This window comes from Ranitomeya variabilis, chromosome 3, assembly GCF_051348905.1.
Source record: "Ranitomeya variabilis isolate aRanVar5 chromosome 3, aRanVar5.hap1, whole genome shotgun sequence".
NCBI classification, from domain to species: Eukaryota; Metazoa; Chordata; class Amphibia; order Anura; family Dendrobatidae; genus Ranitomeya; species Ranitomeya variabilis.
The window spans coordinates 633720094-633864272 of record NC_135234.1 but is presented as its reverse complement, the minus strand read 5'-3'; the positions used below and the strand labels follow the sequence as shown (position 1 = coordinate 633864272).

The 144179-nt window shown below is 46.5% G+C and overlaps 1 protein-coding gene across 2 annotated transcripts; it reads left to right on the top strand.

The window, feature by feature from the left end:
- The first annotated feature begins 31091 nt into the window (after window positions 1-31091).
- Window positions 31092-141339, top strand: LOC143816756 (uncharacterized). Of its 2 annotated transcripts, none has more exons than XM_077297522.1 (5): window positions 31092-31182; window positions 92587-92705; window positions 95521-95707; window positions 135649-135708; window positions 139150-141339. In XM_077297522.1, exons 2-5 carry the CDS (start codon window positions 92595-92597, stop codon window positions 139194-139196), a joined length of 405 nt encoding a protein of 134 aa, XP_077153637.1. In that variant the 5' UTR covers window positions 31092-31182; window positions 92587-92594; the 3' UTR covers window positions 139197-141339. The 2 variants fall into 2 exon arrangements, with proteins under 2 accessions (XP_077153637.1, XP_077153638.1); XM_077297523.1 differs by lacking the exon at window positions 31092-31182 and adding an exon at window positions 64575-64674.
- The last annotated feature ends 2840 nt before the right edge of the window (window positions 141340-144179 follow it).

Sequence of the window (144179 nt, the reverse complement as noted above, 5' to 3'; positions counted from 1 at the left end):
AGAGGCCCGCACAGACCCCCGACAGGCCCGCACAGACCCCCGGCAGCCCGCACAGACCCCCGGCAGCCCGCACAGACCCCCCGGTAGCCAGCACAGACCCCCCGGCAGCCAGCACAGACCCCCGGCAGCCCGCACAGACCCCCCGGCAGCCCGCACAGACCCTCGACAGCCCGCACAGACCCCCGGCAGGCCCGCACAGACTCCCCGGCAGCCCATACAGACCCCCGGCAGCCCATACAGACCCCCGGCAGGCCCGCACAGACCCCCGGCAGCCCGCACATACCCCCGACGGTCCCGCACAGACCCCCGGCAGGCCCGCACAGACCCCCGGCAGCCCGCACAGACCCCCGACGGTCCTGCACAGACCCCACCCGCACACACAGACATGCACAGTCTCCGCCCACGCACCACCCACACTCCTCCCCTCTCCCGATCTGCAGCGTTTCACCACAGTTAAACCGCAGATCTTTTTTATATCTGCTGTTTTGGCTGCGGAAGTGCCCGACTCAATGCAAGTCAATGGGTGCAGAAACGCTGCAGATCCGCACAAAGAATTGACATGCTGCGGAAAAAAACAATGCTGCGTTTCTGCACGTTTTTTTCCGCAGCATGTGCACAGCGGATTTGGTTATCGATAGGTTTACATGGTGCTGTAGACCGCATGAAAAACTGCTGCAGATCCGCAGCGTGAAAACCGCCGCGGATCCGCGGTAAAAACCGCAACGTGTGCACATGGCCTAAGATGGACTCTGGGAAGAGGCAGGCCATAATTGATTGGGTTCAACTTTCGTGATCTTAAGGCGCTGCAGAGTTTTCTGAGATTTGCCATCTCTTATGGGAACTTTATCAAGGGTTTTTCTCAGATTGCTAAACCTCTTACTGACCTTACACATAAGGAGGCGAATCTCAAGGTTTGGTCACCGGGTGCTATCAGAGCTTTCGAAAAATTAGAAGAGTCTTTCATGTCTGCTCCCATTCTGATCCAGCCTAATCTCCAAGAACCATTCATTGTAGGGGATGCTTTGGAGGTTGGAGTGGGGGCAGGTTTATCGCAGGGGCCCAAAACTCTGACTAACCTTTGTCCATTTGTTTTTTTTTCTCAAAAAAAAATTTGCCGGTGGAAAGAAATTATAATGTTTGGAATCGTGAGTTACCGTATAAGCCGACCAGAGTATAAGCCAAAACCCCTAATTTTGCCACAAAAAGCTGGGAAACTTAATGACTCAAGTATAAGCCTAGGGTGGAAAATGCAGCAGCTACTGGTAAATTTCAAAAATAAAAATAGATACCAATAAAAGTAAAATGAATTGAGACATCAGTAGTTTAAGTGTTTTTGAATATCCATATTGAATCGGGAGTCCCATATAATGCTCCATACAGTTTATGATGGGCCACATAAGATGCTCCATATTAAAATATGCCCCATATAATACTGCACAAATGTTGATTATGGCCCCCTAAGATGCTCCATACAGATATTTGCCCCATATAATGGTGCACATGGCCACATAAGATGCCCCATACAGATATTTGCCCCCATATAATGGTGCACATAGCCACATAAGATGCCCCATACAGATATTTGCCCCCATATAATGGTGCACATGGCCACATAAGATGCCCCATACAGATATTTGCCCCCATATAATGGTGCACATGGCCCCATAAGATGCTCCATACAGATATTTGCCCCATATAATGGTGCATATGGCCACATAGTTACATAGTTATTAAGGTTGAAGGAAGACTGTAAGTCCATCTAGTTCAACCCATAGGCTAACCTAACATGCCCTAACATGTTGATCCAGGGGAAGGCAAAAAAAACCCATGTGGCAAAGAGTAACTCCACCATGGGGAAAAAAAATTCCTTCCCGACTCCACATACGGCAATCAGACTAGTTCCCTGGATCAACGCCTTATCAAGGAATCTAGTGTATATACCCTGTAACATTATACTTTTCCAGAAAGGTATCCAGTCCCCTCTTAAATTTAATTAATGAATCACTCATTACAACATCATACGGCAGAGAGTTCCATAGTCTCACTGCTCTTACAGTAAAGAATCCGCGTCTGTTATTATGCTTAAACCTTCTTTCCTCCAGACGTAGAGGATGCCCCCTTGTCCCTGTCTCAGGTCTATGATTAAAAAGATCATCAGAAAGGTCTTTGTACTGTCCCCTCATATATTTATACATTAAAATAAGATCACCCCTTAGTCTTCGTTTTTCCAAACTAAATAGCCCCAAGTGTAATAACCTATCTTGGTATTGCAGACCCCCCAGTCCTCTAATAACCTTGGTCGCTCTTCTCTGCACCCGCTCCAGTTCAGCTATGTCTTTCTTATACACCGGAGACCAGAACTGTGCACAGTATTCTAAGTGTGGTCGAACTAGTGACTTGTATAGAGGTAAAATTATGTTCTCCTCATCAGCATCTATGCCTCTTTTAATACATCCCATTATTTTATTTGCCTTTGTAGCAGCTGCCTGACACTGGCCACTGAATATGAGTTTGTCATCCACCCATACACCCAGGTCTTTTTCATTGACGGTTTTGCCCAGAGTTTTAGAATTAAGCACATAGTTATACATCTTATTACTTCTACCCAAGTGCATGACCTTACATTTATCCCCATTAAAGCTCATTTGCCATTTATCAGCCCAAGCTTCTAGTTTACATAAATCATCCTGTAATATAAAATTGTCCTCCCCTGTATTGATTACCCTGCAGAGTTTAGTGTCATCTGCAAATATTGAAATTCTACTCTGAATGCCCCCTACAAGGTCATTAATAAATATGTTAAAAAGAAGAGGGCCCAATACTGACCCCTGTGGTACCCCACTGCTAACCGTGACCCAGTCCGAGTGTGCTCCATTAATAACCACCCTTTGTTTCCTATCCCTGAGCCAGCTCTCAACCCACTTACACATATTTTCCCCTATCCCCATTACTCTCATTTTATGTAACAACTTTTTGTGTGGCACCGTATCAAAAGCTTTGGAAAAGTCCATATATACTACGTCCACTGGGTTCCCTTGGTCCAGTCCGGAACTTACCTCTTCATAGAAGCTGATCAAATTAGTCTGACATGAACGGTCCCTAGTAAACCCGTGCTGATACTGGGTCATGAGGTTATTCCTCTTCAGATACTCCAGCATAGCATCCCTTAGAATGCCCTCCAGGATTTTACCCACAGTAGAGGTTAAGCTTACTGGCCTATAATTACCGAGTTCAGTTTTTGCCCCTTTTTTGAATATTGGCACCACATTTGCTATACGCCAGTCCTGTGGTACAGACCCTGTTATTATGGAGTCTTTAAAGATTAAAAATAATGGTCTATCAATGACTGTACTTAATTCCTGCAGTACTCGGGGGTGTATCCCATCCGGGCCCGGAGATTTGTCAATTTTAGTTATTTTTAGACGCCGCTGTACTTCCTGCTGGGTTAAGCAGGTAACATTTAATTGGGAATTTTTATCACTAGTCTTTTTGTCTGCCATGGGATTTTCTTTTGTAAATACTGATGAAAAAAAGTCATTTAGCATATTGGCTTTTTCCTCATCCTCATCCACCATTTCACCCAGACTATTTTTAAGGGGGCCAACACTGTCATTTTTTAGTTTCTTACTATTTATATAGTTAAAGAATATTTTGGGATTATTTTTACTTTCTCTGGCAATGAGTCTCTCTGTCTCAATCTTTGCTGCCTTGATTTGCTTTTTACAGAATTTATTTAATTTTCTGTATTTATTTAATGCCTCCTCACTACCTACTTCCTTTAATTCTCTAAATGCTTTCTTTTTGTCCCTTATTGCGCCCCTTACAGCTCTATTTAGCCATATTGGTTTCCTCCTATTTCTAGTATGTTTATTCCCATACGGTATATACTGTGCACAGGTCCTATCCAGGATGCTAATAAACGTCTCCCATTTTCTTTGTGTATTTTTGTGTCTCAGGATATCGTCCCAGTTAATTGCACCAAGATCCTCTCTCATCCGTTGGAAATTTGCCCTCCTGAAGTTTAGTGTCCTTGTCACCCCCCTACTACCCATCTTATTAAAGGTTACATGAAAACTTATTATTTTGTGATCACTATTCCCCAAGTGACCCCCAACCCTTATATTTGATATGCGGTCTGGCCTGTTGGTTAATATTAGGTCTAGCAGTGCCCCCCTCCTTGTTGGGTCCTGAACCAGTTGTGAAAGGTAATTGTCTCTCATAGTTGTCAAAAACCGATTACCTTTGCTGGAACTGCAGGTTTCTGTTCCCCAATCTATTTCAGGGTAGTTGAAGTCCCCCATAATAATGACTTCTCCTTGAGTCGCAGCTTCATCTATTTGCTTTACGAGGATATTCTCCATTGCTTCCATTAGTTTTGGAGATTTATAACAAACCCCTATCAGTAATTTATTACTTTTTCCCCCTCCCCTTATCTCCACCCACAGGGACTCTACATTTTCATTAAATTCACCTATATTATCACGCAGGATGGGTTTTAAGGAAGATTTTACATATAGACACACCCCTCCCCCTCGCTTATCTGTACGGTCATTTCTGAACAGGCTATAGCCCTGCAAGTTAACAGCCCAGTCATGGCTCTCATCCAGCCATGTTTCAGATATCCCCACCATGTCATAATTATGCTCCAACAACATTAGTTCTAATTCATCCATTTTGTTGGCGAGGCTTCTGGCATTAGTATACATGCACTTGATGTTACTCTCTGTACCTCTATTCTTTCTTAAATTACTAACTGTTCTAACCCCACCCCCCATGCCACCGCCACCCCCAACTTCCTCATTTGTGCCCAGGTCTCTATCTGCACTATCTTCCCCTCCTATAAAATGAATACCCTCCCCCCCCAATCCCTAGTTTAAACACTCCTCCAACCTTCTAACCATTTTCTCCCCCAGCACAGCTGCCCCTTCCCCATTGAGGTGCAGCCCGTCCCTAGCGTAGAGCCTGTAGCCAACTGAGAAGTCGGCCCAGTTCTGCAGGAACCCAAACCCCTCCTTCCTACACCAATTCTTGAGCCACTTATTAACCTCCCTAATCTCCCGTTGCCTCTCTGGCGTGGCACGTGGTACAGGCAGTATTTCGGAAAATACCACGTTGGAGGTCCTTGCTTTCAGCTTGCAGCCTAATTCCCTGAAATCATCTTTAAGGACCTTCCACCTACCTCTAACTTTGTCATTTGTGCCAATGTGCACCATGACCGCTGGGTCCTCACCAGCCCCTCCCAGTAATCTGTCCACCCGATCAGCGATGTGTCGGACTCGAGCGCCAGGTAGGCAGCACACCGTCCGACGATCCCTGTCTTTGTGACAGATTGCCCTATCTGTTCCCCTAATAATTGAGTCCCCCACTACTAGCACCTGTCTGGCCTGCCCTGCTCTCCTTTTTCCCTCCTTACTGGAGCAGTCACTCCTCCGGCTTTCAGAGGACATGCCTGGCTGCAGCAGTGCTACCCCTGTACTGGCACCCCCCTCATCTGCCAACTTAGCAAACTTATTGGGGTGTGCCAGATCAGGACTAGCCTCCCTGGCACTCTTCCCTCTACCCCGCCTTCTGTCTGTCACCCAGCTAACTGCCACACTGTCCTGCAGCTCCATCCTACCATCCCCCTCCTCATCTATCCCATTGAGCGTCTGCTCTGTGAGCAGAAGACTCCTCTCCATATTGTCTATGGATCTCAGTGTTGCCAGCTGCACATTTAGATCCAGTATCTGGGTTTCCAAATGCACAATGTGCTCACATCTCGCACAGCTGTATGCACCCTCGACCGGCTGGTCAAGGACTGCATACATGTGGCAAGATGTACACTGGATGGCATTAACAATTGTGGAGCACATTTCCTAATGGGGAATGCAGCACACAGAAACGTTAATTAAAAATAAATACAAAGTATTAATTAAACAAAAAAAAAACAGAAGCAATTCCTCCCTTGGAAACTCCCTGATTCCAAAGTCACTGAATCACAAGTCACACACTTACCGCCGTTCACACTTACGCTCAGGTCACACTCAGCTCGCTCACACTCGCTGTGCTGAAGATTTATAGATTTTTTTTTTTTCTCTATCTCCCCTCAACAGCAATCCACCTTGCTGTTCAGATGCACTTCCAAAAAGGACTTGAGCCCCAAACAGCTGCCCCTTATATCCCCTTAATTATGAGCCCCCACCCTAAGTTAACTCCTTATGAATATAGGTACTCCCAATTCAGCAACTCACAAATTCACACAGGTATTTGTTAAAGGCCTTCCAAATACCTCCTCACTGAATCACAAGTCACACACTTACCGCCGTTCACACTTACGCTCAGGTCACACTCAGCTCGCTCACACTCGCTGTGCTGAAGATTTATAGATTTTTTTTTCTCTATCTCCCCTCAACAGCAATCCACCTTGCTGTTCAGATGCACTTCCAAAAAGGACTTGAGCCCCAAACAGCTGCCCCTTATATCCCCTTAATTATGAGCCCCCACCCTAAGTTAACTCCTTATGAATATAGGTACTCCCAATTCAGCAACTCACAAATTCACACAGGTATTTGTTAAAGGCCTTCCAAATACCTCTTCACTGAATCACAAGTCACACACTTACCGCCGTTCACACTTACGCTCAGGTCACACTCAGCTCGCTCACACTCGCTGTGCTGAAGATTTATAGATTTTTTTTTTTTTCTCTATCTCCCCTCAACAGCAATCCACCTTGCTGTTCAGATGCACTTCCAAAAAGGACTTGAGCCCCAAACAGCTGCCCCTTATATCCCCTTAATTATGAGCCCCCACCCTAAGTTAACTCCTTATGAATATAGGTACTCCCAATTCAGCAACTCACAAATTCACACAGGTATTTGTTAAAGGCCTTCCAAATACCTCCTCACTGAATCACAAGTCACACACTTACCGCCGTTCACACTTACGCTCAGGTCACACTCAGCTCGCTCACACTCGCTGTGCTGAAGATTTATAGATTTTTTTTTTTTCTCTATCTCCCCTCAACAGCAATCCACCTTGCTGTTCAGATGCACTTCCAAAAAGGACTTGAGCCCCAAACAGCTGCCCCTTATATCCCCTTAATTATGAGCCCCCACCCTAAGTTAACTCCTTATGAATATAGGTACTCCCAATTCAGCAACTCACAAATTCACACAGGTATTTGTTAAAGGCCTTCCAAATACCTCTTCACTGAATCACAAGTCACACACTTACCGCCGTTCACACTTACGCTCAGGTCACACTCAGCTCGCTCACACTCGCTGTGCTGAAGATTTATAGATTTTTTTTTTTTTCTCTATCTCCCCTCAACAGCAATCCACCTTGCTGTTCAGATGCACTTCCAAAAAGGACTTGAGCCCCAAACAGCTGCCCCTTATATCCCCTTAATTATGAGCCCCCACCCTAAGTTAACTCCTTATGAATATAGGTACTCCCAATTCAGCAACTCACAAATTCACACAGGTATTTGTTAAAGGCCTTCCAAATACCTCCTCACTGAATCACAAGTCACACACTTACCGCCGTTCACACTTACGCTCAGGTCACACTCAGCTCGCTCACACTCGCTGTGCTGAAGATTTATAGATTTTTTTTTTTTTCTCTATCTCCCCTCAACAGCAATCCACCTTGCTGTTCAGATGCACTTCCAAAAAGGACTTGAGCCCCAAACAGCTGCCCCTTATATCCCCTTAATTATGAGCCCCCACCCTAAGTTAACTCCTTATGAATATAGGTACTCCCAATTCAGCAACTCACAAATTCACACAGGTATTTGTTAAAGGCCTTCCAAATACCTCCTCACTGAATCACAAGTCACACACTTACCGCCGTTCACACTTACGCTCAGGTCACACTCAGCTCGCTCACACTCGCTGTGCTGAAGATTTAAAGATAAATAATAGATAATAAGATAAGATGCCCCATACAAATATTTGCCCCCACATAATGGTGCACATGGCCACATAAGATGCCCGATACAGATACTTGCCCCCCTATAATGCTGCACATGGCCACATAAGATGCCCCATACAGATATTTGCCCCCATATGCCGTTGCTGCGATTAAAAAATTTTAAAAATCACATACTCACCTCTCAGGCTCCCGGCACTTGCTATATTCTCCTGCTCCGCGTTCCACCACTGCTGGGTGCCGCTGTGTCTTCCATCCTCTGCACCGACGATCAGGCAGGGGGCGGCGTGCACAAATCGCGTCACCGCGCCCTCTGACCTGAGCGTCACTGCGGAAGACGCAGCGGCGCCGACGGTGGAACGAGGAGCAGGTGAATATCGCTCACTGCCCTGTCATACTCACCTGCTCCTGGCGCCGTCACTGCACGTCTGTTTCCCGGCACCGCAGCTTCCTCCTGTAGTGAGCGGTCACATGGTACCGCTCATTACAGTAATGAATATGCGGCTCCACCCCTATGGGAGGTGGTGTTGCATATTCATTACTGTAATGAGCGGTACCATGTGACCGCTCACTACAGGAAGAAGCTGCCGGCGCCGGGGAAAAGATGTGCAGGGACCGCTCCAGGAGCAGGTGAGTATTACACAGCTCCGCTCCCCTTCCCCTGCCGACCCCTGGGTATGACTCGAGTATAAGCCGAGAGGGTTACTTTCAGCCCAAAAAAGTGGGCTGAAAATCTCAGCTTATACTCGAGTATATACGGTAAGTGTTTTTGAATATCCATATTGAATCAGGAGCCCCATATAATGCTCCATACAGGTCATGATGGGCCCCATAAGATGCTCCATACAAAATACGCCCCATATCATGCTCCATACAGTTCATGATGGGCCCCATAAGATGCTCCATTCAAAATACACCCCATATCATGCTTCATACAATTTATGATGGGCCCCATAAGATGCTCCATAGAGATATTTGCCCCATATAATGCTGCACAAATGCTGATTATGGCCCCATAAGATGCTCCATGGAGACATTTGCCCCATACAATGCTACACAAATGCTGATTATGGTCCCATAAGATGCTCCATAGACACATTTGCCCCATACAATCCTCCACAAATGCTGATTATGGCCCCATAAGATGCTCCATAGACACATTTTGTCACGGCGCCTCTTCGTGCCACCGTGTCTGCCGCCGCTCCTGCTGCTGCGCCTGCCACTCACTTTTCTGTTTGCCGACATACTTACCCGACCCGGCGCGCTCCTGCGGTGTGCGTGCGCCTTCCGGTCTCTACTGCTCCAGTCTCGCCGCCGGTCCCTGGCTCCCATCGGGTGTGCATGCGCACTCCTCTCTCCAACTCCTTCTGCACATGCGCACTTCCTTCCTCTGCTCTGCAGATGCTCCGTTCCTGCTCTCTATTACTTTGGAGGATCTCGACCCGGAAGTTCTGCAGCACTCGGTCTATTTAAGGTATCTCCTTCCTCTGCTCCTTGCCTGATTGTCATTTGTCTCACTTGACCCAGGTCCCTCTGTGCTTTGCTCTCTCCAGGGCGATACTCTGTCCGTCCTGTGTCTACGCCTTACCCTGTCAGTCCTGGTCATTCTCCATATCCTGCTTGTCCAGTGTCTCCGCCATATCCTGCTGGTCCTGTGTTTCTGCCATATCCAGTCTGTCCACCATATCCTGCCCGTTCTGTGTCTCCGCGATACCCTGTCTGTCCTGGGCGTCCGCCATATCCAGTCCACTCTGGGTTTCAGTCACTGTCACTCTGTCCTGTGACTCCGCCTTAGCCACTTCTGCGTCTTTCCTCTCCTACTTCCTGTTCCCCGGTATCAGCTTCTGCGGCAATAGTCTCCCTTGGGACTGCCCCTAACGCTCCCTTTATTGGTGGTGGTCCACCAGGCCAGCTCACCCTTGGGAGGTTCGTTGTCGTGGTTCTGTGGGTTCACTTTTAGGAGATCCATAAGATCTGACACATTTGCCCCATATAATGCTGCACAAATGCTGATTATGGCCCCATAAGATGCTCCACAGAGATATTTGCCCCATATAATGCTGCACATGGCCCCATAAGATGCCCCATAGAGATATTTGCCCCATATATTGCTGCACATTGCCCCATAAGATGCTCTATAGAAATATTTGCCCCATATAACGCTGCACATGGCCCCATAAGATGCTCCATAGAGATATTAGCCCCATATCATGCTCCACAAATGCTGATTATGGCCCCATAAGATGCTCCATACAGACATTTGCCCCATATGCTGTTGCTGCGATTAAAAAAACAAAAAAAAAAATGACATACTGACCTCTCGTCGCTCAGGCCCCTGGCACTTGCTATAGTCACCTGTCCGCGTTCCACCGCCGAGCGCCGCTGTGTCTTCCGCATCCTCTGCACTGACTGTTTAGGCAGAGGGCGGCACGCACACTAATCGCTGGGATGGTATTCATCCCCATTTTGGTGAATTTTCTAAAATTAGTTCTGAATGTCCTAGGGTGGATGTCGCTGTACAGACACTTGGGAATGTCTGGAGGGAGGTTCAAAAGAATATTGGGACTGCTCAGATTCCCCAAAAATGGAAGGCCAAAAGAAGACGGGGGTCTTCTCGGTGGGTCCTGTTTTTAAGATTGAGGATAAGATTTGGCTGCTGACGGCATACTTGAGTCCAAAGTTTATTGGTCCATATGAGATCCTAGAGGTGGTCAGTCCAGATTAAAGCTTCTTCCATCCCTTCACATCCCTATTACAGGAGATGGTCCCCTTGGTATTGTCTCCCTCATCCCCGCTTCCTCCTGTTTTGGTCAACGGTGGCTTGGTTCAGAGAGTTGTGGTTTCTCATAAGATCTGAAATTCCCTCCAATACCTCATCTACTGGAGGGGTTATGGACCACAGGAGAGATTCTGGTTCCCAGCTCGAGATGTGAAAGACGATCGGTTTGTCAGGGCCTTCCATCTAAAATTTCCCGGGAATCTAAATTATTTTTTTTAATCGTTCACAACTACAGGATTTGTTACTGAATTGAATCAGGTTTAGTGTCAGTGGCGGGCACTCACTAATTTGTTTTTTTACTGACGTCCATTTAGTAAGTTTTTTATTTTTCCAAAGTCTTATATTTTTCTTTCCATATTCTTTCATTTTTTTACTCTTCTAAATAAAAAAATACACCTGAATAAAATTTGGTGCACACACACAAACACCACATTCGTGAAAAAAATGTTGTACCATTCGTCTCAAACCGGTATTTAGCAGAGGAGACATATACTTTCCTTGCCTCCATTTCTGAATGTGAGGGAGAAGATCCCACCTTCCTTTATTTTTCCTCCTCTTCTAGTGATACCAAACCGCCACGCATACGCCCCAGAACAGAAAATTATGAGCCACAGATTCCTGAATTTGATACCACTGACCTCACAGAAATTTACCTTTTCAGTATTTTTCACTGAAGATTTTGTAAATCTCATGGTGTTGCAGACCAATTTCTATGCCCAGCAATCTTTACCTCAAAATCCGACTTCATCATTTGCCAACTAGACCCCTGTAGACACCATAGAAATGATAACATTTTGGGGCCTGGTTCACAGGGGGATAATGAAGAAGCCAAAAATTTGCCGATATAGGAGTGTTGACACTTTGTATAAACTCCAGTGTGCCACATGGCTATGCCCCTGACAGGCTTTGAGGTCATCCACAGATTCTTGCATTATAGTGATAATGCACCATGTCCTTCCCGAGATTACCCCAACTTTGACTGACTTTTCAAAGTTTGTCTGGTCATTGAGCACTTCAACAAGTTTGCTGAGGTGTACAACCCCTAAAGGGACATCTGCGTGGATGAGTCCCTAATCCATTTCAAGGGGAGGCTCAAATACCTGCAATACCTGCCCAGTAAGAGGGCCAGGTACGGAATTAAGCTGTGCAAACTGTGAGAGAGTACAGTGCACCCACAAGTAGGGTTTATGAATGGAAGAACACCTGGATTCAACCCCCTGAATGCCCCCCCTGTCCTGGGAGAGAGTGGGAAAATTGTGTGGTATTTAGTGCACCCACTGCTGGATCAAGGTTATCACCTCTATGTAGATAACTTTTATACCAGTATCCCATTGTTAAAGTCCCTCTCCTTGCGTGAGCTACCGCAGCCTGCAGCACTGTCCTCAAAAATCAGAGAGGCCTTCCTAAGACGCTAAGTACAAGGACAAGAGGGATGTCATTTTTTGATTTTTTATTTCCACAGCTCTACATTTTAAACTTCTGTGAAACACCGGGGGGTTCAAGGTGCTCTCCACACATCTAGATAAGTTCCTTGGGGGTCTAGTTTCCAGAAATGTGTTAACTTGTGGGGGGTTTCCACTGTTTAAGCACATCAGGGGCAAATCCAAAATGGTATCCTGTTGTGAATTAGACTTTTTGGCTCCCTCTTGTGGTTACTAGTGATATTTTGATTATTTGCTTTGCTCTTATTTTTGTCCAGCTTGTACTAAATGTGATTCCTGACTTTGCTGGAAGCTCTAGGGGGCTGGTGTTCTCCCCCAGGGCCGTTAGACGGTTCGGGGGTTCTTGAATATCCAGCGTGGATATTTTGATAGGGTTTTTGCTGACCATATAAGTCATCTTACTATATTCTGCTATTAGCTAGTGGGCCTCTCTTTGCTAAATACCTAGCTCATTCTTACGTTTGTCTTTTCCTCTTACCTCACCGTTATTATTTGTTGGGGGCTTGTATCCAACTTTTGGGGTCTTTTCTCTGGAGGCAAGAAAGGTCTTTCTTTTCCCTTCCAGGGTTAGTTAGTTCTCTGGCTGGCGCGAGACGTCTAGAACCAACGTAGGCACGTTCCCCGGCTGCTGCTTTTTGTGGTGCTAGGATTAGATATATGGTCAGCTCAGTTACCACTGCCCTATGAGCTGGTTTTTTGTGTTTGCAGACTTAGTAATTATTTCTGAGACCCTCTGCCATTGGGGTCATAACAGTATGCCAGGCCAACATTGAATGTTTAATGCATTGCAGAAGTGGGATAATAAGAAAGGAAATTCTGAGTTTTTTTTTTTTTTTCCTCTCTTCCTCCCCTTTACCTCTGAGTGGCTTGTGCTTGCTGCAGACATGAATGTCCTGACCTTGATTACAAGTGTAGACCAGCTTGCTGCTCGTGTGCAGGGCATACAAGATTTTGTTACCAGTAGTCCAATGTCTGAACCTAAAATACCTATTCCTGAACTGTTTTCTGGAGACCGATTTAAGTTTAGGAATTTCAGGAATAATTGTAAATTGTTTCTATCTCTGAGACCCCGTTCATCTGGAGATTCAGCTCAGTAAGTTAAAATTGTTATCTCTTTTTTACGGGGCGACCCTCAGGATTGGGCCTTCTCGCTAGCGCCAGGAGATCCGGCATTGGCAAATATTGATGCGTTTTTTCCGGCGCTCGGATTGCTTTACGAGGAACCCAATCTTGAAGTTCAGGCAGAAAAAGCCTTGCTGGCTATTTCTCAGGGCCAGGATGAAGCTGAAGTGTATTGCCAAAAATTTCGGAAATGGTCCGTGCTTACTCAGTGGAATGAGTGTGCTCTGGCCGCAAATTTCAGAAATGGCCTTTCTGAAGCCATTAAGAATGTGATGGTGGGTTTCCCCATTCCTACAAGTCTGAATGATTCCATGGCGCTGGCTATTCAAATTGACCGGCATTTGCGGGAGCGCAAAACCGCTAATCCTCTGGTGGTGTTGTCTGAACAAACACCTGATTTAATGCAATGTGATAGAATTCAGACTAGAAATGAGCGGAAAAATCATAGACGTCAGAATGGGTTGTGTTTTTACTGTGGTGATTCTACACATGTTATATCAGCATGCTCTAAATGCCTAACAAGGGTTGTTAGTCCTGTCGCCATTGGTAATTTGCAACCTAAATTTATTTTGTCTGTGACTTTAATTTGCTCATTGTCTTCTTACCCTGTTATGGCGTTTGTGGATTCAGGTGCTGCCCTGAGTCTTATGGATCTGTCATTTGCCAAGCGCTGTGGTTTTGTTCTTGAACCGTTGGTAAATCCTATTCCTCTTAGAGGTATTGATGCTACGCCATTGGCGGAAAATAAACCGCAGTTTTGGACGCAGGTAACCATGCGCATGACTCCTGAACATCGGGAGGTGATTCGTTTTCTTGTTCTGCATAAAATGCATGATTTGGTCGTTTTGGGTCTGCCATGGTTACAGACCCACAATCCAGTCTTGGATTGGAAGGCAATGTCTGTGTCAAGTTGGGGCTGTCAGGGAATTCATGCTGATTCCCCGCCGGTGTCTATTGCTTCCTCTACTCCTTCGGAAGTTCCTGAGTATTTGTCTGATTATCAGGATTCAGCGAGTCCAGGTCCAGTGCTCTGCCTCCTCATAGGGACTGTGACTGCGCCATAGATTTGATTCCAGGTAGTAAATTTCCTAAGGGAAGACTATTTAATCTGTCTGTACCTGAGCATGCCGCAATGCGTTCGTATATCAAGGAGTCTCTGGAGAAGGGGCATATCCGTCCATCCTCTTCCCCTCTTGGTGCGGGATTCTTTTTTGTGGCCAAGAAGGACGGATCTTTGAGACCTTGTATTGACTATCGGCTTCTGAATAAAATCACTGTTAAATTTCAGTATCCTTTGCCTCTGTTGTCGGACTTGTTTGCCCGGATTAAAGGTGCCAAGTGGTTCACCAAGATAGATCTTCGTGGTGCGTACAACCTTGTGCGCATTAAGCAAGGAGATGAATGGAAGACAGCATTTAATACGCCCGAAGGTCATTTTGAGTACTTGGTGATGCCTTTTGGGCTCTCTAATGCTCCCTCAGTGTTTCAGTCCTTTATGCATGATATTTTCCGGAAGTATCTGGATAAATTTGATTGTTTATCTGGATGATATTCTGGTTTTCTCTGAAGATTGGGACTCACATGTGGAGCAGGTCAGGATGGTGTTTCAGGTTTTGCGTGAGAATGCTTTGTTTGTTAAGGGCTCAAAGTGTCTCTTTGGAGTACAGAAGGTTCCCTTTTTGGGGTTTATTTTTTCCCCTTCTGCTGTGGAGATGGACCCAGTCAAGGTCCGAGCTATTCATGATTGGACTCAGCCCACGTCAGTTAAGAGTCTTCAGAAGTTCTTGGGTTTTGCTAACTTCTACCGTCGTTTTATCGCTAATTTTTCTAGCGTTGTTAAACCTTTGATGGATATGACCAAGAAAGGTTCTGATGTTGCTAACTGGGCTCCTGCAGACGTGGAGGCGTTCCAAGAGTTGAAGCGCCGGTTTACTTCGGCGCCTGTTTTGTGCCAGCCTGATGTCTCACTTCCCTTTCAGGTCGAAGTGGATGCTTCTGAGATTGGGGCAGGGGCCGTTTTGTCGCAGAGAGGCCCTGGTTGCTCGGTAATGAGACCATGTGCTTTCTTCTCTAGGAAGTTTTTGCCTGCTGAGCGGAATTATGATGTTGGCAATCGGGAGTTGCTGGCCATGAAGTGGGCATTTGAGGAGTGGCGTCATTGGCTCGAGGGTGCTAAGCTTCGTGTGGTGGTCTTGACTGATCACAAAAATTTGATGTATCTCGAGTCTGCTAAACGCCTGAATCCTAGACAGGATCGCTGGTCATTGTTTTTCTCCCGTTTTGACTTTGTGGTCTCGTATTTACCAGGTTCAAAGAATGTGAAGGCTGATGCTCTTTCAAGGAGCTTTGTGCCTGACTCTCCTGGAGTCGCAGAACCAGTTGGTATTCTTAAAGAGGGAGTTATCTTGTCGGCCATTTCTCCTGATTTGCGACGTGTGTTGCAGAGATTTCAGGCTGGTAGACCTGACTCTTGTCCACCTGACAGACTGTTTGTTCCTGATAAGTGGACCAGCAGAGTCATTTCCGAGGTTCATTCCTCGGTGTTGGCAGGGCATCCGGGAATTTTTGGCACCAGAGATCTGGTGGCTAGGTCCTTTTGGTGGCCTTCCTTGTCACGGGATGTGTGGTCATTTGTGCAGTCCTGTGGGACTTGTGCTCGAGCTAAGCCTTGCTGTTCTCGTGCCAGCGGGTTGCTCTTGCCCTTGCCTGTCCCGAAGAGGCCTTGGACACACATTTCCATGGATTTCATTTCAGATCTCCCGGTGTCTCAGGGCATGTCTGTCATCTGGGTGGTATGTGATCGCTTTTCTAAAATGGTCCATTTGGTGCCTTTGCCTAAGCTGCCTTCCTCTTCCGATCTGGTTCCTGTGTTCTTTCAGAATGTGGTTCGTTTACACGGCATTCCTGAGAATATTGTGTCTGACAGAGGATCCCAGTTTGTTTCCAGGTTCTGGCGATCCTTTTGTGCTAGGATGGGCATTGATTTGTCGTTTTCGTCTGCCTTTCATCCTCAGACTAATGGACAAACGGAGCGAACTAATCAGACTCTGGAGGCTTATTTGAGGTGTTTTGTTTCGGCAGATCAGGATGATTGGGTGACCTTCTTGCCGTTGGCTGAGTTTGCCCTTAATAATCGGGCTAGTTCCGCTACTTTGGTTTCGCCATTTTTCTGCAACTCTGGTTTCCATCCTCGTTTTTCCTTGGGACATGTGGAGCCTTCTGACTGTCCTGGGGTAGATTCTGTGGTGGATAGGTTGCAGCAGATCTGGAATCATGTGGTGGACAACTTAAAGTTGTCACAGGAGAAGGCTCAGCGTTTTGCCAACCGCCGCCGCGGTGTGGGTCCCCGACTTCGTGTTGGGGATTTGGTATGGCTGTCTTCTCGATTTGTTCCTATGAAGGTCTCCTCTCCTAAATTTAAGCCTCGCTTCATCAGTCCTTACAAGATATTGGAAATCCTTAATCCTGTGTCCTTTCGCTTGGATCTTCCGGTGTCGTTTGCCATTCACAACGTGTTCCATAGGTCTTTGTTGCGGCGGTGCGTTGTACCTGTGGTTCATTCTGTTGAGCCTCCTGCTCCGGTGTTGGTTGAGGGCGAGTTGGAGTACGTGGTGGAGAAGATCTTGGATTCTCGTCTCTCCAGGCGGAGGCTTCAGTATCTGGTCAAGTGGAAGGGCTATGGTCAGGAGGATAATTCCTGGGTGGTTGCTTCTGATGTGCATGCGGCCGATTTAGTTCGTGCCTTTCACGCTGCTCATCCTGATCGCCCTGGTGGTCTTGGTGAGGGTTCGGTGACCCCTCCTTAAGGGGGGGGTACTGTTGTGAATTAGACTTTTTGGCTCCCTCTTGTGGTTACTAGTGATATGACTCTGGGATTGTCTTTCCTCAGTTTGGCACCCACCTGGGTCGTTAGTCCAGGGGTGTTGCTATATAAACTTCCTGGATCCTTAGTCCAGTGCCTGGCATCGTTGTAATCAGATCCTTTCTGTTTGCTCCTGTCTGCTGGTCCTGGTTCGTGCAAAATTAAGCTAAGTCCTACTTCTTTGTTTTTTGATTATTTGCTTTGCTCTTATTTTTGTCCAGCTTGTACTAAATGTGATTCCTGACTTTGCTGGAAGCTCTAGGGGGCTGGTGTTCTCCCCCCGGGCCGTTCGACGGTTCGGGGGTTCTTGAATATCCAGCGTGGATATTTTGATAGGGTTTTTGCTGACCATATAAGTCATCTTACTATATTCTGCTATTAGCTAGTGGGCCTCTCTTTGCTAAATACCTAGCTCATTCTTACGTTTGTCTTTTCCTCTTACCTCACCGTTATTATTTGTTGGGGGCTTGTATCCAACTTTTGGGGTCTTTTCTCTGGAGGCAAGAAAGGTCTTTCTTTTCCCTTCCAGGGTTAGTTAGTTCTCCGGCTGGCGCGAGACGTCTAGAACCAACGTAGGCACGTTCCCCGGCTGCTGCTATTTGTGGTGCTAGGATTAGATATATGGTCAGCTCAGTTACCACTGCCCTATTAGCTGGTTTTTTGTGTTTGCAGACTTAGTAATTATTTCTGAGACCCTCTGCCATTGGGGTCATAACAGTATCCGCTTTCAATTCCAGCCAATTTTGCATTGAAAAAGTCAAACGGCGCTCCTTCCCTTCCGAGCCTTGCTGTGCACCCAACCAGTGGTTTTCCCCAACATATGGGGTATTGGCATATTAAGGAGTAATTGCACAACAACTTTTGGGGTCCAATTTCTCCTGTTACCCTTGTGAAAAGAAAAAATTGGGGCTAAAAGATAATTTTTCTGGAAAAAAAATAGATTTTTTATTTTCACGGCTCTACGTTAGAAACTTCTGTGAAAAAAATTGGCTGGAATTGAGAGTGGACGCCATGTCGCATGTGGAGAGCCCCTGATGTGCATACACAGTGGAAATCCCCCACAAGTAACCCCATTTTGGAAACTGGATCTCCCAAGGAACTTATCTAGATGTTGTCATGTCGGACGCTGTTCAGACCAGGTCGTTCGACAGACAGCGGTAATTCCGCTTTTGACCACTATGTGCTCATTGGCTGTTGTGAACTATACTTTTTGGCTCCCTCTTGTGGTCACTAGTGATTTAGCACTTGGATTGTCTTTTACCAGGATGGTGCTCACCTGCTTCGTTAGGCCTGGGGTGTTGCTATTTAAACTTCCTGGATTCTCAGTCCAGTGCCTGGCATCGTTGTAATCAGTTCACTTCTGTTTGCTCCTGTCTTCAGGTCCTGGTTCTTTGCAAGATAAGCTAAGTCCTGCTTTCGTACTCTTGATCATTTGCATTGTTCTTATTTTTTGCCCAGCTTGTACAATATGTGATTCCTGTTATTGCTGGAAGCTCTAGGGGGGCTGATATTCTCCCCCCACACCGTCAGTCGGTTTGGGGGTTCTTGGATATTCAGCGTGGATATTTTGCAGGGTTTTTTGCTGACCATATAAGTCTTCTTACTATATTCTGCTATTAGTCAGTGGGCCTCTCTTTGCTAAATCTAGTTCATTCTTACGTTTGTCTTTTCTTCTTACCTCACCGTTATTATTTGTTGGGGGCTTGTATTACTTTGGGGTCTTTTCTCTGGAGGCAAGAGAGGTCTTATTTTCCCTGATAGGGGTAGTTAGTTCTCCGGCTGGCGCGAGACGTCTAGAATCAACGTAGGCACGTTCCCCGGCTGCTGTTAGTGTTTGCGCTAGGATCAGGTATATGGTCAGCCTAGTTACCACTTCCCTATGAGCTGGTATTTATGTTTTGCAGACTTTGCTGTAATCTTTGAGGTCCCCTGCCATTGGGATCATAACAGTATGCCAGGCCAATAAATAGTTAATGCATTGCTGAAGTGGGATTAAAAGAAAAGAAGTTCTGAGGTTTTTTTTTGTTTTTTTTTCTTCCTCCCCTTTATCTCTGAGCGGCTTGAAGCTTTGCTGCAGACATGAATGTTCAGACCTTGATTACTAGTGTGGATCAGCTTGCTGCACGTGTGCAGGGCATTCAGGATTTTGTTGTTAGCAGTCCTATGTCAGAGCCTAAGATACCTATTCCTGAGCTGTTCTCTGGAGATCGATTTAAATTTAGGAATTTTAGGAATAATTGTAAATTGTTTCTATCTTTGAAACCTCGTTCGTCTGGAGATTCAGCTCAGCAAGTTAAAATTTTTATCTCCTTCTTGCGTGGCGACCCTCAGGATTGGGCTTTCTCGTTAGCGCCAGGAGATCCTGCATTGGCGGATGTTGATGCGTTTTTTCTGGCGCTCGGATTGCTTTATGAGGAGCCTAATCTTGAAATTCAGGCAGAAAAAGCTCTACTGGCCATCTCTCAGGGCCAGGATGAAGCTGAGGTGTACTGCCAAAAATTTCGGAAATGGTCCGTGCTTACTCGATGGAATGAATGTGCTCTGGCCGCAAATTTCAGAAATGGCCTTTCTGAAGCCATTAAGAATGTGATGGTGGGTTTTACAATTCCTACAAGTCTGAATGATTCTATGGCGCTGGCTATTCAGATTGATCGGCGTTTGCGGGAGCGCAAATCCGCTAAACCTCTGGCGGTGTTGTCTGAACAGACACCTGTCTCAATGCAATGCGATAGAATCCTGACTAGAACCGAACGACAAAATCATAGACGTCAGAATGGGCTGTGTTTTTACTGTGGTGATTCTACACATGTTATATCAGCATGCTCTAAACGCCTAACCAAGGTTGTCAGTCCTGTCACCATTGGTAATTTGCAGCCTAAATTTATTTTGTCTGTGACTTTAATTTGTTCATTGTCTTCCTACCCTGTTACGGCATTTGTGGATTCAGGTGCTGCCCTGAGTCTTATGGACTTGTCGTTTGCCAAGCGCTGCGGTTTTGTCCTGGAGCCTTTAAAGGTTCCGATTCCTCTCAGAGGAATTGATGCTACGCCACTGGCGGAAAATAAACCGCAGTATTGGACACAAGTGACCATGTGCATGACTCCTGAACATCGGGAGGTGATTCGTTTTCTTGTTCTGCATAAAATGAATGATTTGGTCGTTTTAGGTCTGCCATGGTTACAGACCCATAATCCTGTTTTGGATTGGAAGGCTATGTCTGTCTCAAGTTGGGGTTGTCAGGGAATTCATTGCGATTCTTCGCCGGTGTCTATTGCTACTTCTACTCCTTCAGAAGTTCCTGAGTATTTGTGTGACTATCAGGATGTATTCAGTGAGTCCAGGTCCAGTGCTCTTCCTCCTCATAGGGACTGTGACTGCGCTATAGATTTGATTCCTGGCAGTAAATTTCCTAAGGGACGATTATTTAATTTGTCTGTACCCGAGCATGCCGCGATGCGTTCTTATGTCAAGGAGTCTTTGGAGAAGGGGCATATTCGTCCATCCTCTTCCCCTCTCGGTGCGGGATTCTTTTTTGTGGCCAAGAAAGACGGGTCTTTGAGACCTTGTATAGACTATCGGCTTCTGAATAAAATCACTGTTACGTTTCAGTATCCGTTGCCGCTATTGTCAGACTTGTTTGCTAGGATTAAGGGCGCCAAGTGGTTCACCAAGATAGATCTTCGTGGTGCGTACAACCTTGTGCGCATTAGGCAGGGAGATGAATGGAAAACTGCATTCAATACGCCCGAAGGTCATTTTGAATACTTGGTGATGCCCTTTGGGCTCTCTAATGCCCCTTCAGTGTTTCAGTCCTTTATGCATGATATCTTCCGGAAGTATCTGGATAAATTTTTGATTGTGTATCTTGATGATATTCTAGTTTTCTCGGATGATTGGGATTCTCATGTAAAGCAGGTCAGGATGGTGTTTCAGGTTTTGCGTGATAACGCTTTGTTTGTGAAGGGCTCAAAGTGTCTCTTTGGAGTGCAGAAGGTTTCCTTTTTGGGTTTTATTTTCTCCCCTTCTGCCGTGGAGATGGACCCAGTCAAGGTCCGAGCTATTCATGATTGGACTCAGCCCACGTCTGTTAAGAGTCTTCAGAAGTTCTTGGGGTTCGCTAATTTCTACCGTCGCTTTATCGCTAATTTTTCTAGCGTTGTTAAACCTTTGACGGATATGACCAAGAAAGGTTCTGATGTGGCTAATTGGGCTCCTGCAGCCGTGGAGGCCTTCCAGGAGCTGAAGCGCCGGTTTACTTCGGCGCCTGTTTTGTGCCAGCCTGATGTCTCACTTCCCTTTCAGGTTGAAGTGGATGCTTCTGAGATCGGTGCTGGGGCTGTTTTGTCGCAGAGAGGCTCTGGTTGTTCTGTGATGAGACCATGTGCCTTTTTCTCTAGGAAGTTTTCGCCTGCTGTGCGGAACTATGATGTTGGTAATCGGGAGTTGTTGGCCATGAAGTGGGCATTTGAGGAGTGGCGTCATTGGCTCGAGGGTGCTAAGCATCGTGTGGTGGTCTTGACTGATCACAAAAATCTGATGTATCTCGAGTCTGCTAAGCGCCTGAATCCTAGACAGGCTCGTTGGTCATTGTTTTTCTCTCGTTTTGACTTTGTGGTCTCATACCTGCCTGGTTCGAAGAATGTTAAGGCTGATGCTCTCTCTAGGAGCTTTGTGCCTGACTCTCCTGGAGTCTCGGAGCCAGCTGGTATTCTTAAAGAGGGAGTGATCGTGTCGGCCATATCTCCGGATTTGCGACGTGTGTTGCAGAGATTTCAGGCTGGTAGACCTGACTCGTGTCCACCCGACAGACTGTTTGTTCCTGATAAATGGACCAGCAGAGTCATTTCCGAGGTTCATTCCTCGGTGTTGGCAGGGCATCCGGGAATTTTTGGTACCCGAGATTTGGTGGCTAGGTCCTTTTGGTGGCCTTCCTTGTCACAGGATGTGCGGTCATTTGTGCAGTCCTGTGGGACTTGTGCTCGGGCTAAGCCTTGTTGTTCTCATGCTAGCGGGTTGCTTTTGCCCTTGCCCGTCCCGAAGAGGCCTTGGACGCACATTTCCATGGATTTCATTTCTGATCTTCCGGTGTCTCGGGGAATGTCTGTCATCTGGGTGGTGTGTGATCGTTTTTCCAAGATGGTCCATTTGGTACCCTTGCCTAAGTTGCCTTCCTCTTCCGATCTGGTTCCTTTGTTTTTTCAGAATGTGGTTCGTTTACACGGCATTCCGGAGAATATCGTGTCCGACAGAGGATCCCAGTTTGTGTCCAGATTCTGGCGATCTTTTTGTGCTAAGATGGGCATTGATTTGTCGTTTTCATCTGCCTTCCATCCTCAGACTAATGGTCAAACGGAGCGAACTAGTCAGACAGTGGAGGCTTATTTGAGATGTTTTGTTTCTGCGGACCAGGATGATTGGGTGACCTTCTTGCCATTGGCGGAGTTTGCCCTTAATAATCGGGCTAGTTCCACTACTTTGGTTTCGCCATTCTTCTGCAACTCTGGTTTTCATCCTCGTTTCTCCTCGGGTCATGTTGAGTCTTCTGACTGTCCTGGGGTGGATTCCGTGGTGGATAGGTTGCAGCGGATTTGGAATCATGTGGTGGACAACTTGAAGTTGTCACAGGAGAAGGCTCAGCGTTTTGCCAACCGCCGCCGCGGTGTGGGCCCCCGACTTCGTGTTGGGGATTTGGTTTGGTTGTCTTCTCGGTATGTCCCTCTGAAGGTTTCCTCTCCTAAGTTTAAGCCTCGCTTTATTGGTCCTTACAAAATTTTGGAAGTTCTTAACCCGGTTTCTTTTCTTTTGGATCTTCCAGTGTCGTTTGCCATTCACAACGTGTTCCATAGGTCTTTGTTACGGCGGTACGTTGTGCCTGTGGTTCCTGCTGTTGAGCCTCCTGCTCCGGTGTTGGTTGAGGGCGAGTTGGAGTACGTGGTGGAGAAGATCTTGGATTCTCGTCTCTCTAGACGGAGGCTCCAGTATTTGGTCAAATGGAAGGGCTATGGTCAGGAGGATAATTCCTGGGTGGCCGCCTCTGATGTTCATGCGGCCGATTTGGTTCGTGCCTTCCACGCTGCTCATCCTGGTCGCCCTGGTGGTCTTGGTGAGGGTTCGGTGACCCCTCCTTAAAGGGGGGGTACTGTTGTGAACTATACTTTTTGGCTCCCTCTTGTGGTCACTAGTGATTTAGCACTTGGATTGTCTTTTACCAGGATGGTGGTCACCTGCTTCGTTAGGCCTGGGGTGTTGCTATTTAAACTTCCTGGATTCTCAGTCCAGTGCCTGGCATCGTTGTAATCAGTTCACTTCTGTTTGCTCCTGTCTTCAGGTCCTGGTTCTTTGCAAGATAAGCTAAGTCCTGCTTTCGTACTCTTGATCATTTGCATTGTTCTTATTTTTTGTCCAGCTTGTACAATATGTGATTCCTGTTATTGCTGGAAGCTCTAGGGGGGCTGATATTCTCCCCCCACACCGTCAGTCGGTTTGGGGGTTCTTGGATATTCAGCGTGGATATTTTGCAGGGTTTTTTGCTGACCATATAAGTCTTCTTACTATATTCTGCTATTAGTCAGTGGGCCTCTCTTTGCTAAATCTAGTTCATTCTTACGTTTGTCTTTTCTTCTTACCTCACCGTTATTATTTGTTGGGGGCTTGTATTACTTTGGGGTCTTTTCTCTGGAGGCAAGAGAGGTCTTATTTTCCCTGATAGGGGTAGTTAGTTCTCCGGCTGGCGCGAGACGTCTAGAATCAACGTAGGCACGTTCCCCGGCTGCTGTTAGTGTTTGTGCTAGGATCAGGTATATGGTCAGCCTAGTTAGCACTTCCCTATGAGCTGGTATTTATGTTTTGCAGACTTTGCTGTAATCTTTGAGGTCCCCTGCCATTGGGATCATAACAATTGGCGTCGGCTAGATTTTATCTAGCTGGTCCGGGGTTAATTTACCTGATGCTCGGATTGGAAGCTGGGCCATCCCCATTGCCTTTAAATAGTTCTCCTGAACATTCGGCGTCGCCGATTATAGCTTCTGTCTTGTGCGTTGTTATCTCGGTCTGGAGTGGTGAGCTAGAAGTTGGAGTATCGTTGCTGGTGGTGTATTTCCCTTTGTCTTATTTACTCCTTCCTATATTTGTATTTATTTTGCCCTGCGCATTTATAGTGTATTCCTGAGTGACTGCGGCGTGGTGTATATTTTCCGTTATCCTTGTCTGTTCTAACTGTGGGTATTGGTGTATGATCTTTTCACTGGGTGGTGGGCGGTGGTTTCAGCCTAGGGTTGAAACAGGAGACAGGGCGAGGGTCGAGGCCTAGACATGCACACCATCAGTGTAAACTCTAGGTAGAGGGTCAGTCAGGATTTCCCTAGTCTGAGGGAAATTGCAGGGGCCCGGGTTATTAGCTCTTGCCCACCTAGTCTCCCCGTGACATTATAATCGGACTTTAAAACAACAAAAAAAAGGGGGTTTCCTTTTTTTTGTTTTAGCATGGATCCCATGACTTCCATAACCCGCCAGTTGGAGGCGCTGTCCCCACAGGTCACTGAGTTGAGAGGGGCAGTGCAGCAACAGGGACTAGCAGTATCTAATGTGCAAGCTGGAGCGACAGGTAGAGTTGCTGAGCCTAAGTTTACTTTGCCTGAAAAATTTGCTGGGGAACGCAGTAAATTTGTTTCTTTTCGTGAAGCTTGCAAACTATATTTCCATATGCGCCCGATCTCCTCAGGTAATGAGGCTCAGCGTGTGGGCCTGGTGTTGTCATTGTTAAGCGGGGATCCCCAAGCATGGGCGTTTTCTTTGCCATCTGATTCTGCTGCATTTGACTCTGTGGAGAGTTTTTTTTCCTTTCTTGGAAATATTTATGATGAGCCAGACAGAATGGCTCTAGCAGAATCTAAGAAACGCACTATTCGCCAGGGGGAGCGAGTGGCAGAGGATTACTGTTCTGAATTTCGTCGCTGGGCGATCGATACACAGTGGAATGATCCAGCGCTATGGAGTCAGCTTATTCATGGGGTTTCTGGAAGGGTTAAAAAGGCCCTTCTGATGTACGAGACTCCTACTTCTCTAGATTCCGCTATGAGTCTGGTTGTCCGCATTGATCGCCGTTTGCGTCAGGGGGCGCATGAGACACTGCCTATGGGAGAGGGTTTAGGTTCACGTGTGGTTGCTGCAGGTGAGCCCACGGAGCCTATGCAAATCGCAGGGGTGTCACATGTGAAGCGTCGAGCCCCTGAGCTCAGGAAGCAGGGAGCCTGTTTTTACAGCGGTAAGACTGGTCATTTTATTAACATCTGTCCTCTACTGTCTAAGAAAGACGCAGCGGCGGAAAACTTCTAAGCTCAGAGGGTGTGGAGGAGACCAATCTGAGCTTATGTATATCCTCCATGGTGGTTTCTCAATGCATGCTCCCTGCTAAGGTTATAATCGCTGGCAGTGAGCTGCCAATTACTGTGTTTGTGGATAGTGGTTCAGCCACAAATCTCATTGATGAGGAGTTTGCGCGCACAGCAGGTTTTAGGATTGAAAAACTGCCTCATCCTATCAGTGTGGTCACCATCAATGCTGCTCCTCTCTCACAGGGGGAGATTACTGAATTTGTGGCTGAGGTGAAACTCCACATTGGGGTTCTACATTCCGAGCAGGTTACATGTAAGGTACTCAGGAATCTTCCTGCTCAGGTGGTTTTGGGTTTTCCATGGTTGTCTATGCACAACCCGGTAATTGACTGGAAAACTCAAGACATAATTCAGTGGAGCGAATTCTGCCAGGAGAATTGCCTGGCCACATGTGTGTCTGCTGTGACTTCAAGCGTTCCGGAGTCACTTCTGGATTTTGTAGATGTGTTCTCTGAGAAGGGTTGTTCAGAGTTGCCGCCGCATCGCCCCTATGACTGTACTATTAGATTTAAACCAGGGGCCAAATTGCCTAAAGCAAGGATGTTTAACATCTCCGGTCCGGAGAGACAAGCATTAAAGGATTACATTGCTGAAAGTTTGAGCAAAGGGCACATCAGGCCTTCATCCTCGCCTGTGGCAGCAGGGTTCTTCTTCGTGAAGAAGAAAGATGGCGGATTACGCCCGTGTTTGGATTTCAGGGAATTGAACTAGATTACGGTTCGTGATCCATACCCTATGCCACTAATACCAGATTTGTTCAACCAGGTGGCAGGTGCTTAGTGGTTTACCAAGCTTGACCTCAGGGGGGCGTACAACCTCATAAGAGTCCGTCAAGGTGATGAGTGGAAGACGGCTTTTAATACCCCTGAGGGTCATTTTGAAAATTTGGTGATGCCATTTGGGTTGACTAACGCATCTGCAGTGTTCCAACATTTCATTAATGATGTGTTTTCGCATGTTTTGGGGAAATTCGTTATCGTGTACCTAGATGACATTCTCACATATTTTTGCGACCGTGATACTCATTTAGATCATGTCAGGCAGGTGTTACAGCTTCTCAGAGAGAATAAGCTGTATGCTAAACTTGAGAAATGTGTATTTTCTGTTCAAGAGTTGCCTTTCTTGGGTTATATTGTGTCTGCTTCTGGTTTTAAAATGGACGCCGCTAAGGTGCAAGCGGTGCTACATTGGGAACGGCCTGATAACCTGAAAGCACTTCAGCGGTTCCTTGGGTTTTCTAACTACTATAGGAAATTTATCAAGGATTTTTCCATCATTGCTAAACCGCTAACTGACATGACTAAAAAGGGTACCAATTTCTCCGTTCGGCCTGAGGCTGCTGTGCGCGCATTTGAATTTCTTAAGAACAGTTTTGTTTCGGCCCCCATTCTTGTGCAGCCAGACGTGTCGAAGCCTTTTGTTGTGGAGGTCGATGCGTCTGAGGTTGGTGTGGGGGCGGTGCTGTCACAAGGCTCATCTTTGAGTGATTTGCGTCCATGCGCCTATTTCTCCAAGAAACTGTCGTCTGCCGAACGTAACTACGATATCGGCAACAGGAAGTTGTTGGCAATCAAGTTGGCCTTTGAGGAATGGTGACACTTCTTGGAGGGGTCGGTACATCAGGTTACTGTTATTACCGATCATAAGAATCTGCTGTCTTTGGAGTCAGCCAAGCGTCTGTCCCCCAGGCAGGCTCGCTGGGCATTGTTTTTCACGCGGTTCAATTTTGTTGTCACTTACAGACCGGGGTCTAAAAACACTAAGGCGCATGCTCTATCCAGGTGTTTTCCGGGGGGAGATCCTCAGGAGGATCCAGTACCCATCCTCCAAAAGGGTGTTGTGGTTTCAGCTCTCACTACCGAGGTTGAGGCTGAGATTGCCGAGGCTCAGGAGGAGGTACCATCTGAGCTTCCCATCAACAAATCTTTTGTACCGCTTCATCTCCGCCTAAAGGTTTTGGCGGAGCATCATGATGCTGTCTTGGCTGGCCACCCAGGGGTTAGAGGTACCTTGGAGTTGGTGTCACGTCGGTTTTGGTGGCCCAAGATCCGACAGGACGTGGTCTCATACGTGTCAGCTTGTAGCACGTGCGCTAGGGCTAAGACGCCCCGCTCCCGTCCTGTTGGCACACTACTTCCTCTTGAGGTACCTAGTAAGCCATGGACGGAAATCTCCATGGATTTCATCACTGATTTGCCCTCCTCAGCTGGGAACACGGTCATCTTGGTGATTGTTGATCGGTTTTCAAAAATGTCGCACTTTGTGTCTTTGCCTTCGTTGCCTAACGCTAAGACTCTGGCTCAGGTATTCGTGCAGGAGGTGGTCAGACTTCATGGGGTTCCGTCTGACATTGTGTCTGATAGGGGTACTCAGTTTGTGGCAAAATTTTGGAAAGCATTTTGCTCACGGCTGGGGATCAAGTTGTCTCATTCTTCGGCGTTTCATCCTCAGTCAAATGGTCAGACTGAGCGTATGAACCAAAATTTGGAACAGTACTTACGCTGCTTTGTCTCTGATAACCAGGAGGAGTGGTCTACGTTCCTTCCTTTGGCTGAGTTTGCCATCAATAATCACCGCCAGGAGTCGTCTGGGGATTCTCCGTTTTTTTGTGTTTACGGGCTACATCCTCAATTTTGTACTTTGAGTCAGGGGGGCTCTTCCGGCGTTCCAGAGGAGGACCAGTTAGGAGCACAATTATCATCAGTCTGGAGGAGAGTTAAACAGCGCCTGTTGAGTGTGGGTGCTAGGTACAAATGTGTGGCTGACAGTAGGCGTGTGCCAGGTCCGGACCTGAGTGTGGATGACTGGGTGTGGTTATCCACAAAAAACATAAGACTCAAAATGCCATCCCTTAAATTGGGTCCACGGTTTATTGGTCCATTTAGGGTCACCGCCGTCATTAACCCAGTAGCGTACCGATTGGAGCTTCCTACGGTGTATAAGATACACAACGTGTTCCACAGGTCTCTTTTAAAGAAGGTGGTGGGTTCTGTGGACGCGGCGCCTATGCCACCTCCAGTCTTGGTGGATGGTAATTTGGAGTTTGAAGTCTCCAAGGTGGCTGACTCTCGTGTAGTGCGCCGCACTTTACAGTACTTGGTACACTGGCGTGGTTATGGGCCTGAGGAGAGGTCCTGGGTACCAGCCTCGGACATTCATGCGGATCGGCTGGTCAGGTTTTTTCACCATCGCCATCCGGACAAGCAGGGTCCTATAAGCCGTGAGTGCCCTGGGGTCCCTCGTAGAAGGCGGGGTACTGTCATGTCGGACGCTGTTCAGACCAGGTCGTTCGACAGACAGCGGTAATTCCGCTTTTGACCACTATGTGCTCATTGGCGTCGGCTAGATTTTATCTAGCTGGTCCGGGGTTAATTTACCTGATGCTCAGATTGGAAGCTGGGCCATGCCCATTGCCTTTAAATAGTTCTCCTGAACATTGGGCGTCACCGATTATAGCTTCTGTCTTGTGCGTTGTTATCTCGGTCTGGAGTGGTGAGCTAGAAGTTGGAGTATCGTTGCTGGTGGTGTATTTCCCTTTGTCTTATTTACTCCTTCCTATATTTGTATTGTTATTTTGCCCTGCGCATTTATAGTGTATTCCTGAGTGACTGCGGCGTGGTGTATATTTTCCGTTATCCTTGTCTGTTCTAACTGTGGGTATTGGTGTATGATCTTTTCACTGGGTGGTGGGCGGTGGTTTCAGCCTAGGGTTGAAACAGGAGACAGGGCGAGGGTCGAGGCCTAGACATGCACACCATCAGTGTAAACTCTAGGTAGAGGGTCAGTCAGGATTTCCCTAGTCTGAGGGAAATTGCAGGGGCCCGGGTTATTAGCTCTTGCCCACCTAGTCTCCCCGTGACAGATGTGTGATGAGCACCTTGAACCCCCAGTTCAAGGTGTTCACCACACATCAAGATAGTCTAAATAGACTATTTGACCCTCCTGAGGAAGTGACCACACCAAACGTACGTTGGGGTGGCTGGAGTACCTCTATCATACCTTGTCCTCCTATGTAAGTCCTACTGTCATTATTGTATTGCATTATACATGCATGCTACTATGCCGCACCTAATACTATAATGCACCTTTTTTTGTACTCTGATTAATGTTTAATCTACATATATCCCAGTCTAATGGACACATAATAGGATTAAATTAGAGTAAAATATGTAACAAGGTCTCCTTCGACTAATACATGGTATTGCAGCCTCTGATATTATATTTGTACATATATTATCTCCTTTTTTAATATTTATTAAATAAAGATTAATATAAATTTTATATGGTACTTATACTCTTTTTTTCTATTATGAGTTTTCAGACTATTTGACCCTGTTGACTATTTGCAACAAAACTTTTGTTGGTTCTGTGATCTCACGCCCCAATATCTTAGCAACGTTAACAGTGCTGCATCCCTCTGTGAGACACACTGTAAAGGTACCTTCACACTAAGCGACGCTGCAGCGATATAGACAACGATGCCGATCGCTGCAGCGTCGCTGTGTGGTCGCTGGAGAGCTGTCAGACAGACAGCTCTCCTGCGACCAACGATGCCGAAGTCCCTGGGTAACCAGGGTAAACATCGGGTTGCTAAGCGCAGGGCCGCGCTTAGTAACCCGATGTTTACCCTGGTTACCAGTGTAAATGTAAAAAAACAAACACTACATACATGCGCGTCCCCCGGCGTCCGCTTTCCCTGCACTGTGTAAGCACCGGCAGTAGCAGGGCACAGCGGTGACGTCACCGCTGTGCTTTGCTTTCCGGCCGGCACTGACACATTCAGTGCAGGAAGCTCTGAGCAGCAGCGCGGACGCCGGGGGACGTGACAGACATCAGAGGGTGAGTATGTACTGTTTTTTTTTTTACTTTTACAATGGTAACCAGGGTAAATATCGGGTTACTAAGCACGGCCCTGCGCTTAGTAACCCGATATTTACCCTGGTTACCATTGTAAAACATTGCTGGCATTGTTGCTTTTGCTGTCAAACACGACGATACACGCCGATCTGACGACCAAATAAAGTTCTGAACTTTCAGCAACGACCAGCGATATCACAGCAGGATCCAGATCGCTGCTGCGTGTCAAACACAACGATATCGCTATCCAGGACGCTGCAACGTCACGGATCGCTGTCGTTATCGCTGCAAAGTCGTTTAGTGTGAAGGTACCTTTAGTCATGGACCCATTTATTTGAATGGGTGAGTGTGATTTGTAACTCAGACTGAAACAGATATGTCTGAGTTTTGTTTGGGACATGGACATACGAACGTGTGGATATCTGAATGGGACCTTGCACTGATGAATATTGCTGTCATTATAGGCTGTGGACACATTTAGCATGTATTTGGTGTATACAGAACCCTAATTGCTAGACTCAGTGCCATTATCCAAGTCTGTAGCTACAAGAAGCAATAATTTGTAACTGTCAGTGTCCTAGGTGAGAGAAATCTTTGTATTTTGAAAGTGATAAAAATAAAACACTAATTACCATGAATGAAGACCTTTAAGTCTTAATAATGGCAGCTTTGAGTTTGGTTGGTACCACAGAAGCGACGCAGCAGGGATCATGGGTAAATGAGGATTAACTGACTCCAAGGACAGAGCCGTCTTAAGACTATGAGCAGCTGGGGAGAGATCTACGAGCTTCCAGCATGAGACTGTACAACCACTGAGAGGTAGGAAATGTTACAAATATTTTATTTTAATAATTTTTAAGAATAAAAACAAACGAGGGATCACATATCACTAGACAGCACTCCATGCTGACAATTCATCCTTAGATTCTGCTCCGGAGCAACCACTAACGTATATTGATGGAACATTTTACTGATACCAGGAATATCTGAAGTAATTATAGCATAGTATAAGTACAGGTAGTAGTCATTGAGCTGCTTTAATGGGAGATTTTAAGCTAATGCTACCGGTGAAATTTATGTAAAGAATTTATGGAGTGAAAGAGTTTTGTTAAAGCTGTTGTTATATAAAAAAATTAAAATCAAGTATTTTTTCCCTGTGAAGTAACAAATTCATGTTTTTATCATGTTATTTATCTCTTGTCACCTGTGTTTGGCACGATCTTCTATTTATACTGTGTTGTTTATTTAAAAAACTAGTTAATATGAATCACATTACAATGTATACTTTTTGGGGAGGACAAAACACTGTAGTTAATCATAATATATATTAATACTAGATGGTGGCCCATTTCTAACGCATCGGGTATTCTAGAATATGTATGTAGTTTATTTATGAAGTTTTCAGAATAATGCAATTTATACACAGGATTCGGCCGGCAGGGCGCGACCAATTAGTGAAGCGTGGTTCAAATTCCACGCCAATTCGCGGCCGGACTGAGCCTGTCACTGATTGGTCACGCCCGGCCGCGAACAATCAGTGAAGCCAGGGCCTGCTCCAGGTTTTTGAGGGCCCCGGGCGAAAGTCTCAGTGGGCCCCCCTCTTTAACACATACCATAATTCATGATGCACAGATACAGCAGAGAAATATAGCACAGCCAAGTAGCATACAGCCCACGTAGTACAGGTCCTTCTCAAAAAATTAGCATATAGTGTTAAATTTCATTATTTACCATAATGTAATGATTACAATTAAACTTTCATATACTATAGATTCATTATCCACCAACTGAAATTTGTCAGGTCTTTTATTGTTTTAATACTGATGATTTTGGCATACAACTCCTGATAACCCAAAAAACCTGTCTCAATAAATTAGCATATTTCACCCGACCAATCAAATAAAAGTGTTTTTTAATACCAAACAAAAAAACCATCAAATAATAATGTTCAGTTATGCACTCAATACTTGGTCGGGAATCCTTTGGCAGAAATGACTGCTTCAATGCGGCGTGGCATGGAGGCAATCAGCCTGTGACACTGCTGAGATGTTATGGAGGCCCAGGATGCTTCAATAGCGGCCTTAAGCTCATCCAGTGTTGGGTCTTGCGTCTCTCAACTTTCTCTTCACAATATCCCACAGATTCTCTATGGGGTTCAGGTCAGGAGAGTTGGCAGGCCAATTGAGCACAGTAATACCATGGTCAGTAAACCATTTACCAGTGGTTTTGGCACTGTGAGCAGGTGCCAGGTCGTGCTGAAAAATGAAATCTTCATCTCCATAAAGCATTTCAGCCGATGGAAGCATGAAGTGCTCCAAAATCTCCTGATAGCTAGCTGCATTGACCCTGCCCTTGATGAAACACAGTGGACCAACACCAGCAGCTGACATGGCACCCCACACCATCACTGACTGTGGGTACTTGACACTGGACTTCAGGCATTTTGGCATTTCCTTCTCCCCAGTCTTCCTCCAGACTCTGGCACCTTGATTTCCGAATGACATGCAAAATTTGCTTTCATCAGAAAAAAGTACTTGGGACCACTTATCAACAGTCCAGTGCTGCTTCTCTGTAGCCCAGGTCAGGCGCTTCTGCCGCTGTTTATGGTTCAAAAGTGGCTTTACCTGGGGAATGCGGCACCTGTAGCCCATTTCCTGCACACGCCTGTGCACGGTGGCTCTGGATGTTTCCACACCAGACTCAGTCCACTGCTTCCTCAGCAATCTTCCTCAGGGTCCGGTCACCTCTTCTCGTTGTACAGCGTTTTCTGCCACATTGTTTCCTTCCAACAGACTTACCATTGAGGTGCCTTGATACAGCACTCTGGGAACAGCCTATTTGTTGAGAAATTTCTTTCTGGGTCTTACCCTCTTGCTTGAGGGTGTCAATGATGGCCTTCTTGACATCTGTCAGGTCGCTAGTCTTACCCATGATCGGGGTTTTGAGTAATGAACCAGGCAGGGAGTTTTTAAAAGCCTCAGGTATCTTTTGCATGTGTTTAGAGTTAATTAGTTGATTCAGAAGATTAGGGTAATAGGTCATTTAGAGAACCTTTTCTTGATATGCTAATTTATTGAGACAGGTTTTTTGGGTTATCAGGAGTTGTATGCCAAAATCATCAGTATTAAAACAATAAAAGACCTGACAAATTTCAGTTGGTGGATAATGAATCTATAATATATGAAAGTTTAATTGTAATCATTACATTATGGTAAATAATGAAATTTAACACTATATGCTAATTTTTTGAGAAGGACCTGTATATAACACAGCCCACGTAGTATATAGCACAGCCCACATAGTATATTGCCCAGCCACATAGAATAGAGCACAGAGCCGTAGTATGTAACACAGCCCATGCAGTATATAACACAGGCCACGTATTATAGAGCACAGCGATGTAGTATATTGCCCAGCCACGTAATATATACCACAGCCACATAGTATATAGCACAGAGACGTAGTATATAACACAGCCCATGCAGTATATAACACAGCTCATGCAGTATATAACACAGCCCACGTAGTATATTGCCCAGCCACGTAATATATTGCACAGCCACTTTACACGTAATAGTTTGCACAGCCATGTAATAAATTGCACAGCCACGTAGTATATAGCACAGCCACGTAGTATATAACACAGCCCATGCAGTATATAACACAAGCCACGTAGTATAGAGCACAGCGATGTAGTATATTGCCCAGCCACGTAATATATACCACAGCCACATAGTATATAACACAGCCCACGCAGTATATAACACAGCTCATGCAGTATATAACACAGGCCACGTAGTATAGAGCACAGCGATGTAGAATATTGCCCAGCCACATAATATGGCGAGGCGTTTACCGATGCTCCTCGCGACGCTCTGGTCCCAAGAATGCATTGCGGTCTCGTGAGATGATGACGTAGCGGTCTCACGAGATGTAGTATATAACACAGCCCACGCAGTATACAGGTCCTTCTCAAAAAATTAGCATATAGTGTTAAATTTCATTATTTACCATAATGTAATGATTACAATTAAACTTTCATATATTATAGATTCATTATCCACCAACTGAAATTTGTCAGGTCTTTTATTGTTTTAATACTGATGATTTTGGCATACAACTCCTGATAACCCAAAAAACCTGTCTCAATAAATTAGCATATCAAGAAAAGGTTCTCTAAATGACCTATTACCCTAATCTTCTGAATCAACTAATTAACTCTAAACACATGCAAAAGATACCTGAGGCTTTTAAAAACTCCCTGCCTGGTTCATTACTCAAAACCCCCATCATGGGTAAGACTAGCGACCTGACAGATGTCAAGAAGGCCATCATTGACACCCTCAAGCAAGAGGGTAAGACCCAGAAAGAAATTTCTCAACAAATAGGCTGTTCCCAGAGTGCTGTATCAAGGCACCTCAATGGTAAGTCTGTTGGAAGGAAACAATGTGGCAGAAAACGCTGTACAACGAGAGGAGGTGACCGGACCCTGAGGAAGATTGTGGAGAAGGACCGATTCCAGACCTTGGGGAACCTGAGGAAGCAGTGGACTGAGTCTGGTGTGGAAACATCCAGAGCCACCGTGCACAGGCGTGTGCAGGAAATGGGCTACAGGTGCCGCATTCCCCAGGTAAAGCCACTTTTGAACCATAAACAGCGGCAGAAGCGCCTGACCTGGGCTACAGAGAAGCAGCACTGGACTGTTGCTAAGTGGTCCCAAGTACTTTTTTCTGATGAAAGCAAATTTTGCATGTCATTCGGAAATCAAGGTGCCAGAGTCTGGAGGAAGACTGGGGAGAAGGAAATGCCAAAATGCCTGAAGTCCAGTGTCAAGTACCCACAGTCAGTGATGGTGTGGGGTGCCATGTCAGCTGCTGGTGTTGGTCCACTGTGTTTCATCAAGGGCAGGGTCAATGCAGCTAGCTATCAGGAGATTTTGGAGCACTTCATGCTTCCATCGGCTGAAATGCTTTATGGAGATGAAGATTTCATTTTTCAGCACGACCTGGCACCTGCTCACAGTGCCAAAACCACTGGTAAATGGTTTACTGACCATGGTATTACTGTGCTCAATTGGCCTGACAACTCTCCTGACCTGAACCCCATAGAGAATCTGTGGGATATTGTGAAGAGAAAGTTGAGAGACGCAAGACCCAACACTCTGGATGAGCTTAAGGCCGCTATTGAAGCATCCTGGGCCTCCATAACATCTCAGCAGTGTCACAGGCTGATTGCCTCCATGCCACGCCGCATTGAAGCAGTCATTTCTGCCAAAGGATTCCCGACCAAGTATTGAGTGCATAACTGAACATTATTATTTGATGGTTTTTTTGTTTGGTATTAAAAAACACTTTTATTTGATTGGTCGGGTGAAATATGCCAATTTATTGAGACAGGTTTTTTGGGTTATCAGGAGTTGTATGCCAAAATCGTCAGTATTAAAACAATAAAAGACCTGACAAATTTCAGTTGGTGGATAATGAATCTATAATATATGAAAGTTTAATTGTAATCATTACATTATGGTAAATAATGAAATTTAACACTATATGCTAATTTTTTGAGAAGGACCTGTATAATGCAGCTCATGCAGTATATAACACAGCCCACGTAGTATATTGCCCAGCCACGTAATATATTGCACAGCCACGTAATAGATTGCACAGCCATGTTATATATTGCACAGCCACGTAGTATATAGCACAGCCACGTAGTACATAACACAGCCCATGCAGTATATAACACAGGCCACGTAGTATAGAGCACAGCGATGTAGTATATTGCCCAGCCACGCAATATATACCACAGCCACGTAGTATATAGCACAGAGACGTAGTATATAACACAGCCCATGCAGTATCTAACACAGCCCATGTAGTATATAAGACAGCCCACGTAGTATATAGCAATGTGGGCACCATATCCCTGTTAAAAAAAAAGAATTAAAATAAAAAATAGTTATATACTCACCTTCCGTCGGCCCCTGGATCCAGGCGAGGTGTTTACCGATGCTCCTCGCGGTCCCAATAATGCATTGCGGTGTCGCGAGATGATGACTTAGCGGTCTCACAAGACCGCTACATCATCATCTCGCGAGACCGCAATGCATGGACCGGAGCGTCGCGAGGAGCAGCGGGAAAGGCGACGGAAGGTGAGAATATAATGATTTTTTATTATGTTTATTATTTTTAACATTAGATCCTTTTACTATTGATGCTGCATGGGCAGCATGAATAGTAAAAAGTTGGTCACACAGGGTTAATAGAAGGGTTAACAGACTGCGTTACACCCCGGCATAACGCGGTGTAACACAGCCATTAACCCTGTGTGAACGCTGACTGGAGGGGGCACTGACGGAGAGTAAGAAGGGGCGAATTCATGGCCGGACTGTGTCCGTCACTGATTGGTCACGGCCTGCCTGCCGCAACCAATCAGCGACGTGGTATTTCTGTGACAGACAGACAGACAAACAGACGGAAGTGCCCCTTAGACGATTATATATTAACTAGACTGTGGCCCGATTCTAACGCATCGGGTATTCTAGAATATGCATGTCCCCGTAGTATATGGACAATGATGATTCCAGAATTCGCGGCAGACTGTGCCCGTCGCTGATTGGTCGAGGCAACCTTTATGACATCATCGTCGCCATGGCAACCATTATGACATCTACGTCGATACTGTGCCCGTCGCTGGCCCGATTCTAATGCATCGGGTATTCTAGAATATGCATGTCCCCGTAGTATATGGACAATGATGATTCCAGAATTCGCGGCAGACTGTGCCCGTCGGTGATTGGTCGAGGCAACCTTTATGACATCATCGTCGCCATGGCATGTCCACGTAGTATATTGCCCAGCCACGTAGTATATTGCCCAGCCACATAGTATATTGCCCAGCCACGTAGTATATTGCCCAGTGACGTTGTATATTGCCAGTGACGTAGTATATTGCCCAGTGACGTAGTATATTGCCCAGTGACGTAGTATATTGCCCAGTGACGTTGTATATTGCCAGTGATGTAGTATATTGCCCAGTGACGTAGTATGAGCTGTGCCCGTCGCTGATTGGTCGAGGCCTGGTGGCCTCGACCAATCAGAGACGCGGGATTTCCAGGACAGACAGACAGACAGACAGACAGACAGAAAAACCCTTAGACAATTATATATATAGATGGTGGCCCGATTCTATCGGGTATTCTAGAATATGCATGTCCACGTACTATGTTGCCCAGTCACGTAGTATATTGCCCAGTGATGTAGTATATTGCCCAGTCACGTAGTATGTTGCCCAGTCACGTAGTATATTGCCCAGTCACGTAGTATATTGGCCAGCCACGTACATAGTATATTGCCCAGCCACGTAGTATATTGGCCAGCCACGGCCCGATTCTAATGCATCGGGTATTCTAGAATATGCATGTCCCCGTAGTATATGGACAATGATGATTCCAGAATTCGCGGCAGACTGTGCCCGTCGCTGATTGGTCGAGGCAACCTTTATGACATCATCGTCGCCATGGCAACCATTATGACATCTACGTCGATACTGTGCCCGTCGCTGATTGGTCGAGGCGAATTCGCGGCAGACTGTGCCCGTCGCTGATTGGTCGAGGCAACCTTTATGACATCATCGTCGCCATGCTGTGCCCTTCGCTGATTGGTCGAGGCCGCCAGGCCTCGACCAATCAGAGACGCGGGATTTCCAGGACAGACAGACAGACAGACAGAAAAACCCTTAGACAATTATATATATAGATACTAGATTGTGGCCCGATTCTAACGCATTGGGTATTCTAGAATATGCATGTCCCCATAGTATATGGACAATGATGATTCCAGAATTCGCGGCAGACTGTGCCCGTCGCTGATTGGTCGAGGCAACCTTTATGACATCATCGTCGCCATGGCAACCATTATGACATCTACGTCGATACTATGCCCGTCGCTGATTGGTCGAGGCCTGGCGGCCTCGACCAATCAGAGACGAGGGATTTCTACGTCGATACTGTGCCCGTCGCTGATTGGTCGAGGCCCAGGCGGCCTCGACCAATCAGAGACGCGGGATTTCCTGGACAGACAGAAAAACCCCATATTATTCAACAACATTCTTTTGGTAAGACAGACACAACATTCTTTAACAGGACTACACGGGCATAGAGAACCAACAGAGGGTCCCTATGCAACTGTGAATAATATATACGCTCCTCAATTTCCGAGTGCTAATTTCATCATATATATTGTATGTCTGCCCCAACTGAAATAAAGTTGTGATGTCAAAGTAGTTTTATTGTCTAAAATGAATGATGTCACACATCTTTTCTTTTACTGTCTTTTGATAATATCAGTGAAAGTTAGCAGTCATTTACCCTCCTTTATTAATCAATGTCTTATTTTTAGGCTAAGGGCAGATGTATGCATGACAAACTGTCCAAGTTTCATCTCAAAAACTTCATCCGTGTGCTATTCATGTGTCCATGTGACATCCATGCGGTGTCCATATGTGATCTGTGTGTGATCCGTTTTCATATGTCTAAAGAATATACATGATCAAATACAGTCTCCCAGGTTAATAATTGAAATGTATCCATAAAAATTGGATGCCCCTTTGATGTTCTGTGTGGGATCTGTTTTATTTATGCACTGTGACAGGGTCACTGACACTATGTGTGAGGGGTGATATGTATCACAAAGATTGCTGTCATCTGTGATGTGAAATCCAGAAGTTTCTTTCCAGCATGTTATGTGCTGAGAGGTTAATCGGCTGTGACAGAGTTGTGTTTTTTTGTGAATACAGTAGTTGTAAGAGGTGGATGAGAAGACTACTCACCAAATCTCCATCTCAAGGGTGTGGTTGGATAGGTTAAATGTCCATACACTGAGATTTTTCAGGGTCTGTGTGTCTGGAGGCAAGAGAGCTCCAGAGAAACGTTTATGTTCAATTGTGCTGGAATTTGCTGATTTTACCCTGAGCCGGTGATTCCCGCAGGCATATCGACTGTGGTTATCTTTTTGGTTTCCCATTTGCCCAGAACTGCAATGTTTATTTTGGTGAATTCTGCAATGGTTTATGCCATGTTTTAAATAAACAAGCAGAAGAAACATTCCTGTGTCTACCTCTGTGAAGCGGCTGAGTGAGTTGTATTACTACAGTTGGTGTTTCGAATGCGGGCAATGTTCCAGGAACACGTGTAGGTGCTACAGACAGACTTCATGTCCTTTGTAAAGGCGGCTATATGAATGGAACAGCGCTCAGGCAAAATGGAGGAGCTGATAAAGCACCTGATCCTAAGCAAGCAGCAGCACCAAGTACAACAGGAGACAAATAAACTCCTTATCCAACAGCGGCAACGGCAGATGGAACTCTGGGCAGGGGATGTTCACAGCAGAGAAACCACCCCTTTCCCAAGTCCAGGTGACGACTCACAAGTCAGTAAGATGGACCATGCAGAAGATGACCTCAGGGGATGATGTAGAAGCCTTTCTCATGATTTTTCAGATTCTGGCTGATCGGTAGAAACTTACTCCAGAGCAGTTGGCGGAGTTGCTACCGCCTTATTTGACATGTGAACCCAAAAGGCATATTATGACTTAGCACTACAGGATGTCAAGGAATATGCAAAGTTAAAAAACAAAATTAATTATGTCGTTTAGAGGAAAACGAGTACACTACTGGGCATATGCTGGTGGCAAACCACCTCGCTCGCAGATGTTGGACTTGCTACATCTAGTCCAGAATTAGTTGCAGCCAGAGTCTTTCATGCCTGCACAGATGGTCGAGCTTGTGGTGACGGACAGATTCATCCACTCCCTTCCCAGGCTGTTGCAGGCCTGCTTTGCCCAGGGTGACCCTTGGAACACAAACGACCAGGTTGACCTAGTGGAGAGGTACCAGGTTGTCGAGAAATTCCTAGGGAAACAGGACAATATCACTTACATGTACTAGAATACCCAAAAGGAGGCGGACTCATCACAGAGGGGGTCTAAAGCCATAAATGGGGGTGTCCAAGTTCCACCGAGGGTTCTCCCAAAGGCTGCTGTTAAGAATGTGATCTGTTGGTGATACCACAATCCTGGACATGTAGCCGCCTGATGTCACATGTCCCCGGAACCAATGGACTGCAATTTAGAGCAGCGTTGTTCCTATTATGCCTATCCAGCCTGTAGTGTGGTCTGTCAACCCAGTGAGGGGCCGCAGGTATGTGCAGTGTCAGTTAATGGCGTAATGGTACTTGTACTTTTGGACTCAGGAAGTCTGATGACCCTTACCAGTTCTACACTTCCCCACTAGTTGATCCCTCACAAATTCGTGGGCATTTGCTGTATACACGAAGATGCCGCCAAGGACTACTGCAGCACCCCAGAGTCCTGGTCGTTGCAGTACTGACGCTCCGCCACTAAGGGGAGTGATGGTACGTCTGATGGCACTTAAGGAGTTCACCTGACCAGGTATCACAGTCACACATTACACTTCACACTCTGGCCTCCAGGGGGAGCAAAGGGTTCTATGTGTTAGGCCACTCCTCACAATCTGGTAAAACTGGGGGTTGGATAGGAAGTCAGAGAGAAGCTGACTGGGTTTTGCCCAGGCAACATCCTGTGGCAGGGGGTGTTGCGGGGAAGATTCAGGGGGGTCTCTGTCAGGGGTGGGATCCTGACAGTGGCCTAGCAAAAAGGACAGAACAATACGGAGCCGCGCCTGCACCCATTGCGGTGGCATCCTAAGAAAGGACACAAAGCGAGGTTTATTGTGGAGAAGTGAGAAACGAGATCACAGCACAAAGGAGAATAGAACCAGTTGGAGTCGTGCCTTAAGATCGTGGCAACATCCTACTGAGGCGCATAGCCGGTGGCCGGAACGCCGAGGAAGTATTGGGCTCCAACCATTACTTCAAACAGCGGCAGGACAGTTAATTATAGGTTCAAAGATAAAGCCGTGTGCACTACTACTGGTGGTGCTCAGGTAGGTTCCCACACCATGTGATACTAAAAGAAAGAACCTGGCACTCAACTTAATGCTTGTGAGATTTTAATCGTAGTAGCCAAAACGTTTCGGTCCTATATCTGGACCTTCATCAGTTACGTACTATGATGAAAAAAGTAAATGACTGTAGTGTCATATAAGGCACAGCATGGTCTGCGTCTGGTATTTGCGCAGATAGGTTTAGGCACACAGAATGGACTTATTCCCACTGATAGGTGCTGTGCTTGTGTCCAGACACGGAATCCCCGCTTGTCTAAACCTATCTGCGCAAATACCAGACGCAGACCATGCTGTGCCTTATATGACACTACAGTCATTTACTTTTTTCATCATAGTGCGTAACTGATGAAGGTCCAGATATAGGACCGAAACGTTTTGGCTACTACGATTAAAATCTTACAAGCATTAAGTTGAGTGCCAGGTTCTTTCTTTTAGTTAATTATAGGTTGGCTGTCTCCCCTAAATCACCTAAGTAGACATAGGAGGCAATTGTGGGAGAGGGGCATCTCTAGGGTCCCAGAATAACTCCAGGCCTACCCGTCATACGGGTGCGTCCTAGCCAAATCATCTGGGGGACGGAGAAGAACATCAGAACAGAAACGAGAGTTGTGAGAAAGAACATCAGAAACAGACACAACAGTTGTGAGGACTATCCCATGGTGCTCAGCAGGGAGGTACTACAACACACAGGCGCTAGAAGGTAGGCACTGATTTTCACCTGCGAAGGGAAATCTGGATGTGCCTTCGGACCGGCCGGTCTCAGCCAGCCCTGTTAACAGTGCTCTGGATTGCGGATCCTGAAGCCTTCAGTAAAGAGGTAAAGAGACTGCAATCCTGTGTCCTCGTTATTCATCGCACCTTGCACCACGCACCATCATCACACCTTTCATTGGATGCCCCTTAGCAGGGTCACGGACCGGGTCTAGCCACCGTGACAACCCCAGGACCGAGACAGAGAGGCCCGGTACCGAGTACCCCGTGGCCCTGCGTCTGGGGGCGCTCCAACTTGGCGTCACGAACAGGATCTACTTAAGCCTGAAGAATCAGGTCATGTGTGCCTTGGAACTGTGTCTGAATTGTGCTTGAACTGTGACTTATTGCAAAGACTGTGTATTGCCGATTCCCGCCAAAACCGCCGCCATTGCAGCGCCACGAGGAGCGCAGAGGAAGAAGAAGGGGGTGCCATGGGAGGAGACTATCAAAGCGGCGCCAAAAGTGGCGACCGCCCCCTCCGACTACTGCTGCAAGATGATAACCTGCCCCGAAGCAGGGAAGAACCGACCCCCAGATTGCAACAGCGGGAACCAAGACAAGAAGGAGCCCCACCTCGGAGAAATGGCAGAGCCAGGTGCATGTGCAGCTACCGACCTCGAGACCGCGGAGGTGACCAGCGAGTACCTGAACGACGACGGAGTGATCCCAGATTATCCCCTACAGGTTCACTTTATTGAAATTCGGCTTTCAACTCTTTCCTGTCCTCAATCTCTAGTAACATCATTAAACAATTCCTATTACTATCTAACTGACTACATACTACTCCTATGTAAACATTATTACAATCCAACTTTTTCTTAAGGCAACATCATATTTAAGTGCAACATGTGAACATTCCCTTTAAGAGGGACTCAAGTCTCTTTGGAAGTAGTGCAGACTCTCTATCTGCAAGTCCGTTTAAAGGCAAGAACTTCTGCGCTGTATTCAAGAACAGTCTCTTCAAAAAGTTCTCCTTTTTGTAAAACCAGTAGGAGGCACCTTTAAGAAAGTGCAAACTATTTACAACACAGTTTGTGAACCATTCACCATCCATGATTCGGCAGTCTTTGTAAACAATGACGACCAAAAACAAAAACAAAAAGCAAAACAATAGGGATCCCAGGTAAACGAAGGGATCCCTTTAAGGACAACCCTGGTCGGGTTTAAAGCAGCTAAACATCAGGAAAACAAACAAGTAACTATTTACATCCTCATGGCTCCGAGGTCTATTCTCACAGTAGGTTACACCGCAGCAGCTGGTGGCAAACACCTCCTGACCGGTAGGGCTGCGGTTCTTTGTTCTCAGCTGATGCGGGGTTGGTGTCATTGGTCTGTCTTCCAGGTGCGGTCAGGTCACCCGGTTTCTGGATTCGAATGTCGGCTTTAGTTGCAAGTTCAGTAGCGGCGATAATGCACACCGTAGTGATAGTGGTAGAATTTGTCAAATCAGGGTTAGTCACAGTCGGGACAGCAGGTGGCGCTACTGCTGGCTCGCATCGTTGGACGTCTCGAGCGCACCACCCCTGCGCACTCCGGTGGCGAGTGTAGGTCACCTGGTCCCCTCTGCATAGTAGCTGATTGTCACATCTATTGCGGAACGGGGTCTTCACATTGTAGCTGGTAAAGAAGATTTCAGTCGGCAGTCCCGGTTCTTGTATAGAGTCCCAACCCCGTTTCGGGTGAAAGGCTAGTACAGTCCCCCGTTTTACCAAGTCCTTCTTACCGCGTACAGTCTTTGGGTTTTGTACTTTCGGTGGCTCACTTTGTTCAGTCTCTTTTCGGTTCTTCCAGTGCAGAATTAACCATTGTTTATACTGTTCCCAGGTGAGCACAGCAATGCTGAGGCCCTCCTGCCTGGCCCCATCTGGCCCAATCCTCGGAGTATCCCACTGGAAGATCACCCCCTCCGAGCTCACATCTAGCGGTTCTCCCATAGTTGTCGGTAACGGAGGCACCAGCTTCTCCATAGTATCGGGGGTTATCACTACCAGCTCGGGGGAGAAGAATCGGTCATTGTCGGGACGGGGAGCAGTCATGGGAGCAGGATCGGTCGGGAGAGCAGGGGCTCTTTCCATACCTGCGTCTGATGTGGTTCCACCGATGCCGATCTGTTCCACTGACGAGGACACTGGAGTCTGCTGCGGCTCGGACCGCGGCTCTTCCAAGGCGTCCTTCTGGCACAACTCCGACTTCCATTGCTTCGCATCGGCTGGCTCCATGTCTGGGATAGGTTGACTCCGCTCCCCCTCCTGCGGCTCCGAGGAGTTCAGGTCCTTCAGCGGTGGTGAGTTGGGACCCGCTTCTGGCCGGTGGGGTTTTCTCTGAGGCAAGATAGCTTTCTATTTCCTTCTTTAGGGGTAGTTAGTTCTTAGGCTGTGAAGAGGTGTCTAGGGAGAGTCAGGAACATCCCACGGCTATTACTAGTGTTGTTGTTAGGATTAGGGACTGCTGTCAGTAGAGATACCACCTTCTCAGAGCTCGTCCCATGTTGCGTTTTAGCCACCAGGTCATATCAGTGCGGCCTCTTAACCACCAGGTCATAACAGTACAGCTGGCCCACAATGTGTTAAATGCATCTCAAAAGAGGGAAAAGAAAGTTCTGAGTCATTTTTTTTTCCTTTGTAGCTTGTTTTGTCTTTTTTTCCCCTTAATCTCTGGGTGGTTCAGGATTTTGGTGCTGATATGGAGGTTCAGGGTCTGTCCTTGCGCGTGAATCAACTCGCTGCAAGGGTACAGAGTATCCAAGATTATGTTGTCCAGACTCCGGTATTAGAGCCTAGAATTCCTATTCCTGATTTATTTTCTGGGGATAGATCGAAATTTTTGAACTTTAAAAATAATTGCAGATTGTTTTTTGCTCTGAGACCCCGTTCCTCTGGTGACCCTGTTCAGCAGGTGAAGATTGTTATTTCCTTGCTGCGTGGCGACCCGCAGGACTGGGCATTCTCCCTTGAGCCAGGAAATCCTGCATTGCTCAATATTGACGCATTTTTTCAAGCGCTCGGATTGCTGTATGACGAGCCTAATTCTGTGGATCTTACATAGTTACATAGTTACATAGTTATTAAGGTTGAAGGAAGACTGTAAGTCCATCTAGTTCAACCCATAGCCTAAGCTATGGCAGAAAAAACTTTGCTGGCTCTGTGTCAGGGTCAGGAAGCAGCAGAAGTATACTGCCAGAAATTTAGAAAGTGGTCTGTGCTCACAAAATGGAATGAGTATGCCCTGGCAGCGATTTTCAGAAAGGGTCTTTCTGAAGCCCTTAAAGATGTTATGGTGGGGTTTCCCACGCCTGCTGGTCTGAATGAGTCAATGTCTTTGGCCATTCAGATTGATCGGCGCCTGCGTGAGCGCAAGGTGGTGCACCATATGGCAGTGTCCTCTGAGCAGAGTCCTGAGCCTATGCAATGTGATAGGATTTTGACTAGAGCAGAAAGGCAGAAATTCAGATGTCAGAATGGCCTGTGTTTTTACTGTGGTGATTCTGCTCATGCTATTTCTGATTGCCCTAAGCGTACTAAGAGGGTCCCTAGGTCTGTTACCATTAGTACTGTACAGCCTAAATTTCTCTTGTCTGTTACCCTGATTTGCTCATTGTCGTCCTTTTCTGTTATGGCATTTGTGGATTCTGGCGCTGCCCTGAACTTAATGGACTTAGAATTTGCCAAGCGCTGTGGTTTTTCCTTGGAGCCTTTGCAGAGTCCTATTCCCTTAAGGGGGATTGATGCTACGCCATTGGCCAAGAATAAACCTCAGTACTGGACACATTTAACCATGTACATGGCTCCAGCACATCAGGAAAATATTCGCTTTTTGGTGTTGCATAATTTGCATGATGTTGTTGTGCTGGGTTTTCCATGGTTACAGGTACATAATCCAGTGCTGGATTGGCGATCTATGTCTGTAACTGGTTGGGGTTGTCAGGGGATACATAGTGATATTCCTTTGATGTCCATTTCCTCGTCCCCTTCTTCTGAAGTTCCTGAGTTTTTGTCGGATTTCCAGGATATATTTGATGAGCCCAAGTCCAGTTCCCTGCCTCCTCATAGGGACTGCGATTGTGCTATTAATTTGATTCCTGGCTGTAAGTTCCCTAAGGGCCGACTTTTCAATCTGTCTGTGCCAGAGCATGCCGCTATGCGGAGTTATGTAAAGGAGTCCTTGGAGAAGGGGCATATTCGCCCGTCTTCGTCACCGTTGGGAGCGGGATTTTTTTTTGTTGCCAAGAAGGATGGCTCCTTGAGACCCTGTATAGATTATCGCCTTCTCAATAAGATCACGGTCAAATTCCAGTACCCTTTACCTTTGCTTTCTGATTTGTTTGCTCGGATTAAGGGTGCCAGTTGGTTTACTAAAATCGACCTTCGAGGGGCGTATAATCTCGTGCGTATTAAACAAGGTGATGAATGGAAAACAGCATTTAATACGCCTGAAGGTCACTTTGAATATCTTGTGATGCCATTCGGGCTCTCTAATGCTCCATCGGTATTTCAGTCCTTTATGCATGATATCTTCCGGAATTATCTGGATAAATTCATGATTGTGTATTTGGATGATATTTTGGTGTTTTCCGATGATTGGGAGTCTCATGTGAAGCAGGTTAGGATGGTATTTCAGGTCCTTCGTGCTAATGCGTTGTTTGTGAAGGGGTCTAAGTGCCTCTTTGGAGTTCAGAAGGTTTCTTTTTTGGGTTTCATTTTTTCTCCCTCGGCTATTGAAATGGACCCTGTTAAAGTCCAGGCCATTCATGATTGGACTCAACCCACATCTGTAAAGAGCCTTCAGAAATTTTTGGGCTTTGCTAATTTTTATCGCCGCTTTATTGCTAATTTTTCTAGTGTGGTGAAGCCTCTGACCGATTTGACGAGGAAGGGCGCTGATGTGATGAATTGGTCCTCTGCGGCTGTTGAGGCCTTTCAGGAGCTTAAACGTCGTTTTACTTCTGCCTCTGTGTTGCGTCAGCCATATGTTTCTCTCCCTTTTCAGGTTGAGGTTGATGCCTCTGAGATTGGGGCAGGGGCCTTTTGTCTCAGAGAAATTCTGATGGCTCTTTGATGAAACCATGTGCTTTCTTCTCCAGAAAGTTTTCGCCTGCTGAGCGTAATTATGATGTCGGCAATCGGGAGTTGTTGGCTATGAAGTGGGCATTTGAGGAGTGGCGACATTGGCTTGAGGGAGCCAAGCATCGCGTGGTGGTCTTGACTGATCATAAGAATCTGATTTACCTCGAGTCTGCTAAGCGGTTGAATCCTGGACAAGCTCGGTGGTCTCTGTTTTTCTCCCGTTTTGATTTTGTGGTCTCGTATATTCCGGGATCTAAGAATGTAAAGGCTGATGCCCTTTCTAGGAGTTTTTTGCCTGATTCTCCGGGAGTTCTTGAGCCGGCTGGGATCCTCAAGGAGGGGGTGATTCTTTCTGCCATCTCTCCTGATTTGCGGCGGGTACTTCAGGAGTTTCAGGCTGATAAACCTGACCGCTGTCCAGTGGGGAAACTGTTTGTTCCTGATAGATGGACTAGCAGGGTGATTTCTGAGGTTCATTGTTCGGTGTTGGCTGGTCACCCTGGGATTTTCGGTACCAGAGATTTGGTGGCTAGGTCCTTTTGGTGGCCTTCCTTGTCGCGGGATGTGCGTTCGTTTGTGCAGTCCTGTGGGACCTGTGCTCGGGCTAAGCCTTGCTGTTCCCGTGCCAGTGGGTTGCTTTTGCCTTTGCCTATTCCTGAGAGGCCCTGGACGCATATTTCCATGGATTTTATTTCTGATCTTCCTGTTTCTCAGAAGATGTCTGTTATCTGGGTGGTTTGTGACCGGTTTTCTAAGATGGTCCATTTGGTACCGTTGCCTAAGTTGCCTTCCTCCTCTGATTTGGTTCCATTATTTTTTCAGCATGTTGTTCGTTTGCATGGTATTCCGAAGAATATTGTGTCTGACAGAGGTTCCCAGTTCGTTTCTAGGTTTTGGCGGTCCTTTTGTACTAGAATGGGCATTGATTTGTCTTTTTCTTCAGCATTCCATCCTCAGACAAATGGCCAAACGGAGCGAACCAATCAGACCTTGGAAACCTATTTGAGATGCTTCGTGTCTGCTGATCAGGATGATTGGGTGACTTTTTTGCCGTTGGCCGAGTTTGCCCTTAATAATCGGGCTAGTTCGGCTACCTTGGTTTCGCCTTTCTTTTGTAACTTTGGTTTTCATCCTCGTTTTTCTTTGGGGCAGCTTGAGCTTTCTGACTGTCGTGGTGTGGGTTCTGTGGTGGACAGGTTGCAGCAAATTTGGACTCATGTGGTGGACAATTTGACGTTGTCTCAGGAAAAGGCTCAACGTTTTGCTAACCGTCGTCGGTGTGTTGGTCCCCGGCTTCGTGTTGGGGATTTGGTCTGGTTGTCCTCTCGTCATGTTCTTATGAAGGTTTCTTCCCCTAAGTTCAAGCCTCGCTTTATTGGGCCTTATAAGATTTCTGAAATTATCAATCCGGTGTCTTTTCGTTTGGCCCTTCCAGCTTCTTTTTCCATTCATAATGTGTTCCATAGATCCTTGTTGCGGAGATATGTGGTACCTATGGTTCCCTCCGTTGATCCTCCTGCTCCGGTGTAGGTTGAGGGGGAATTGGAATATGTGGTGGAGAAGATTTTGGATTCTCGTTTTTCGAGGCAGAAGCTTCAGTATCTGGTCAAGTGGAAGGGTTATGGCCAGGAGGATAATTCTTGGGTTGTTGCCTCCGATGTTCATGCTGCCGATTTGGTTCGTGCTTTCCATTTGGCTCGTCCTGATCGGCCTGGGAGCTCTGGTGGTGAGGGTTCGGTGACCACTCCTTAAGGGGGGGTACTGTTGTGAATTCCGTTCTGGAGCTCCCTCCTGTGGTTGCTAATGGTATTTTTGTGAGTTCTGCCCTTGGGCTCCCTCTGGTGGTTTCGAGTGGAACTGCTGCTCCTTTAGGTGGCTGCAGCAGCTGCCTTCACTAATCGCCTTGCATGGGTTTGTTATTTAAACCTGCTCTGGGCTTTAGTTCATGCCAGCTGTCAATGTTCTTGGTTGGATTTGGTTCTCTCCTTGGATTTCTCATATGGCCTGTCCTTGTCAGCAAAAGATAAGTTTTTGCTAGTCCTTGTTTGTCCATTTGTTTTGGACTTTATTGCTCTGCAAATATGTCTCTTTTTGTCCAGCTTGTCACTATGTCATATTCAGGCTAGCTGGAAGCTCTGGGAAAGCAGATTTGCCCCTCCACACCGTCGGTGTGGAGTTCATTTTTGTAAACTCTGCATGGATTTTGTAGTTTTTAATACTGACCGCACAGTATCCTTTTCTCTCTGTCTATCAAGTTTAGTATTGGCCTCCTTTGCTGAAACCTGATTTCATTTCTGTGTACGTCATTTCCCTCTCCACTCACAGTCAATATTTGTGGGGGGCTATCTTTCCTTTTGGGGTTTTCTCTGAGGCAAGATAGCTTTCTATTTCCTTCTTTAGGGGTAGTTAGTTCTTAGGCTGTGAAGAGGTGTACATGTTAGCAAAAGACATACAAAATTTTGAAATGCAATGAACAAGTAAATTTAACAGTGCTTCCCTTTATGGGAGGTGAGGACACTTGAACATTACAAACAGAAACATATTTAAAGTTTTAAATAACACTTATTAAATGACTAGCCTGAATATGACATAGTGACAAGCTGGACAAAAAGAGACATATTTGCAGAGCAATAAAGTCCAAAACAAATGGACAAACAAGGACTAACAAAAACTTATCTTTTGCTGACAAGGACAGGCCATATGAGAAATCCAAGGAGAGAACCAAATCCAACCAAGAACATTGACAGCTGGCATGAACTAAAGCCCAGAGCAGGTTTAAATAACAAACCCAGGCAAGGCGATCAGTGAAGGCAGCTGATACAGCCACCTAAAGGAGCAGCAGTTCCACTCGAAACCACCAGAGGGAGCCCAAGGGCAGAACTCACAAAAATACCATTAGCAACCACAGGAGGGAGCTCCAGAACGGAATTCACAACAGTACCCCCCCTTGAGGAGGGGTCACCGAACCCTCACCAGAGCTCCCAGGCCGATCAGGACGAGCCAAATGGAAAGCACGAACCAAATCGGCAGCATGAACATCGGAGGCAACAACCCAAGAATTATCCTCCTGGCCATAACCCTTCCACTTGACCAGATACTGAAGCTTCCGCCTCGAAAAACGAGAATCCAAAATCTTCTCCACCACATATTCCAATTCCCCCTCAACCTACACCGGAGCAGGAGGATCAACGGAGGGAACCATAGGTACCACATATCTCCGCAACAAGGATCTATGGAACACATTATGAATGGAAAAAGAAGCTGGAAGGGCCAAACGAAAAGACACTGGATTGATAATTTCAGAAATCTTATAAGCCACAATAAAGCGAGGCTTGAACTTAGGGGAAGAAACCTTCATAGGAACATGACGAGAGGACAACCAGACCAAATCCCCAACACGAAGCCGGGGACCAACACACCGACGACGGTTAGCAAAACGTTGAGCCTTTTCCTGAGACAACGTTAAATTGTCCACCACATGAGTCCAAATTTGCTGCAACCTGTCCACCACAGAATCCACACCAGGACAGTCAGAAGGCTCATGCTGCCCCGAAGAAAAACGAGGATGAAAACCAAAGTTACAAAAGAAAGGTGAAACCAAGGTAGCCGAACTAGCCCGATTATTAAGGGCAAACTCAGACAACGGCAAAAAGGTCACCCAATCATCCTGATCAGCAGACACGAAGCATCTCAAATAGGTTTCCAAGGTCTGATTGGTTCGCTCCGTTTGGCCATTTGCCTGAGGATGGAATGCTGAAGAAAAAGACAAATCAATGCCCATTCTAGCACAAAAGGACCGCCAAAACCTAGAAACGAACTGGGAACCTCTGTCAGACACAATATTCTCCGGAATACCATGCAAACAAACCACATGCTGAAAAAATAATGGAACCAAATCAGAGGACGAAGGCAACTTAGGCAACGGTACCAAATGGACCATCTTAGAAAACAGGTCACAAACCACCCAGATGACAGACATCTTCTGAGAAACAGGAAGATCAGAAATAAAATCCATGGAAATATGCGTCCAGGGCCTCTCAGGAATAGGCAAAGGCAAAAGCAACCCACTGGCACGGGAACAGCAAGGCTTAGCCCGAGCACAGGTCCCACAGGACTGCACAAACGAACGCACATCCCGCGACAAGGAAGGCCACCAAAAGGACCTAGCCACCAAATCTCTGGTACCAAAAATCCCAGGGTGACCAGCCAACACCGAACAATGAACCTCAGAAATTACCCTGCTAGTCCATCTATCAGGAACAAACAGTTTCCCCACTGGACAGCGGTCAGGTTTATCAGCCTGAAACTCCTGAAGTACCCGCCGCAAATCAGGAGAGATGGCAGAAAGAATCACCCCCTCCTTGAGGATCCCAGCCGGCTCAAGAACTCCCGGAGAATCAGGCAAAAAACTCCTAGAAAGGGCATCAGCCTTTACATTCTTAGATCCCGGAATATACGAGACCACAAAATCAAAACGGGAGAAAAACAGAGACCACCGAGCTTGTCTAGGATTCAACCGCTTAGCAGACTCGAGGTAAATCAGATTCTTATGATCAGTCAAGACCACCACGCGATGCTTGGCTCCCTCAAGCCAATGTCGCCACTCCTCAAATGCCCACTTCATAGCCAACAACTCCCGATTGCCGACATCATAATTACGCTCAGCAGGCGAAAACTTTCTGGAGAAGAAAGCACATGGTTTCATCAAAGAGTCATCAGAATTTCTCTGAGACAAAACGGCCCCTGCCCCAATCTCAGAAGCATCAACCTCAACCTGAAAAGGGAGAGAAACATCTGGCTGACGCAACACAGGGGCAGAAGTAAAATGACGTTTAAGCTCCTGAAAGGCCTCAACAGCCGCAGAGGACCAATTCATCACATCAGCGCCCTTCCTCGTCAAATCGGTCAGAGGCTTCACCACACTAGAAAAATTAGCAATAAAGCGGCGATAAAAATTAGCAAAGCCCAAAAATTTCTGAAGGCTCTTTACAGATGTGGGTTGAGTCCAATCATGAATGGCCTGGACTTTAACAGGGTCCATTTCAATAGCCGAGGGAGAAAAAATGAAACCCAAAAAAGAAACCTTCTGAACTCCAAAGAGGCACTTAGACCCCTTCACAAACAACGCATTAGCACGAAGGACCTGAAATACCATCCTAACCTGCTTCACATGAGACTCCCAATCATCGGAAAACACCAAAATATCATCCAAATACACAATCATGAATTTATCCAGATAATTCCGGAAGATATCATGCATAAAGGACTGAAATACCGATGGAGCATTAGAGAGCCCGAATGGCATCACAAGATATTCAAAGTGGCCTTCGGGTGTATTAAATGCTGTTTTCCATTCATCACCTTGTTTAATACGCACGAGATTATACGCCCCTCGAAGGTCGATTTTAGTAAACCAACTGGCACCCTTAATCCGAGCAAACAAATCAGAAAGTAAAGGTAAAGGTACTGGAATTTGACCGTGATCTTATTGAGAAGGCGATAATCTATACAGGGTCTCAAGGAGCCATCCTTCTTGGCAACAAAAAAAAATCCCGCTCCCAGCGGTGACGAAGACGGGCGAATATGCCCCTTCTCCAAGGATTCCTTTACATAACTCCGCATAGCGGCATGCTCAGGCACAGAAAGATTGAAAAGTCGGCCCTTAGGGAACTTACTACCAGGAATCAAATTAATGGCACAATCGCAGTCCCTATGAGGAGGCAGGGAACTGGACTTGGGCTCATCAAATATATCCTGGAAATCCGACAAAAACTCAGGAACTTCAGAAGAAGGGGACGAGGAAATGGACATCAAAGGAATATCACTATGTATCCCCTGACAACCCCAACCAGTTACAGACATAGATCGCCAATCCAGCACTGGATTATGTACCTGTAACCATGGAAAACCCAGCACAACAACATCATGCAAATTATGCAACACCAAAAAGCGAATATTTTCCTGATGTGCTGGAGCCATGTACATGGTTAACTGTGTCCAGTACTGAGGTTTATTCTTGGCCAATGGCGTAGCATCAATCCCCCTTAAAAGGGAATAGGACTCTGCAAAGGCTCCAAGGAAAAACCACAGCTCTTGGCAAATTCTAAGTTCATTAAGTTCAGGGCAGCGCCAGAATCCACAAATGCCATAACAGAAAAGGATGACAATGAGCAAATCAGGGTAACAGACGAGAAATTTAGGCTGTACAGTACTAATGGTAACAGACCTAGGGACCCTCTTAGTACGCTTAGGGCAATCAGAAATAGCATGAGCAGAATCACCACAGTAAAAACACAGGCCATTCTGATGTCTGAATTTCTGCCTTTCTGCTCTAGTCAAAATCCTATCACATTGCATAGGCTCAGGACTCTGCTCAGAGGACACTGCCATATGGTGCACCACCTTGCGCTCACGCAGGCGCCGATCAATCTGAATGGCCAAAGACATTGACTCATTCAGACCAGCAGGCGTGGGAAACCCCACCATAACATCTTTAAGGGCTTCAGAAAGACCCTTTCTGAAAATCGCTGCCAGGGCATACTCATTCAATTTTGTGAGCACAGACCACTTTCTAAATTTCTGGCAGTATACTTCTGCTGCTTCCTGACCCTGACACAGAGCCAGCAAAGTTTTTTCTGCCAGATCCACAGAATTAGGCTCGTCATACAGCAATCCGAGCGCTTGAAAAAATGCGTCAATATTGAGCAATGCAGGATTTCCTGGCTCAAGGGAGAATGCCCAGTCCTGCGGGTCGCCACGCAGCAAGGAAATAACAATCTTCACCTGCTGAATAGGGTCACCAGAGGAACGGGGTCTCAGAGCAAAAAACAATCTGCAATTATTTTTAAAGTTCAAAAATTTCGATCTATCCCCAGAAAATAAATCAGGAATAGGAATTCTAGGCTCTAATACCGGAGTCTGGACAACATAATCTTGGATACTCTGTACCCTTGCAGCGAGTTGATCCACGTGCAAGGACAGACCCTGAACCTCCACATCAGCACCAAAATCCTGAACTACCCAGAGATTAAGGGGAAAAAAAAGACAAAACAAGCTACAAAGGAAAAAAAAATGACTCAGAACTTTCTTTTCCCTCTTTTGAGATGCATTTAACACATTGTGGGCCAGCTGTACTGTTATGACCTGGTGGTTAAGAGGCCGCACTGATATGACCTGGTGGCTAAAACGCAACATGGGACGAGCTCTGAGAAGGTGGTATCTCTACTGACCGCAGTCCCTAATCCTAACAACAACACTAGTAATAGCCGTGGGATGTTCCTGACTCTCCCTAGACACCTCTTCACAGCCTAAGAACTAACTACCCCTAAAGAAGGAAATAGAAAGCTATCTTGCCTCAGAGAAAACCCCAAAAGGAAAGATAGCCCCCCACAAATATTGACTGTGAGTGGAGAGGGAAATGACGTACACAGAAATGAAATCAGGTTTCAGCAAAGGAGGCCAATACTAAACTTGATAGACAGAGAGAAAAGGATACTGTGTGGTTAGTATTAAAAACTACAAAATCCACGCAAAGTTTACAAAAATGAACTCCACACCGACTCACGGTGTGGAGGGACAAATCTGCTTTCCCAGAGCTTCCAGCTAGTCTGAATATGACATAGTGACAAGCTGGACAAAAAGAGACATATTTGCAGAGCAATAAAGTCCAAAACAAATGGACAAACAAGGACTAGCAAAAACTTATCTTTTGCTGACAAGGACAGGCCATATGAGAAATCCAAGGAGAGAACCAAATCCAACCAAGAACATTGACAGCTGGCATGAACTAAAGCCCAGAGCAGGTTTAAATAACAAACCCAGGCAAGGCGATTAGTGAAGGCAGCTGCTACAGCCACCTAAAGGAGCAGCAGTTCCACTCGAAACCACCAGAGGGAGCCCAAGGGCAGAACTCACAAAAATACCATTAGCAATCACAGGAGTGAGCTCCAGAACAGAATTCACAACAGGTATCACAGTCACACATTACACTTCACACTCTGGCCTCCAGGGGGAGCAAAGGGTTCTATGTATTAGGCCACTCCTCACAATCTGGTAAAACTGGGGGTTGGATAGGAAGTCAGAGAGAAGCTGACTGGGTTTTGCCCAGGCAACATCCTGTGGCAGGGGGTGTTGCGGGGAAGATTCAAGGGGGTCTCTGTCAGGGGTGGGATCCTGACAGTGGCCTAGCGAAAAAGACAGAACGTTACGGAGCCGCGCCTGCACCCGTTGCGGTGGCATCCTAAGAAAGGACACGAAGCGAGGTTTATTGTGGAGAAGTGAGAAACGAGATCACAGCACAAAGGAAAATAGAACCAGTAGGAGTCGTGCCTTAAGATCGTGGCAACATCCTACTGAGGCGCGTAGCCGGTGGCCGGAACGCCGAGGAAGTATTGGGCTCCAAGCATTACTTCAAACAGCGGCAGGACAGTTAATTATAGGTTGGCTGTCTCACCTAAATCACCTAAGTAGACATAGGAGGCAATTGTGGGAGAGGGGCGTCTCTAGGGTCCCAGAATAACTCCAGGCCTACCCGTCATACGGGTGCGTCCTAGCCAAATCATCTGGGGGACGGAGAAGAACATCAGAACAGAAACAAGAGTTGTGAGAAAGAACATCAGAAACAGACACAACAGTTGTGAGGACTATCCCGTGGTGCTCAGCAGGGAGGTACTACCACACAGGCGCTAGAAGGTAGGCACTGATTTCCACCTGCGAAGGGAACTCTGGATGTGCCTTCGGACCGGCTGGTCTCAGCCAGCCCTGTTAGTAGTGCTCTGGATTGCGGATCCTGAAGCCTTCAGTAAAGAGGTAAAGAGACTGCAACCCTGTGTCCTCGTTATTCATCGCACCTTGCACTACGCACCATCATCACACCTTTCATTGGATGCCCCTTAGCAGGGTCAAGGACCGGGTCTAGCCACCGTCACAACCCCAGGACCGAGACAGAGAGGCCCGGTACCGAGTACCCCATGGCCCTGCGTCTGGGGGCGCTCCACTACCCTGTGGCCAGAGTAACCATGGAAACAGACTGTGATACTAAGTCCCATGAGGTCGGGTTAGTCAAGGACTTGATACATCCCGTCATAGTGGGGCGAGACTTTTTTTTGGGGGGGGACTTATGTCAAAGGGGACAAAGAACAAAGAGACAGCGCCACAATGGATGGTGAAAAAATAGGAGCTTACATTTATTCTGCCTCCTGTAGCGACGTTTCGGTCAACAGACCTTTATCAAGCACAAAGGTCTGTTGATCGAAACGTCGCTACAGGAGGCAGAATAAATGTAAGCTCCTATTTTTTCACCATCCATTGTGGCACTGTCTTTTTGTTCTTTGTGGTCTTGATACTGGCCGGGATGGGCTCCCTGGTTTTGGACGTGCGCCCTTGTGTCCGCTGAGACCTTCAATTTATATATGAAAGGGTGCGGTTTTGACTTTCTTTTCTTTTGACTCTTATGCCAAAGGGAGACTGTACCAAGTGTCTCGGATGAAAGCTGGACCCCTTTGGAAGAAGCCCCATCGAAATCAAGGCTGGATAAGTTCCCCCTGTATATCCTTGCCGGGTAGGAGGACGAGACAGTGACCGAGAAGACCAACTTCATTGATTTCACAGTGGCCGGAGAGAACTTTGGCACTTCTCAAATTAGGGACCTTACTTTTAAGAGAGCGCTTGACAGTGTTACCATCTGTAAACGGGTTGATCAAGAGCTAGGCTCAGACACCAGTTTTCCACACTTTGCACTCAATGGGGAGTTGTTGTATCAGGTGACTAAACTGAGGGGAGGGGAAATCGTTGAGCATCTGTTTTTTCCAGGTCCCTATCGGCGAAGAGTTTTAGACATGACCCATTCGTATGCCTTGGGGGGACATTTGCATGTGGAAAAAACTCAGGAGAGGATAATGCGGAGATTCTATTGGCCCAGATGCTACTGGAAGATCCTAAATTATTGTACGTCCTGCCCCACCTGCCAGGTAACCACTCCCTCTTCCCATGTCCGAAGTACACTAGTCTCGTTACCTGTTATAGAGGTCCTATTTGAGAGAATTGAGATGGACCTAGTAGATACCCTAATGAAGACCGCACGAGGGCATCAGTACATTGTGGTGGTGATGGACTATGCATCCTGTTACCCTGAAGCTGTACCACTATGGAACTCATTTGCCAAGTGTATAGCCCTAGAGCATGTACATATTTTTCTAGAACCGGCCTGCTAAGACAGATGCTTCAGAAGTCGGGTTGGGAGTTTTGCTGTCTCAGAAAATAAATGGTGAAGAGTATCCCATTCTGTATCTGAGACGGAAGCTCTCGGAACCGGCCTGTCCAGACAGATGCTTCAGAAGTCGGGTTGGGAGTTTTGCTGTCTCAAAAAATAAATGGTGAAGAACATCCCATTCTGTATCTGAGAAGGAAGCTCTTCTCCTTCGAGAAAAACTATGCCATTGTCGAGGAAGAGTGCTTAGCCATCAAATGGGCCGTGGATACATTGAAGTACTACCTAATAGGTCATAGATTTGAACTAGTCAGACCATGCACCATAAATCATAAGTCACTGCGGGGCTGGGATTCACAAGCAGGGCGGCCGCACAGGCGCAGTCACCGAGACTGCATATGAGGAAAGACGGGCAGCGCTCACTGCACTTGCCCAAGAAAGGAGAAAAGAGCGCAGGCGCCGGCTATTTTCAAAACAGCGCTGAGGAGGCGGCGCCAAAAAGATTTTCTGTGACGGCTGTGTGGCGTCTGAAGCAGGGGGAAACGCCTGCCTCCTTGACTGAAGACAAGGTATTTAGGACAAATTATAAAACTGATTATTTCGGCAGATACAGCACCCAGAACTAAAAGAGCCACCTTGTCAGAATGCAGCATTACTGCACAAGGTGGCTCTTTTATTTAAAAATGCCTGGAGGGGTGGGGGGGTTTTGGGGGGTGACAGGTTCCCTTTAAATAAACCAGCAAAAGAAACATTCCTGTGTCTACCTCTGTGAAGCAGCTGAGTGAGTCGCATTACCACAGCACCCATAGACATGAATTAGTGAGTGTCATCCTAAAAAGTATTGACAACTGTCCAGAAATTCCAGGACAATCTGTAAAAATAGGGCACTTTGTTGTACTGTCCGTAAATAAAAAAAGTAAGGCGTTCGTGAGCTTTTTTTTAAATGGAAGAAACTTGCGCAGATTATTTTGACCGTAATTATAATCATTTGAGTTAACAGTGAATACAGCTGGTGTTTTCTCATCAGAATTATTGGCTTTAGACATGTATCGTTTATAATCATGATTTATTATGGTTTTCCACTGTGTCCCTAAAAATATTGTCTCTCTGTGATTTTTTGATAAACTGTCCAGAAAAAATAAAAAGTAAAGTTGGCAACCCTGATCTGAAAGAAGAAAGAGGACTGTGCATGCTGCCATTTTTTTTCACATAGACACTTGGTATTTGTGATTAAAACTGTCATCTGAGTAGCTCTATTGAGTTACATTGGTCAGTATGCTGTCCGATTTGTACTTGGACAGCACACGTCCATATTACGCACTAGTCTGAACAAGCCCTTACGAGTTACGATAAGTCATCAATACTAATTTGGTGGGGGGGCCCCCAGATTCAGCACCTCCGATTGTGCAAGTACCGCAGCCTTGTCAATGTTTCCATCGCCTACAGACTGGCTCATACTTGCCTGTGCTCTATTTTTTATAGCGACCATTCAAGAAACTGTAGTGTTGTTCCAGTCACGCTACTGGAACAATCCTGCAATGTTTTGAATGCTATTAAAATAACAGTGCAGGCAAGTACTTTACTGACAAAAAATTATGTAATAGAAGACTATCCAAGGTTAGTCACACTTTAAGTTTGTTACTACTGTCAGGAGTATCTACTCAGAAGGTAATGCTCAAAATATTCCACCATAGAGAGCAGTGCAAAAAAGCCCATGGGTTTCAGGGGTGGCCTTCTGGATTCCTTTGTGGTCCTCTGCTTAGTGGCGTAACTACAGTCTGAATGGCCACGGGGCAAAGTTTGGACCTGCCCACCCCCCCACCCACCTGCATGTTGGTCAGATGTATAGACCCTTATAGCGTTCTGAATCCTATAAGGATATACAAGTTTCCCCCCCACACCATGGACCATCGTAGTATATATGTCCCCCATCCTGGTATATATACAGTGGAGGAAATAAGTATTTGATCTCTTGCTGATTTTGTAAGTTGGTCCACTGACAAAGACATGAACAGTCTATAACTTTAAGGGTAGGCTAATTTTAACATTGAGAGATAGAATATCAAAAATAAAATCCAGAAAATCACATTAATTGTAAAGTGCTGCGGAATATGTTGGCGCTATATAAATAAAAATTATTATAATTATTATTATTGTCAAATTTATATACATTTATTTGCATTTTGCAGTGAGAAATACGGTAAGTATTTGATCCCCTACCAACCATTAAGAGTTCTGGCTCCTACAGACCAGTTTGACGCTCCTAATCAACTTGTTACCTGCATTAAAGACAGTTGTCTTACATAGTCACCTTTATAATAAACTCCTGTCCACAGACTCAATTAGTCAGTCAGACTCTAACCTCTACAATATGGGCAAGACCAAAGAGCTTTCTAAGGATGTCAGGGACAAGGGACCTGCACAAAGCTGGAATGGGCTACAAAACCATAAGTAAGACGCTGGGTGAGAAGGAGACAACTGTTGGTGCAATAGTAAGAAAATGGAAAAAATACAAAAAGACTGTCAATCGACATCGATCTGGGACACCATGCAAAATCTCACCTCATGGGGTATCATGAAGAAGGTGAGAGATCAGCCTAAAAGTACACGGGGGAACTTGTTAATGATCTCAGCCACCAAGAAAACCATTGGTAACACATTACGCTGTAAAGGTTTAAAATCCTGCAGTGCCCACAAGGTCCCACTGCTCAAGAAGGCACATGTGCAGACCCATCTGAAGTTTGCCAATAAACACCTGGATGATTCTGTGAGTGGTTGGGAGAAGGTGCTGTGGTCAGATGAGACAAAAATTGAGGTCTTTGGCATTAACTCAACTCGCCATGTTTGGAGGAAGAGAAATGCTGCCAATGACCCAAAGAACACCATCCCCACTGTCAAGCATGGAGGTGGAAACATTATGTTTTTAGGGTGTTTCTCTGCTAAGGGCACAGGACTACTTCACCGCATCAATGGAAGAATTGATGCAACTATGTACCGTAAAATCCTGAATGACAACCTCCTTCTCTCTTCCAGGACATTAAAAATGGGTCGTGGCTGGGTCTTCCAGCAAGACAATGACCCAAACCAGACAGCCATGGCAACAAAGGAGTAGCTCAAAAAGAAGCACATTAAGGTTATGAAGTGGCCTAGCCAGTCTCTAGACCTTAATTCCATATAACACTTGTGGAGGAAGTTGAAGCTCTGAGTTGCCAAGCGACAGCCTCAAAAACTTAATGATTTAGAGATGATCTGCAAAGAGGAGTGGACCAAAATTCCTCCTGACATGTGTGCAAACCTCATCATTGTTACTGCCACTGCTGCCATCCGATCCTCCACTGCTGCCACCCGGTCCTCCGCTGCTGATGCCTGGTCCTCTGCTGCTGCTGCCCAGTCCCCTGCTGCTGGTGCCCTGCTGCTGCCTGGTCCAGACGCGCTTCTACCCTGCTTCTGGTTGCGCGCTCTGCAGCGAGAACCCAGCACCCGCACATGCGCTCTGGGCTACTTAGGTCGCGGCCTCGCGCATTACTGGCTTTTTATGGATCCAATGTGCCGTGACCCGGAAGCGCCGTCCAACCTATTGGGGTAAGGAATGGGGTATATTAGGCTGCTTTCTCTTTGAGGAGGTGCCTGATTATTATATGGGTTTCATTGGCTTAGTAACTCAGGTCCCATTTTTGCTCCTCAGTGCGCTGCGCTGTCTGCACTTTCCTCATCCTGCTTACTCTGCTTCTCTCCTTAGTGCCTGCCCCTGTCGTTCACCCGGAGTCCTGTCCTTCCCTTCTTGGGTCCACGTCCCTGGTTCCTGAATTCCATTCTCTTCCATCTCCCCTTGGATCTCCCATTGGATCCTCATCTCATCCCCCACTTCCCTATGAGCCGCCCCTCTTGGTATCGGCTGCTGTGGTACTAGAGACCTCTGGGATTGCCCCTGACGGTCCCTGTATAGGGGTCGGTCCTCACTAGGTCGGTTCCACAGTCCAGAGGGTCCACTCTTGTTAGTTTGCCTCCTTGAGGCGTAACAATCATCAACTACAAAAAACATCTGATTGCTGTGCTTGCCAACAAGGGTTTTGCCACCATGTATTAAGTCTTGTTTGCCAGAGGGATCAAATACTTATTTCTCACTGCAAAATGCAAATAAATTTATATAATTTATACAATGTGATTTTCTGGATTTTATTTTTGATATTCTATCTCTCAATGTTAAAATTAACCTACCCTTAAAATGATAGACTGTTCATGTCTTTGTCAGTGGACCAACTTACAAAATCAGCAAGAGATTAAATACTTATTTCCTCCACTGTATATATATCAGGATGGGGGACATACAGTATATACTACGATGGTCCATGGTGTGGGGGGGAAACTTGTATACCACAATAGCTGTAGCTTTTGAATCTGCTGCCCCACTTACACATACCAAAGCTCGCAAAATCAACAGACAGCCCTGGCACACCAGCCTGACCAAAGAACTGAGGCGAGCTTCCAGGGCTGCTGAGCGCAGATGGAAAAGCTCCCACTCCAACGAGCACTTCATCGTATTCAAACAGTCCCTCACTACTTTCCAGACCACACTCGCCACAGCTAAACAAACCTACTTCTCATCTCTCATATCCTCCCTGTCTCACAACCCTAAACAGCTATTCAACACCTTCAACTCTCTCCTCCGTCCCCCAGCACCTCCTCCCTCCCCACTTATCTCCGCTGAAGACTGCCTCATTTTTCAAGCAGAAGATTGATAGCATCAGAGACAGTTTTGGTCAACAACCCCCAGAGCCCTTCCTCTCGACTTCCCAGCCCTCCACCTCCAAAACCAACTTCTCCACCATTACAGAAGATCAACTCTCCACTCTACTCTCAAGATCGCATCTCACCACCTGTGCACTTGACCCGATCCCATCCCACCTCATCCCAAACCTCACCACAGTCTTCATCCCAACCCTAACCCATCTCTTCAACCTATCACTAACAACTGTTTTCCCCTCAAGCTTTAAACATGCCTCCATCACACCTATCCTCAAAAAGCCCTCTCTTGACCCATCCTCTGTATCTAGCTATCGCCCTATATCACTTCTCCCTTATGCCTCCAAATTACTGGAACAACACGTTTACCTTGAACTGTCCTCCCATCTCTCTTCTTGCTCCCTCTTTGACCGCTTACATTCTGGCTTCCGGTCAAACCATTCCACTGAAACTGCCCTAACTAAGGTCGCCAACGACCTCTTAACCGCCAAGAGCAAGCGACACTACTCTGTCCTCCTCCTCCTCGACCTGTCGGCTGCCTTTGACACAGTGGACCATTCCCTATTATTACAGACCCTCTCATCCCTTGGCATCACACACTTGGCCCTATCCTGGATCTCATCATACCTAACAGACCGGACATTCAGCGTCTCCCACTCACACACCACCTCCTCACCTCGCCCCCTATCTGTCGAAGTCCCGCAAGGTTCAGTCCTTGGGCCCCTGCTCTTCTCCATTTACACCTTTGGCCTGGGACAGCTCATAGAATCTCATGGCTTTCAGTATCACCTCTATGCTGATGACACACAGATCTACATCTCTGGACCAGATATCACCTCCCTACTAACCAGAATCCCTCAATGTCTGTCCACTATTTCATCCTTCTTCTTTGCTAGATTTTGAAACTTAACATGGACAAAACAGAATTCATCATCTTTCCCCCATCTCACGCGACCCCCCCAATGAACCTAACCATTACAGTAAATGGCTGCCCACTCTCCCCAGTCCCACAAGCTCGCTGCCTCGGGGTAATCCTTGACGCTGATCTCTCCTTCAAACCACATATCCAAGCCCTTTCCACTTCCTGCCGACTTCAACTCAAAAATATTTCACAAATCCTTTCATTCCTCAACCAAGAATCTGCAAAAACCCTAGTCCATTCCCTCATCATCTCTCGCCTTGACTACTGCAACCTCCTGCTCTGTGGCCTCCCCTCGAACACTCTCGCACCCCTCCAATCTATTCTAAACTCTGCTGCCCGACTAATCCACCTGTCCCCCCGCTATTCCCCGGCCTCTCCCCTCTGTCAATCCCTTCACTGGCTCCCCATTGCCCAGAGACTCCAGTACAAAACTCTAACTGTGACGTACAGAGCCATCCACAACCTGTCTCCTCCATACATCTGTGACCTCGTCTCCCAGTACTTACCTACACGCAACCTCTGATCCTCACAAGATCCTCCTTCTCTACTCCCCTCTTATCTCCTCTTCCCACAATCGTATACAAGATTTCTCTCGCGTATCACCCCTACTCTGGAACCCTCTACCACAACACATCAGACTCTCGCCTACCATCGAAATCTTCAAAAAGAACCTGAAGACCCACCTCTTCCGACAAGCCTACAACCTGCAGTAACCACCGATCGACCAAACTGCTGCATGACCAGCTCTATCCTCACCTACTGTATTCTCACCCATCCCTTGTAGATTGTGAGCCTTCGCGGGCAGGGTCCTCACTCCTCCTGTACCAGTTATGACTTGTATTGTTTAAGATTATTGTACTTGTTTTTATTATGTATACCCCTCCTCACATGTAAAGCGCCATGGAATAAATGGCGCTATAACAATAAATAATAATAATAATAATAATAATAATATCCTAATAGGATTCAGAATGCTATAAGGGTCTATACATCTGATCAAATACTTATTTCCCCCACTGTGCATATATACACATACATTGTGATAGGTTAACTGGTGTCGTACATGAGGGGAGATATGTGTCACAAAGATTGCTTTTCTGCGTGATGTGAAAGCCATAAGTGTTATCTCCAGCATGATATGTGCTGAGAGCAATCCAGTCGCTATATGGGCCTGGCTTTCATGGTGGGTACGTCAGAGATGGGTGGGATGCCTTCCCACCATATCTCCACCTCCAGGGTGTGGCTGGAGGGAGTTAAATTTTCTCTGTGTTGTGTGGAGAAAGGAAGTCTCCATACTGAAGCTCCTGTGAGAGCTGCCATATGTGTTGTCCCAGAAGTACTGGGCAAGACTGTGTATGAACGTTTTACTTTCTTTTGAGCCAGACAGGCTGTCTTCTGTTACCAGTTTGGGTTTCTGGTTTATGATGCAATAAACCACCCAGAGTCTTTAACCAAACGTGGTCCTGTGTCTACCTCGAGGAGCAGCTAAGCGTGTCACCCCCTCACACGTGGTGCTTAGGATGTGGGCAACGTTCCACGAACACGTGTAGCAGCGGTGGATAAACCGTATGTCCTGGGTGAAGGCGGCTACAGGGATGGAACATCGTTCGGACAAAATGGAGAAGCTACTAAAACACCAGGTACAGCAGGAGACTAATAAACTCCTAATGTGCGAGAGAATGTAGGCGCCTGCAGTGTCTGTTCACGTTCTAAGACATCTCATACTTTCTTAGTAGACTTTGGACTCTCTTGTCTGTCGATTTTTATCATGGATCTACTCCTGTCAGCGGGGAATATTGTAATTTTGGTGGTAGTGGATAGATTCAGTAAGCTGTCTCATTTTATTGCATAACAAGCTTTACCGAACACCAAGTCTTTGGCGCAAGTTTTCGTCAGGGATATTGAAAAATTACAAGGGATCCTGACCTATATTGTTTCTGTCCGGGGTGTACAGTTTATTTCCATGTTTTGGAGGGCATTTTGCACCCGTTGGAGGATCAGTCTGTTGTTCTCTTTTGCATTTCACGTGCAGTCTAATTGGCAAACTGAACCGGTTAAGAAGAATCTGGAGACCTATCTTAGGTGTTTTGTGTCTGAGAATCAGGAGGATTGGGTTACCTACTTACCGCTAGCCAAATTTGCTCTGTGTTGGTGACTTGGTGTGGTTGTCCTCTAGGAACATTAAGTTGAAGGTTCCATCTTGGAAACTGGGTCCCAGGATTATTAGTCCTTATAAGATTATAGCTGTTGTTATTCCCATAGTATTCCGCCTTGCTTTGCCACCTACCTTTAGGATCCATAATATGTAACTGAACCCTGAAGCTGCAACTGCGGAACCTGAACCCTGAAGCCACAACCACGGTACCTGAACCCTGAAGCCGCACCATGGTACCTGAACCCTGAAGCTGCACCCACTGTACCTGAAGCTTCACCCGTGGTGCCTGAACATAAAACCTTTTGGAGCACCCCCAAACGCAGGGCAGCGGGGTACTCGGTAACGGGTCCCTCGGTCTCGGTTCCAGGGGTGTCACGGTGGCCCGACCTGGTCCGTGGCCCTGCTAAGGGGCGCCCAAATAAAGGTGTAGGTGAGAGTTTGTCAAGTGTTTGTGACGCCACCTGTGGTATTCGGTCAGGGTGACCGACGCTGCTAGGGGTTTGCTGGGGTGATAGAATGGCAGCTAGATGGTGTAACTTCCCACAGGTGAAGTATGTCCCCAGGGCTTCCCTTGATGAGTAGATGGTAATGGTGTAGGTCGCAGTAAATGACGAGGACACAGGGTTGCAGTCTCTTTACCTTTTTACTGAAGGCTTCGGCATCCACAATCCAGAGCACTGCTAACAGGGCTGGCTGAGACCGGCCGGTCCGAAGGCACATCCAGAGTTCCCTTTGCTGGTGGAAATCAGTAGCCTTCCTACTAGCGCCTGTGTGTTGTAGTACTCCCCTGCTGAGCACCACGGGATAGTCCTCACAACTGTCGGGTATGTTTCTGTTCTCTCTCTCCGTCCCCCAGATGGTATGGATAGGATGCACCCGTATGACGGGGTAGGCCTGGAGTTATTTTATAGGGACCCTAGAGACGCCCCTCTCCCACAATCGCCTCCGTTTTCTTCATTAGGTGTAAAGGTGAAACAGCCAACCTAGAGTTAACTGCCCTGCCGTAGTTCAAAGTAATGCGTAGAGCCTATTACTTCCTCGGTGTTCCGGCCACCGGCTACGCGCCTCAGAAGGATGTTACCGATCTTATGGCAGGACTCCTTCTGGTGTTGTCTCCTTGCACCGTGACTTCAATTCTCACTCTCCACAATCTACTTCGCTTCTTGTCCTTCCTTAGGAGACTGCCGCTATGCTGTGCAGGCGCAGCTTCGTAACGATCTATCTCGTGCTAGGCCACTGTCAGGATCCCACACCTGACAGGTCCTCCCTGGAACTCTCCCAGGCTGCTTTCTGACTAACTTCCTATCCAACCCCCAGTTTTACCAGAGTGTGAGGTGTGGCCTAATACATAGAACCTTTTGCTCCCCCTGGTGGCTGGAGTGTGAAGTGTAGTGTGTGACTGTGATACCTGGTCAGGTGAACTCCTTTAGTGCCATCAGACGTACCATCACTCCCCCTGGTGGAGGAGCGACGTTATTGCAACGACCAGACTCTGGGGCGCTGCACTCCCCCCCCGTTAAATCCAGTACTCCCGGACTGGAAAAAGAAGAACAATACATGTCAGCAAAAGACATAGAAAATTTTTGGAAATGCTGTAAACAATTAAACATATAACAGTGCTCCCCTTTATGGGAGGTGAGAACACTTGAACATTGCGAAAATCTTGGTCATGCACAGTTCATGACTCTCAGTTCAGTAAGTGCAACTTGAAACAGCAGGGATCCCGGGTAAACAAAGGGATCCCTTTTGAAAGTTTTGGAGCAATTCACTGTCCATTACTCCATTGTCCATTTTAAACCTGTAACAAAGATATATATACAAACATTTTTAACCAAACAGCAGCACCCGTTAATACTTCCAAGTTTTGTAGCGAATTGGGGTTTGATTCTTGGTGCTACGTATAGACCTCCTCAGTGCCGGGGTTGCTAGTGACCTAACAGGACCCGCTGTGCTTGCTATCGCTGGTGTAGTGCACTGTCTTCTAGCTTCACTTCTAGTGAGTCTGGGTAGCACTGGTATGCTAGAGCTCTCAGGACCGCTGCTACTAATTGTGGGCATGGCAGATTCACCGATAGCAGAGGGAGGACTTGCCGATTCAACTGTTGGCACGGCATCCTCTGTCGGAATCTGCTGTGGTTGAGTTACAGCCGAAATCGCGTCGGCTATGGGAATCTGTTGGTGCAGAGTCTCTTTTGGCTCCAAATGATCTGGCATCACTTTTGGTTCTGGCTGCTTCGGCTGACGAAACGTTAAGACAGGTACCACGATGGCCTGATTTATTCGAGTCCAAGACTGTGGAAAATTGCCAAGAACAGTGTGTCATCTTCTCCTCTTCTACGGGTGGAGATGTTCCCAGATATGTTTCCCTATCTTTCAACTTATCAGGGCATACTTTGAGGTGGTCTCTGGATATTGCTGTTGAAGTTTCTCCACCATCTTTGCTGATGAGACAGACGTTCGTATTGTCAAAGTCGGATGGCAGGATGTTATAGGGTTCCGCTTCCCATTGGTTGTCAAGTTTGTGTAGTCTCCTCTTCCGTTTGAGTACTTGTTCACCTGGCGACAAGGGAATTGCAGGAGCATGCTGGTTGTAGTCCCTTTTTTGTTTTTGTCTGGCTTAGGCTAGACTTCTTTCCACGCATTCCTGCATTTTGCGGTACCTTTGCTGCCTTTCTGTATCCCAATCTGCATCTGACGAGGTATCTTCGGGGGTTAGGACCCCCATGTCTAGATCAACAGGCAACTTACTAGATCTCCCTCGCATCAGATATGCTGGAGTGCAGTTGGTGGAATTCACTGGGATGTGGTTGTACATGTCTACCAAGTCAGGCAACTTTGTTGGCCACAAGTTCCGTTCCTCCACAGGCAAGGTCTTCAGTAAGTCGATTACCACTTGGTTCATCTTCTCGCACATCCCGTTAGTTTGTGGGTGATACGGTGTTGTTCTGATCTTCTTACACCCGTATAAATTGCAGAATTCCTGGAACACCTCCGCTTCAAATGCTGGCCCTTGATCGGTCAGTACCTTCTCCGGGTACCCATGTGGTCTACAGAAGTACTGCTGGAAGGTTTTGGCAGCCGTCCTGGCTGTCAGATTTTTGACAGGCACCACTACCAGAAATCTAGAGTAGTGGTCCACGCGTAGACATAGCCTGACCGGCTGGGTGTTAACTTCACATGATCTAGCGCGACCAGTTCAAGCGGCCATTTGGTGATGATAGGCTGCAGGGGAGCCCTTGGGCTGTCACGGTCCTTCCTGCGCAGGCTACATGGGCCACACTCTCGACACCACTTTTCGATGGCTTTCTTCATGCCAACCCAGTAGAACCTCCCACGGAGTAGACTCTCCAACTTCCTCCATCCGAAGTGTCCTGCCCCATTGTGGTACGCTCCCAGAACCATTGGCGCATCTTGCCTTGGGGCTACTATCTGCCATACCAACTCATGAGTGCGTGGGTCTATGCTTCTTCGGCATAGCTTACCATCGTTGATAAACAGTTTGCCTCTCCCCTTCCACAGTTTTTGTGTCTCTTGTGGATCATCCGGATCGGGGTGCGAACCTGCCTGCGTCAGGAGCTCTTTCACCCGACGGACCGCGGGGTCACCATCCTGGGTCTCTGCCCATCCGTGGTGGGGCAGGGGATTCGGCGTGGCGTCCTGCTTGTTCTTGCGCCTGTTCTCCACATCATGGGAACACTGGGTGGCCTTGGGGCGATGGAAAGCAGGCAACTCTATCTCTTCAAGTGCTTCCGGGTCTTCTCCCGTTTCTGGCAAGTTGGGCATCCTGGACAATGCATCGGCATTCGCATTCTTGTGCCCTGCCCGGTACTTGATGGTGAAGTCGTAATTGGACAACCGGGCCATCAACCGCTGTTCCAAGGCACCAAGTTTTGCTGTGTCCAAGTGTGTTAGTGGATTATTATCCGTGAAGACGGTGAATTTTGCTGAGGCCAGGTAGTGCTTGAACCTCTCCGTCACTGCCCAAACGATGGCGAGGAACTCCAGCTTAAAGGAACTGTAATTGTCCGGGTTCCTTTCAGTGGGACGAAGTTTACTGCTGGCGTAAGCAATTACCCTCTTCTTGCCTTTCTGGACCTGGGACAACACGGCTCCCAGTCCCATGTTGCTGGCATCCGTATACAGCACAAACGGTTGATCATATTCAGGGTAGGCCAGTACCTCTTCTCCCATCAACACCAACTTTAAGCAAGTGAAGGATCCCTCTCAGTCCGTCGTTCCAATCAAATGGGGTATTCTTATCCTTGGTTTTCTTGGATTGGCCCACCAACAGGTCTTGCAGTGGCACGGCTTTCTTGGTGAAGTCCTTGATAAACCTCCTGTAGTAGCCTACCAACCCGAGGAACTGCCGGACTTCATGGAGGTTGCCAGGCTTCGGCCAGTCTTTGATCGCAGTGACCTTGTCAGGGTCTGGGGCCACACCTTCGGCACTCACTACATGGCCCAGCTACTGCACTTTGGGTTTTAGCAGATGGCATTTGGACGGTTTTACCTTTAAGCCAAAGTTGGACAGGGCTTCAAACACCTCGGCCAGGTGCTTCAGATGGTCCTCATAAGTCTTGGAGAAAACAATGACATCGTCCAAATATAGCAACACGGTTTCGAAATTCTTGTGTCCCAGACAGCACTCCATCATCCTCTGGAACGTTCCTGGGGCATTGCACAGTCCGAAGGGCATGTAGTTGAACTCACAGAGACCCATCGGCGTCGTGAAGGCCGTCTTTTCCTTGTCCGCCTCTGCCACGGGAACCTGCCAGTACCCACTGGTGAGATCCAAGGTGGAGAAGTAGTTAGCAGATTTTAAAGCAGCCAAAGACTCCTCTATCCTGGGCAGTGGGTATGCATCCTTATGTGTAATGTGATTTAGCTGCCTATAATCAATACACATCCTCATTGTGCCATCTTTCTTCCTAACGAGGACTAATGGAGCTGCCCAGGGGCTACAACTGTCTCTCACTACCCCAGCCTCCTTCATCTCTCGCAACATGTCTTTGGCACACTGATAATGAGCTGGGGGTACAGGACGGTATCTCTCTTTTATGGGTGGATGATCTCCTGTGGGGATGTGATGTTGAATCCCTTTTACCTGTCCAAAATCTAGGGGGTGCTTGCTGAATACCCGCTCATACTCATGAACCACTCTGTAGGCCCCCTGTTTCTGGTGTGATGGGGTACAGTCAGTGCCCACGTGTAATACCTGACACCAATCTCTCGTTTGCCCTGCAGAGCCACTGTTCTCCGCCTGGTTGGATGGGACCAAGGGTTCAGGTGCCTGTATCACACTATTATCAACAGTAAATAGTTTGGCAAGTGTGGCATATTTGGTTAGGTGGATCTCTTCCTCTCCACAATTAAGGACGCGTACTGGCACCCTCCCCTTGCGGACCTCAACCACTCCTCGGGCTGTCAGGAGGGTAGGCCTACTATCTGAATATACAGGTTCTACCAGGGCCTGGTAATCTTTACCCCTGAGGCCTATTGCTGCCCGACACCATATTAACATTTCACTCCTGGAGGGTATTGCAATGGGGGTTGAATCACTCACTGTGACATGACCAATTTCACCACCAGTCAGTTCTACCTGTTGTCTCTGCATCAGAGCTCTGATTTCTTTCTGCAGGGCACGTTGTTCACTGTAACCAGCTGTTTCTGCCACCTGCTGTAACAAGACAATAACCTCTGCAAGACAATTTTCTATGACATTAGTACCAATGGTCATCATGGGGTTACATTCACGTCGGTCAATGTCAACAATTACAATTCCTTGGGCCTCCAATTCTACCCGCCCCACTTTAATGATGACCTCTTTGTACCCCACTTGTGGCAATGGCTGACCATTACTGGCTATTATAGTGAAATCATCATCGGGGCCACGAGTAATGTCGGTGTCCTCCCAATAACGCTTGTAAAGGATGTAAGGCATAGTTGTCACCTAAGAACCAGTGTCCAACAGAGCATTCATGGGAATACCGTTGATCACAATGGGAAAACAGGTCGTCCTTCAATATATTTGGCTCTCCAATTTTGCGGGCCGGGTCGTTCCACTCCTGGGGGTCGGCCCTCTGCCCTAGGGGTTGCTCGTTTAAATGACAGTACCTTGCAAGGTGGCCCTCTGGTCGGCGGAATCCTCCTCTGTCTCCGCCAGGGGACATGCTCCGGTCTGGAAGCCAGCTTGATCTTTTCTTTGGGGGCCTCCTGTAAAGACTGTACGGTCCGGGCTAAGACAGCAACGCTCTTGGTCAGTTCTTGCATCTGGAGGCGTAGTCCTGCAGGGGAATCGTCTTCCAGGGTCTGGGCATCGGCCTCAGCGGAAACTGGAGTATCCGGCGCCACCTCCTGGTGGTACGTGAGAGCTTGCCGCCTGGGAAGTACTGCACGGCCGGGCTGTCGCTCCTGCAGCACTTGGATGGCTTTGTCCTTAAATTGCGCAAAGGTCAGGTCAGGGTTCTGCATGGCCAGGAGGTGCAGTTGGGCCCTTTGGTGACTGCACAGGAGCCCCTCAATGAACCGCTCCTTCAAGAGTTTATCCTCATCTTGCATGCTGTTTGGATCATTCTGCTTGATGGCCCGCAGTGCCTCCTAGAGATTAAGGGCATAGTCCCGTAAGCTATCCTGCGGCCTCTGCTTGCACCCATAGAATGTCAATTTAATTTCTGTGGCGGTGCGGGTGTCAAAGGTGGCTTTGAGCTTTGCAAAGACCTGCTGCGCAGTTCTCTTATCCGCAGCGGGCCAGGACTTCACTTCTCTCAGAGCCGCTCCAAACAGTTGGCCCGTTACCATGTGAACTTTCTGAGGCTCTGTCAAGGGATAAAACTCAAGCAGGCTGCAGATCCCTTCTTTAAAGTCAGTTAATGTATGCGATTCTCCAGAGTATCGTGGGAGCCAGGCTGCTCCAGGACCCCATTCCGTCGCATCTCCTCCAGTCCCTTTCCCCGGCTGTCACCTCTCACCTAACAAAAATATTCAACCTTTCCCTCACTTCCGGTATTTTTCCCTCCTCATTTAAGCATGCCATCATACATCCACTACTTAAAAAGCCCTCCCTCGATCAAAATTGTGCCGCTAATTATAGACCTGTCTCTAATCTTCCCTTCATCTCTAAACTCCTGGAACGCCTGGTCCACTCCCGTCTTACCCGCTATCTCTCAGATAATTCTCTTCTCGACCCTCTTCAATCTGGTTTCCGCTCTTTACACTCTACTGAAACTGCCCTCATTAAAGTCTCTAATGACCTACTAACAGCTAAATCTAATGGTCACTATTCCATGCTAATTCTCTTGGATCTCTCCGCAGCATTCGACACTGTGGATCATCAGCTCCTCCTCACTATGCTCCGCTCCATCAGCCTCAAGGACACCGTTCTCTCTTGGTTCTCCTCCTATCTCTCTGGCCGATCCTTCACTGTTTGTTTTGCTGGTTCCTCCTCCTCTCACCTTCCCCTTACTGTTGGGGTTCCTCAAGGATCAGTCCTAGGCCCCCTCCTCTTCTCTTTGTATACTGCCCCTATTGGACAAACAATCAGTAGATTTGGTTTCCAGTACCATCTCTATGCTGACGACACCCAATTATATACCTCTTCTCCTGTTATCACGCCGACCTTTTTAGAAAACACCAGTGATTGTCTTACCGCTGTCTCTAACATCATGTCCTCCCTCTATCTGAAACTGAACCTGTCAAAAACTGAACTCCTCGTGTTCTCTCCCTCTACAAACCTACCTTTGCCCAACATTGCCATCTCTGTGTGCGGTTCCACCATTACTCCAAAGCAACATGCCCGCTGCCTTGGAGTCATCCTTGATTCAGAGCTTTCATTCACCCCCCACATCCGATCACTGGCTCGCTCTTCTTATCTGCATCTCAAAAACATTTCCAGAATTCGCCCTTTTCTTACTTTCGACTCTGCAAAAACTCTTACTGTCTCACTTATTCATTCTCGTCTGGACTATTGTAACTCTCTACTAATTGGCCTACCTTTTACCAGACTCTCCCCGCTCCAATCTGTCCTGAATGCTGCTGCCAGGATCATATTCCTCGCCAACCGTTACACCGATGCCTCTACCTTGTGCCAGTCATTACACTGGCTACCCATCCAATCCAGAATCCAGTACAAAACTACTACCCTCATCCACAAAGCACTCCATGGCTCAGCACCACCCTACATCTCCTCTCTGGTCTCAGTCTACCAACCTACCCGTGCCCTCCGCTCTGCTAATGACCTCAGGTTAGCATCCTCAATAATCAGAACCTCCCACTCCCGTCTCCAAGACTTTACACGTGCGGCGCCGATTCTTTGGAATGCACTACCTAGGTTAATACAATTAATCCCAAATCCCCACAGTTTTAAGCGTGCACTAAAAACTCATTTGTTCAGATTGGCCTACCGCCTCAACGCATTAACCTAATTATCCCTGTGTGGCCTATTAATAAAAAACAACAACATAATCACGTTCCTCCATCATGTTCTCATACACTTTATGCAGTTAATAGCCTCTGTGTCTGTACTGTTACATACTTAGGCAGTTAACTGGTTCATGCAGCTTTACATGAACACCCGAGCCTTACACTATGGCTGGTCCAAATAACTAAAGCAATTGTTACCATCCACCTCTTGTGTCTCCCCTTTTCCTCATAGATTGTAAGCTTGCGAGCAGCAGGGCCCTCATTCCTCCTGGTATCTGTTTTGAACTGTGATTTCTGTTATGCTGTAATGTCTGTTGTCTGTATAAGTCCCCTCTATAAGTTGTAAAGCGCTGCGGAATATGTTGGCGCTATATAAATAAAATTATTATTATTATTATTATTATTATTATTATATATGGCATGGAGAAGGGCATTATGGCCGCTGTAGCCACGGTGGTGTCTGGCTGGCTGGTGGGAGCGGCAAGCTCTGCGGGACCCGGCGGCGGTACAAGGCCTGCGGCTGCGCCTATTGCGGGGCCTGGGGGCGCTTCTGAGTCTGCGGCTGCGACCATCGCCACCTCCCCTCCGGGATCGGACATGGCCGCTCTCCCCCTCCGCTAACCTGGTGGAAGTCGGGGTTCCTTTCCGTAATCGACACCCGCCCTCTTGCTTCGCGCTCCTTTCGGCTGGCTCTGCCCACAAAGCTATGGCTCCTCCCCTCGCGCTCCACACGGCGTGGCAATGGCGGATTTTGGCAATAAATAGCAATACACAGTCTTTGCAATAAATCACGATTCAAGCACAATTCAGTCACAGTTCCAAGGCACACATGACCTGATTCTCAGGCTTAAGTAGATCCTGTTCGTGACGCCAAGTTTGGAGAACCCCCAAACACAGGGCAGCGGGGTACTCGGTACCGGGTCCCTCGGTCTCGGTTCCAGGGGTGTCATGGTGGCCCAACCCGGTCCATGGCCCTGCTAAGGGGCGCCCAAATAAAGGTGTAGGTGAGAGTTTGTCAAGTGTTCGTGACGCCACCTGTGGTATTCGGTCAGGGTGACCGACGCTGCTAGGGGTCCGCTGGGGTGATGGAATGGCAGCTAGATGGTGTAACTTCCCACAGGTGAAGTATGTCGCCAGGGCTTCCCTTGATGAGTAGATGGTAATGGTGTAGGTCGCAGTAAATGACGAGGACACAGGGTTGCAGTCTCTTTACCTTTTTACTGAAGGCTTCGGCATCCACAATCCAGAGCACTGCTAACATGGCTGGATGAGACCGGCAGGTCCGAAGGCACATCCAGAGTTCCCTTTGCAGGTGGAAATCAGTAGCCTTCCTACTAGCGCCTGTGTGTTGTAGTACTCCCCTGCTGAGCACCACGGGATAGTCCTCACAACTGTCGTGTATGTTTCTGTTCTCTCTCTCCGTCCCCCAGATGGTATGGATAGGACGCACTCGTATGACGGGGTAGGCCTGGAGTTATTTTATAGGGACCCTAGAGACGCCCCTCTCCCACAATTGCCTCCGTTGTCTTCATTAGGTGTAAAGGTGAGACAGCCAACCTAGAGTTAACTGCCCTGCCGTAGTTCAAAGTAATGCGTAAAGCCTATGTTGTGAATTAGACTTTTTGGCTCCCTCTTGTGGTTACTAGTGATATGACTCTGGGATTGTCTTTCCTCAGTTTGACACCCACCTGGGTCGTTAGTCCAGGGGTGTTGCTATATAAACTTCCTGGATCCTTAGTCCAGTGCCTGGCATCGTTGTAATCAGATCCTTTCTGTTTGCTCCTGTCTGCTGGTCCTGGTTCGTGCAAAATTAAGCTAAGTCCTGCTTCTTTGTTTTTTGGTTATTTGCTTTGCTCTTATTTTTGTCCAGCTTGTACTAAATGTGATTCCTGACTTTGCTGGAAGCTCTAGGGGGCTGGTGTTCTCCCCCCGGGCCGTTAGACGGTTCGGGGGGTCTTGAATATCCAGCGTGGATATTTTGATAGGGTTTTTGCTGACCATATAAGTCATCTTACTATATTCTGCTATTAGCTAGTGGGCCTCTCTTTGCTAAATACCTAGCTCATTCTTACGTTTGTCTTTTCCTCTTACCTCACCGTTATTATTTGTTGGGGGCTTGTATCCAACTTTTGGGGTCTTTTCTCTGGAGGCAAGAAAGGTCTTTCTTTTCCCTTCTAGGGTTAGTTAGTTCTCCGGCTGGCGCGAGACGTCTAGAACCAACGTAGGCACGTTCCCCGGCTGCTGCTATTTGTGGTGCTAGGATTAGATATATGGTCAGCTCAGTTACCACTGCCCTATGAGCTGGTTTTTTGTGTTTGCACTTAGTAATTATTTCTGAGACCCTCTGCCATTGGGGTCATAACAGTATGCCAGGCCAACATTGAATGTTTAATGCATTGCAGAAGTGGGATAATAAGAAAGGAAATTCTGAGTTTTTTTTTTTTTTTTTCCTCTCTTCCTCCCCTTTACCTCTGAGTGGCTTGTGCTTGCTGCAGACATGAATGTCCAGACCTTGATTACAAGTGTAGACCAGCTTGCTGCTCGTGTGCAGGGCATACAAGATTTTGTTACCAGTAGTCCAATGTCTGAACCTAAAATACCTATTCCTGAACTGTTTCTGGAGACCGATTTAAGTTTAGGAATTTCAGGAATAATTGTAAATTGTTTCTATCTCTGAGACCCCGTTCATCTGGAGATTCAGCTCAGCAAGTTAAAATTGTTATCTCTTTTTTACGGGGCGACCCTCAGGATTGGGCTTTCTCGCTAGCGCCAGGAGATCCGGCATTGGCAAATATTGATGCGTTTTTTCTGGCGCTCGGATTGCTTTACGAGGAACCCAATCTTGAAGTTCAGGCAGAAAAAGCCTTGCTGGCTATTTCTCAGGGCCAGGATGAAGCTGAAGTGTATTGCCAAAAATTTCGGAAATGGTCCGTGCTTACTCAGTGGAATGAGTGTGCTCTGGCCGCAAATTTCAGAAATGGCCTTTCTGAAGCCATTAAGAATGTGATGGTGGGTTTCCCCATTCCTACAAGTCTGAATGATTCCATGGCGCTGGCTATTCAAATTGACCGGCGTTTGCGGGAGCGCAAAACCGCTAATCCTCTGGTGGTGTTGTCTGAACAAACACCTGATTTAATGCAATGTGATAGAATTCAGACAAGAAATGAGCGGAAAAATCATAGACGTCAGAATGGGTTGTGTTTTTACTGTGGTGATTCTACACATGTTATATCAGCATGCTCTAAACGCCTAACAAGGGTTGTTAGTCCTGTCGCCATTGGTAATTTGCAACCTAAATTTATTTTGTCTGTGACTTTAATTTGCTCATTGTCTTCTTACCCTGTTATGGCGTTTGTGGATTCAGGTGCTGCCCTGAGTCTTATGGATCTGTGATTTGCCAAGCGCTGTGGTTTTGTTCTTGAACCGTTGGTAAATCCTATTCCTCTTAGAGGTATTGATGCTACGCCATTGGCGGAAAATAATCCGCAGTTTTGGACGCAGGTAACCATGTGCATGACTCCTGAACATCGGGAGGTGATTCGTTTTCTTGTTCTGCATAAAATGCATGATTTGGTCGTTTTGGGTCTGCCATGGTTACAGACCCACAATCCAGTCTTGGATTGGAAGGCAATGTCTGTGTCAAGTTGGGGCTGTCAGGGAATTCATGCTGATTCCCCGCCGGTGTCTATTGCTTCCTCTACTCCTTCGGAAGTTCCTGAGTATTTGTCTGATTATCAGGATGTATTCAGCGAGTCCAGGTCCAGTGCTCTGCCTCCTCATAGGGACTGTGACTGCGCCATAGATTTGATTCCAGGTAGTAAATTTCCTAAGGGAAGACTATTTAATCTGTCTGTACCTGAGCATGCCGCAATGCGTTCGTATATCAAGGAGTCTCTGGAGAAGGGGCATATCCGTCCATCCTCTTCCCCTCTTGGTGCGGGATTCTTTTTTGTGGCCAAGAAGGACGGATCTTTGAGACCTTGTATTGACTATCGGCTTCTGAATAAAATCACTGTTAAATTTCAGTATCCTTTGCCTCTGTTGTCGGACTTGTTTGCCCGGATTAAAGGTGCCAAGTGGTTCACCAAGATAGATCTTCGTGGTGCGTACAACCTTGTGCGCATTAAGCAAGGAGATGAATGGAAGACAGCATTTAATACGCCCGAAGGTCATTTTGAGTACTTGGTGATGCCTTTTGGGCTCTCTAATGCTCCCTCAGTGTTTCAGTCCTTTATGCATGATATTTTCCGGAAGTATCTGGATAAATTTATGATTGTTTATCTGGATGATATTCTGGTTTTCTCTGAAGATTGGGACTCACATGTGGAGCAGGTCAGGATGGTGTTTCAGGTTTTGCGTGAGAATGCTTTGTTTGTTAAGGGCTCAAAGTGTCTCTTTGGAGTACAGAAGGTTCCCTTTTTGGGGTTTATTTTTTCCCCTTCTGCTGTGGAGATGGACCCAGTCAAGGTCCGAGCTATTCATGATTGGACTCAACCCACGTCAGTTAAGAGTCTTCAGAAGTTCTTGGGTTTTGCTAACTTCTACCGTCGTTTTATCGCTAATTTTTCTAGCGTTGTTAAACCTTTGACGGATATGACCAAGAAAGGTTCTGATGTTGCTAACTGGGCTCCTGCAGCCGTGGAGGCGTTCCAAGAGTTGAAGCGCCGGTTTACTTCGGCGCCTGTTTTGTGCCAGCCTGATGTCTCACTTCCCTTTCAGGTCGAAGTGGATGCTTCTGAGATTGGGGCAGGGGCCGTTTTGTCGCAGAGAGGCCCTGGTTGCTCGGTAATGAGACCATGTGCTTTCTTCTCTAGGAAGTTTTCGCCTGCTGAGCGGAATTATGATGTTGGCAATCGGGAGTTGCTGGCCATGAAGTGGGCATTTGAGGAGTGGCGTCATTGGCTCGAGGGTGCTAAGCATCATGTGGTGGTCTTGACTGATCACAAAAATTTGATGTATCTCGAGTCTGCTAAACGCCTGAATCCTAGACAGGCCCACTGGTCATTGTTTTTCTCCCGTTTTGACTTTGTGGTCTCGTATTTACCAGGTTCAAAGAATGTGAAGGCTGATGCTCTTTCAAGGAGCTTTGTGCCTGACTCTCCTGGAGTCGCAGAACCAGTTGGTATTCTTAAAGAGGGAGTTATCTTGTCGGCCATTTCTCCTGATTTGCGACGTGTGTTGCAGAGATTTCAGGCTGGTAGACCTGACTCTTGTCCACCTGACAGACTGTTTGTTCCTGATAAGTGGACCAGCAGAGTCATTTCCGAGGTTCATTCCTCGGTGTTGGCAGGGCATCCGGGAATTTTTGGCACCAGAGATCTGGTGGCTAGGTCCTTTTGGTGGCCTTCCTTGTCACGGGATGTGCGGTCATTTGTGCAGTCCTGTGGGACTTGTGCTCGAGCTAAGCCTTGCTGTTCTCGTGCCAGCGGGTTGCTCTTGCCCTTGCCTGTCCCGAAGAGGCCTTGGACACACATTTCCATGGATTTCATTTCAGATCTCCCGGTGTCTCAGGGCATGTCTGTCATCTGGGTGGTATGTGATCGCTTTTCTAAAATGGTCCATTTGGTGCCTTTGCCTAAGCTGCCTTCCTCTTCCGATCTGGTTCCTGTGTTCTTTCAGAATGTGGTTCGTTTACACGGCATTCCTGAGAATATTGTGTCTGACAGAGGATCCCAGTTTGTTTCCAGGTTCTGGCGATCCTTTTGTGCTAGGATGGGCATTGATTTGTCGTTTTCGTCTGCCTTTCATCCTCAGACTAATGGACAAACGGAGCGAACTAATCAGACTCTGGAGGCTTATTTGAGGTGTTTTGTTTCGGCAGATCAGGATGATTGGGTGACCTTCTTGCCGTTGGCAGAGTTTGCCCTTAATAATCGGGCTAGTTCCGCTACCTTGGTTTCGCCATTTTTCTGCAACTCTGGTTTCCATCCTCGTTTTTCCTCGGGACATGTGGAGCCTTCTGACTGTCCTGGGGTAGATTCTGTGGTGGATAGGTTGCAGCAGATCTGGAATCATGTGGTGGACAACTTAAAGTTGTCACAGGAGAAGGCTCAGCGTTTTGCCAACCGCCGCCGCGGTGTGGGTCCCCGACTTCGTGTTGGGGATTTGGTATGGCTGTCTTCTCGATTTGTTCCTATGAAGGTCTCCTCTCCTAAATTTAAGCCTCGCTTCATCGGTCCTTACAAGATATTGGAAATCCTTAATCCTGTGTCCTTTCGCTTGGATCTTCCGGTGTCGTTTGCCATTCACAACGTGTTCCATAGGTCTTTGTTGCGGCGGTACGTTGTACCTGTGGTTCCTTCTGTTGAGCCTCCTGCTCCGGTGTTGGTTGAGGGCGAGTTGGAGTATGTGGTGGAGAAGATCTTGGATTCTCGTCTCTCCAGACGGAGGCTTCAGTATCTGGTCAAGTGGAAGGGCTATGGTCAGGAGGATAATTCCTGGGTGGTTGCTTCTGATGTGCATGCGGCCGATTTAGTTCGTGCCTTTCACGCTGCTCATCCTGATCGCCCTGGTGGTCTTGGTGAGGGTTCGGTGACCCCTCCTTAAGGGGGGGGTACTGTTGTGAATTAGACTTTTTGGCTCCCTCTTGTGGTTACTAGTGATATGACTCTGGGATTGTCTTTCCTCAGTTTGACACCCACCTGGGTCGTTAGTCCAGGGGTTTTGCTATATAAACTTCCTGGATCCTTAGTCCAGTGCCTGGCATCGTTGTAATCAGATCCTTTCTGTTTGCTCCTGTCTGCTGGTCCTGGTTCGTGCAAAATTAAGCTAAGTCCTGCTTCTTTGTTTTTTGGTTATTTGCTTTGCTCTTATTTTTGTCCAGCTTGTACTAAATGTGATTCCTGACTTTGCTGGAAGCTCTAGGGGGCTGGTGTTCTCCCCCAGGGCCGTTAGACGGTTCGGGGGTTCTTGAATATCCAGCGTGGATATTTTGATAGGGTTTTTGCTGACCATATAAGTCATCTTACTATATTCTGCTATTAGCTAGTGGGCCTCTCTTTGCTAAATACCTAGCTCATTCTTACGTTTGTCTTTTCCTCTTACCTCACCGTTATTATTTGTTGGGGGCTTGTATCCAACTTTTGGGGTCTTTTCTCTGGAGGCAAGAAAGGTCTTTCTTTTCCCTTCTAGGGTTAGTTAGTTCTCTGGCTGGCGCGAGACGTCTAGAACCAACGTAGGCACGTTCCCCGGCTGCTGCTATTTGTGGTGCTAGGATTAGATATATGGTCAGCTCAGTTACCACTGCTGTTGTGAATTTACTTTTTGCTCCCTCTAGTGGTTACTAGTTTTTTGACTCTGGTTTTTCTGTCATTCCTTTTATCCGCACCTGGGTCGTTAGTTAAGGGTGTTGCTATTTAAGCTCCCTGGACCTTCAGTTCAATGCCTGGCAACGTAGTTATCAGAGCTAGTCTGCTGTGCTCTTGTCTACTGATCCTGGTTCCAGTTATATCAGCTAAGTCCGCTTTTTGCTTTTTGCTATTTTGTTTTGGTTTTGTATTTTTGTCCAGCTTGTTCCAAATATATATCCTGACCTTTGCTGGAAGCTCTAGGGGGCTGGTGTTCTCCCCCCGGACCGTTAGACGGTTCGGGGGTTCTTGAATTTCCAGTGTGGATTTTGATAGGGTTTTTATTGACCATATAAGTTACCTTTCTTTATTCTGCTATCAGTAAGCGGGCCTCTCTGTGCTAAACCTGGTTCATTTCTGTGTTTGTCATTTCCTCTTACCTCACCGTTATTATTTGTGGGGGGCTTCTATCCAGCTTTGGGGTCCCCTTCTCTGGAGGCAAGAAAGGTCTTTTGTTTTCCTCTACTAGGGGTAGCTAGATTCTCCGGCTGGCGCGTGTCATCTAGAATCAACGTAGGAATGATCCCCGGCTACTTCTAGTGTTGGCGTTAGGAGTAGATATATGGTCAACCCAGCTACCACTGCCCTATGAGCTGGATTTTTGTATTCTGCAGACTTCCACGTTCCTCTGAGACCCTCGCCATTGGGGTCATAACAGTTTGCCAGGCCAGTATTAAATGTTTAATGCATTGCAGAAGAGGGATTATAAGAAAGAAGATTCTGAGTTTTTTGTTTTTTTTCTTCTTCCCCTTTACCTCAGAGTGGCTATGCTTGCTGCAGACATGAATGTCCAGACCTTGATTACAAGTGTGGACCAGCTGGCTACTCGTGTGCAGGGCATACAAGACTATGTTATCAGTAATCCTAGGTCAGAGCCTAAAATACCGATTCCTGAACTGTTTTCCGGAGACAGGTTTAAGTTTAGGAATTTTGTGAATAATTGTAAATTGTTTTTGTCCCTGAGACCCTGTTCATCTGGAGACTCTGCTCAGCAAGTAAAAATTGTTATTTCGTTCTTACGGGGCGACCCTCAGGATTGGGCTTTTTCGCTGGCGCCAGGAGATCCGGCATTGGCTGATATTAATGCGTTTTTTCTGGCGCTCGGTTTACTTTATGAGGAACCCAATCTTGAGATTCAGGCAGAAAAGGCCTTGCTGGCTATGTCTCAGGGGCAGGACGAGGCTGAAGTGTACTGCCAAAAATTTCGGAAATGGTCCGTGCTGACACATTGGAACGAGTGTGCACTGGCCGCTAATTTTAGAAATGGCCTTTCTGAAGCCATTAAGAATGTTATGGTGGGTTTTCCTATTCCCACAGGTCTGAATGATACTATGGCAATGGCTATTCAAATTGACCGGCGGTTGCGGGAGCGCAAAACCGCAAATTCCCTCATGGTGTTGTCTGAACAGACACCTAATTCGGTGCAATGTGATAGAAAAATCGCAAATTCCCTCATGGTGTTGTCTGAACAGACACCTGATTTAATGCAATGTGATAGAATCCTGACTAGAAATGAGCGGAAAATTCATAGACGCCGGAATGGCTTGTGCTACTACTGTGGTGATTCTACACATATTATCTCAGCATGCTCTAAACGTATAGCTAAGGTTGTTAGTCCTGTCACCGTTGGTAATTTGCAACCTAAATTTATTCTGTCTGTAACTTTGATTTGCTCACTGTCGTCTTTTCCTGTCATGGCGTTTGTAGATTCAGGTGCTGCCCTGAGTCTTATGGATCTGTCATTTGCTAAGCACTGTGGTTTTACTCTTGAACCATTAGAAAATCCTATTCCTCTTAGGGGTATTGATGCTACGCCATTGGCAGCAAATAAACCGCAGTATTGGACACAGGTTACCATGTGCATGACTCCTGAACACCGCGAGGTGATACGTTTCCTGGTTTTACATAAAATGCATGATTTGGTTGTTTTAGGGCTGCCATGGTTACAGACCCATAATCCAGTCCTGGACTGGAAGGCTATGTCAGTCTCAAGTTGGGGCTGTCGTGGTATTCATGGGGATTCCCTGCCTGTGTCTATTGCTTCTTCTACGCCTTCGGAAGTTCCGGAGTATTTGTCTGATTATCAGGATGTCTTCAGTGAGTCTGAGTCCAGTGCACTGCCTCCTCATAGGGACTGTGACTGTGCTTTAGATTTGATCCCAGGCAGTAAATTTCCTAAGGGAAGACTGTTTAATCTGTCGGTACCTGAACATACCGCTATGCGTTCATATATCAAGGAGTCTCTAGAGAAAGGACATATTCGTCCGTCTTCTTCCCCTCTTGGTGCGGGATTCTTTTTTGTGGCAAAAAAGGACGGATCTTTGAGACCTTGTATTGATTATCGGCTTTTAAATAAGATCACTGTCAAATTTCAGTATCCTTTACCGCTGTTGTCTGACTTGTTTGCCCGGATTAAAGGTGCCAAGTGGTTCACCAAGATAGATCTTCGTGGTGCGTACAACCTTGTGCGCATTAAGCAAGGTGATGAATGGAAAACCGCATTCAATACGCCCGAAGGTCATTTTGAGTACTTGGTGATGCCTTTTGGGCTCTCCAATGCGCCTTCAGTTTTTCAGTCCTTTATGCATGACATTTTCCGGAAGTATCTGGATAAATTTTTGATTGTTTATCTGGATGATATTTTGGTTTTTTCTGATAATTGGGATTCGCATGTGGAGCAGGTCAGGTTGGTCTTTAAAATTTTGCGTGAAAATTCTTTGTTTGTCAAGGGCTCAAAGTGTCTCTTTGGTGTACAGAAGGTTCCCTTTTTGGGGTTCATTTTTTCCCCTTCTGCTGTGGAGATGGACCCAGTCAAGGTCTGTGCTATTCTTGATTGGACTCAGCCCTCGTCAGTTAAGAGTCTACAGAAGTTCTTGGGTTTCGCTAACTTCTACCGTCGTTTTATCGCTAATTTTTCTAGCATTGTGAAACCTTTGACGGATATGACCAAGAAGGGCTCCGATGTAGCTAACTGGGCTCCTGCTGCCGTGGAGGCTTTCCAGGAGTTGAAACGCCGGTTTACTTCGGCGCCTGTTTTGTGCCAGCCCGATGTCTCACTTCCCTTTCAGGTTGAGGTGGATGCTTCAGAGATTGGAGCAGGGGCCGTTTTGTCGCAGAGAGGCCCTGGTTGCTCTGTTATGAAACCTTGTGCCTTTTTCTCTAGGAAGTTTTCGCCTGCTGAGCGAAATTATGATGTGGGCAATCGGGAGTTGTTGGCCATGAAATGGGCATTTGAGGAGTGGCGTCATTGGCTCGAGGGTGCTAAGCATCGTGTGGTGGTCTTGACTGATCACAAAAATCTGATGTATCTCGAGTCTGCTAAACGCCTTAATCCAAGACAGGCCCGCTGGTCATTGTTTTTCTCCCGCTTTGATTTTGTTGTCTCGTATTTACCAGGTTCAAAGAATGTGAAGGCCGATGCTCTTTCTAGGAGCTTTGTGCCTGATGCTCCTGGAGTCGCTGATCCTGTTGGTATTCTTAAAGATGGAGTTATCTTGTCAGCTATTTCTCCGGATCTGCGACGTGTGTTGCAGAGATTTCAGGCTGATAGGCCTGAGTCTTGTCCACCTGACAGACTGTTTGTCCCGGATAAGTGGACCAGCAGAGTCATTTCCGAGGTTCATTCCTCGGTGTTGGCAGGTCACCCGGGAATTTTTGGCACCAGAGATCTGGTGGCCAGGTCCTTTTGGTGGCCTTCCTTGTCAAGGGATGTGCGGTCATTTGTGCAGTCCTGTGGGACTTGTGCTCGAGCTAAGCCTTGCTGTTCTCGTGCCAGCGGTTTGCTCTTGCCCTTGCCTGTCCCGAAGAGACCTTGGACACATATCTCCATGGATTTCATTTCTGATCTTCCGCTATCCCAGGGCATGTCCGTTATCTGGGTGATATGTGATCGCTTCTCAAAGATGGTCCATTTGGTTCCTTTGCCTAAGCTGCCTTCCTCTTCCGATCTGGTTCCTGTGTTTTTCCAGAACGTGGTTCGTTTGCACGGCATCCCTGAGAATATTGTGTCAGACAGAGGATCCCAGTTCGTTTCCAGATTCTGGCGATCCTTTTGTAGTAGGATGGGCATTGATTTGTCGGTTTCGTCTGCTTTCCATCCTCAGACTAATGGACAGACGGAGCGAACCAATCAGACTTTGGAGGCTTATTTGAGGTGTTTTGTCTCTGCTGATCAGGACGATTGGGTGACATTCTTGCCGTTGGCTGAGTTTGCCCTTAATAATCGGGCTAGTTCCGCCACCTTGGTTTCGCCTTTTTTCTGCAACTCTGGTTTCCATCCTCGCTTTTCTTCGGGTCATGTGGAGCCTTCTGACTGTCCTGGGGTGGATTCTGTGGTGGATAGGTTGCAGCGGATCTGGAATCATGTGGTGGACAACTTGAAGTTGTCACAGGAGAGGGCTCAGCGCTTTGCCAACCGCCGCCGCGGTGTGGGTCCCCGACTACGCGTTGGGGATTTGGTATGGCTTTCTTCCCGCTTTGTTCCTATGAAGGTCTCCTCTCCCAAATTTAAACCTCGTTTTATTGGGCCTTACAAGATATTGGAAATCCTTAATCCTGTATCTTTTCGTCTGGATCTTCCTGTGTCGTTTGCTATTCACAATGTATTTCATAGGTCCTTGTTGCGGCGGTACATTGTGCCTATAGTTCCTTCTGCTGAGCCTCCTGCTCCGGTGTTGGTTGAGGGCGAGTTGGAGTACGTGGTGGAGAAGATCTTGGATTCTCGCCTCTCCAGGCGGAGGCTTCAGTACCTGGTCAAGTGGAAGGGCTATGGTCAGGAGGATAATTCCTGGGTGGTCGCCTCTGATGTTCATGCGGCCGATTTAGTTCGTGCCTTTCATGCCGCTCATCCTGATCGCCCTGGTGGTCGTGGTGAGGGTTCGGTGACCCCTCACTAAGGGGGGGGTACTGTTGTGAATTTACTTTTTGCTCCCTCTAGTGGTTACTAGTTTTTTGACTCTGGTTTTTCTGTCATTCCTTTTATCCGCACCTGGGTCGTTAGTTAAGGGTGTTGCTATTTAAGCTCCCTGGACCTTCAGTTCAATGCCTGGCAACGTAGTTATCAGAGCTAGTCTGCTGTGCTCTTGTCTACTGATCCTGGTTCCAGTTATATCAGCTAAGTCCGCTTTTTGCTTTTTGCTATTTTGTTTTGGTTTTGTATTTTTGTCCAGCTTGTTCCAAATATATATCCTGACCTTTGCTGGAAGCTCTAGGGGGCTGGTGTTCTCCCCCCGGACCGTTAGACGGTTCGGGGGTTCTTGAATTTCCAGTGTGGATTTTGATAGGGTTTTTATTGACCATATAAGTTACCTTTCTTTATTCTGCTATCAGTAAGCGGGCCTCTCTGTGCTAAACCTGGTTCATTTCTGTGTTTGTCATTTCCTCTTACCTCACCGTTATTATTTGTGGGGGGCTTCTATCCAGCTTTGGGGTCCCCTTCTCTGGAGGCAAGAAAGGTCTTTTGTTTTCCTCTACTAGGGGTAGCTAGATTCTCCGGCTGGCGCGTGTCATCTAGAATCAACGTAGGAATGATCCCCGGCTACTTCTAGTGTTGGCGTTAGGAGTAGATATATGGTCAACCCAGCTACCACTGCCCTATGAGCTGGATTTTTGTATTCTGCAGACTTCCACGTTCCTCTGAGACCCTCGCCATTGGGGTCATAACACACTGCCCTATGAGCTGGTTTTTTGTGTTTGCAGACTTAGTAATTATTTCTGAGACCCTCTGCCATTGGGGTCATAACAGCCTATTACTTCCTCGGTGTTCCAGCCACCGGCTACGCGCCTCAGAAGGATGTTACCGATCTTATGGCAGGACTCCTTCTGGTGTTGTCTCCTTGCGCCGTGACTTCAATTCTCACTCTCCACAATCTACTTCACTTCTTGTCCTTCCTTAGGAGACTGCCGCTATGCAGTGCAGGCGCAGCTTCGTAACGATCTGTCTCGTGCTAGGCCACTGTCAGGATCCCACACCTGACATGTCCTCCCTGGAACTCTCCCAGGCTGCTTTCTGACTAACTTCCTATCCAACCCCCAGTTTTACAAGAGTGTGAGGAGTGGCCTAATACATAGAACCTTTTGCTCCCCTTGGTGGCCGGAGTGTGAAGTGTAGTGTGTGACTGTGATACCTGGTCAGGTGAACTCCTTTAGTGCCATCAGACGTACCATCACTCCCCCTGGTGGAGGAGCGATGTTACTGCAACGACCAGACTCTGGGGCCCTGCACTTTCCTGCGGTACTTGAACCAGCACCAGTCTCTGTCCTGGGTAACATTCAAGGGTCTGTACTGTCGGAGCCTTTTCCAGTATCTGATTCCTGTCATTCTGAGTCAGTAAGTCATTGTCCATTCTGCTTGATGACTTGGAACCTGTGTTGCTTGAACAGTGTCCGAATCCTGTCTTGCCAGTGACTCCGAACCCGTGTCTGCTATCCTGACCCCAGGGGACTGCCTAGGAGTGGTACCTGCAGCTCAAGTCTAACTCCACCATCAGGAGCTCTAGCAAAAACAAGGTAGCCACTTAGCCACGCCCCTCCTAGGTAAGCCCGCTCCGTGGCATAGTGGGTACTCGATCCATGTATGTGACAGTTTGCTCAGGCTGTGGACTCCGCTGGTCTCCAGGCCACTTCACACTCGGAGCTGTACCAACAGTTGATCCGTCAGTGAGATCAGCAGGACAAAATTTTGTCTTATCAGCGGACTGTGAAAACCTGGTTGCATGCCCTGACGTTGGCTGCTTCATCCACTCCAGCCCAAGTTGAAGCATCTGCAGCCGTGACCATTCAGCCTGCAACTTTTGTTCCTGGAGCTGAGCACGTCCTGCCTGCTCCGTCATGTTATGACGGGGATCCTAAGCAGTGCCATTGGTTCCTAAAACAGTACACGCAGCACTATGAATTATTCGTCCATCAAGGTTCCCACTGATAGGATTAAGATGGGATTCCTAATGCCCTACCTAGCAGGAAAGGCCCTAGCATGGCTCAACCCCTCATGAGAGATGGAAATCCAATGCTGCGCCAGTGCTGGGGGATGGTGCTGGAGGTTCTACGGCACAGTGTGCACCTGACCTGCATAGTCCTGCACTGCTTGAGCAGCACATAATTAGGTCCCAGCCATGCTGCTGCCACCCAACCAAATTTCTAATCAGAATTTTGTGGCAGATCCAAGATAAGCTGCCATTGTTAAATTTTTAAATACATGAAATGGCTCAAACATCTTTTCACATGGCACTTGTTTGGGCTTCATGTACATGTAACATGTGGATCATACATGTGGAATGAATATAAGACTTAATAGGTAAACCAAAAAGGGAAAAACTAGAATGGCACTAAGAAACAGTCTACTTACTGGTGGAGTAGGTGGACTCTGAGTCAGCGACACTTTGCTGGGTGAAATCACGGTGAAGCAGGTGCTTGCTTGGAAAAACACAACACTCTGTTTACCGTGTCATAAAAACCTAAGTCTTTTATTTAAGAAAGCTTTTCATGGACAAGGTTTTTGAGGGCAGGACGAATCCCAGGTATGCAGGCAACAGAACAGGACTACGGCCGTTTCCCATTTAACACGCTTCCACGGGAGATGTACCCGGAGTGTTGCTGCTTTTTTCTGTATTATGGATTGAATATAAGACTTATGTCACATGTGCATGAGGCCCACATATCTTTTATCATAAGTTAAATAATGCATATCAATTACATAATGAAAAGGTGTAAACCCACCCTTACATGAGATATCCACTAAGGGCTCATTCTCACATGCAAGAAACTCAGAGGAGTCTCGCATGTTAATACCCGACATAGCTGCCGGCAAGCGTGCGGCCGCGTAGAAATACATGCAGCTGCACGCTCCGCTCCTGAGTGCCGGGTGCAGTGCCGGGTATTGATGTGCGAGACTCATCCGAGTTTCTCGCATGTGAGTATGAGCCCTAATGAATGATACTTTTAACTGCCCCCAGACCTCCAAATTAACACCTTCACGACATGCACCGTATATGTACAGTGCAAGTTGGAAGTGGAGCGCCCCCACTGCCGCAGGGCCGAGGGGTACCCAGTACCGGGCCTCTCTGTCTCAGTTCTGGGGTTGTCACGGTGGCTAGACCCGGCCCGTGACCCTGCTGAGGGGCGTCCAATGAAGGTGGAGAGTGATGCTGTTGTGGTGTGGTGCCGGTCGCAGTAAATAACGAGGACACCAGGTTGCAGTCTCTTTACCTCTTTACTGAAGGCTTCAGGATCCTCAGTCCGGAATACGGTTAACCGGGCTGCGTGAGTCCAGCCGGTCTGATGGCACCTCCAGAGTTCCCTTTGCAGGTGGAAATCTGTGCCTACCTTCTAGCGCTTGTGTGTTGTAGTCCTTCCCTGCTGTGCTTACGGGATAGTCCTCACAACTGTTGTGTCTGTTTCTGAAGTTCCCTCACAACTCGATTATGATGTTCTGTTTCGTCCCCCAGATGATATGGCTAGGACGCACCCGTATGACGGGTAGGCTCGGAGGTCTTCCGGGACCCTAGAGTCGCCCCTCTCCAGATGTTGCCCCCTGTGTCTGCTTAGGTGATTTTGGGTGAGACAGCCCGCCTATAACTGACTGTCCTGCCGTAGGTTTGAAGTAAGGCGTGGAGCTCAATACTTCCTCGGCGTTCCGGCCACCGGCTACGCGCCTCAGTAGGATGTTGCCTCATCTTACAGCACGACTCCTACTGGTGTTTCTCCTTGTTGCGTTGATCTCGTTTCTCACTCAGCACAATAAACCTCGCTTCTTGTCCTTTCTTGGGGTACCGCCGCGATGAAGTGCAGGCACGGTCCCGTAACGTTCTTTCTGTTCGCTAGGCCTCTGTCAGGATCCCACCCCTGACAGGGACCCCCCTGAATCTTCCCCTGCAACACCCTCTGCCACAGGATGTTGCCTGGTTCCAACCCAGTCAGCTTCTGACTAACTTCCTATCTAACCCCCAGTTTTACCAGATTGTGAGGAGTGGCCTAATACATAGCACCCTTAGCTCCCCCCGGAGGCCAGACTGTGAAGTGTATTGGTGTCTGTGATACCTGGTCAGGTGAACTCCTTCAGTGCCATCAGACGTACCATAGCCCCCCTTAGCGGCGGAGCATCAGTACTGCTATGACCAGGACTCTGGGGCGCTGCAGAAGTACCTACCTATTCTAGGTAGGTAATGGCTGTGTGTTACAGCCAGGACCTCTCTCTAACAATCGCGGGGATCGGAGCCCTGCCCATGATTGTTAACCTTTTAATCTCTGACAGCTGCATTTGAGGCCGGTTTCACACGTCAGTGGCTCCGGTACGTGAGGTGACAGTTTCCTCACGTACCGGAGACACTGACACACGTAGACCCTTTAAAATCAATGCATCTGTGCAGATGTCATTGATTTTTTGCGGACCGTGTCTCCATGTGCCAAACACGGAGACATGTCAGTGTTCGTGGGAGCGCACGTATTACACGGACCCATTAAAGTCAATGAGTCCGTGTAAAACACGGACCACACACGGACCTTCTCCGTGTGCAGTCCGTGTGGCGTGCAGGAGACAGCGCTACAGTAAGCGCTGTCCCCCCACATGGTGCTGAAGCCGCGATTCATATCTTCTCTGCAGCAGCGTTTGCTGCATAGAAGATATGAATAATAGTGTTTAAAAGAAAGATCTATCTGTCCGCCGCCCTCCCACCCCCTGTGCGCCCCCCCCGCTGTTCTGAAAATACTCACCCGCCTCCCTCGTTGGCTGTCGATGCTTCCTGTGCTGGCCGCGCCTTCTACTGTATGCGGTCACGTGGGGCCGCCGATTAGAGTCATGAATATGTGGCTCCACCTCCCATAGGGGTGGAGCCGCCTATTCATGACTGTAAATGAGCGGCCCCACGTGACCGCATACAGTAGAAGGAGCGGCCAGACCAGGAAGCAGCGACAGCCAACGAGGGAAGCGGGTGAGCATTTTCAGAACAGCGGGGGGGGGGCGCACAGGGGGTGGGAGGGCGGCGGACAGATAGATCTTTCTTTTAAACACTATTATTCATATCTTCTATGCAGCAAACGCTGCTGCACAGAAGATATGAATCGCGGCTTCAGCACGATGCAGTGTACCACACGCGTGGGTACCACACGCTCCGTGTGGTACCCACTCGGCACACGGGCGGCACACGTGTGCCGCACGTATGGCCTACGTGAGCTCACGGGCACACGGACACGGATAACTCCGGTACCGATTTTTTCCGGTACCGGAATTATCTGGACGTGTGGGACAGCCCTAACATGCAAATGGAGCGCGTCATTCCATGGCCTATCGGCGTGATCGCAGGTTGCCTATGGGTTGCTATGACAGCCGAGGGTCTGATGAAGACCCCTGTCCTTGTCATTATGGAGCTCCTTTGAAACCCAGCCTGTGGCCAGGGTTTAAAGGAGACTGTGATATTTTCTATATGCAGTAATGCTATAGCATTGCTGTATATAGCACAAGCGTTCAAACGATCGCAGCTTCAAATCCCATAAGGGAACTAGTAAGAACAGTGAAAAAAAAAAGCATGTTTTAGAAAATATAAAATTTCAAATCATCCCATTTTCCCCCATTAAAAATAGATATAACATTTTTTTTTAAAAAAATTATGCATATGTGGTAGCACCACATTTAGAAAAGTTCGAGTTATTAAAATAAATAATCCGATTGGTAAACAACATAAATTTAAAAAATCAAAAAAGTCAAAATTAAGTTTTTACTCCGCAATTCTACAAGAAACTATTATTATTATTATTATTATTATTATTATTATTTATTTATTTATATAGCACCATTGATTCCAATAGATAGATGTGGGTTCAGCGTTGGAGCCTGCATCAAAGGCAGGGACACAACCTTTGACGAACCTGTACGTCAAATGTCGTGAAGGGGTTAAACACGGTGAATGGAGCTGCAGTAACTGGCAATAGTTTGCAGCAGATCAATGGAGGTACCAGGTGCTAGCAACAATTTCTGCCCCGACAAAGCCTTTAAGTAGTATAAATATATACTGTATACTTACTAATTGAGCACTACTACACGCCCTTTTCTTTTCAAGTTTTGAGTGGAACTGAACTTCATGTTTTGTCCTACATATAAGGGTATGTGTCCACGGTCAGTAAACGCTGCTTGTTTGACGCTGCGCAGAGCTGCAGCGTCAAACACGCAGCGTCCAGATGTTCCAGCATAGTGGAGGGGATTTTATGAAATCCCGTGTCCACTATGCGTGGAAACACGCATCCGACTTCCCTGCGACTCCGGACATGCTGCGCGTCTTTTCAGATCGCAGCATGTCCGTGCTACCTGCGGCGACGCTGCGTCGCCGCAAGTAATATCACAGGGCGCTATGCGAGGGTGCGATGATCCCGGATGTGTACAGTTAACACATCCGGCATCATCGCGTCCCAGAAAGGGGGCGGGGCTTAGCGCCGAGCGGCTTCGCCGCTCCGGCGATGCCTCCGGCCATCCTGACCGTGGACACGTACCCTAAGGCAATCTAATGCATATTAGCATAGCTCTCTTGATGTCTGCTATAATATAATACTTTTCCAAAATGTGAATGAAATCATAAATATACGCACTAAAACACAGAAAACCTTTGTAGAAAAAAAAATATATATATATTTTTGGTAACTATTTCTAGGAGGCATCATGAATGAAGTGTCGGTCCTGAACCTACCAGTGAAGGAGGACGTAAATGAAGTGGTTCATGGCTTGGATGAGGCAGCACTGAAATACAGTGACAGCCGTCTGCCTTTTCAGGTAATGGGAAAATACATAGTATCATAAATAATTTCTGATTTAGCATATTTTCAATGATCATTCTAATTGCACAGTAAATATTGATCAAATTGCTATACCACGTAATTACAATGAAATGTGTTCGTATGAACAATTTTGGAAATTTGAAATATTATAAGGTTAAAGGGAACCTGACAGGTGATATATGCTGCCCAATCCGTGGCCAGTATGTACCTGACACTGGCTGTATTATCTCAGCCAGATATGTTTGATGCTGTGGCATACTTTAACAATTGAGACTGCGCTGCAGACTAGTCAGACAGGCGGGTCCTTGGCAGTTTCTCCCCGCACAATGCCAGTGATTGACAGGTCTCTGCCTATATGCGCACATAGGCAATCCAAGGCAGTGGGCGGGGAGAAGCAGCTGGGGATTTTTCTATCTGACTAGGCTACAGCGCGGTCTTGGTCTCTGGCGGCTATTAAGGTAAAGTTATTACCTATCGACAGTATATTGTTATTATTTAATATTATAGCACCATTTATTCCATGGCGCTTTACATGTGAGGAGTTGTAATAATTATAGGGGATAACTCAGGAGACTCTTTGCGTGGAACAAGACAACTACAGGACACAGTTTTATAAGTGGTAAAGTTTATATTATCACACAGTGATTCAAACAGGTGCAGAGAGAAACTCAAGTCCACAACACTTGGTGCAAATATCAAATGCAGCTCAGCAGTCTATAGGAAACTTCAGAGGAAAATGCAATCACGCAGAAAGTCTATGAAGCACAGTTATTCCTGAGGATACTTGACACGAATAAGTCCTTGCTTAGTCCAAAACACAGACAGATATGCTTATAAGGCAGTTCAAATAATATCTTAGCTCAACCAGGGAGGTCTGGGTAATAGTCTCAGGTTCTTGCAGAGCAGAAACAGCTTACATGTCCAGCAAATGCAGATGGAAGCAAACACGAGCAGCAGATGAAGGAGGATTACTGGAACTGGTGTATGCAGCAGCAACTCAGAGCAGAGTAGCAGGATAACCCCACAGGTTGACAGGAGCAGGTATATAGCCAGGGAGTCACCAGAGGTCAGGAGCTGGATGCAAGGCAGTATACTCTAGCACAGACTGAAGGCTGGGGTGGAGTTTTATAGCAGGAAGACACAGTGCACATGAGACCAAAGACGCCATCTTGGAAAAGGGCAGTAATGCACAAAAAGGTAATAAAAAATGTTCAGAGTCCTGACAGGAGTATACATAATAAAAAAACAAGTACAATATTCTTAATCAATACAAGTCACAACTGGTACATGAGGAGAGGGGACCCTGCCCGCGAGGGCTCACAATCTACAAGAATATGCAATAAGTTATTGTTCAATGAGGGTCCAACCGCCGGGACCTGCACCGATCAGCAGAATGGGGAACATGTACACTACACATGGCCGACAGTTTATTCATTACCTAAATGAGCTGCGATCGAAACTTTGCAGTCCCATAGAAAACGAATGGAGTGGCTGTGGAGCATGTGCCCTGTCTCTCCATTCTAGCAGGGATAAAAATTCCCCCATGTTGCAGTTCAGTGTGAGTCCCAGAGGTCAGACTCCTACTGATCAACAAGGCATCACCTATCCTATGAATTGGCAATAACTTGTTTTCAGAACCCCTTTAAGTAAAATAGAAAAATGAGATGTGTGTGAGCCTTTCACTGGTCGTGTACAAATAATAGATGGTATCCCAATTAGAGATTAGACGAGTACAGCATATAAATAATGGGACACATACATTACCTGGTTGAACAAGGTATTTGAGGGCCTAATACCATTATCAATGGAAGTCTATGTAGTGTTATTTGAGCTATGGGATTACATACTGAATCTTCAGGATACCATAAAGCCATGTACTTTTACAAACTTCAGCAGCACATATACTAGAAACTTCAGTAGGTACGTCATAAACATTATAATACTATGATCTCAATAGACGGTACCAACACATTGACTTTCCGGCCACAAACGAGTTTTCCTACAGACAAAATTGGACACGTGGGCCATAGCACCTCATGTAGAAGCCCAAAAAGCTCATCACCTAAAATACCTTTTGACCCTGTTCTAAAGGTTTTAAAAAGTTTATTACAATTTTAGTGATGATATTTTGGATTATGTGGAATATCAGAGTAAACTGTGATTTTTTTTTGCCACCTTTGATTACTTAATTAGTTCTATTCTTTCAAAGTGACACCTAACGTGAGCAAACCATGTTGATATGCCTCCTCTATGATCCAGAACAGAGAGCTGCTCTGTATGAGTGTCTGCAGATTTGCGATGACCATATATTACACGGACGGTCATTCATATGAATGATTACGGTAAAATACCACATTGACTCTGCCGTGGCCATTATTGCATGCATTACTTTTTAATTCCTGGCTGACAGTAGCTTCTCCCTGCAATATCAGTTGTTTTCTGGAGGTGCCAGGCTTGTGATCTGGGAAGATCATCCCTGATAACAAAATACAACATACATTTTTGGTTATGTTTTTCTTTAAAGAACAGTTTTAGTTAGTTTTATTCTTGATAGTGTTATTAGAAAACCTTTTATAGAAAATCACAATAAAAGTACAGGATAAGGCATAATACTCTGTAAAACAAAACTGCAGCAATCCATACATCATAAACTACATTGTGTGAACAGGATTAAGTCTAATTTGCAACAATGTATCATCTGATCAAGGTTACAAAAAGGAATGTGATTTGCCCTACTGATGTTTTCTTACTAACACTTCCCTTCCTTGTAAGTTGCTCTGAGTGATTTTTCTTTTGTGCATTTCTGTTAGATCTTCCCCGACCCTTGTGAAGAAGAGGAGGTCCCAGTGAAGCTGAGAGGAAGGTTGCCCTCCATTGTGGTAGAGCCAACAGGTTTAATTGATGTAGAAAGTGGCGAGCTGCGATGGCCACCAGAGTCTGCAAGAAGAGAAGGAGAGCAGGGTGATGATGATGTAGAGGAAGAAAAAACAGACAAAGGTGATTTTAATTAACTATAAACCTATTGTCTAATTACTAAAGAGCATAACTGTTAGGGATTTAAGAAAGCTGTAGAAATGTGTTGCAATTTATTACTTTGTAGCACTAGAGATAAAACTGTCAGGCATAGCTGCTAAATTAATACTCTTTGATGTGGGGTATAAATGTTGCTATCTTTAAAGGTAATCTGTCAGTAAGAACAACCCTCTCAAACCATATATATGGGCACACAGGTATTTTAAATGTAATTCCATTGACACCTTTATATCTTTTATCTGTTGATGCATTCCCAAGTAATTAGCATTTTCATTCCTATTTAAATGAGTTATTACATACTGAGGGTGTGAAAGAGCACTTAACAAGCCTCTGCCTCCCAAAATTGTTTACCTACCCAGAACTAGCCCCTTTATCTTGCATGATATCTCACAGTCTGTGTGACATCATGCACTAGGGAAGAAAAACAGAAAGTGAGCTATCATCAACTAAGGAAAGCATAGACTGGTTAAGTGCTCTGTCATACCTAAAACAGTTAACCCCTCATTTGCATATGAATAAAAAAAATGACCCACAAATGCAGCAACAGATAGACGATATAAAGGTGTTGATTTATTTACATTTCAAAGATCCGCATGCTCATAAATGCATTTTGTGGGGGTTTATCCTACTGACAGATTCCCTATAACATTAGCTAACATTTTGGTTGGAGGTGTACTGCATTTAGGTGTCTTTGGTAAAGGTTTGGATTTTTATGTCGTGATCAGAATCAGGAGAAATTATTTTGAAGCAGAAAGTATATTAATAAAACAGAAGTAAATTACTAATATTATTCACATATTTGTATTAAATGTCTCTGGTGGCTCTCCAAAGTAGATATGATTTGCAAAAAGTTATAGGAAAGTCATTCTGGGCCTTTTCCAAGTAATCTTAATTACTCCTGTATGATTTGTCATCTGCCAAACATGTCCTCTAAACTGAAAAAATGGTCTTTGTGATCTGTTGACAACAGAGACACGAGTTTCGTACAACTTATATTTAAGTTGGCCGGACCGAGTGTTGATGTGTATAGAGCAGTGGTGAGAGAGCTGTTATCTAAGATGTATTGGCACTAGTGGTGAGCGAGCATGCTCGGAGAAACTCGACTAACGAGCATACTCGCTCATCACTAATTGGCACCTTAAAAGATATGGACACCTTTGGAGGCATTTTTTTTTACTTAAATGCCTGTGTTTTAGGGCTAAAATAATTTTGCTCATCGGTTTTTGAAAAACATTGTTTTATGTGGCTTTTAAGGCTGTTTGTTTCAGTGATTGCTGCAAAGGAGATTAACTAAAGAATCCATCTGTAAACTCTTCTGAAGGAGAGTTTGTAACTATTTTATCTGTCTTTTACTGAGCTCCTATCAGCTGATCTGATTTATGGCCACAAGTCACATAAAAGGAGATCTGAGCTTTCATATGATCCTAAAGCAGCTGAGAGAAGCTCAGAAAAGACAAATATAAGATTTAAGGAGTATTGACACTTGGCGATTATATCGGTAATGAACATTCGTATGAATGTTTCCCAACAATCAGCCAGTGTAAACAGGCTCAAAAGACTTGTTAGTCTGGTCAACTTATTTCGAAGCTTTCAGCACATCACCCTGGCGCATGGGAAGTGCGGTTTGCCTGTCTACACAGGCTGGGAAATTTGTAATGGCTGCCCTTGCCCAATGTAAATGCACCCTTACATAACCTTGATAGAACGGGCTGTTTGATGGATTCTTAGATAACTCATACTGCAGGTAGCACTAGACCATGCGACACAGGGCTATGGAAGGCACACAGTACTACAGTTTTAATAAAACCCAAGTACAAAATTTATTCCAGTCCAAAGCGCATGAATTTTCCACAAGTAAAAAAACAAGCCTCCAAAGTTGTTCATAATCTTTAAGAACCAACATACATGGCCACTTTCTGGATGCCATACTGTACCACCATGTGCCTATACAATGATCTCATAGACCATTTTCTACATGAGGGCATTTTGTGAATTTTTGTATAGCTCTGTGCACACAAAATTGCAATGTGCTCATGTGAGCCCCAAGAGTGGGTCTGCAGGAAACGGTCTCTTCTTAGCGTTAATCCAGATTATAGTTCATGTAAGTGGAAGTCAGTTCACTACTACAGACTGTCTTCAGTACCACTATACTGTATCCACCATGCAGCCATGACAGATGTACTGCGCTTGGCTGTCTTTGGTAAATTTCACTTGAATGGGAGATTAAGCACAGTACCTGGCAGCTACTAAACAATACATGGGGCTGTTGTGTTCTGTCCTATACATTGTTTGGTTCCGTCATTGATGTTTTAAAGGGAACCTGTCAGCAGGACTGTGCACAGTAACCTACACTGTCAGGTCGACACCATTATAGTGATTACAATGATACATTGTTTGATGAAATCCGTTGTTTAATCTTTATTTTCAGTTTTGAGTTAATGATATGCTCGTGCTCTTGGGACGGCCTGTTGGGGGGGAGGGGTCTTCATGTGGTGCTCTGATTAGGTATTCATCTGTATGGCTTCTGACAGGTCACTGATGCCTCACTGACCTGCCCCCTAGTTTACAAAATGAATCTTATATATATATCTTGGGGGAAAAAATCACCTGCACATCAGCATGATTGAATGTGTAATGTGCATTAAATTGTTTTATTTGATGATATAAGTAAATTCATAAAAAAATGTAGCAGCTATTTGCAATTGCTGATAGATGATACTGCGCAGGCGCCGGCGGCGCCATCTTTGACTTGGAAACATTGAGTTGGAAACATCTCCCCATAGACATCAATGTAAGTCGCACGCAATGTCACTTGTCTGCAACTTGGTTGTTTTATTTCCAGCAAAATCAGAGCTCTAAAATAGTAGCGTAATAGCAAGTCGTAGACAAGTCGCAGAAGTGGTTTTGATTGCAAGACTTGTCAGATTACTGCTGTCACGTGACATATCTAGCCTTGTAGCCCTTGTGTAAGTATTGTTATGTGAGGAGGCCAGGGTGATAATTGTGGAGAGGAGCTGTTGCTTCGCCGCATCCTGGCACCCCACAAAAGAAACACCAACTTCTGTTTGTTGCATGTGATAGATATCAAGTAGAACACTCACATTAGATTCCAGGGTACCTTCTGCTTCTGTCATCCTGGCTCCAGATTCATGGTTCTCACAAACAACTCCAGACTCCATGTCTATACGTAACAGACACTCAGATCTACCTCTCTGGCCCAGATGTCACCTCTCTGCTCTCCAGAATCCCAGAGTGTCTATCAGCCATATCCTCCTCCTTCTCCTCTCGCTTCTCAAGCTCACTGTGGACAAATCTGAACTAATTATCTTTCCTCCATCTCGCATATCTTCCCTACCTGATATATTTATCAAAATAAATGAAATCACACTTTCCCCTGTCACCAAAATCCGCTGCCTCGGAGTAACCCTTGACTCTGCCCTGTCCTTCAAACCATACATCCAAGCTCTTGCCACCTCCTGTCACCTCCAGCTCAAAAATATTTCCAGAATCCGTCCTTTCCTTAACCGTCACTCTACCAAAATGCTCGTGCATGCCCTAATCATTTCTCGCCTCGACTACTGCGACATCCTCCTCTGTGGCCTACCTTCTAACACTCTCGCACCCCTCCAGTCCGTCCTTAACTCTGCTGCCCGACTAATCAATCTCTCTCCTCGCTACACTCCTGCTTCCCCTCTCTGCAAATCTTTTCATTGGCTCCCAATTTCCCAGCGTATCCAGTTTAAACTACTAACACTCACCTACAAAGCCATCCATAACCTTTTTCCTCCATGTGTTTCCCAACTAGTCTCTCAATATCTTCCCTCACGTAATCTCCAGTCCTCCCAAGACCTCATTCTCTCCTCCACGCTTATTCGCTCCTCACCCAATCGCCTCCAAGACTTCTTCCGAGTATCCCTCATCCTCTGGAATTCTGTGCCCCAACACGTCCGGTTATCCACGACATTTAGGTACTTCAAAAGAAACCTGAAAACCCACCGCTTCAAAGAAGCTTACAGCTTGTAATGACCACACGGCCACCTCAACACCATCGGAGCTACTGCAACCCTCGACCTGCTGTCGCCTTCCCCATAATCCTGTAGAATGGAAGCCCGCACGGGCAGGGTCCTCTTTCCTCTGCACCAGTCTGTCAGTGTTAGTTTTGTGTACTGTAAGTGATATTTGTATTTTGATGTAACCCCTTCTCATGTACAGCACCATGGAATTAATGGTGCTATATAAATAAATAATAATAATAACTTTACTTGACAACAGGGTTCTTATTACAGATGCAGCACAGTTCACATACAATAGCATTCCTGGAGCTTTGCTTGCCCTCTCTGACAACTTCCTTCCAGAAGACACTTATGACGCTGTCTCGTCTGACAATTCCTGTCTCGCATGGCAATCTCTGCCTCTTCTGACAATCTCTATCTCTCCCAGCAATCTCTGCCTCATCCGACAATCTCTGTCCTGCAGATTCTCCTTTCCCGTCTGCGGCATCCATGCCCTTAGGTCCACCAGCTTCCTCCCATTTCCCTTGTCCGGTTTCAATAGGAAAAAATAAAAGGCGCACTCAGCTCTGCCTAGTCCCGGCCGTAGGCCCTGGATCCTCCTTGGAATTTTTACCACATAAGATGATGACCACTTGCAAGCTTCTCAGCCTTGGGTCCCTTCTTGCCTCAGCAACTTCACCCCCACAGCTATCTGTCTGCTCTCTCACTGCTACATCACTTCTCCCCACTAAACAGGAAGCCCCTCACTATAGCTCACTGCTCCGCACTCCACCCATCTGTAACTCCTCCCAGTCTGGAAAACGCCTTATCCTAACTGTACTTGGTCTGGCACTCTCATTTCCTATCTCTATTGTGCCCCACTAATCTATTTCCAAAATTGTCCTATTCTATTGGTACTCTTCTATATCTTTCCCTAACCCTATACACAATACATGTAAAGTACATACACATTATGATAAAAGTAAATGAATACATTAACGTTTATAAACTCTATGGAACCGCACGTATTTAATGTGAACACTATTTAAAGAGGGGGAGGCATATGATGGCCTCTGTTACCCCCTCTTACAGTTATACCGCATTACATTTCTGACATATTTCTATTGATTTGACTTACTGTGTTGACAAACAAGACCCTAAAATATTTGGTATCTCAGATTCTGGGGACTCCAGTTCATTTTACAATACTTTTAGTAGTTTTGCTAAACAGTCCTAGAGGAAGTAAATCATCCTCCAATAAGATGAATATAGAAGGAGGAAATGAAAAACTTTGTTTAAGGCCTCATTCACACATCCGTGTTGCACCTACGTGTTCGATCATTTTTTTACGGATAGAACATGTACTGTGTGTCCGTTTGTTTGTACAAAGCTCACAGAGACTTGTCCGTTTTTTTTTTCTGGCAGCCCAGATTACAAGTGGCACTACAAGTCTATGGGTTCAGGAAAACCACGCGCATCACATCTGTGGCATCAGAGATCCTTCTATCCGTGCGCTGTCCTATTTAACATGGCAAAGGATAGAAGAAGCTTTGCATGTATCAACTGTCAGGTTTACTTTGGGTGAAATACTGATTTTGGTCATGATCACTGAAAACAAGGCTCAGTACTCAGGGCCGCGTTAACCTATTCCTCACTGGGCAGTTTTCATTGTTGCACTTTACTTTATAAGGGTTTGATTTTTATATGATGAGTTATGATTTGGTATGACTCCATTTACTTTGACTATATAATGAACTGGAAAATTCTAAGCAGGATGAAATGGTGAAAAAAACTCAACCCCACATTGCATAATATAATAAGATAATAATAGTAATCTTTATTTATATAGTGCCAACATATTCGGCAACGCTTTACACAGGGGCGTAACAACAGTCCTGCGGGCCCCGGTGCGAACTTTTGAATGGGGCCCCCCCCCCCCCCCCAAAAAAAAAAAATGATATACAGACACACGCATACAATGTTAAACTAAGAAGTAAATATCTATTGCAAAAAAAACATTTCCGAAAGATAAGAAAAAAGTGTTGTAAACAACAGCTTACCCTCAAAAGATGAACTTTCATGTTGCATCCCCTAAAAAGAAAAGATTGTAAGGAAAATTAGCTGACAGTATGATCTCCCCATCCTGCCCCATCGTATCCATCCTGGCCCATGATCCAATCCTGCCCCATGTCTTTCATTCTGCCCCGTGTCTCCAATCATGCCCTGTATCTACATTCTGCCCATGCCTCCAGTCCTGCCCCCAGTGTGTCCAGCAATCTGCCCCAGTGTGTCCAGCATTGCCTCCAGACAGTGTATCCAGCAATCTGCCCCAGTATGTCTGGCAATCTGCCCCAGTGTGTCCAGCAATCTGCCCCAGTGTGTCCAGCATATTACCCCCGTGTGTCCAACAATCTGCCCCCAGTCTGTCTAGCGTTCTGCCCCCAGTCTGTCCAGCGTTCTGCCCCCAGTCTGTCCAGCGTTCTGCCCCAGTGTGTGTCTCCAGCATTCTGCCCCAGTGTGTGTCTCCAGCATTCTGCCCCAGTGTGTGTCTCCAGCATTCTGCCCCAGTGTGTGTCTCCAGCATTCTGCCCCAGTGTGTGTCTCCAGCATTCTGCCCCAGTGTGTGTCTCCAGCATTCTGCCCCAGTGTGTGTCTCCAGCATTCTGCCCCCCCCCCCCCAGTGTCCCCCACTGCTCCAGGGGCACCCGCCGCTCCGGGGGCCCCCCGGCCGCCACCCTCCTTGAAGACGATACTCACCCTGCTGCCTGCTCCAGCGATGGTCTCGGCATCTGCTCTGCACTGCATCTTCTTCCTGCTTGTGCTGGTGCGGTCATGTGATACTGATTAAAGTCATGAATATGCGCATATTCATGGCCTTAATGAAGCGGTACCACGTGACCGCACAAGCAGGAAGAAGATGCAGTGCAGAGCAGACGCCGAGACCATCGCTGGAGCAGGCAGCAGGGTGAGTATCGTCTTCAAGGAGGGTGGGTGGGGGGCGGCCAGGGGGGCCCCCGGAGCAGTGGGGGCCCTCCCCGGTGGGCCAGTCCGAGCCTGCCGGGGCCCCTGACCTGCGGGGCCCGGTCGCAATGGCGACCGCTGCGACCGCGGTAGTTACGCCCCTGGCTTTACAGTTTAACAGTTCATACACAAGTCATAAATCTTCTCGCGTTTTGTTTATACAACATTTAATATGTTGTGAAAATGACTTGGTAATTTGATAATCTATATTAGTGGATTACAGCAATATCAAATTTACATCGCCTTTTATATAGTGTATTGTTTTGTTTTTGTATGTTTTTTTTTCTTAAATCACCTTTGAACAAAAACAATGTGTTCACAATTTTCTAAGCCCCAGAACCTTTATTTTTCCATCAATAGGACTGTTTGAGGGCTTTTTTTTACAGATAAAGTTGTAATTTTTATTGGCACATTTTTGGGGTTCATATAACTTTATAATTTCAGTATTCAATTTTTCATAGATTTTGTTGCATCTGGTTGTTTTGGCAGCAATCACATGGATTTCTGCAAATTCTATTGAGATTAATTGGATAGTCACCAAAATTTCTACAAGAAACCCTGCAGTGTGTGAGTACACTCTTAATAAATATAGATCAGAATCAAAATTGATTTCAGACTTCAGACAAGACCTCCAACTAATGGCTCATTTAGACACCCGTGCAATTTGGTTTGAGATTGGACTTTAATGCACAGACTGCCAACTGACTCCCAGCCAAAGCGTGACAGCTTCATGTATTTCAATAAGGCTGTCATGCTTGAGTCAGGAGAGCTGTGGCCACGCTGTGCATTGTAACAAAATGTTGGACTTATTGAGCCTTAATTCTGACCCCAGACTGCACCTAAAATTAATTTAGACCCTTAAAGAAATTCAGACCCTGTATACCAGGGGTGGGCAATTAATTTTTCCAAAGGGCCACATGAGAGACCGTGACTGTTGTGGAGGCCAAACCAATAGGCTGAAATTAATTATGCTCAATATTAATATTAACATATTAATTATGATTATTTTATATTAATATTAATTGTGTCACTTAATATTGAGCAGAATTAAGTATGCTGACATCCCCTGTATACTGTATGAGTCAGCACACAGCCCCCTATATAACGTATGAGTCCACACACAGCTTCCTAAAAAACATAAGAGCCCACACACAGCCACCTATAAAGTATGAGCCCCACAGTCTCCAATACACAGTGTGAGCCCCTCATAGCCTCTTATATACAGAATGAGTCTCGCATAACCTCCAATATACAATGTAAGCTTCACAAAGCCTCCATATATAAAGTGTGAGCCCCACACATAGCCTCCTATATACAATGTGAGCCCCACATATCCTCCCATATACATCATGAGCCCCAGACAGCATCCCATATACAACATAAGCCCCACATAGCCTCCTATATATAGTATGAGCCCATCTCCAATATACAGCATGAGCCCCACACAGCCTCTTATATACATGAGCCCCACATAGCGTCCTACATACAGTATGAGCCCCACATAGCCTCCTTATATACTGTGAGCCCCACATAGCCTCACTATATACAGTATGAGCCCCACATAGCCTCCCATATACAGTATGAGCCCCACATAGCCTCCTATGTACAGCATAAACCCCACATAGCCTCCTTATATACAGTGAGACCCATAGCCACACTATGTACAGTATGAGCAACTATGAGCAACACATAGCCTCTCATATACAGTATGAACCCCACAGTCTCCAATATACAGCATAAGCCCCACACAGCCTTTTATATACACCATGAGCCCCACATAGTCACCTATATACAGTATGAGACCCACATAACTTCCCTATATACAGTGTGAGCCCTACATAGCCCATGTATATAGGATACATAAAAAAAGTCAGATACACATGAAAACAAAACAAAAAAAACATACTCACCTAGCTACTGTTCCCTCAGCGCTCTGCCTCTGCTCCTGTCTCTGGTGCACTGACTCTCCACAGTGCACAACTGACTTGATAAAATTATGTCATCGTGTCAGCTGTCTCACATGGTGATTGGTGGAAGGAGTCAGCCGGCCCTCTTCCACCAATGTATTCACCACTGTCTGCATCCCGAGGATACAGATGGCAGTGACGGCAGAGGCGTATAGATGGCGGGCGAGGGAAAGCATGGTGCGTCCCGTGGGCCACTGTTTCTACCCTTCGGTTGTCTCTGTCCGCTGGAACAGCCAGAGGGCCGTATGTGGCCCACCAGCCGATCTTTGCCCAAGGTTGCTGCAGACCATACACAAAATTTCTTTCCAGACCACAGACTTCTAAGTGTTTTAAGACTCCATAATAAAAATGAATCCAGATCCCTTACTTAATTCATACAATTGACCAGAGCCTAAAATTAATTGTAAAGCCAGATCCCTAAATTAATTCAGACCTAGACCAGCTCCCAAAATGAATTAAAAAATTCAGACCCCAGACAGAGCCTAAAATTAATTGATACTCCAGACAAAATAATTTGAGACCCATGGCCCCAAAATTAATTCAGATCCCAGAACAGAATCCTAAATTAATTTAGGCCATAGACAATACTTTTCCATACCTGTTCTGAATCTCAAGTCCTCTTCACATCCTGACTATTTTACTGCACAACATCAAGACCTTTTATAGAGCACTATATGGTGTAAGGACCTCTTGTGAAGGTGTCGGAAATGAAGACACATGAAGAGTAAGTAATAGTGGATGTTAAAGTGGCTGCCAAAAGTTATAGAATAAAACTAGCAACAGCGAATGGTATAAAATAAAAAAAACTGAACTCACTTGTTAAAGATCCTAGCCCTGATGATCTGGTTTTCTCTGCTGACCTTTGCTTAAAAGCATATTTCTATGTCGTATATTTATAGCATATGCAGTCATGAAGAGGTGGTCTCATTTTTCATACGAAAGAATAAGAATTCCAACCTAATAAGAAAACCTCTCCTTTGACAGCAGCATGTCAGAACACCAATCTCTGGTTAGATGTAAGTCCTAATAATCAGAAGTCTCGAAGTCCACTTTTTATTTATTTTAACAAATCTGTGGAGGAGAACATTTTGTGGCATTTACTAATATCTAAGTATTATCCTTCTGTTCCCGTTAGCGTAACTGTCATCTCTGATAGCACAGTGCCCCTGTCCACAAAATGGCAGCTGATTGAGGAGCGTGTGACCAGACCAGTCAATCAGCTTTCTGCAATTAAAAAACAGCCTTCACATGTGCAGTAATTTTGGAGGCTGAGGTTCAGGTCTGGTCACATTTTTCTCTCTTAACTGCAATTTGGAGAACAGGAAAGCTGTGAAGTCTGTGATAAAGGCAGCACTAATAATTGCAGGAGGAGAACCTGTAACACTTACAGTGGCATGTAAAAATGTTGGTACCGTTGGTCAAAATTACTGCTATTTTGAACAGTTAAGCAACTTGAAGATGAAATGATCTCTAAAAGGCCTAACATTATAGATCACACATTTCCTCTATATTTTAGGCAAAAATATAGATTTTCATCTTTTACATTTTAAAATCTACAAAAAGGAAAATGATCCGATGCAAAAGTTTGAACAGCCTTGGTGACTTGGGTGCTCAGATAACTTTGACCAAGGTTAAACCACTAAAAAATGGTGCAATAGTCCAAATACATAGAAAAAGTTTATTGGATAAATACAAAAATAAACAAAATCAGCAAAGTAGGGAGCGTGAGACAACAAACCTCATGGAGCCAAAGAGCAAGGAAGTGTTCCCAAGCAAAAATCAATAAATAGAACCATAACTGGTACATATAAAATATAGTGGGCTCACATAAAAACCTAACACACCGTCTGATGATTATATCAAGATCATATTATAAGTAGTACAAAGTAACAAACCACAGATGTGTGTAGATACAGATAGTACACATATAAACATGAGAACATACCACTATGGAATGGGGAAACATACCAGCTCCTGCCCACCCCGACGCGCGTTTCGGTAAAGTCCTTCCTCAGGGGGCGTGCCATGTATTGAGGCAGGTGGAATACATAGCTGCCAGATCGCCAGGTACAGCCAATAGGTTCCCGCATCACCGCAATACGGCCGCACATGTCACCACCGGATATACACGGGCCTATGTATGCCAGCGTGAGATCACAGACCGGAAGCGGTAAGATGCGGACCGCGCATGACCGGAAATACACCAGCGGCCATTTTAATTGAGGGCAAACAGAATCACCATAGTGCAAAGTAACAAGTGCATAAAAATAGGACGCAGACAGTGCGTACCTATTCACAGGGAGATGGCAACATAAACAAAATATAAAAAAAATCAGATAACTTATAAAGACAAAATTACCAAACAGGGCATAATACATATATAAATATATATCCATAAGAGATATAAAATACATAAAGCCACAAATACAAAAAATGGATATTATGATATTGAAAACCCATCACACCCATTAGCAATCCACACACAATACACAACGCAAGAATTACAACATGTAAAAACAAGTACAAAAAACATAACAAAATATAGACAAAAAAATTAATGTACATACATGAATATCAGATCATAAAAAATACAAATACGAAAAATATATCCAAAAATATATCCAAAAACACAACACATAGCAAAAAATGAAAAATAAATAAATATGCCCTGATGCACTTATATTTACACATATAGCAACCACAGAGTGCCTAAATAACCCTGATAGTGCCCAAGATACCTATATAAAACACATAAAACAATATGAACAAAAGATGGAATAACCCCATCCTATAAACACAAAACAAAAATAACACACCATAATACATATATAAAAACATGTATAATTATATTATACAACGATGGATGAAAATATGAATATATTTAAGCAAAACAACAAGATGGGAATCCACGCTTCATCATGTCATGAGAAAAATCAACTGCATGGACCAACTTGACCACTTGACCAAGGTTTCAGATCTTTATTAGCCCGTTCTGGTTATTGCTTGTTCACTATCATCGTTAGGAAAGGCCAGGTGACGAAAGGTATCAGGTTTATAAAAACCCAGGCTCTTCTAACCTTGTGCCAAAAAGCAGCAGCCATGGGTTCTTCTAAGCAGCTGCCTAGCACTCTGAAAATGAAAATAGTAGATGCCCACAATGCAGTAGAAAACTGTAAGAAAATAGCTAAGTGTTTTCAAGTTGTCTTTTCCTCAGTTCATAATGTAGTTAAGAAATGACAGTTAACAGGAAGAGGTGAAGATAAAATTTGGAAGACCAAGCTAAATTTCAGTGAGAGCTGCTTGTAGGATTGCCAGAGAGGTAAATTAGAACCCCCGCTTGACTGCAAAAGACTTTCAGAAAGATTTAGCAAACTCTGGAGTTGTGGTACATTGTTCTACTGTTCAGACACACCTGTATAAATATGGCCTTCATGGAAGAGTCATCAGAAGAAAACCTCTCTTGCATCCTCACCATAAAATTCAGTGTCAGAAGTATGCATCTAAACAAGCCTGATGCATTTGTTAAACAAATCCTGTGGACTCATGAAGTAGAACTCTATGGCCACAATGATCAAGGAGAAAAAATAATAATAACAAAATTTCAGGAAAAGAACATCTCAACAACCATTAAGCATGGGTGTGGATCAATCATGCTTTGGGGTTGTGTTGCAGCCAATGGCACAGGGAACATTTTGTGGGTAGAGGGAAGAATGGATTCAATGAAATTTCAACAAATTCTTGACGCAAACATAACATCATCTGTAAAAAATCTGACGTTCAAAAGAGGTTGGCTTCTACAAATGGATAATGATCCTAAACACACAACAAAATCCACGAAAGACGACCTAAAAAGGCGCAAGCTGAAAGTTTTACAATGACCCTCACAGTCCCCTGATCTGAACATCACTGAAAATGTGTGGCTAGACCTCCAAGTAGCAGTACATGCAAGAAGACCCAGGAACCGCACAGAAATAAAGAATTCGCCAAAGAAGAATGGATGAAAATCCCTCAAACAAGAATTGAAAGACTTTTGGCTGGCTAGAAAAAGTGTTTACAAGCTGTGATACTTTGATATTCACATGACCGACGCTCCTGGGTCATCTTTGGCAACATGAGTATGCAGGCGCCGTGACTGTTTTTCCGGTGACGTCAGTTTACCCCTATCTAATCCTGATTGGTCTATGGGTTTTATACCCACACACCCCCTGCCCTGACACTCCTCCTAAAGAAACAAAGCGAAACGGGCGTCGGGGCAGAGGGACTTCATCAAATTCATCGGGCTTGTGCAATATAAGGTGCTACATTCATTCATTCACTATTGGGTTTTAGTTAGGTTTATGTGACATGGTCACATTGATAATGATCTGATGATAACCGCATTATCTTTTTCAAACACAGTAATTTTCACTTGGTATGTTTTTATAGCTGCCATTTTTTACACCCATTATGTTTTGTTTTTGACTGGAGTTTGGAATGGTTTCCTTTTTATTTTATTTTTGCACTTTACACAGTTAACCTTTTTCCCACTCTATATATTTATTGTTTTAGCACTATATTAGGGGTTAATTAACCTCTTGTATTCAGACACACTTTGTAGCCTGAGTATTACACTTAATATTATAGCCACACACACTAATTTTTTCAGCTAACCAATGAATTGTGGTATTTTTGGTGTCACTGACTGCATTATCCCTTTGTAATGCTGTGAATAATGTCCCTCTTTTAATTCCAGCACCTTTCTTTATTACGGTGTTTTTAATAATATTATTAATAAAAATTATGTTTTAATCTTTAATCCAATTTTACTTCCTTTTTACCTTGGTTACATCCATGAGGTAATTCTTGTGTGATTTAAGCTGTGATACTTGCAAAAGGGGGTGCTACTAGGTACCAACCATGCAGGGTTCCCAAACTTTTGCATCGGCCTATTTTCCTTTTTGTAATATTTTAACAGAATTTTTTTTTTGTGCTTAAAATACAAAAGAAATGTGTCATCTTTAACTTTAGGCCTTTTGGAGATCTTTTCAACTTCAACTTTCTTAACTGTTGACAATAACAGTAATTTTGACCGGGGGTGCCAATCTTTTACATACCGCTGTATATGTTACACACGTGGTTTGTGGAACGACTGTGCACCGATCTGAGGACAGCCTGGAGGAGCGTAACTAAATGAACAACTGGTTCTTCACTAGGGCCCCTGATGACGTGGTTAGATATGAACTCATGTGGACACCAGGTGCTACCCCAGGATGGAACCTAGGAGCTGTGGCAGCTGACCCCCAAGGGGACAGAGAAGTAGGACTGGCTAGAAACTGGCTAGCATGATGTATGTGGCAGGTAGACAGATGCGGGATGAGGCACAAACAGGACTGGTACAGGAACATGAGATGGCCACAGGTACGGGATCACTGGTGCATGTACACAGGAGTAGGATCAGATGGATCAGGAACAGAACTAGGCACGCACAGGACGGGTTCAGGTATAGGTACAGCAGCAGGATCAGGTTAGCAAGATGGACAGGATCAGATACTGAGAGCAGAGGAATGGGAACCTTACAACTAGGTAGCAGGATATAGGCTGATAATTGAAGTTGATAATAAATATCAGAAGTTTACCCAGCGATTGGCTGGGTACGTCTTTAGCAGGACAAGCTGGCCAGAAGGGCATGCCCCAAGCACACTCCCGGGAGACCTGCATGATGTGCTCAGGACCTGGGAGAAAACAGACGCCGAGGGAATGCGGACGAGTAAGTAAACACGACGGCGTCCCTGCAGGGGGGAGGAAGGACTCACAAGCAGGTATGACGGCGCAGCGCTAACAGTATATATCAGTATGAGCCACAAATCATGTCCCCAACACATTTGTGAAAATAAAGATTTAGGGGAAATTGTTCAAAGCATTTTATACTTGATCAGAAGCTCGCTTGAGTAAGGTGTATACATCTCATAATGAATTTGGCACTGCCCATGCAGAGAATGTACTTAAGTCATGGGTTAGGGCACATTTCTGCTATGATTCATGCCACTCCTTGACGTGAATTGTAGTGAATCCATCTAGCTTTGCTAGACCATTTTCCCTCTCGCCATGCACCAACCACTGTTTATACAAGCGGTGGAGCTGGCGTAAAAAGACCAGTGGTCGAAACCTCTTTTGCCAAAATGACTTTTAGGTCGGGGTCACACTTACCGTATGGAAAATCGATCTGAGTCTCCCTGCTGAGAGTCGCACAAGTGTCCTCCGTATTGTCATCCGTGTGTAATGCGTGTGCAATGCAATGATGCGATTTTCTCCCACCTATGTATCCGTATGGCTCCATATGGTATACATTTCTCACTGATTTTCCCCATAGAATTTTATGGCTCATTGGGCTGTAATAATAATAATAATAATAATAATAATAATCTTTATTTTCATATAGCGCTAACATATTCCGCAGCGCTTTACAGTTTGCACACATTATCATCTTATGTCTTTGGAATGTGGGACGAAACTGGAGTACCCGGAGGAAACCCACGCAAACACGGAGAGAACATACAAACTCTTTGCAGATGCTGTCCTTGGTGGGGTTTGAACCCAGGACCCCAGCGCTGCAAGGCTGCAGTGCTAACCACTGAAAATGTGTGCGTATTTCTCGCAAGTCACACTGATGGTCCGTGTGGTGTCTGATTTTTTTTTTTCTCGCACCCATAGACTTGCATTGGCGAGTCTCAGGCGATATACGCGTACAATCACAGCATGCTGCAATTTCACTCGCACGTCGAAAACGCCTGAGAAAAAATACGGTGATGTGAGCTGCCCCATAGATTAACAGTGATCCGAGTGCTACGCAATGTTTTCTCGCATAGCACTTGTCCACATTCTACGCTAGTGTGACCCCGGCCTTATACTTCAGCTTTTTAACCTAAAATGTTTAATGATTTGACCTTTAAGTGTACGCCAAAATTAAAAAATAATATGGTACTATTTTACCTTTAACAGATACTGTATATTGTGCCAATGACTATGTAACACACTCATTAAAAAAGTATTTGCTTCTGTTAGGCTATGTTCCCACAATGAGGTTTTGGTGAGTTTGTGATGTTGCAGAATTTCTGCACCTATTATTTAGACTAGATTACTTGCATTTTTCCATTGCGTTTTTGATGCTGCAGTTTTTGTCTCTGTTTGGTGTGTCATGCTTTAAATAAAGCTGTCTGGTTTTTGAAACTTCCTCGTATTTTTATTTCACGAATTGTATTGATATACTTAGGTGCGGATTACATGTGTTTTTTATGTGTTTACGTATGTGGAGCGGCCCCCAAACGCAGGGCAGCGGGGTACTCGGTACTGGGTCCCTCGGTCTCGGTTCTAGGGGTGTCACGGTGGCCCGACCCGGTCTGTGGCCCTGCTAAGGGGCGCCCAAATAAAGGTGTAGGTGAGAGTTTGTCAAGTGTTCGTGACGCCACCTGTGGTATTCGGTCAGGGTGACCGACGCTGCTAGGGGTCCGCTGGGGTGATGGAATGGCAGCTAGATGGTGTAACTTCCCACAGGTGAAGTATGTCCCCAGGGCTTCCCTTGATGAGTAGATGATAATGGTGTAGGTCGCAGTAAATGACGAGGACACAGGGTTGCAGTCTCTTTACCTTTTTACTGAAGGCTTCGGCATCCGCAATCCAGAGCACTGCTAACAGGGCTGGCTGAGACCGGCCGGTCCGAAGGCACATCCAGAGTTCCCTTTGCAGGTGGAAATCAGTAGCCTTCCTACTAGCGCCTGTGTGTTGTAGTACCTCCCTGCTGAGCACCACGGGATAGTCCTAACAACTGTCGTGTATGTTTCTGTTCTTTCTCTCCGTCCCCCAGATGGTTTGGATAGGACGCACCCGTATGACGGGGTAGGCCTGGAGTTATTTTATAGGGACCCTAGAGACGCCCCTCTCCCACAATTGCCTCCGTTGTCTTCATTAGGTGTAAAGGTGAGACAGCCAACCTAGAGTTAACTGCCCGGCCGTAGTTCAAAGTAATGCGTAGAGCCTATTACTTCCTCGGCGTTCCGGCCGCTGGCTACGCGCCTCAGAAGAATGTTGCCGATCTTGGGGCACGACTCCTCCTGGTTCTATCGCCTTTGTGCTGTGATCTCGTTTCTCACTTCTCCACAATATACTTCGCTTCGTGTCCTTTCTTAGGATGCCGCCGCAATGAGGTGCAGGCACGGCTCCGTAACGATCTGTCCTGTGCTAGGCCACTGCCAGAATCCCACCCCTGACAGGGACCTCCCTGAGTCTTCCCAAGCAACTCTCTCTCTCACTCGATGTTACCTGGGCAAAACCCAGTCAGCTTCACTCTAACTTCCTATCCGACTCCCAGTTTTACCAGAGTGTGAGGAGTGGCCTAATACATAGAACCTTTTGCTCCCCCTGGTGGCCGGAGTGTGAAGTGTAATGTATGACTGTGATACCTGGTCAGGTGAACTCCTTTAGTGCCATCAGACGTACCATCACTCCCCCTTGTGGCAGAGCGACAATACTGCAATGACCAGGACTCTGGGGCGCTGCACTTGTGCGTGTGTTACCTGCATATTTTCCGCATCTAGTATAAGTCTATGGAGAAAATCTGCACAGAAAACTCAGCATATTTGCAAGAGAAATTGACACGTTGCGGATTTGAAAAACGCACCACTGGTCAGTTTTCACAGCATTAATAAGAAACCCCGTGGGCATGAGATTTCTATAATTCCCATCCACTTTGCTGGTACTGTGAGACGCTGCATGTTAGACGCAGGGAAAACACACACAGTGTCAAAAACACAATAAAATTAATTGTGGGGAAGTAGCTTTAAAAGGAACCTGGCAAGTCCCCAAATGCTATGAACCTATAGATATAGGGGTAATCTGCAGGTAAATATCGTTATGATGTTGTCCAGCCCCCTTACTGAAAGCCCTGCTACTGGAAGAAAACCAACTCCATTCCTCCCATGAGCTGCCAACTTTGTCATAGAAGCATGCACAGTGTGGCTACAGTCACTGCTCAGTACACGATGAGTGACGGCTGTATCACACTCTAGCTTTTTGGTTGACAGCTCGCTCTCAGAACATCTGTACAGTGCAAACTGTGAATCAGTGATTGGGGCTGTTTGACAGCTGCTGCTCACAATCCTGCAAAGTGTGGCTTCAATGACTGAAAGCAGGCGGCTTCCAGGAAAAATAAATTTAATTTTGTCCAATTTCAGTATGGTGGCCAGACAGCATTGTAATGCTATTTACCTACAGATTAACCATATACAGTGCCTTGCGAAAGTATTTGGCCCCCTGCAACTTTTCAACCTTTTCCCACATATTATGCTTCAAACATAAAGATACCAAATGTAAATTTTTGGTGAAGAATCAACAACAAGTGGAACACAATTGTGAAGTTGAACGAAATTTATTGGTTACTTATTTTAAATTTTTGTGGAAATTCAAAAACTGAAAAGTATCTGCAGGTTAACAGCAGGGGGACATGATAGGCTCCTATTAAGAATATACTATAAATGGAACATTTGATTGCCCAATCCCCCACTGACTGTGATAGATACTGTGAGACTTGGAGAGACTGGACTGAATTCCAAGAATCCGATGCCTACCGTTTCGCATCAGACTGATGTGACCCACCCTTTTCTCCGGTGCGTTTCTCCTTTGTCCAGATTGTGCTCCGCGTTGGTTCACGCCTGGCTAGGCTATGTATGGTTTGCATTGGATTTTAGCGACTTCATAATTGTAATACTGATGGCCTAAATTGTTCCCTTCCCTCCTTTTTCTTCCTATAACTTGATGTTTTATTGGACGTTATACTTTTATTCTATGATACATTGATGCTGATATTGTCCTAGTTATTCTTTTCTTTTTGTTGTATTTTTGTGATTGAAAATTATTTAGCCTTTCAATAAAAATTGAATTTTGAAAAAATATCCTAGAAACTAGGTACCTTTCTCAGAACCAAAGAGGTGACATGATATGACTAGAGATGATGTATAATAATAGCATGGCCTGTTATTTTGTGTGACTTGTTAGAAGCACTTGGTGTATTTGGTTGATTCCCAGCCAGGAGCAGATGACTGCTTAAGATACATCTGCAGATTACTCCTTGTGTCAACCATGCCATTACTTCCTGCAGACTAAGGGAAACCTAATACATAGATGAAAAGAATTTGGCTTATCTTTAGAGGGATGCATTATCTATTAGACTTCTGAGAAGTTCTCTTTGACATCTTTAAATCTAGTTTAATGTTTAACAACTTTGCCCCACAAAGGAAATTCATGCTTAAAGTGAGTCTGTCAGGGGCTTTAGGTCACCAAACTAATTACTGGGTAAGGGTACCGTCTCACAAAACGATTTACCAACGATCACGACCAGCGATACGACCTGGCCGTGATCGTTGGTAAGTCGTTGTGTGGTCGCTGGGGAGCTGTCACACAGACAGCTCTCCAGCGACCAACGATGCCGAGGTACCCGGGTAACCAGGGTAAACATCGGGTTACTAAGCGCAGGGCCGCGCTTAGTAACCCGATGTTTACCCTGGTTACCGTCGTAAATGTAAAAAAAACAAAACAGTACATACTCACATTCCGGTGTCCGTCAGGTCCCTTGCCGTCTGCTTCCCGCACTGACTGACTGCCGGCCGTAAAGTGAAAGCAGATCACAGCGGTGACGTCACCGCTCTGCTCTGTGGGAGATGCCGGAGATGTTCGGCGCTGACACAGGATGCAGGAGGAGTGCAGGGAAGCGGACGCCGGACACCGGAATGTGAGTATGTGTGTTTTTTTTTTTTACTTTTACAATGGTGACCAGGGTAAGCATCGGGTTACTAAGCGCGGCCCTGCGCTTAGTAACCCGATGTTTACCCTGGTTACCAGGGGACTTCGGCATCGTTGGTCGCTGGAGAGCCGTCTGTGTGACAGCTCTCCAGCGACCACACAACGACTAAACAGCGACGCTGCAGTGATCGGCATCGTTGTCTGTATCGCTGCAGCGTCGCTTAGTGTGAAGGTACCCTAAGTAAGAGACAATTTCAACCAAACAAACAAACCTTCCTGTCTGCAAACAACACATTGCTGAGAAAATCACCTTTGGTTCTTTGTTAGTGTTGAGCGATACCTTCCGATATCAGAAAGTATCGGTACCGGAAAGTATCGGCCGATACCGTCAAAGTATCGGATCTAATCCGATACCGATACCCGATCCCAATGCAAGTCAATGGGACGAAAATATCGGAATTAAAATAAACCCTTTCTTTCCTTGTAGGTTCATTCTACATGAAGGAAAACAACTAAGAATAATGTAGGATGTATTGGGGGATGTGGCGGAGACATTAAAGGCACAGAGGTTTAGCCCAATCAAATAGAATAGCAGGATTTTGGTTTTTTTTTATGACGTTCGGCGTTAGAAAGATTTTGACTATGTTAATTTTTTTTTTATTTTGTCAGATATTGATGTTTCACTACTTCCACGCCCTTCACCTTCTTTTTTACTTCTCCCACACTTTCTTCTTCATTATCCTCATCATCAGCTTCTTTGACATCAACTTCTTCACCTTATTCATCTTCTTCTTCATCTTCTACCTATAATTTTTTTTTTTACATTGTTCATATTCTTTTTATTTAACTATTATATTCTTCATATTCAACTTCTTCATCATATTCTTATTTGTGACAGGCATTCCCGTAGTTGTTATCTATAAAAGTTAGAAGATTACACCTTCCGTTCTGCCTGTCACAAAAAAGTTACATTTGTCCGCGTTCAGTTTGGCCTGCAGCATCAGGCTTTATCCAGGGGCACCACGAGGAGGAACGGACTCACCCCCATACACTGCTTAGTCTTCTTCTGCTTATAATTTAGATAATATCTTTTGCTCTGATATTTAGTCTTATGCTTAATGTTCTTCTGCTCTTTGTTCTGCAGCCTCTTGTTCTTCTGCTTCTCGGTCTTCCAGGTCGTCGTCGTTTCCAGGGTCGTCGTCTCCGGGGTCGTCGTCATCGGGGTGGTCTTCAGGGTCATCGTCTCCAGGGTCGTCGTCATCTCAGTGGTTGTCGTCTCTGGTGTCGTCGTCATCTTAGGGGTGGTCTTAAGGGTCGTCGTCTTTAGGGTCTTGAACTTGAAAATGTAGCAGAAGGTACAAGAAGGCTGAGAAAATGCCGAGAAACAGCTGATAGAACTGGAACTCGGATGGCTACCCGAAGGTCCAAGAGCCAATGGAACTACCGAGGACCAGCTGACGTTACTGGAACCCGGTTACTAAGCAGGAGGTACCCGTGCCTGAAAGCACTACCAAGGACCACCTGACATTGGTGGAACTCGGATACCCAGAGGGAGGCACCTAAGCCAAAGGCTCTGCCCGGAACCAGCTGACGGTACTGGAACAGGATGGGAAGCAGAAGGTACAAGAGCAAAAGACACTGCCGAGAACCAGCTGACGGTACTGGAACCCGGATGGGTAGCCGAAGGTCCAAGAGCCAATGGAACTACCGAGGACCAGCTGACGTTACTGGAACCCGGTTACTAAGCAGGAGGTACCCGTGCCTGAAAGCACTACCAAGGACCACCTGACGTTGGTGGAACTCGGATACCCAGAAGGAGGCACCTAAGCCAAAGGCTCTGCCCGGAACCAGCTGACGGTGCTGGAACCAGGATGGGGACCTATTCAAGCTTGTCTTCCTAGAGCCCCAACTAGCGGTGTTGGAGCAAAGGGTCAGCAGGGGGATCAGAGTGTAGGCCGAAGCCTGCACTGGAGGCATTTGTAGGTCTGTTGTGTCTGCGTGGCTGTTGCAGGACACGTTGCTGGCTACACAGCAGGGGAACAGCTGGCGGTGCTGAACCCCACTGACACATTGGTGAGGTGTTTGGCTCTGTGCAGCCAGCAGTACCGGGCGCCAACTGGCGGTGTTAGAGCCCAGGGGTCAGCAGGAGGAGAGGGAGCAGAGTGTAGGCCGAAGCCTGCACTGGCGGCAGCTTTGTGTCTGCGTGGCTGTTGCAGGACACGTTGCCGGCTACACAGCAGGGGAACAGCTGGCGGTGCTGAACCCCACTGACACATTGGCGGGTGTTTTTCTCTGTGCAGCCAGCACTTCGGGGCACCAACTGGCGGTGTTAGAGCCCAGGCTCTGCAGGGGGAGCAGAGTGTAGGCCGAAGCCTGCACTGGAGCAAGTTGAAAGGGAACCTTTAACCCCCCCCCAGGCGTTTGTAGCTGAAAGAGCCATCTTGTACAGTACTAATGCAGAAAAAGGTACACTTAGCTCTTTTAATTATGGTCCTTGCAAACGCTGAACTTGACACTTCTGAAATGTGTCCCCTCACACCGTTAAACAGTCCGGTTGGAGGGACTTTCCTTTGTCATGTGACGCAGCACAGCCGTCATTCTTACCCCCTTGGTGATGTGCGCCGCCTCCTCAGCGTTGTTTGAATCTGTCCCGGAGCCTGCGCTGTTAGGTTAGCCCTTGGCCATGCACACATTTTGCGCTGCCCGTCTTCTGACATCATTTGGTGTCAGGCTGGCTGCGCCTGTGCGGCCGCGCTGGCCAAGATCCCACCTCGCAGTGTCGTCCAATGTAATCCCACTGCGGGCCTGGGATCCATGGGCATGCGCAGTGCATATCTTCGCCTCTCACTCCCCTCCTTCCAGCTTCTTCAGACTGTGCGGCGTCACGGCCGTGGCATGCTATTAGGGATCAGCTGACGGAGCACAGTCTGAAGAAGGCGGAGGGAGATGAGTGAGAGGCGGATGTTAAGATATACACTGCGCATGTCTATGGATCACAGGCCCGCAGTGGGATTAAATTAGAAGACACTACGAGGCGGGATCTCGTCCAGCGCGGCCGCACAGGCGCAGCCAGCCTGACACCAAATGATGTCAGAAGACGGGCAGCGCAAAATGTGTGCATGGCCAAGGGCTAACATAACAGCGCAGGCTCCGGGACAGATTCAAACAACGCTGAGGAGGCGGCGCACATCGCCAAGGGGGTGAGAATGACGGCTGTGCTGCGTCACATGACAAAGGAAAGTCCCTCCGACCGGACGGTTTAACGGTGTGAGGGGACACATTTCAGAAGTGTTCGGTTCAGCGTATGCAAGGAGCACCACGAAAAGAGGCACTTTTCCCTTTTGCATCATTACTGCTGCACAAGGTGGCTCTTTCAGTAACAAACGCCTGGGGGGGGGGGCAGGTTCCCTTAAATTTAAGTTGTTGTGCCTGCGTGGCGGTCGCATGACACGTTGCCGTATACACAGCAGGGGAGCAGCAGGCATTACTGAACCCCACTAACACATTGGCGAGGTGTTTAGCTCTGCGCGGACAGCACTTCCGGACAACAACTAGCAGTGTTGGAGCCCAGGGACAGCAGGAGGAGGAGGTGGAGGAGAGAGGAGGGATTGCCACACACACAGCTGGGGAGCAGCTGACGTTACTGAACCCCAATAACAGAGGAGCGACTGTTGACTGTGCGGACAGCACTTCCGGACAACAACTAGCGGTGTTGGAGCCCAGGGACAGAAGGAGGAGGAGGTGGAGGAGAGAGGAGGGATTGCCACACACACAGCTGGGGAACAGCTGACGTTACTGAACCCCAATAACAGAGGAGCGACTGTTGACTGTGCGGACAGCACTTCCAGACAACAACTAGCGGTGTTGGAGCCCAGGGACAGAAGGAGGAGGAGGAGGTGGAGGAGAGAGGAGGGATTGCCACACACACAGCTGGGGAACAGCTGACGTTACTGAACCCCAATAACAGAGGAGCGACTGTTGACTGTGCGGACAGCACTTCCGGACAACAACTAGCGGTGTTGGAGCCCAGGGACAGAAGGAGGAGGAGGAGGTGGAGGAGAGAGGAGGGATTGCCACACACAGCTGGGGAACAGCTGACGTTACTGAACCCCAATAACAGAGGAGCGACTGTTGACTGTGCGGACAGCACTTCCAGACAACAACTAGCGGTGTTGGAGCCCAGGGACAGAAGGAGGAGGAGGAGGTGGAGGAGAGAGGAGGGATTGCCACACACACAGCTGGGGAACAGCTGACGTTACTGAACCCCAATAACAGAGGAGCGACTGTTGACTGTGCGGACAGCACTTCCAGACAACAACTAGCGGTGTTGAAGCCCAGGGACAGAAGGAGGAGGAGGTGGAGGAGAGAGGAGGGATTGCCACACACAGCTGGGGAACAGCTGACGTTACTGAACGCCAATAACAGAGGCGCGACTGTTGACTGTGCGAACAGCACTTCCAGACAACAACTAGTGGTGTTGGAGCCCAGGGACAGAAGGAGGAGGAGGAGGTGGAGGAGAGAGGAGGGATTGCCACACACACATCTGGGGAACAGCTGACGTTACTGAACCCCAATAACAGAGGAGCGACTGTTGACTGTGCGGACAGCACTTCCAGACAACAACTAGCGGTGTTTGAGCCCAGGGACAGCAGGAGGAGCAGAGGAACACAGTGTAGGCCGAAGCCTGATTGGAGAAAGTCGAAAGGGAACCTTTAACCCCCCCCCCAAGGCGTTTGTAGCTGAAAGAGCCAGCTTGTGCAGCACAAAGGATGCAAAAGGAAAAGGTGGCTCTTTTCATTATGCTCCTTGCAAACACAGAACTAAACACTTATAAAATGTGTCCCCTGAAACCGTGAGACCGTCCCGGAGGTGGGACTTTCCTTCGTAATATGACGCAGCACAGCCATCATTCCTACCCCCTTGGCGCCGTCCCCCGGCTCCTCAGCGTTGTTTAATTCCGTCCCGGAGCCTGCGCTGTTATGTTATCCCTTGGCCAGGCACACAGCGCTGCCCATCTTCTGACATCATTTGATGTCAGTCTGGCTGCGCCTGTGCGTCCGCGCTGGCCGAGATCCCACCTCGCAGTGTCGTCTAATGTAATCCCACCGCGGGCCTGGGATCCGTGGCCATGCGCAGTGCATATCCTCGCCTCTCACTCCCCTCCCTTCGGCTTCTTCAGACTGTGCGGCGTCACGGCCGTGGCATGCTATTAGGGATCAGCTGACGGAGCACAGTCTGAAGAAGGCGGAGGGAGATGAGTGAGAGGCGGATGTTAAGATATACACTGCGCATGTCCATGGATCTCAGGCCCCCAGTGGGATTAAATCAGAAGACACTGTGAGGCGGGATCTCGGCCAGCGCGGCCGCACAGGCGCAGTCAGCCTGACACCAAATGATGTCAGAAGAGGGGCAGCGCTAAGTGTGCCTGGCCAAGGGATAACATAACAGCGCAGGCTTCGAGACAGAATCAAACAACGCTGAGGAGCCGGCGCACCGCGCCGGGGGGGTAAGAATGACGGCTGTGCTGCGTCACATTACGAAGGAAAGTCCCACCTCTGGGACGGTTTTACGGTATCAGTGGACACATTTTATAAGTGTTAAGTTCTGCGTGTGCAAGGAGCTAAACAAAAATAGCTACCTTTTCCTTCTGCAGCATTACTGCTGCACAAGGTGGCTCTTTCAGTAACAAACGCCTTGGCGGGGGGGGGACAGGTTCCCTTACATTTCAGTTGTTGTGTCAGCGTGGCGGTCGCAGGACACATTGCCGGCTACACAGCTGGGGATCAGCTGACGTTACTGACACCCAATAACACTGGGTCGTATGTTTTGACTGTGCAGACGGCACTTCTGAGCCTCAACTGGCGGTGTTGGAGCCCAGGAATTTCAGTTCAGGTGGTAGAAAGATGAACACAACAGGAGACCTGGATACTGTAGACAGTCACCTAATTATTTAATCAGGAAGAGGAGTGGCAAATTCCTGCGAGATCCAGGCCTTGTTCATTTTCAGGAAAGTAAGCCGGTCAACGTTATCGGAGGATAGTCGCATGCGACGGTCAGTTAGTGCACCACCTGCAGCACTAAAGACGCGTTCCGATAATACACTAGCTGCAGGGCAAGCCAGCACCTCCAATGCATACTGGCTTAGCTCTGGCCATGTATCCAGCTTTGAGACCCAAAACTTGAAAGGGGAAGAGCCGTCTGGGAGTACAGCAAGAGGGCAAGACATGTAGTCTGTCACCATCTGACGGAACCGTTGCCTCCTGCTGACTGGAGCCATCTGTGATGGTGTAGACTTTTGTGGCGGGCACACAAAACTGTGCCACAGTTGGGCCATACTGGTCTTGCCTCAGGCAGAGGCACTGCTTCTGCTCCCTCTTTGTGCAGAGCCTCCTCCACTGCCTGGACACACTGAGCTGCTTTGTAATGCACTAGCAGCACTTCTCTCAGTTGGACTGGAGAAGATGATGGAATTCACCAGTGTGTCTTGGTACTCCCGCATTTTTCGCTCCCGGTTCAACGGTGTGATGAGGCTTTCTACGTTGTCCCGGTAGCGAGGATCAAGGAGGGTGAACACCCAATAATCAGACATGTTGAGAATGTGGGCGATGCGGCGGTCGTTTCTCAGGCACTGCAGCATGTAATCCACCATGTGCTGCAGACTGCCAACTGGCCAAGAAACGCTGTCCCCTGCTGGAGGCGTGATCTCTGCCCGCTCGTCATCACCCCACCCTCGCTGTACACACTGAGTACTGGACAATTGTGTAACTCCCTCCTTTGGACGGATGTCTTCCTCCTCCATTGACTCCTCCTCATCCTCCTCACAAAGTGTCCCCTGCCTACGCGTTTGTGAGGAACCACGTGGCGCTGACTGTCCAGAAGATGACCTCTTCCACAACATCATCCCTTAGCGCTTGCAGTGATTTTTCAAGCAGGCAGATAAGGGGGACAGTCATGCTGACTAGTGCATCATCTGCACTCGCCATCCGCGTGGAATAATCGAAGGGACGCAAAACCTGGCAGACGTCCTTCATAGTGGCCCACTCTGTGGTTGTGAAGTCTGAACGGCGCGGAGTGCGACTTCTTTGCGCCTGATGCAGCTGGTACTCTGTTGTGAATTCTGTTTGTGGGCTCCCCCGGTGGTGTTTTATGGTAGTGCCACTTATTTGCCTTCTTCTATCCTTGATCACCTGTTGACACCCATTAGGGGAGTTTCCTATTTAAGGCTGCTTGGCTGCTGGTCTGATGCCGGCCAACAATGTATCAGTAGCATTCTGTTGCATTCTCCTGCCTCAAGATCCTGTTCAGCTAAGTTGAATTTTGTTTCTAGTTTATGCTATTTTTGTCCAGCTATTTGCAATGTGACTCTCTGTAGCTGGAAGCTCTCGTGGACTGAAATTGCCACTCCAGTGGCATGAGTTGTCACTGGAGTTTTAAAGTAATTTCAGGATGGTGTTTTTGAGTAGTGTTTTGAAGTTGACCGTGAAGTGACTCTTTCCTGTACTTCTGCTATCTAGTAAGCGGACCTCACTGTGCTAAATCTGCTGTTCATCCTACGTATGTCTTTTCCTCTTGACTCACCGACAATATCTGTGGGGGGCTGCTATCTCCTTTTGGGGTTCATCTCTGGAGGTAAGGCAGGCCTGTATATTCCTCTGATAGGGGTAGTTAGATCTCCGGCTGGCGCGTGGTGTCTAGGGCATCGTAGGAAACACTCCCCGGCTACTTCCAGTGTCGTGTCAGGTTCAGGTCACGGTCACTTTAGTTCCCATCACCCGAGAGCTAGTCCGTTGTTATTTTGATTTCCCTGCCATTGGGAAAATCATAACAGTTTGGCCGGCCCACATGTGTTAAAACTATGCACTAAAGCAGGAAAGGATATGAAAAGGTTTTTTTTTTCCTTCTGTGTTTGGAAAGTGCACCTTAGTGCTTATTTGTACTCCTTGCTTAAACTGCAGTCTTCAGCCTTTTTTTTTTTCCTCTCCTCTTAATCTCTGAATGGCTTTGGTTACACCTGTTTGAATCATGGATCCACAGAGTTTGGTTGCAGGTCTGAATAACCTGGCTACAAAGGTCCAGAACTTACAAGATTTTGTTATACGTGCTCCAATGTCTGAACCTAAGATCCCTATGCCTGAATTTTTTACCGGAGACAGATCCCGTTTTTTGAATTTCAGAGAGAATTGTAAATTGTTTTTGTCTCTGAAATCTCACTCTGTTGGTGATCCTGCGCAACAGGTTAAAATTGTTATTTCTCTATTGCGGGGTGACCCACAAAGTTGGGCATTTGCATTGTCGCCAGGGGATCCTGCGTTATTAAATGTAGATGCGTTTTTTCTGGCTTTGGGGTTGCTTTATGAAGAACCTAATTTAGAGATTTTGGCTGAGAAAGCCTTGATAGCTCTTTCCCAAGGGCAAGATGAAGCTGAGATATACTGCCAAAAATTTCGTAAATGGTCGGTGCTTACTAAATGGAATGAGTGCGCTCTAGCAGCTAATTTCAGAGAAGGTCTCTCTGATGCCGTGAAGGATGTCATGGTGGGGTTCCCTGTGCCTACAGGTCTGAATGATGCCATGAAATTGGCTATCCAGATTGATCGGCGTTTACGGGAGCGCAAATCTGTGCACCATATGGCGGTATCTTCTGAGCAAAAACCTGTGCACCATATGGCAGTATCTTCTGAGCAACAACCTGTGCATCATTTGGCGGTGACCTCTGAAAAGGCACCAGAGCATATGCAATGCGATAGTGTATTGTCTAGAGGCGAACGACAGAATTACAGGCGCAAAAATGGGTTGTGCTTCTATTGTGGAGATCCAGCTCATGTTATATCAGCATGCTCTAAACGCATAAAGAAGGTTGATAAAAAGGTTGATAAATCTTTTTCTATGGGTACCTTGCAGTCTAAATTTCTTTTGTCCGTGACATTGATTTGTACTTTATCATCTGTTACTGTGGATGCTTATGTGGATTCTGGCGCCGCTCTGAGTCTCATGGATTGGTCCTTTGCCAAGCGTTGTGGGTTTGATTTAGAGCCTCTGGAGGTTTCTATTCCCTTAAAGGGTATTGATTCTACACCTTTGGCTAGCAAAAAACCACAATATTGGACACAAGTGACTATGCATCTTTCCCCAGACCATCAGGAGATTATTCGTTTCCTTGTGTTATATAATCTACATGACGTATTAGTACTTGGATTACCATGGTTACAAATTCATAATCCAGTCTTGGACTGGAGATCAATGTCTGTGCTGAGCTGGGGATGTCAGGGGATTCATGGGGATGCACCTTTGGTTCCCATTTCTTCATCTACTCCCTCTGAGATCCCAGCATTTCTGTCAGATTTTTATGATGTCTTTCAGGAGCCTAAAACTGATTCTCTCCCCCCTCACAGAGAGTGTGACTGCGCTATTGAGTTGATTCCCGGTAGTAAATTTCCTAAGGGTCGCTTGTTTAATTTGTCTGTACCTGAACATACTGCTATGCGGGAGTATATCAGAGAATCTTTGGAAAAGGGTCATATTCGCCCCTCTTTGTCTCCACTGGGGGCAGGGTTTTTCTTTGTGGGTAAAAAGGATGGTTCATTGAGACCTTGTATCGACTATCGACTTCTGAATAAGATTACAGTTAAATACCAGTACCCGTTACCTTTACTGACTGATCTTTTTGCTTGCATAAAGGGGGCGAAGTGGTTCACTAAGATCGATCTACGTGGTGCGTATAATTTGGTGCGGATTAAGCAGGGGGATGAGTGGAAGACCGCATTTAATACGCCTGAAGGCCATTTTGAGTATTTGGTAATGCCTTTCGGTCTCGCGAATGCCCCTTCCGTTTTTCAGTCCTTTATGCACGATATTTTCCGTGAATATCTGGATAAATTTATGATTGTGTATTTGGATGATATTTTGATTTTTTCGGAGGACTGGGAATCTCATGTTCAACAGGTCAGGAGAGTTTTTCAGGTTTTACGAGCTAATTCTCTATTTGTGAAGGGCTCAAAGTGTATTTTTGGGGTTCAGAGAATTTCCTTTTTGGGATATATTTTTTCCCCTTCATCTATGGAGATGGACCCTGTTAAGGTTCAGGCTATTTGTGATTGGGTACAACCTACTTCTCTAAAGAGTCTTCAGAAATTCTTGGGATTTGCTAATTTCTATCGCCGATTCATAGCGGGTTTTTCTGCCATTGCTAAACCTTTGACTGATTTGACCAAGAAGGGTGCTGATGTTGCTAATTGGTCCTCTGCGGCTGTGGAGGCCTTTCGGGAGCTTAAGCGCCGCTTTTCTTCTGCTCCTGTGTTGCGCCAGCCTGATGTTTCGCTCCCGTTCCAGGTTGAAGTAGATGCTTCCGAGATCGGAGCAGGTGCAGTTTTGTCGCAGAAAGGTCCTGACTGCTCAGTGATGAGACCATGTGCGTTTTTCTCTCGAAAGTTTTCGCCCGCTGAGCGAAATTATGATGTTGGAAATCGGGAGCTCTTGGCCATGAAGTGGGCATTTGAGGAGTGGCGTCATTGGCTTGAGGGTGCTAGACACCAGGTGGTGGTCTTGACTGACCACAAAAATCTAATTTATCTTGAGTCAGCCAGGCGTCTGAATCCTAGACAGGCGCGCTGGTCGTTGTTTTTCTCTCGATTTAACTTTGTGGTTTCATATCTGCCTGGGTCTAAGAATGTGAGGGCGGATGCCCTCTCTAGGAGTTTTGAGCCTGACTCGCCTGGTGATTCCGAACCTACTGGCATCCTGAAGGATGGGGTGATATTGTCAGCTGTCTCCCCAGACCTGCGGCGCTCTTTGCAGGAGTTTCAGGTGGATAGGCCTGATCGCTGTCCGCCTGGTAGACTGTTTGTCCCTGATGACTGGACCAGTAGAGTTATTTCGGAGGTTCACTCTTCCGCGTTGGCAGGTCATCCTGGAATTTTTGGCACCAGGGATCTGGTGTCTAGGTCCTTCTGGTGGCCTTCCTTGTCTCGAGATGTACGTATTTTTGTGCAGTCTTGTGATGTTTGTGCTCGGGCTAAGCCCTGCTGTTCCCGGGCCAGCGGGTTGTTGTTGCCCTTGCCTATTCCTAAGAGGCCTTGGACGCACATCTCTATGGACTTTATTTCTGACCTTCCTGTTTCTCGTAGGATGTCCGTCATCTGGGTGGTGTGTGACCGTTTTTCCAAGATGGTTCACTTGGTACCTTTGCCCAAATTGCCCTCCTCCTCTGAGCTGGTCCCTCTATTTTTTCAGAATGTTGTGCGTTTGCATGGTATTCCTGAGAATATAGTGTCTGACAGGGGTACTCAGTTTGTGTCTAGATTTTGGCGGGCGTTCTGTGCCAGGATGGGCATCGACTTGTCTTTTTCGTCTGCATTCCATCCTCAGACTAATGGCCAGACTGAGCGTACTAATCAGACCTTGGAGACTTACTTGAGGTGTTTTGTGTCCGCTGATCAGGACGATTGGCTTGATTTTTTGCCATTGGCAGAGTTTGCCCTTAACAATCGGGCCAGTTCTGCCACTTTGGTTTCTCCATTTTTTTGTAATTCAGGGTTTCACCCTCGCTTTTCGTCCGGTCAATTGGAGTCTTCGGATTGTCCTGGAGTAGATGCTGTGGTTGATAGAATGCATCAGATTTGGGGACAGGTTGTGGACAATCTGAAGTTGTCCCAGGAGAAGACTCAACAGTTCACTAATCGTCATCGGCGTGTCGGTCCTCGTCTTTGTGTTGGGGACCTGGTTTGGTTGTCTTCTCGATTTGTTCCTATGAAGGTCTCGTCTCCTAAGTTTAAGCCTCGGTTTATCGGCCCTTATAGGATTCTGAAGGTTCTCAATCCTGTGTCCTTTCGTTTGGACCTCCCAGCATCTTTTACTATTCATAATGTTTTTCATCGGTCATTGTTGCGGAGGTATGAGGTGCCGGTTGTTCCGTCTGCTGATCCTCCTGCTCCTGTGCTGGTTGAGGGTGAGTTGGAGTATGTGGTGGAAAAGATCTTGGACTCCCGTGTTTCCAGACGGAAACTTCAGTATCTGGTTAAGTGGAAAGGCTATGGTCAGGAGGATAATTCTTGGGTGACAGCATCTGATGTTCATGCTCCTGATTTGGTTCGTGCATTTCATAGTGCTCATCCAGATCGCCCTGGTGGTTCTGGTGAGGGTTCGGTGCCCCCTCCTTAAGGGGGGGGTACTGTTGTGAATTCTGTTTGTGGGCTCCCCCGGTGGTGTTTTATGGTAGTGCCACTTATTTGCCTTCTTCTATCCTTGATCACCTGTTGACACCCATTAGGGGAGTTTCCTATTTAAGGCTGCTTGGCTGCTGGTCTGATGCCGGCCAACAATGTATCAGTAGCATTCTGTTGCATTCTCCTGCCTCAAGATCCTGTTCAGCTAAGTTGAATTTTGTTTCTAGTTTATGCTATTTTTGTCCAGCTATTTGCAATGTGACTCTCTGTAGCTGGAAGCTCTCGTGGACTGAAATTGCCACTCCAGTGGCATGAGTTGTCACTGGAGTTTTAAAGTAATTTCAGGATGGTGTTTTTGAGTAGTGTTTTGAAGTTGACCGTGAAGTGACTCTTTCCTGTACTTCTGCTATCTAGTAAGCGGACCTCACTGTGCTAAATCTGCTGTTCATCCTACGTATGTCTTTTCCTCTTGACTCACCGACAATATCTGTGGGGGGCTGCTATCTCCTTTTGGGGTTCATCTCTGGAGGTAAGGCAGGCCTGTATATTCCTCTGATAGGGGTAGTTAGATCTCCGGCTGGCGCGTGGTGTCTAGGGCATCGTAGGAAACACTCCCCGGCTACTTCCAGTGTCGTGTCAGGTTCAGGTCACGGTCACTTTAGTTCCCATCACCCGAGAGCTAGTCCGTTGTTATTTTGATTTCCCTGCCATTGGGAAAATCATAACAGTACTCCATTACAGCTTGCTGCTGCTCACACAACCGCTCCAACATATGTAACGTGGAATTCCACCTGGTAGGTAGGTCACATATGATGCGATGTTCTGGCAGGCGGTGTCGGCGCTGCAGAGCCGCAATGCGCGATTTTGCCGTGCTGGAACGCCGCAAGTGAGCACACTCTAGGTGGACCTTGTGCAGCAGTGCATCAAGATCCGGATAGTCCCTCAAAAAACTCTGCACAACCAAATTGAGCACATGTGCCAGACATGGGATGTGAGTGAGGTTGCCGAGGCCCAGAGCTGCCACCAGATTTCGGCCATTATCACACACTACCATGCCTGGCTGGAGATTCGCTGCCACAAACCACACATTGCTCTCCTGCTTGATGGCATTCCAGAGCTCCTGCGCTGTGTGGCTTCGATTCCCCAAAGAAATTAATTTCAAGACGGCCTGTTGACGTTTGGCCACGGCTGTGCTCATGTCGGTCATAAAAGGTAAACGTTCATCACGGGTCCATGTGGAGGTGGACTGTGACGGCTCCTGCAGCGATGATTCTGAGGAACTGGTGTAAGAGGAGGAGTCAATGCGTACAGAATGGATTCCTGCAATCCTTGGAGTGGGCAGGACACGTCCTGCGCCACTCGCACGATCTGTACCCGGCTCAACAACATTAACCCAATGGGCAGTGAGGGAAAGGTATCGCCCCTGTCCATATTGACTGGTCCACGCATCGGTGGTGAGGTGGACCTTGCTACTGACGGCGTTCAGTAGCGTGTGTTTTATGTGTCCCTCCACATGCTTGAGCAGGGCAGGGACAGCTTGCCTGCTGAAGTAAAAACGGCTGGGCACATTGTACTGTGGGACTGCCAATGACATCAAGTCACGGAAGCTGTCAGTCTCCACCAGCCTGAATGACAGCATTTCCAGTGACAGAAGTTTGTCAATGCCTGCAGTCAGAGCCTGTGCTCGTGGGTGGTTTGACGAGAAAGGCCGCCTTTTCTCCCATGCCTGTACTACCGATGGCTGTAGACTGGGCTGGGAGTGTGTGGATGACTGGGAACGTGGTGCTGCGGGTGGAATTACAGTGGGTCTCTGGACAACAGGGCCAGAGGTTCTTCCACGGCGATCCTGGGAGGAAGCCGAACCAGCTGCGTGTGAGCTGGAGGAAGAGGCAACACGAGCTGAAGAGGTGGTAGCTGCCGCTGTTGGTTGGCCTAGCTCTTCAGTGTGTTTTTCTAACTCCACCGCGTGCCTGGTGCGCACATGTTTCCACATGTTGGAGGTATTGAGGTTGCTGACATTTCGACCTCTTTTGACTTTGTGATGACACACCTTGCATTTGACATAGCAAATGTCATCTGCAACTGTGTCAAAAAAGGACCAGGCACTGCAAGTCTTGGGAGCGCCCTTTTTGGCTTTTGGAAGAGACATGCTCCGAACGGGTGCCAAAGCGGAGGCTGCAGGATCCGCAGTCTTCCCCCTCCCTCTGCCTCTTTGGCCCGTTCGGGGAATCTCTTCCTCAGAGCTGCTCCCACCACCTTCCTGTCCCTCACGCCAAGATGGGTCAAGGACCTCATCTTCTACACTACCCTCTGCCACCAACTGCTCCTCCTGGGTAGTCTCAGCAGCAGAGCACGCACCAGAAAGTGGCACCTGAGTGTCATCAGCGGATGCGTCCTGCGATGTGGTGACCGGAGGCACTGGCCCACCCGCCTCTTCAGAGGAAGAGAGAAAAAGCGATTGGGCATCACTGCACCCTGCCTCTTCTTCCATTTCTCCAATGCTGCTTGGCTGGCCCCCTGTTTCCAAGCCAAGAGATTCAGAGAACAGAAGTAGTGACGGCTCCTGTCCTGGGCTCTCTGTCTGCCTGGGCAATTTGGCAGGTGGTGAAGAGACAGATGGCTGCTCTCCAGTGCTCTGTGTCTGAGAGGATGTGGCACTAATTAAAGTCGATGCGTTAGCTGCCATCCATCCGACAACGGCTTCAATTTGTTCTTCACGCAGCAGCGGTGTACGGCACTCTGCGACAAAGCTGCGCATGAAGGACTGTTCCCTGGTGAAACCTGGTGCTGAGGAGTCACCGGTGCCCGCAGCAGGCACAGAATCCCCACGTCCTCTCCTTGCTCCGCGCCCACGCCCACGTGCCTTACTCCCTGCCTTCTTCATCTTGGTTGACTGATAAAGATAAGCAGAAAAGTACTAACGGGTAATGGCTTTGTGTGCTTATTCCTGAACAGCTCCTAACAGGTATAAGTGCAGCGCCCCAAAGTCCTGGTCGTTGCAGTACTGTTGCTCCGCCACTAAGGGGGGCTATGGTACGTCTGATGGCACTGAAGGAGTTCACCTGACCAGGTATCACAGACACCAATACATTTCACAGTCTGGCCTCCAGGGGGAGCTAAGGGCACTATGCATTAGGCCACTCCTCACAGTCTGGTAAAACTGGGGGTTGGATAGGAAGTTAGATGAGAAAGCTGACTGGGTTGGAACCAGGCAACACCTTGTGGCAGAGGGTGTTGTAGGGGAAGATTCAGAGGGGTCCCTGTCAGGGGTGGGATCCTGACAGAGGCCTAGCAACCAGAGAGAACGTTACGGGACCGCACCTGCACGATATAGCGGCGGTACCCCAAGAAAGGACAAGAAGCGAGGTTTATTGTGCTGAGTGAGAAACGAGATCAACGCAACAAGGAGAATACCAGTAGGAGTCGTGCTGTAAGACGAGGCAACATCCTACTGAGGCGCGTAACTGGTGGCCGGAACGCCGAGGAAGTATAGAGCTCCAGGCCAAACTTCAAACCTACGGCAGGACAGTCAGTTATAGGCGGGCTGTCTCACCCAATTGACCTAGGAAGACACAGGGGGGTAACAACAGGAGTGGGGCGACGCTAGAGTCCCGGAAGAGCTCCGAGCCTCCCCGTCATACGGGTGCGTCCTAACCATAAGATCTGGGGGACGAAGAAGAACATCAGAATCGAGTTGTGAGGGAACACGAGAAACAGACACAACAGTTGTGGGGACTATCCCGTAAGCACAGCAGGGAAGGACCACAACACACAAGCGCTAGAAGGTAGGCACAGATTTCCACCTGCAAAGGGAACCCTGGAGGTGCCATCGGACCGGCCGGACTTGCGCAGCCTGGTTAACCGTATTCCGGACTGAGGACCCTGAAGCCTTCAGTAAAGAGGTAAAGAGACTGCAACCTGGTGTCCTTGTTATTTACTGTGACCTGCACCGCACCATAACATCATCACTATCCACACCTTTTATTGGGCGCCCCTCAGCAGGGTCACGGGCCGGGTCTAGCCACCGTGACAACCCCAGAGCAGAGACTCAGAGGCCCGGTACCGGGTACCCCTCGGCCCTGCGGCAGTGGGGGCGCTGCATAAGAAACACTAATTTTCTAAAGTGTGGACTAGACTTTAATATGAGCTAATGTGGCCTACACAAATGTAAAGTGGTGTGTTTGGTGAACTTTATTATTTATTTATTTTTTTGGGGCTAAACTGACAACAGAGAGAGCTGCAGTCACACGGAGACCGTGCAGACAGCCGTAAACGGCACTGCAAGGCCCAAAAACCCTCCTCTACGTTATCCTATGTAGTGTTTTTCCACAAGTTAGCTGGATACGGGTGGAAAGACACTAATAGGAATTTTTTGAAAAAATGTGCAGCAGCCTGCACTACTTAAAACAAAAGGAAAATTGATTTGACGGTATGACGCAGTGAAGAACCCTGAGCTGGATACAACCAGGCTATGGCTGCTCACAGACTACAGGGCGAGCTGCAGTCACACGGAGACCGTGCAGACAGCCGTAAACGGCGCTGCAAGGCCCAAAAACCCTCCTCTACGTTATCCTATGTAGTGTTTTTCCACAAGTTAGCTGGATACGGGTGGAAAGACACTAATAGAAATTTTTTGAAAAAATGTGCAGCAGCCTGCACTACTTAAAACAAAAGGAAAATTGATTTGACGGTATGACGCAGTGAAGAACCCTGAGCTGGATACAACCAGGCTATGGCTGCTCACAGACTACAGGGCAAGCTGCAGTCACACGGAGACCGTGCAGACAGCTGTAAACGGCGCTGCAAGGCCCAAAAAAACTCCTCTACTTTATCCTATGTAGTGTTTTTCCACAAGTTAGCTGGATACGGGTGGAAAGTCACTAATAGGAATTATTAGAAAAAATGAGCAGCAGACTACACTACTTGAAATAAAAAAAAAAAATAGAACAGTATGAGGCAATGAACCACCCTCCCTGAACTGAATACAACCAGCTACGGCCTATGGCTGCACACAGACTAGAGAGTGGGCTGCACTCACACACACACACACACACAGACCTTGCAGATCGCTGTGAAAACAGCGCTGCAAGGCAAAAGCAAGGTGATTAGTAGGTGAACACAGCGGTTGCTAAATTAGCCTTTGAAAAGAACAATGAAGCAAATCGCTATCTCTAAACTGGCCCTCAGTCAGCAAACAGCGTCCTGTCACTAACTGAATTCACAGCAGAGTGAGCGCAAAATGGCGCCGGCGACTTTTAAACTGAAGCATGACATCATTTCAGCAGCCAATCACAGCCTTGCCAGTAGTTTCATGCCCTCCATGCTGAACAGGATGTGCCCACACTTGGAATCATTCTCATTGGCTGAATTCGTGCAAATTTGTGTAGTTTGAATCCTGGGAACTTCCGATTCCGGTATGCGATATGCGGCAAGTAACGGATCTCGGTATCGGAATTCCGATACCGCTAAGTATCGGCCGATACCCGATACTTGCGGTATCGGAATGCTCAACACTATTCTTTGTGTAAAAATCTTGCAGATTCCACTGATTCTTTTCCATACCGCTTAGTATCTGTTACCCACAGTGCTGAACAGATGTCAAATAAGCACAAGAGGGGGGTTTAGGCTGCTTTCACACTAGCGTCGGCTCGGGGCCGTCGCTATGCGTCGGCCTGACGTGCTGACGCGCGTTGTGAAACTGATGCCTGACGAGGGCAGCGGAAGCAGTCTTACGACGCTTCCGCTGCCCAATTGTAGGGTCCGGGGTCGTACCAATTGTAGGGGAGCCAACGGTCCACCAAAACATTGTGTGGCGATACGTCGCAATGTGTCGGTTATGTAAGTCTATGGGGAAAAAAACGCATCCTGCAGACAACTTTGCAGGATGCATTTTTTCTCCTAAATGACGCACTGCAACGTATTGCAAACCACGCTAGTGTGAATGTAGCCTTAAAGACGCAGTCCCATCAAAATTTATATCTTTTTAATATATTGCAGTCATCATATTATATATCACTGTGAACTGTGAGGCAGTGACAGGTATTATATGCGAGGGACACCATGTATCCCCCAGGATGCGCATAGAAGCATATTAAGGCTACGTTCACATTTGCGTTGTGCGCCGCAGCGTCGGCGACGCAACGCACAACGCAAATGTGAACGCATGCACAACGCAGCGTTTTGTGACGCATGCGTCCTTTTTTTGCTTGATTTTGGACGCACAAAAAATGCAACTTGCTGCGTCCTGTGCGCCCTGACGCGTGCGCCGCAGCGACGCATGCGTCACAAAACGCAAATGCAACGTATGTCCATGCGCCCCCATGTTAAATATAGGGGTGCATGACGCATGTGTGAACGTAGCCTAAGGCAGCTGGAGTGTATTGCAGTCACAGGCATAGCTGTGGTTGCAATACAGAATAAAAGTAAGTGTGGACTTGGACAAGCTATTTGCCCAAGACAGATTTAAGAACAGACTGTCTTGACTCCCACCTGCGATCAGGAGGATACTATTTGTGAGTTACGTTGGACATTAAAGACACTTTGTTTTGAACTTTCCTGTGGTCACTGCCTTCTATGACATTGTGTCATTAAAAATCTAAGCTCTATGTAGAAACAGGAGGTCAATTTTCCCTCCATGAGTCATCACTGAAAAAGTCCCTGGCAGGGGAGGAAGAGGTAGCACTTGGGCCAGGAGTTGAAAAGGGAGACGACTCTTTCAGGAAAAAGAGACTACCTGTTTCCACATAGAGCAGAGGAAAGAGAAGAATTAGCTGGGTAGCAGAGCAAAATGAGCAATTGTAAGTACACAGTGCTATATAATATGATGATCGCAATATATTAAGAGGATAAAAAGTTTGATGGGAGTGTTTCTTTAAGGTAGAAAATAATAATTATAATCAGTGTACTAGCCTCTATGCCGTGCAAAGGAGGCATCAGTCAACCAGGAGGAAGCGACGTTGGCCAGGGAATAGAGCTGGAGTGACAGAGGAGAGGCTTCAGATCTACCATAGCTCTTCATCCTCCTTTGCATATCAATTTAAATTTTGATTTCTCAGTAACGGAGGAAAGGACTGGTCATGTAAAGGTATTGCTGGACTTGCCTTTCACAGAGGCGCATGCACGTATAAATAGGAGTGTGAAATCCCGCTGACAGATTCTTTTTAAATCCTCCTCTGCTCCAACTCCAATTCTCCAGTTTTTGTTCACTTGTGCTACAGCAATCACCTACATCATATATAGTACATCCATATGACTACTGCAGCCAATCAATAGCCTCAGCAGTCTCATCTCATACATACAAGCTATACTGCTGAGACCAGTGATTGGCTGCAGCAGTCATGTGAATACATGACATGTCATTACTGCTGCAGAATAATAAAAAACAAGTTTTTTTTTCCGTTTTTTTGGGGGGGAACTTTAGACCTGCTGTTCCAATATATTCATTTAAACTAGCTTTAACCTCTTAAAAGAATTATGGAACTTCAGAATATTTTCTACAGCTACATCTGACCACGTCAGACAGGGGAGTTGTTAAGAAGAATCATAGCAGACAGTAATATGTGTGGTGGGCTGTACTCGGCAGCCCTATATACAATGACTGGAGCTGAGGTGAGCATGATCAACCTTCACGTTAATTACACAGGCTACAGCCCCATTACTGGGGTCTCTGTGGGCCCAGCGGTCTGATCCCCAGCATCCAATACGTTAGTCCCTATCCTGTAGATAGCGGATTACTTGACTATGTGGGAATAACTCTTTAAGCTGGCGATTCACACAAGGTAATAGTCAATATGGCCGATTGTATAGTTTGGAGATTATACACAAATGAATGTTTACAATGGCTAATGGTAGGCTACTGTTTGCCAAAAATGTGATCTTTCAGGTAGGACTTGTTAGGCTGTTGGATGAAGCTGTAAAGCATAATTGGGCAAATGTGGAGAATACATTTTCTTTTTTAAAGCTTTTTAAATATCTACATATTCTTGTCACTACAGAGGCCAGCGATCAACCACCAGTGATACCGCCCTGGTGGACTCAAGGAAGTCGAATAACCAGTAAGAACTTTTTTCTTTTATTTGGAGCAGATAACTGTAAAAATCTAACAATAGGAAACAAATTTACCAATATTAAAGGTACATTCTTATTGTAAACTTTTAGAGCATATCCAAGGTATATGCCATAAATGCCTGATAGCTATGATTTCCATCTTCAGGTCACTTGGCGTCTGCCAAAATGGGATTTGGTTGGTGATGATGACCCATTTTCTGGTTGCTGACTAACACATTCTTTATATGGCAGCTTGTTCTGTTCTTTCTGTACCTCCCATACTCTTCAACAGAAAGAATTCTTAAGATGGGAATACCCTGCATATTTCAATATTGTTACAGAAACATCCAACATCAAATGAACAGCGCTCCACTCGGGTGTAAATATCTCCAAAAGGTATTTTATTTAGCCATGATACAGCAACGTTTCGACCATGAATTGGTCTTTTTCAAGCATACAATACAGCATACTGGGGTGTCTTAAATAGTGTGAATACCACCTGTTGCACCAATCACTACTAAGCACCACCCACACACAACAATCAATAAAAATAACACATATAACAAACATCAAACATAAATATATACATTATCAATCAGCTTTCACATATACAACACATAATCATAATAATAAATACAAAACAAGAGATCTCTCCTTTGTTTGTCTCATGGTCGACGAATCCACTTCAAGCATCATTGTTTCCATAGGGACCACCAGCGAATCAGCCACGTTGTGCACATGTTGTCATAGATACAGTGAAGTCCAATCCGGAGTATCGGCGCCAAGAAGTTCAGCAGCCTATCACTTTACTTAATCTATATAGCACAGCTGTTTTACCCAATGCGGAAGCTCCTGTCTGAATCCGCATCCTGCGTCAGAGACCTGGGTTTACTGCCGGGTCACTCAAGTTCCACAGTGACGCACCATGAGGGCGCAGGCGCACAGAACATAGGATGAGCCCCTCCACGTGACCGCAGTGGGGGCACGCCCAAATCACTCAGCGCGCCTGCGCCACCACACAGCCGCCCCATACGAACACAACCAAGCCCGGTCATCAAGGTAACCCATATGACAGATCCCAACAGAGACACCTTGCAGACGCGCAGGCGTGCAGCACTCCATCTATTCATTTAAATAATGCGAGACCAATCCTCTAACGTCTCAATTCATCCAGCCACCGACTGTCCCATCAATCTCCTATAGAAACAAAACAAAAACAACATAACCATGCCTGGGAGATCTGCTTGGGTCTGTAAGGTATTTTTTCTATTTTGATGATGATAGGAATGTATCAATTATATATGCTGCCTGGGTGACCCTGTTGGATTGCGATCGGGCAGAGCGGTTGTTGATGGCGCATGCGCGTTGTACTATTATGACGTGCTCCTACTGCAATGGCATGTTGGGGTTTTCGTCTGGAGTGCTGCGCGCCTGCGGGTCTGCAAAGTGTCTCTGTTGGGATCTGTCATATGGGTTACCTTGACGACTGGGCTTGGTTGTGTTCGTATGGGGCGGCTGTGTGGTGGCGCACGCGCGCTGAGTGATTTGGGCGTGCCCCCACTGCGGTCACGTGGAGGGGCTCGTCCTATGCTCTGTGCGCCTGCGCCCTCATGGTGCGTCACTGTTGAACTTGAGTGACCCGGCAGTAAACCCAGGTCTCTGACGCAGGATGCGGATTCAGACAGGAGCTTCCGCATTGGGTAAAACAGCTGTGCTATATAGATTAAGTAAAGTGATAGGCTGCTGAACTTCTTGGCGCCGATACTCCGGATTGGACTTCACTGTATCTATGACATGTGCACAACGTGGCTGATTCGCTGGTGGTCCCTATGGAAACGATGATGCTTGAAGTGGATTCGTCGACCATGAGACAAACAAAGGAGAGATCTCTCGTTTTGGATTTATTATGATTATTTATGTGTTGTATATGTGAACGCTGATTGATAATGTATATATTTATGTTTGATATATGTGATATTTTTATTGATTATTGTGTGTGGGTGGTGCTTAGTAGTGATTGGTGCACTGTGTGGCATTCACACTATTTAAGACACCCCAGTATGCTGTATTGTGTGCTTGAAAAAGACCAATTTATGGTCGAAACGTTGCTGTATCATGGCTAAATAAAATACCTTTTGGAGATATTTACACCCGAGTGGAGCGCTGTTCATTTGATGTTGGATGGTCTTGGAATATCCAGGAAGGTTCCCTGGACATGGGATGGGCGCCCCATTGAAGTGAGTGCTGTCAGCCCCTCTTTTTTTCTATGTTACAGAAACAATCACATAACATAAAATGTACGGTACATCAAAAAGTACAATAATGACCAAAACATCATAGTTAAATGCTGCAGTGTTTCAGTCAAAACCATACTTTAAAAGCCACAGGGGACTAAGCTGCTTGGGAGACTTGTTGGACAGGCGGATCCCCAGCAGCTTCTCCCTGCCCACTGCCTTAGAGTGACAGGTCTGTGCCTATGTGCGTCTATAAATCAAATAATAAAGCTGAAGAGAGAGCGCAAGTAGTGTCTTATCTGATAAAGAAATAAATTATTGTATGTATGCTCACCTGATAGGGTTGTGACAGTCACAACTCCAGTATGTGAAGGCTGCTGCCGGACCACCAATAAAATGCCACACTGAAAATGAGTACGGTGGTTCAGAGTCAGCGCTGCCCAAGGTTCAAAGGTGTAATCACACACAAGGTTAAAGCATGAATGCGTTTTTTTGTGTCAATGCGTTTCAAGGTCTCCAAACCTCTTCATCAGGACCAAACCACAATGATAGCAACTATTGAGACACGTTGACACAAAAAAACGCATTCATGCTTTAACCTTATGTGTGACTACACCTTTGAACCTTGGGCAGCACGGACTCCGAACCACCGTATTCCTTATAGTCTGTATGTGCGCCTGTAGGCAGAGACCTTTCAATCCATGGTGGACAGGGAGAAGTTGCCAGGGACCCACCTGTCTGACTAGGCTCGGCCCCGCTGGATTTAAAGTATGTTTCTCTCTGAAATGCTGCAGCATTTCAGAGTCAAACATACCTGGCTGAGATAATACAGCCATTGCCTGATACAGCATGCACTTTAATACTGATGAACTACCCTTAAAATAGTAGGTCATCAATATCACATTGCTGGGAGCCAACTCTTACCATCGCTACTGACTAAGAGATTGAAGGGGCAACTGCAAGTCAGAAGTTGCACATTTCCGGAAATTGTGAAGTGGCTGTGAATACCACTTCAAACTCTTTCGTATTCATTATGCTAGTAGATAAATTCTAGTACCATCTTCTATACGTACCGATATGTGCCATATCCATTCTGTCCCAACCTAAATAGTTATTTGGTGGCGATGTCAGGAGTAGGACCCCCATTGATCTGATATTGATATGCTGCGTGTTGGTCACCCATACTAAACTGTATGTATCACTGCTGTATTTCAGATGAAACAAAGGAGGCGACAGAAGACCCAGAACCTGAACAGGAATAATGTCCACAAGGCTGGCACTCTGGATACTGCAAGAGTCTTAATAAATTCTAGGGACTGCGTACCAAATAGATAACTGACAGACCGGTGTGGTCAGGCTTAATCTACATTACAAACAAGGGAGCATACACATTAGGTCACAGTTGCTGATATCATCACGATCAACCCACCATCTGATGTGTATGGGGGCTTCAGACTCTCCTCCAACATCATCAAGAATTTAACCTATAGAACCTTGTATTCTTCTATGAGATAAGATGCTGCCAGCAATGACTGGCAGTGGCTCGCTACACTCCCCCCGAAACAGGCATTCATTTTATGGTGGAAGTTGGAAAAGATAGCTGTCAGCCGAATTAGTGTTTGGCCTCCAGTTATCTATGGTGTATGGGGGATTCTTACCTGTTAACTAAAAATATGAAATTGAAAATTGCTAAATTTCATGTTTCCCTTGTTTGTAATTTACTAATTTAGGTCCTTGAAATGTAATAAATAATGTAGCATGTGAATGTATATTTTAAAGCTTTACATTATGATTGTATTTTTTATGTTATACAAAGTGCATATCCAATTATAGAATACCCAAACGACATCCCCCAGCCTATTTGAGCATGCTTTTTCGGTAGCTGGGGAGTCACAGAGAAAAGACCATTGCTATGTGAGTGTACCAGTGCTGTAGATCAATTTAGGGCACATCCAGTGTCAACATTTTTTTCCAAACAGCCTACTTTCTGTGTTGTCCATCAAATTCATAATGTTGTATAAAGCATCTATCACAGAGATTTTGTTACCTATATATTGCATACTCCATAAATGCTTGATTATTGGGGCTTTAAGCATTGGGACTCCCATCATTCCCCTTAATAGGGACCCTAGTCGCCAGAGAAATGGTAAATACAAGAACAATCTCCATTCAAGTCAACAGTGATTATGGTATCAGCCTTATATTTACTTACATTACTCCCTTATATAGCGCCATCACATTCCACAGCGCTTTACATACATTATCTTCACTGTACCCATTGGGGTTCACAATTTAGATTCACTATCAGTATGTCTTTGGAGTGTGGGAGGAAACCGGAGAATCCGGAGGAAACCCACACAAACATGGGGAGAACATACAAACTTCTTGCAGATATTGTTGGTGGGATGTGAACCCAGGACCCCACATCTTAAAAGTCACATTGCATCTCTATAATTACATCCATAGTTGTATTGAAAATAACTATTCTCTACAAGCCCTTCATTATATATTTGATCATTCCAACCATATACTCCCGTGTGCATTTCTTATGGGGTTTGATAAGTAGACAGGACATTGTGAATGTTTTATTTGTCACACAGTTGGGGATGTATGGCCAATGTCCCTACAGTTAATTCTAAGTATCCTTATGGCTCCTTACAAAATAAAAAACAGTAAATGAATAACTATGCACTAATGTTGATAGACGATGTACGAGTCCTGTTCATACAAATGTTTATGGCCAGAAACAAATTTGGTCCCTTCTAAATTCTAGTTTGAACTGTTTGCATGAGGTCTTATCATTTATTAGACATGATACAAGTTGTGAGGGAGTTCATTCAAAGTAAAACTAGGATCCAATTTTGTCTTTGTTTTACAAAAATGAAAAATTACATTGTATGGCCTCATTCAAGCGTCAGTTTTTCATGTATGTGATTTATCTCTGTAAACATGTACACATTATAATCTATGGAGCTGTTCCCATGCCTGTATTTTTATTCGGACCCTGTATCTGCAAAAAATATTTGGAGACATGTTCAATTCTTATCCGAGTCACAGAACAACATTCCCCATACAAGTCCATGGATCGGTGAAAATCAATGGAACGCTAATGACAATCAGACTATTTTGTTTCTTTTTGCAATCGAGAAAAATAGCTGACTTCTGAATAAGGCCTAAATCTGCATAAAATAATAAACTGCTCAAAAAAAATAAAGGGAACACTTAAGCAACAGAATATAACTTCAAGTAAATCAAACTTCCATGAAATCAAACTGTCCACGTAGGAGAACACTGTTTGACAATCAATTTCACATGCTGTTGTGCAAATGGAATAGACAACAGATGGAAATTATGGGCAATTATCAAGACATACTCAATAAAGGAGTGGTTCTGCAGGTGGGGACCACAGACCACATGTCAGTACCAATGCTTTCTGGCTGATGTTTTGGTCACTTTTGAATGTTCGTTGTGCTTTCACACTCGTGGTAGCATGAGTCGGACTCTCCAACCCACACAAGTGGCTCAGGTAGTGCAGCTCATCCAGGATGGCACATCAATGCAAGCTGTGGCAAGGTTTGCTGTGTCTGTCAGCGTAGTGTCCAGAGGCTGGAGGTGCTACTAGGAGACAGGCCAGTACACCAGGAGACGTGGAGGGGGCCGTAGGAGGGCAACAACCTCAGCCTTTGTGCAAGGAGGAACAGGAGCACTGCCAGAGCCCTGCAAAATGACCTCCAGCAGGCCACAAATATGCATGTGTCTGCACAAATGGTGTGCTCACAGCCCAACACCGTGCAGGACGCTTGGCATTTGCCACAGAACACCATGATTGGCAAATTTGCCACTGGCCCCTATGCTCTTCACAAATGAAAGCAGGTTCACACTAAGCACGTGACAGATTATACTCACCCAGGGGCGTTCCCGCTGTCGTCCCGTCCGATGGGCGTCGCGGTCTGGTCTGGGGCCTCCCACCATGACGTCCTCTTCTTGTCTTCACGCTGCGGCTCCGGATCGGAACGCCCCTGGGTGAGTATAATCTAACCTCTTTTTCTCATCTTTCAGGATACATTGGGGGCTTATCTACAGCATTACAGAATGCTGTAGATAAGTCCTTGATGCCGGTGGGCTTAGCTCACCTTCGATTTTGGGGGTGACAGGTTCCCTTCAAGACAACATCCCCATGTTTCTATATCTTTACTCCAACACTAATAAACACCCGAGGCTCATTAGTCGTATATTTATATGTACGGGATTAGAATATGTCTTTTAAAATCATTGAATTCAGGAAAGTTATCCCCATGACAGACTGGGGAAGTCGTGTATAAAAAATATATCAGTACAGAACTGAGCTCCAAGGTGTCAGACGTCCTGAGGCCGAGTCCAGCAGCTCACACTTCCGTTGTTTTCCTTTGAAGAAAAATGTCCAAATAAAGGTCCTCATTTCCTGGACCCTGAAGGTCAGACATTTTTGTTTTTAGTTTGACAGATATGTCATCAGGAAAAGGTTGCCATCTTTACCAAAAAGAAAACCCAGCCATGTTTATACAGGAAGAACTAGAGCATGAGTATGAGAAAGTAATAAACTCATCCCATAAGCATAAAGCCTGGTTATTGTATGAGCTCTCTGCTGTGTGTGGGCCATAGTTTACTTTTCTAAGGGTACTGTCACACAGTGCAATTTTGATCGCTACGACGGCACGATTCGTGACGTCGCAGCGTCGTATGATTATCGCTCCAGCGTCGTAGACTGCGGTCACACGTTGCAATCACGGCGCTGGAGCGATGCCGAAGTCCCCGGGTAACCAGGGTAAACATCGGGTTACTAAGCGCAGGGCCGCGCTTAGTAACCCGATATTTACCGTGGTTACCAGCGTAAAAGTAAAAAAAAAACAAACCGTACATGCTCACCATCTGATGTCCGTCAGGTCCCTTGCCGTCTGCTTCCTGCTCTGACTGAGATCCGGCCGTACAGTGAGAGCAGAGCGCAGCGGTGACGTCACCGCTGTGATCTGCTCTCACTTTCCGGCCGGCAGACAGTCAGAGCGGGAAGCGGACGGCAAGGGACCTGACGGACATCAGATGGTGAGCATGTACGGTTTTTTTTTTTTTACTTTTACGCTGGTAACCACGGTAAACATCGGGTTACTAAGCGCGGCCCTGCGCTTAGTTACCCGATGTTTACCCTGGTTACCAGCGAACGCATCGCTGGATCGCTGTCACACACAACGATCCAGCGATGACAGCGGGAGATCCAGCGACGAAAGAAAGTTTCAAACGATCTGCTACGACGTACGATTCTCAGCAGGGTCCCTGATCGCAGTAGCGTGTCAGACACTGCGAGATCGTAACGATATCGCTAGAACGTCACGAATCGTGCCGTCGTAGCGATCAAAATTGCACTGTGTGACAGTACCCTTAGGTAAAGAACTGTGTAACATGTTTTACATTATTACAGAGTGACTTATGGTAAAGGAAGAGAAAGAATTAATTCAGAGTGAGTTACGCACTGGACTAGGCACAAACATATTTTGGCGAGTGTGCTGTCAGTGTGCGCCATGGACTGCACAATAACAGTTTGTTAGTGCAGCTGAGTTTCCACATGAACGAATCACAGTATGTATTAGTCTAATATTGCAGACAAGACAGTTCTGTTTTTAATAGCTCCTGACAGATTCACTTTAATGTATGTATTTTATCATGCTCACATACTTCCTGTTTTTATTTGTGGACCGTGTATCCTCAAAAAAAAAAATCTGGAAAAATTGATTAAAATTATCCACACAAATGTATGTGAAAATCAGAGATAGCAAGCATTACAATCCATGTGTTCATAACTAAACATTATAATGTATAGAAAAAGCTTTGTAATTTATTTATTTATTTACTTTTTTCATACAAGAAAATCACTGATGGTAAAAACTGACACACGGACCATGATGAAAAGAGGACTGTTTTTTTTTTCAGACAAATCACTGATGTCTGAATGAGGCCTAAGGCTACTTTGACACATCAGGTTTTCGCCGTCAGGCTGAATCCAGCTACTTTTGAAAAAAACGGATCCGTTGCAAATTGTGAAAAACTGATGCAACAGATCCGTTTTTTGGCTGGATCCGACTAGGAGAGAGAGAGAGAGAGCGAGAGAGACTCCAGCATGGAAAATGCTGCAACGGGGCATGTTCAAATGGAAAAAAAACGGAATCTGTTGCCGGATTCATCATTTCACCTCAAGTTTCACCCGTTTGCTGCCA

Bases quoted from the DNA above. Each gene is read 5' to 3' on its own strand.
- LOC143816756 (XM_077297522.1), top strand. From the start codon at position 92,595: ATGAATGAAGTGTCGGTCCTGAACCTACCAGTGAAGGAGGACGTAAAT. The intron at 92,706-95,520 runs GTAATGGGAAAA...CATTTCTGTTAG, and splicing joins ACAGCCGTCTGCCTTTTCAG to ATCTTCCCCGACCCTTGTGA. The intron at 95,708-135,648 runs GTGATTTTAATT...TTGTCACTACAG, and splicing joins GGAAGAAAAAACAGACAAAG to AGGCCAGCGATCAACCACCA.